Source organism: Pinus tabuliformis, chromosome J (genome assembly GCF_031772625.1).
Source record: "Pinus tabuliformis cultivar Carrire ecotype Pingquan chromosome J, CPIR1, whole genome shotgun sequence".
NCBI classification, from domain to species: Eukaryota; Viridiplantae; Streptophyta; class Pinopsida; order Pinales; family Pinaceae; genus Pinus; species Pinus tabuliformis.
The window spans coordinates 203,543,001-203,687,179 of record NC_142295.1 but is presented as its reverse complement, the minus strand read 5'-3'; the positions used below and the strand labels follow the sequence as shown (position 1 = coordinate 203,687,179).

Genomic DNA, 144,179 nt, shown 5'->3' with positions numbered 1-144,179 from the left:
ACTGCCCAATGGTTAGGCCACTAGTCTGCTTTTTGTTCTTGGCACCTCACTGGGAGGCTGCCATGCCATTGGAGCCGATGTTAGAGTCCTATAATAGGAATCAATAACCATTCATTTTGGTCAATTTAGCCTATGAATCACTAGGTGTCATAGCCTAAATATTTACTCGTCAAAGATGTCATTCAGTCCTTGAAGTCTTGTGGTCAAAAACTAGTCCAAAGTTGGGAGGGATTTTTGTCTGTAATGTTTGGCTCAGATGATATTGCAGGTGAAATCATCATATGGAGCTCAGAATTAGCTTTCCGATGGTATGTGGAGCTCCCCAAATGAACCCCAGAGTCAAAAGTCAGAGAAGATTGAAGTTTACTCTTCAAAACCCACAAAATAAAGGAAAATGCCTAAGGAGGTTCCCAAATCATGCATGTCGGAGGTTCGAAAGGATCAAACAGTGCAGGCCAGAGAAAAATGTTGAGTAGTGATCGCCGATATCGCAAATTAGTGATTGAAGGTTCCAAATCCTGCAGTTAGGAGGTGTATGGCATATCGGCTAGTCTTGCATGTCGCATATCGATGATCAGAGATCCTCCATCCTGCAGTTCAGAGGTGGCGCAATGTGATCTGCGATAAAAGTGTCGAGGACAAGCCTCTAGTGTTAAAGTGTGGGGAGTGCAAAAAACAAAATAACAATGGAAATTCATCGAAAAACAGAGCAGGCTAGGGCTTTTCTCTCTCCTCCCAATGGGATACATGGCAGTCAACGATTAGATCCAATAAGGGCCACTTGGAAGATGACGTCAACAATCACATATCGTCGATCGAAGGTTGAGGCTTGTTGTGCATCGGAGTGAAACCTCCTATTGAAAGCCTCTGGGATTGGGGCTCCGATAAGAGGGTTGCACGTGGGCACACGAAGAGTCACAAGAACAAGGGCCACACGCCAAAGCTAATCGGCGACCGCAATCAGCGAAATGTAATGTGTGCACTGAATAAAACCGCTGATTGGAATTGTCGGGAGAGGAGCTTTGATGTGGGGGTTAGACCACGGTTATAAAGGGTTCAGAGAGACAGGAGCTATTGGCACAAGGTGTGGGCCCAGGCGCATATATATGTGGTCCCATGTCATATGTGGTGAAACCGTTGTAACGCCATAATACTTCAAATAATCGGCCCCCTTTCTAGCCAAAGGGTTTAACATACAAAAAATATTTGGCCCTGAGTTTCCACATAAGCCCTGGGGGCTAAGCGCATCGGATATTTCGCATCCCACGCAGTTCAAAGCGGCACAAAACTAAAAGCTCCAATATAATAAGTCTTGGTCTCACCTTTGGTCCCAAAACTAAGAGATGCATAAAGGCGTTGAGGCAAAGGCATGTACATCCTTTCGACAGACATGATAATTCACCATGTTTTTATGCTCTACACTGATAAGAAGTGACTCAATAAGGCATCAGCAGGGGTTTTAGCTGGATTTTTGGCATCATAGCAAGAAGATCGAGATTTTCAAAGGAATATGGATAGTTGTATAAAGCATGTTTGGTGAGATTGTTGTTGTTCAAGCCGGGCATATAAGGATTAAAAATATTTTATATAATTAACCTGAATCTTGTTGTTTCTATAATGACTAGTGTTTTAGTTGAAGTCAAACCCAGTCAAACCCAAAGTTGACATCAATGACAACACCATCCAACAGTCTCCCCCTTTTTCATTGATACCAACACACATACTCCTTGTGTGGGTACAACTCCCCCTGAATTCATGCTTCCATCTCCTTCTCATAATTTCAATCTTCTTTTCATGATTTCTCTCCACCTTTGACATCAATGGCAAAGGGTGGACTCCCCTTGAAAATCTATCGGCTTCCTCTGGACCTGTCATTTGCCTTTTCTCCCTCTGCCGAGAAGAATAATTGTAATAATTTGTCAATGATGATCCTTGTGGACCAGTAACCTGCATGTGCTCCCCCTGATGAGAAGCCTTCCTCTCTCACTAGCGATCTTTTGGACCTGTAATCCTTTAACTATTTTTCTCCTCCTGAACATGTTATGAATTTGATACATTTGTCCTGAAACTACCATTTTGTCCATGTTGTTTGTCTGTCAATGGTAGACTTGTGCCACACACTACTGCATAGACTTGACCTCTTCATAATTCAAGGAGTTGATGAGTCAGATCTTTCAAAATAATGTATCACTTAATGGACCGTCTTGACTTGTGTCATCGTCTGATGCATTTGTTGTTTCATCGTGATCCTTTGCCTTTACAAACCTTGAAAGCATAATTGTTGAGACCTTCTTATCTGCTTGATCTTCTTGTACCTATTTCCCTTTCCAGACCTTCTTTGCCTGCAATATTGAGCTATGTGCCTATAGTTGTGATATTTGAAGCATTCAGTGTTGCCCATAGAAGATTCCATATGATATCTGCAATCGCGAGCTCTATGCCCATAGTTGTGGAATTTGAAACATTCAACGTTTGGCTCATTTGGCATGTACTCTCTATTGACAAATACATTGTCTCGTGACCATGTAACCTTACTTCTATGGTTTTGCGGATGATAATTCTACCAACGAAATACTTCACAATCCCTAGCCATATGTCCATAGTTAGTACATAAAGAGCAATAACCATTAAATGAACATGCATACCTGGATGATTCATTCTGAGGCGGTGGTCTTTGATAATTGTACTTATCAACAACTTTACAATCCCCAACCATATTTCCAAAGTTAATACATGAAAAAAAATAACCATTAAATGAACGAATGTACCTGGATGAGTTGTTTGGATGATTAATTCTTCTTCGAAGGCAGTGTAGTCTTTTGTCCTTTATCTTTGACTGATTTGGCATCAGTCTTCGGAGTTGCAATGTTCTTCTTTGGTTCAGTCTTCTTTTCAATTTGACTTTGTGAAGATGTGGATCTTGTACCTTCATCAATTTAAGCCTTACCTGCTCTTTTTGTGAATTCTTTATTTGCCTTGTCTATAACCTGTAAATGGTATTTTTGCATTTCCTTGAGCTTGTTAATCTCATCAAGTGTTGCATCGAGGTCTTGTTTTTGAGAAAGGTCTTCTTGAAACCGTATTTTCAAGATTTGTCTTCTTCTTTCTACCTCTTCTATTTGTAGCTTTCTAAGAGTGACCTTTTCTGCTTCTTTGTTGAGAACTTGTCTCTATTCCTTCTGTGTTCGATTTTCCTTCCTGGGCCTGCCTATTTCTGAAGTAGTTGTATCTAGTCCCTTTTGCTTTTGATCAACTTTAATATCATGGCTCTGACTAGATTCCTTTAATTGCCTTGCTAGGTCTTTCTTTTTAATTTCTGATTCCTGTACTCATTTCTTAAGCCTGTTAATCTCTACAGTGCCTACATAAAGTTCTTTTTGCTTTTGATCGACTTCATTCTTGAGTGTGTGATTTTATGTCTTTGTATTCTTCCATTCCAACTTTTTAACCTTTCTGGCTTCTTCCAAATATACTCTAAGACTGCTAATGATTTTCTCGGATTCTTCATTCTTCTTATTTAGTCTTTCGACACATCCTTTTACTATTTCAAATTATGCTTCCAGAAATTTTTTCCTTTCCCTTTCACTCTTGAGTTCCTTTATAACCCTGACCACTTCATTTTGAGATTTGATCTTGCTCATTTCCTCAACTTCTTCACTATCATCATGGTTTGATTATTTGATATCAGGATATGCATCATTATCAACATCCATATCTTGACTTGCATGCTTCTTTGAGTAGAGATTATGGAGCCTTTCCCAAAGAATTTTGGTCATTGAGCATTCACCAAATTTTGCTTTTACGAGATCTGGGAAAACATTAAAAATGACATTCATGGCTTTCGTATTGTTCCTTTTAGCTTCATCGGTAGATGTGTCTCCAGACACAACTGATTGCCATACATCATGAGCTTCCAGATGGACAACCATTCTAGATTCACATATCCAGTGATTATCTTCATCAAATTCGGGAGTTGGTGCACAATATTGATATTCTTCAGATGCCACAGCACCTTAAACTTCCTTTGAATGCTTGGTGGTTTTCCTCTTCGATTTTCCCATCTTTGTAATCTGAAATTTTCCTTCCATCGGTTAAGCTGTTAGTAAAGGAACCAAGTTTTGATAGCAATTGATAAAAACACTGGGAGGGGGGGAAATAATTATTTCTTAGCAATTAGCACTTTTTAATCTTTTTCAAAGCATTAGTGAAGCTTCAGTTATTATTATTGTTCTTATTCATATAATCATAAACAATAATTAATAGTAGATAACACCATACAACAATGTAGAAAGATAAAAGAGTGGATACATATTTTTAGGTGGAAAACCCCCTCCAGGTCAAAAAGCATCGAACGCTTCTTTAGTAATTGTCTTCTCCCTGTTAAAACAAAATTTATTACATCAATATTTCAGCTACAACTGAGGGGGGCGTCAACCCCTAATTCACAAGCCTCACCATGTAGGACGCTACTACACCCTAATAACCTATTGCAACCAGAAGGACGCCCCAATGCCCTTTGAGTCAAGCCACAACCTGATGAGTGCCCCAACACTCTGTTTACCAGTTATTGTTAGAAGGATGCTTCGTTTCCCTGTAATTTATCAACCACAACTGAAAGGACACCAAAACGCCCTGTGTAGGCTACGACCTACCCTACCACCACCCTGTCGCATTCTCCAGCCACAACCTGAAGGTGACTCCAATCACCTGCCTTGCACCACCATGCGACCCTAATCAATAGGCAGACCACGTTTCACAATTTTCAGATTGGATCCCCTTGTGCTCTTAATTAATAGAAGAATGTTGTAAAGAAGATATTGCTATAACTTGTCTAATCCTAGTAGCCAATGACCACACTACATAATATTTTCAAAGTTGATCACTGCATAAAGTTGCTCATCAAGGCTTCATTGCTCACATTACCAAGTCAACTAATCACAAGTTGACCACTATGCAACCTGTTATCACAGCGACTGCTCAACTGAACATCATTGTCACTGCTCAAATGCACATGAATAGATGATCATTTGAGAGCTCACAAACTGGTTACCAACTACACGTCACTGCACTGCACTGCATTGTTCACGAATGAATACACATCAAAGCTCATATGCCATATGCAGGTAACCCACATCACTATACCAAACTTCTCATACCGCTGCAAATAATGTTGCAACTATCTGGCACTGTTATCAAACAATGGCACCAACCAATGTGCCTCAAGGCATCCCTATGACCTGACTTCAAAGCTCTCAAGAAAGGCCCAAGGAGGGCTACCAGCATATGCGTAAACATTGTTGCTCAGATATTCAATGCCCCTGGAGCCATCATAATCACCGCAGTCACATATATCATTGTTCAATAATGCTTCCACAATCCAATTTTGATATTGGTTACATAAATACCATCATGCCAACAGATACAACATATGTTGTCAATGTCATTGATATAGAAACCATATTAATGTATTGAACAATCCAATCAAAGTGTCAATTCCAATAGGTCATGTCAATAGGCTATGTCTAGCTCTTACAATTTGAAAAGACTCCTATGCATATGCTGCTACAATCATTACATCAATCATTTGTCATATAAGTCAAGAAGTCATATCAACCTTCAAGTCTATGCTATTGTTGTAATCTTACTTGTACTAACACTGCAATTAATGTGCGGTCAAGGTATCAAGTAGTCTATGTGTCATGTTGTTAAGTTATGGTATGTTCTATGTTTATAACAGTTTACTTATCTTTCTTATTATTATCCACAGATTAGCAATCACATGTACATAAATTAAAGTGCAGATAGAACATTAAACGATTGACAGAAAACAAGCCAAGACAAGGGACACAAGATGTGGCGGTTAGCCAAGGACAAACCCCAATGTTCGGAAACCCTTTGATCAAATCTTCCTTTATCTTCAATAATCCAGCAGAGAGAAATGGTACATAAATCTGATTTACATCAGCAGCAACAAACCCTAGATCAATCGCAAACTAGGGCAAACAATATCTCGCAAACCGACCATCGGATCAGCTTGATTCCACCACCAAAAAATGCGGCGTTCAGAGGACATCCAGATGGACCTGCAACGCAGTTCTGAGGAGGGAGTCTTCTCGTCAACGCTGGTCAAACTTTGGTTCTGCAGTTGCTATCCTAAAACTGTGTCCTTCCACATGTGTGAGAGAGAGTCTCTTTTCTGCGCAGTAGAGAAGAGCCTCTTTTCTGCGCAAGAGAGAGAGAGATGTGATGTGATGAGTGAGTGCAAATGAGGAAAAGTCCTCCTATATTTATACACAATTGTTGATGTTTGAATAGATGCGACTGTTGGGCTTCTGAGCCTACATGAGTTGTAGGTCGGCTTGATAATTATTCCATAATCAAAATAAATTCATATCTCCATAAATACTTATTGGAATTGGATGATCTTTAGATCAATCCTACACCTCTCGATGAGAGGAATCTAATAAAAATATTATCAGCCATGAATAAGATGACCCACATGGAGTTTGGCCCTAGTTTCCAATTTTAACACTCCTTCTCAACTAGGAAGAACTCCATCTGCAATCTGTCTGTAGGTCGCTACTATTCATCCATCAAATGCACTACCCTGTATAGCTTGACCCCTGCTCCGCTCTGCTCTATCCTGCCTGCTTTGCTCTGTTCTGCTTGCTTTGATCTGTTATATTCTGCCCTGTTCTGATCTACTCTTCTCCGTTCTTCTCTACTCTGCTTTGTCTGAATTATGAAGAGGAAGAAATGATCGAGGATGTATCATACTGACTCAAATTCGGTCTCAGAGTATGTACCACTGGGCTCAGACTAGTCTCAACCGACCCGAAGTTAGCGTCATAGTGGGTACAATTCCTACCATTCGTCCCATACCAGTATAATCCTCCACTGACTCAAAGTCAGTCTCAGAGTGCGTACCACTGGTCCCAGACTGGTCTCAACCGACCTGAAGTCAGCATCATAGTATGTACCACTCCTACCACTGGTCCCAGACCAGTCCTTCACTAACCCGAACTCAGTCTCAGATTATGTACCACTGGTCCCAGACCAGTCTCAACTAACCCTGAAGTCAACGTCATAGTGGGTACAACTCCTACCACTGGTCCCAGACCAGTGTCATTGATCCTCGATCGATGAAGGTCATCCTAGCATAGGGAGTACGGTAGATACAGCGATGCGTCCATCGGTACTACTATGGTCCCTATCCTCATTTCCCTGTGCATTGACCAGATGAGTGGTACTTCCCATGAGTCTTAGACTGCATGGGTAGGATGCCTTGACAGGAGAACTTAATCAATCCTGTCCTCACAGGAGAACTAATCATCCTGCTACATAAACGCCATGGAGAACACATCATCCAGGCCTCATAGGAGAACTAATCATCCTGCTACATAGTTTTCATGGAGAACACATCATCCAGACCTCACAGGAGAACCAATCATCCTGCTACATAGTTGTCATGGAGAACACATCATCCAAACCTCACAGGGGAACCAATCATCCTGCTACATAGTTGTCACGAAGTGTACATGTATACCACCAGGGGATGGTGAATCACCCTGTGGTCATATGTCTCTCCAAGAAGTACCCCACACCCCCCCCCAGAGCTCCCAGAGCTCAATGCATCATACAGGAACCTCATCAGAGGGTCTTTGAACGACACCAAGTCGTTCTCGGAAAGTCAAAAATTTGACCTTTCCTAGGGGCTTTGTCAGAATGTCGGCGACCTATTCATCTGTATCGATATGTTGGAGCCATATAGCTCCCTGCTGCACCATATCTCGAATATAGTGGTACCTGATATCGATATGCTTGGAGCGATCATGAAATACGGGATTCTCTAACAGACAAATCCCACTCTGGTTGTCACATAGGATCACGGTGGTATCCAATGTAAATCCAAACAGCTCACTAAAGAGCTTTCGCAACCAGACTGCCTCACAGGAGACCATGCTAGCTGCAATATACTTTGCTTCGGTAGTGCTCAAAGCCACCGACTTCTGCTTCCTGCTCATCCAGGATATCGAAGCAGATCCCAAGGAGAAACAGCACCCAGAAGTGATCTTACGGTCCTCCACATTACCTGCCCAATCAGCATCAGTGTATCCAAGTAGTCTCACATCTCTGGCAGTGTATCTTAGCCCATATGTGATTGTGCCACAAAGATATCTTAACAGATTCTTGGCACCAATCCAGTGTATGTGGTGAGGTTCAACCATATGTTGACTCAACGTGTTGACTGCAAAGCATATGTCTGGACGGGAGTTCACTAAGAACATTAATGCTCCGACGAGTTGACGATACTCGGTGGCATTTCGTAAAACAGGTCCAGCAGCGCTACCGCTTAACTTTTTAAAGTCAAGCTCCATCGGGGTAGTTACAGGCTTGCAGTCCACCACACTGAATCTTTCCAATATTTTCACCACATATTTTCCTTGGGAGAAGAAAATTCCCCTTGGCTTCTGCTAGACTTCAAGTCCTAGGAAATAGTGCATCAGTCCTAGGTCCTTCATTTCAAATTCAGAAGCCAACTCCCTCTTACATTTGTGAATGAGAGGGTCTGCACCTGTTAGGAAGAGGTCGTCAACATACAGCACCAGTATGAGAGGTTTGTCATCTTCAACCTTAAAGTAAAGGTTAGGATCGGCTTCACTCCTAGTGAATCCTAGCTTCATCAAGTAGCTATTGATCCTCTCACACCATGCTCGGGGTGCTTGCTTCAGCCCATAAAGGGCCTTCTTCAACCTACGTACATGAGATTTTCGATCATAAATCTCGAATTCTTCGGGTTGCTCCATGTAGACCTCTTCTTTGATCAAACCATGCAAGAATGCGGTCTTGACATCCATCTGATGTAGGTTCTATCCTTGTGAAGCCGCAAGGGCTATGATCGAGCGGATGGTGGTATATCTGGCAACAGGTGCAAATATCTCGTCATAGTCTATACCTTCCTTCTGGGAGAAGCCACGAGCGACAAAACGAGCCTTATATTTTTCCGTATGTCCATCTGTTGTATGCTTTATCTTGTAAAGCCATTTAGAAGTGACAACTGTCTTGTCCTGGGGTCTAGGAACTACTTGCCAGACATCATTCTTCATAATAGACTCATATTCTTCGGTCGTAGCATCCTTCCATACTTGATGCTTGACGGCATCTGAGAATGATGAAGGCTCATTTTGTATGATCGTGCTCATGATGGTCAGGTATCCCTGATACCTGTTGGGTTTCTTACTTTCACGGAAGGTTCCTCGGGGTGCAGTGTGTCCTTCAGCATCATCGAGTAGCCCCTAAGCCAAGAGGGCCTCTTCCTAGAAGAGGAAGGCTTAGGTGGATCAATAGGATCCATCGGTTCTTCCATATTAGGCATTGTTTCATCATATGCCCATAAAATTTGCGGAAATCTTTGATCATGGAGCATGGCACAGACAGCTTCCACAATTGTACGATCCTTCCTTTCTGCCACACCATTCTGATCAGGAGTATATGGTGTAGTCTTCTCCCTCTTAATGCCAGCCTCATATATATCTGAGTGAACCAACTGTAATATATCAGAGGTCTCGCTTGGGCTTGAGGGGAATGGTCCTCTTTTGAGCTTTCCTTCGGCACATCCTAGATATACACCTTCTTTCTCTACTCAGAATTCGGGCATCCCTGTCACCATTTGTCTTACATTGGGTAAAGCTTTATAATGAAGGTGGGCAAACCTCCGATGCCAAAGTTCGGACTGAAGAGATGTGTCACAAGACATGACACCTAGCGGACTTCCATCGACCTGATATAATAAATCAACTTGAAACCCAAGAGTGAAGGCATCTTTAATATTGTTATTCCATGCATGTACCTTGCCATCGCTGAAAGCCACCTTGTAGTCTTTGTCTTCCAATGCCAAGATGGACACCAGGTTCTTTTTGAGGTCAGGTACATATAATACATCTTGTAAGTGGATCGTATTACCTTGATTCAATTGGAGAGATACATTGCCTACACCTTTCACGGGATATTTCATATTATTTCCAAGGACAATTTCCAGGTTAGTTTCTTTCTCTATCAGATTATGGAGAACTTCTTTGTGACCAGTGAAGTGCCTTGAGGCACCACTATCAATGAGCCAAATTCCCATTGAATCCGAAGGAGCAGAGGTAGATAGAGCAGCTGGTAGATAATATTCATCCTGCTTATTTTCAACAATGTTGGATTCAGACCTAGAATTTCTAGCTTTCTTGAATGATTGTCCTCTTCCTTGACTTCCGGCACTCCTTTTACCTTTGTTTTACCATGAGAGGGATTTTGATCATCGTCCCAGTGTGAGTCCTTTCTATCAGCGCACTCCCTTGCATAGTGACCTGCTTTATTGCAAATGTAACATCGTCCTTTTCTTCCACCCTTAGGTGCAGCGTTTCTTTTTTATTTAGTCCGAGAAGTATTTCTTTTCTTAGCATGAGAAGAAAAGGCAACAGGAGGACCTTTAGGCATGGGCATTTCTTGCTCTTCTACCCTTATTTCTTCTTGGATGCATCTAGCCATTAATTCCTCGAAACCAGGAATTACATTATTGTTCAAAAGAGTAGTCCTAAACACGTACCATTCGGATGGTAATCCTCCAAGAGTCGTGAGGGACATTTCCCTATCAGTAATAGTCTCCCCAATAGATAGGAGATCATTCCTGATCTCGGTGATTCTTAAGAAGTATGTTTGCATACTCTCATCTTTACCCTTCTTAATTTCCTTCAGCTTATTTCTAGGAAACAAAACTTGATTTGCATCATTAACTTTAAATAAACTCACCAGTCTATCGTAGATTTCCTTGGAGGTGTTCAGGTCGGAGATGTAGGCTACCAAGCGCTTGTCAATAGAGTCCCAGATGATCTTCTTTGCTTTGACTTCTCCGGTTTTCCATTTGTTCCTGGTAGAAGCGGATGCATTTGATGGAGGCTCAACAATGTTGCCTCTCACATGGTCCAACACTCCTTGATCTTCTAGGATTAGATCGATAGACATCTTCCATCCATGATAGTAACCTTTCTCATGGAGCTTGTCCTTGGCAGGAAGGAGTGATGAGGACCCCATAGTTCTTTTAGGATAGCCTTGCCAATCTTCTCTTCGGTGATTGCTTTTGCTCTTGCTCGAGCTTTGTCTTCACCTCAGCTCTGATACCATGTTAAGTTATGGTATGTTCTATGTTTATAACGAATTACTTATCTTTCTTATTATTATCCACAGATTAGCAATCACATGTACATAAAGTAAAGTGCAGATAGAACATTAAACGATTGACAGAAAACAAGCCAAGACAAGAGACACAAGATGTGGCAGCTAGCCAAGGACAAACCCCAATGTTCGGAAACCCTTTGATCAAATCTTCCTTTATCTTCAATAATCCAGCAGAGAGAAATAATACATAAATATGATTTACATCAGCAGTGAACCCTAGATCAGTCCCAAACTAGGGCAAACAATATCTCGCAAATCGACCGTCGGATCGGCTTGATTCCACCACCAAAAAATGCGGCCTTCAGAGGAGATCCAGATGGACCTACAGCGCAGTTCTTAGGAGGGAGTCTTTTGGTCAACGCTGGTCAAACTTTGGTTCTGCAGTCGTTGTCTTAACACTGCGTCTTTCCTTCCACATGTGTGAGAGAGATTCTCTTTTCTGCGCAGTAGAGAAGAGCCTCTTTTCTGCGCAAGAGAGAGAGAGAGAGAGATGTGATGTGATGAGTGAGTGAAAATGAGGAAAAGTCCTTCTGTATTTATACACAATTTTTGATGTTTGAATAGATGCAACTGTTGGGCTTTTGAGCCTACATGAGTTGTAGGTTGCTTGATAATTATTCCATAATCAAAATAAATTCATATCTCCATAAATACTTATCGGAATCGGATGATCTTTAGATCAATCCTACACCTCTCGACGAGAGGAATCTAATAAAAATATTATCATCCATGAATAAGATGACCCACATGGAGTTTGGCCCTAGTTGCCAATTTTAACACATGTCAATGTCAAATGCAAATATTGTAAACAGATATTACTATGTCCCTGAGATCACAATCAATTTACAAGGTTCATAATTTTGAGTCAAGTTTGGTATATGTCAAAACACCATGCTATGCTTGTGACTGTTAGGTAAATTTTACTTTCATTGTTTCATGTTACATCACAGGTGCTAAAGATTCATTTATGTTATCTATATCTAGCTGTCATAGATTATCATATCAATCCTTTACATAGTTCATTGTTTACTTCTTGTTCAGGTCATCAACACTATTATGTGATGCGTCTCATTGCACAAAGATCATACCTTCTATGTCAAAAAATCAAGTCATTGTTAGGGTATTCTAATGTTGTTAATATCATTGTATTATTTAAGACTATTGTATTATTACAAGGTCACCTAGAGTAAGTATTTTTCCTTGTATTTTGGTTCAGAATTGCAATGAGAGGTTTGTCAACAAGATGCACAAAAATAAAATCCAAAGTCAATGATAGGGTCATTACCTTTAGTTCTTAAAGATATTCAACTTATACACAATGAGATTGTGGTGAGAATCACTGCAATATATTGACAATTGTAGGTGGATAAGAGGATACAACATACTAACAAAATCACTATGTAAAATCAACATATATTATTATAACTTTCAAGTTGTCATATATTTAATGTTAAGGTGCAATTGTTTTACTTCCAAGCTCAGTCAGCTTATACGATGGTGAGATCTTATGAGGTCAATTTAATTTCTAGACAGACTCATGAACAAATGTGTATATATATCTTCAATCTCATGGTACATGTCTAAGACACTTGAATGTTCCTGGACTAAGACTCGTGTCTGCAAACTTCAATTAAGAACCTTGTGCACAATCCTATAGAGGAGGTCTAAAGATCTTGGTAGAAATAATAGATTGTCAAGATTACTACATTACTAAGCCAAGGTTACTAGGACAGTGCATAGAGCAATGTCCTAACCATTACCTCAAGTCCGCATAAGATGGAGGCTCCTATTGTCAAGGGTTTTTCAAACTCACTTCCTTAGAGAATCATAATGAGGTCTGAGATCCTATAATAGATGAATACCGAGATCTATATAATGAAGTGTTCCTTACTACTGCATAAGGACAGAGGTCCTAAGATCAAGCAAACACAGTACACAAGACCTTGTAATGAAGACTGTATTTTTACAAATTCATTTACTATTTCTTGGAGCAAGTATGAAGGGATTAGAAGCCTTGTATCTTCATTTTCTGGCCTAGAATAGGAGGGCCAAGGTGCTTTAATGGAGTTGCTACCCTAAAGACACACTCTAACAAGTCCAAATTTTTTTATAAAGGTGTACACAACAATCTCTTTTTAAACAAAAACTCCACTACCCTAATATTATCCATGTAAGGGAGGTTGCATGCTTGGTGATTGTAGGGTTTGCTCAATAAAACACAAATAAATTAACAAAAAGACTTACCTTGAAGGTCGAGTAGAATAAAGAGAGATGGAGTCCAAACTATGATGAAATACTAACTTCGTTGCCCTAGCTACAGAGAGGTATGATCCTTAGAATTGTCTTAGATGTCTGCAAATAGTTCGAAGATTTAAGACTCAAGACATAATATTAAGTTGTGAAGTTTTTGTGTCATTTGAAGGAGTGAGGTCTTCCTTTTATAGAATTTTGGAGGGGCTTCTTAAGGTATACGTTGGAGAGGCTTAATTATTTTAATTGTTTATTATTTACACAGCCATAGTTTATTAATTATATTAACCCGTAGTTAGAAGTAACGTTGCCCTTTTGGTGTAAGGTTTTAGGCTTTTCAATAGAATGTGGAGGTATTTATGGGTACATGTCATTTTTAATGTGCCTCCTAAGATGTTCTCTTCACAAAATATGATAAAGAACCCTCATACGAAATTTAAAATTCCCATAGCCAATGAAAATATGCCAAGTCACCACCTCTTAGGATTTTAGCTCAGAGACAGGGGTCACAAACTTCAAATGTAATTATCTCTCAAACTAAGAGGAATTATGTGGCGTGCCACATACCACGAGAAACATATTTCCAAGTAGAATCCAACGATATGGATATCCAAACCAAACTCAATGATTTTACACTTCAAAACCCCTCTACAAAGTCAACGTACATCCTCAGTCCATGGAACTCAAACCCTAGGACTTGGGTTTTCAATCATCCAACATTGTAGCCTTCAATGTCATATAATCCATACAATTCTATGAAGCATTCATTTCTTATTTCAAATCAATGATTGGCATTTTAGTCAAAGTCAAACCCAATCAAACCCAAGGTTGACATCAGTGACAACACCATCGAAAAATAGGTTCAGGTTCTATGGACCTTGATTCCAAATTCTTTGGGGCTACTTGCATGTCATCATCAAAGTCTAGGCATGAACCCTCTGACTTCCAAAAAGTAGTGTCCTCATCAAAAATAGCATTCCTACAAGTCTCAATATATCGTTGCCTTAGAATATAGACCCTAAAAGCCTTTGAATTCTCAATATAACCAACAAACGTTCCCTTCTTTCCATATGGTTCCAACTTTGTCCTTTTTCTCTTTCGGAACATGAACAAAAACGAGACAACCAGATATTCTTAAATGTTCAACATTTGGTCTCTCACCAGTAAAGATTTCTTCAGGAGTCTTGTAATCCAAGATTCGATGTAGGCACCGGTTTTGAATGTAGACGGCAATCCTTACAGCTTCTCCCCAAAGAAACATAGGAAATTCTTGATCATGAAGCATGGCTTTGACAACTTCCATTATAGTTCTATTTTTTTTCTCTGTAGTTCCATTTTGTTCGGGCTAGTAGGGAATTATCAGCTCCTCCTTAATTCTAGCATCCCTGCAGAAATCAATCAATTCATTTGATACATACTCCCCACTATTATCGGACCATTCTTCTTCTTGTAGAATTTTCAACATGTGCTTTGAACTCACGAAACTTCTCAAATACTTGATCCTTGGTATCCAAAATATATATCCATGTTTTGCGAGAATAGTCATCAATGAAGTATACATAATACAAGCATCCACCCAAGGTTTTATCAGGCATGGGCCCATAGACATCAGAATGCACAAGCACCAAAATTCCTTTAGATATACTATCATTATTAGTGCATCTTCCTTTAATGTTTTCCCCAAGAGCACATCCTTTGCATACTCCATCATGGTTTGCTTTAAGTTCAAGTACAACTTTAACAAAATAGTTCAATCTTCCCAAAGCTTTGTAGTGCATATGAGTATATCTTTGATGCCAAATCTCAGTACAGTGTTGTGTAGAAGAGCTTGGATTGAGTGACCTAGGAGATGATATAGTCCTCCAATTTGTACCCCAATGAATTTAGCATATTGAAAAGAGGCATTCTTCTTCCATACTAAGACTTATCCATCAACAAAAGCAACTCTATATCCTTTGTCTTCAAGAGATGATATGGACAACAATTTTTTCTTCAAACCAGGAACATATAAGATATTGTTAATAGATACATTACCTCCGATTTTAATTGAAAGGATAACGTACCAATGGATTTGACTTCATAGTTCCCATTGTCTTTAAGCTCAAGCTTTTGAGTAAACTTCTTTTCAATCAATTCAGATAGATGATCACACAATCTTCAACAGAGACGAGACGAAATGCAAAGACGGTACTTAATGATCAAGATGGTATGATGATGGATGGATATTGGCAGGTGGTATTCTCCATAGTTGAGAGGGAGTCTTAAAATGTGTGACTAGGGAAAAATTCCACTTTGGGCAACTCATTGACCTAAGATGATGTGTGGATGAAATTCCTCTTTTCAAGAGGACCAAAATTGACCCAGGAAGCACTGAATTTGGATAAGGAAAAGTGTATTTTTGAAGTCAAGCCCATAGGTCAACAAATTGTTGAGGTCGGACTAATAGGCTAATTAGTCCTCCTCCAATGTCTGTAGATACATGATGCATCAACCTCATTTGAACACACTCATCACATGCATCTTCTCTTCATTGGTTAGTACAAATTGTAGGAATTCGCGTGCTATTACAAGAATTCGTGATTACAGGAATTCGTGTATGGTTATAGGAATTCGTGATTACAGGAGTTTGTGTGTGGTTAAATGAATTCACATTTGCAAAAAGATCAAATTTCACTTTGGATACTTTACAAAAGTCAAGTCACATTGACTTTGACTTTCATCATTGTACTTTATTGGATATTCTCTCTCTTTTGAACATTTGATATTCGATAATAAGAAGGATTGATTAAGGGTTTTCCCCGTGGGGCTTTTTCCCTGACTTGAGCCAAATATTTGTGTTTTCTTGCCTTGACTTGTCTTATGCATTTTTATTGTTTATGTTCTATCTACAGTTACTGTCAATGTGAATTAATGGTTAATGTGATTGCTATTGAAATCTAAGTGGAATTGTCATTGAGCTACTAAAAGGACATTGAAGTAACTGTTGCAAACATAGAAAATACCATTGTTATCTAAAATTAACATTTGTTCAGCAATATAGTGAATCAAATGATCCCTAACAAAATCCAATAAAATGCTTCTTGCCAAAATATCTTTTTCATGATATTTATCTTTCCCTAATTGATCAGATGGTTCAATAACTTTACCTATGACAATTCCCAAGACCTTTACCTATGACTGATCTATCTTTTTCATGATATTTATCTTTCCCTGATTGATCAGATGGTTCAATAACTTTACCTATGACAATTCCCAAGACCTTGTTCCTTACAAGAATGATTTCAACCCATGCCTTCCAAGCCCTGCAGTTAGTGGCTCCTTCAAGCTTGCTTTCAATCTTCATGAGGGAAGAATTCATGATGAAGGTCGCAAGTCACAAGAGAGGACAGAATCAAAAACTTCTTAAAGACCTTTTTAGATGCCCTTCAAGTACTCTTCAATATTATTTCTCTATTCTTTCTCCTTCACCATAGATCTGATACCATGTTGAAATTCTAGTGCAATTAGGGCTAGTATAGTTTTTCACAATTGATAACTACTTTTATTGATGCAATCATTTCCTTCTTTATACATTAGTCAACGAGTAGGTATACATGAAAAACGTCAACCATTCAATTCTTCAATAAGAGTAGTAAATAGAGATCACAATAGACAATTGTTAAAATTGGAAACTAGGGCCAAACTCCATGTGGGTCATCTTATATATGGCAGCTGATATTTTTCTCAGACTCCTCTCATCGACAGGTGTAGGATTGATCTAAATATCATCTGATTCCGATAAGTATTCATGGACTTATGAATTTGTTTGTGTTATAAGACAATTCGTCAAGGTTGGCTAGCAACCAAATAACACCCACATGTGCTCAACATTTTAGTATAAAAGGAGATGACTTGAGAGTCATTTCACACACACTTCTCTCTTGATTTCTCTCCACTTTTCTTGGGTTTTAGTGTGAGAGAAATCTAGGAGGAAGAAGCCCTAGACGTTGGAGGAAAGGAGGCTACCCTAGCCGCAACAAAGAAGACAGGCCAGTGAAGCTATGGAAGGGATCTATGTTGACCTAAAGGAGCTCATGGAAGAAGTTTAACACAGCTATGGAGGAGGCCTTAACAAGCCCTAGCCGCAGTCCTAGAAAGCCCTAGCCTATGACAGCTCTACACATTCATTGGTGCATCACAAAAACTAGCTGCAACAAAGAAGACAGGCCAGTGAAGCTATGGAAGGGATCTATGTTGACCTAAAGGACCTCATGGAAGAAGTTTAACACAGCTATGGAGGAGGCCTTAACAAGCCCTAGCCTATGACAGCTCTACACATTCATTGGTGCATCACAAAAACTCATCAAAGGAGCCCAAGCAACTCAGCTAAGGGAGAGAGGTAACTATATGGAAGCCACAGCAAGAAGGCTAGGACAGCGAGGAAGTTAAGGTTTGTTTCAAGGCTAACCAAGTTGCTAATAGAGGGCCGAGGCGCTGAGCTTGGAGGCCGAGTTGAAGAAGGGTGAACGCAAGTCAGTTTGGGGCAGCGAAAAGGTAAGGGAAGTCGGTTTTGAACGAGTTGTAGGTGACAGCATAAGACTGTGGTAGGCCGAAATTCTACCCTCTTCAAAATAGGGATAGAGTGGAGAGGTTTTGGGCTAGATTTGTGCCCAGAACAACAGCACGTATGTGGAGGACTCTTCCATAGTAGGGCCACAGAGATTAAGAGTTGTTTTGGTGGATGGTTAAGGGTTGTTGCAGCATGACCAGATGCCCTAACCAGTCACAGTTTAAACATCTGTGAAAGTAGACTTGGAACAACAGTGTTTAAGGTATGTTGGGTTGTTGTAGGTTACAATGGGACAACAGCAAGCATGGTGCTGCAAATACAAATGGGACAGCAAGCAATCATAGGAGAAACAGTCACTAATAGTGGGACAACAATGCTAGATACATGGGACAACAAGGTCACTTGGTGGAGCAAGAAAATGGGACAGCAGCAAAGGCATGCTAACAATGGAACAACAACATGGTAAGTGGTACAACAGGACATGGTGGTTGCTGGAGCTTGGTACTTGGGAAAGCAAGCTATGACATGGCACAACATGCTAAACAATGGGACAACAAGCAAACATGGAATGACAATGTCACTAACAGTGGGACAACAGTATGCCACATGGGACAGCAATGGCTAGCATGGTGCAGTTATGGCACATGGGACAATTGTTGTAGCATGGTGCAACAATATGATGTGTACAACATGGTTATGAGGTCCAGCATAGTGATGATGGGTGCAGCATGGCGAAGTGCAGCATGATGACGAGGTGCAGCACTATGATAGCTTAGAGAATCAGTTGAAGCAGCATGTCTTCAACTGAGTTCAGCGATCTCATGTATCATCTTCTTAGAGATGATCTATGCTCTTATTTACATAATTCAAAGCATTGACTTCTGTTGTAAATGTATTATCTCTCTTTCTCTCTCTCTACTGAACTATTGAAGAACATGTAACAAGAATTGATCAAGGGTTTCCCCACATTAGGTTTTGTCCCTGGCTAGTGCCACATCTTGTGTCCTCTTGTCTTCTTTGATCTATGATTATGTTCTATTTGCAATTTACTTTAATGATGATGTGATTGCTAATCTGGAAATGATATTAAGCTAACCTAAGTTGCACGAAACGGGGAAATGGGTACGAGTTTTCGAAACGGGCATGGATACGAAATGTGACCCCTCCAAATTTTGGAAACGGGGAAACGCAATATATATATATGGACATTTAAGAAATATGTGCAATCATAAAGCATATATGATACATTCTCATTTATTACATTATGATTAAATTGTTAATGCATAAACTATAAGTCTCTGAATTTACATCACATTTACTCATGAATGATCACATAATGAAAATAGCAATATCCAAAATCAGCGACGAGAAATTTCTAATTTCTTGTCTCGTGCTTGATTTGGAGTCTCCTCCTGAATAGTTGAACGACCTTAGTGCTCTTGATTAAATACAAGTTTCATACCCTAGTATCCAATGTGCTCTTGATTATTGGAAGTCTCCCTTGCATAGAGGGCTTGGTTCTCTTGATTAAATACAAGTTCCATACCCTAGTACATGGCAAAATCCAATGGAAACATTGCAATCCTCCCAATCCTGAAATCCTGAAAAACAGATAAGTTTGTTGGATTTTGAGTGAGATCTAAAATTCTACTTTCTCCATATGAAATCCAATGAGCGCGAAACCACTCTCAAACATCTTGAGTCATTTCATGGTAATGTTAAAAATTTAAGGCTTGAACATTAGGCTTCCCCACTTAAAAAATCCTCTTTTTTATAACTTGAGAGGCATCCAGAAAATATTTTAGTCGCCTAATAAAAATTAGAAGCGAAAAAAATTAAAAAAAAATACAAGAAAAAGTCAATTTAGAAGAGGAAACTCCGTCGTACGACCTGGAAACGCATTTCCGACCATACTGACCACGTTCCCTCCTCAAGAAATGGGCCAATACGACCAGAAACGTGTTTCCAAGCCGTACAGTACGAGTTTCCTCGTTTCCGTCTGGAAACGGACCCTTCTCCAACATTTCCTGCAACTTAGGAGCTAACTATGAAAATTGAAATAAATTGCTCTAAGAATAAAACATACCTAAAATTAACATGGTATCAGAGGTGACGTGAAGACAAAGCCAAAGCAAGAGTGAAAGAGCAATCACCGAAGACAGTTGGGAAAGGACAAAAGGATCAATGGATTCCTCATCGCTCTTCAAATTCACCAAAGGTGAAGTCAAAGTAGATAATATTATCAGAATGGCGCAATGGAAGCTTCTGATGGCCTACCTAAAGATCACTTCATTGGAAGTCCAAATCTAAGGGTGAAAGGAAAGGCAGATGCCTTGTTTGTAGTAAGTTCGGCCATTATGCTGAGGAGTGACCGAATGGTAGGGACACATCACTTAATGGTGAGAACAAGCATTCCAGGGACATCTTCAATAATTGAAGGAATGCAAGTCATCAAGGAAATAGTTGACTCTTCAAAAAAAGAAAGGATCCCTAGGTATGAAGAATCAAATGTTGTTTTTTATAAGATAAAGAAGTGTTATCTTGTATTGGCTCTCTTCTTCAGACTATTTGGGAATCTGTCTTATTGAGTGTAGTGCTTCAAGGCACTTCATCGGATAGAAGGGTGCTCTCTCTAAATTTGGTAGAGATGGAAACAATCGTGGGATTATACTTAGAGTCGATGCCACCTATCCTGGAAAGGGTGTAGGGAATGTTACCCCTCAATTGAATGAGGGTAACTCATTCATTTACAAGAATCTCTTTTATGTACCTGATCGCAAGAAGAACCTAGTGTCCATTTCGGCAATGGAAGTCAAAGGTTACAAGGTGGCATTCATCGATGAAAAGGTATGTGTTTGAAAATAGAATTTCAAAGATGCTTTTACTCATGAATTCAGGGTTGGCAATTTGTATCAAGTTGCAGGATGGTCCATTGGGGACCATATCACTTGTCACATCTCATCTATAGCATCGGAGGTCTACTTATTATGGGGCCCTACCTGATGTGAGTCAGATGGTGACAGGGATGTCTGAATTCAAAAAGAGCATGAAGGTACATGTCTAAGATGTACCGAAGGAAAATCTTACAAGGGGACCATTCACCTCACGTAGCAGGTCCAGAGGTTTGGAACAACCTGAGGGGTTTGAGATTCATGATCGGGAATTTCATGTATGCAGGTGGAAGAAAGCCCTCTATGGCTTAAAGTAAAACACCCCGGGTGTAGTATGAGAGGATTGATAACTGACTGATGAAGCTGAGATTCACTAGGAGTGAAGCTGATCCAAACCATTTCTTGAAGGTTGTGGATGATAGACCTCTCATACCGACACCTTCTGAGGACGACTTCTTTCTGACAAGTGCAGACACTCTCATTTGCAGAAGTAAGAGGGAGTTGGATTCCTGATTTGGAATGGTGAACTGCAAGCTCGTGACTACCTCAATGGAGCTTAACTTTCAGAAGTTAAGTGGTAGTGATGCTGGACCAGATTTAGGAAATGTCTCTGAGCTTCATAAACACATTCGCATTGATGTTCTTGGTGAACTTCCATCTGGATATATGTTTTGTAGTTAGCATGTTGGGCTCATATTTGGTTGAGCCTCATTAGATTGGTGCCAAAGAATCTTCTGAGATATCTTCGAGGCACAATCTCTCATGAATTGAGATACATTGCCGATATATTAAGTTTCATGATTATTCAGGTAGTGGGAGAATCGCAAGAAGCACTTCTAAGCGCTGGTTCTCTTTGAGTTCTGCTTCGAAATCCTGGATGAGCAGGAAGCAGAAGTATGTTGCTATGAGTACCGCTGAGACCGAATACATAGCTACGAGTATGATCTCGAGTGAAGCTGCCTGGTCGTGGAAGCTCTTCAGTGAGCTGTTTGTACACGTGATGGAAACCATCGTGATCTTCTGTGTCAACTAGAGGGGATTCGATTGTTGAGGAATCATCTATTCTATGATTGATCTAGCATATAAACATCAGATACTACCTTATCCGGGATAAGGTACGTCGATGAGAGAGGAGGCTCCATCGCATTGAGACTGATGTACAGGTCACAGACATTCTGTCAAAGCCCCGGGGAAAGGTCAAATTTGTGACTTTCCCGAACGACTTGGAGTCATTGAGAGACCCTCTTATGAGGGTCCTACATGATGCATGCATTGAACTCTGGGAGCTTCGGGGGGCTTGGGGTACTTCTTGGAGAAACAAGTGACCATAGGGCGACTCACCCTCCCCTAATGGTGCGCTGTGTACAAGGTGAATGGTTTAGCCTTCCCCTCTGATACCCCGTGGCGACTTATGGACAAGATGAATGGTTCTCATGTCGAGGAATCATACCCATGCAGTCTGGGACTCATGGGAAGTACCTCTCATCTGGCCAATGAGTAGGGAAATGGGGTTAGGGACCATAGTTGTACTATCGATGGACGCATCGTTGTATCTACCATACTCCCTATGCTAAGATGACCTCCATTGATCTGGGATCAATGAAACTGATTTGGGATCAGTATGAGTGGTTTGATACACTCACTTTTTGATATTGTGCTGGGATCAATGAAACTGACTTCGGTTCAGTGAGAGTGATATGACTCTCTCTTGGAACTGATCTGGGATCAGTAATAGTGGTATGACACACTCTCTTCATATGGGACTAGCTCTGGGTCAGTAGAGAATGGTATGAGACATTCTTGATCAATTTCTCTTCTTCATGGTTCAGCGGAGCAGAGTAGAGCATAACATAGTAGTGCAGGGTACTAATGGCAGAGATAGTACAGTCTGGCAAATGGATTAGCAGATGGAGTTCTCGCTAGTTGAGAGGGAATGTTAAAATTGGCAACCAGGGCCAAACTCCATGTGGGTCACCTTATTTATGGTAGCTGATATTTTTCTTAGACGACTCTCATCGAGAGGTGTAGGATTGATCTAAAGATCATCCAATTCCGATAAGTATTCATGGAATTATGAATTTATTTGTGTTATAAGACAATTCGTCAAGGTCGGCTAACAACCAAATAACACCCACATGTGCTCAACGTTTTAGTATAAAAGGAGATGACTTGAGAGTCATTTAACACACACTTCTCTCTTGATTTCTCTCCACTTGTCTTGGGTTTTAGTGTGAGAGAAATCTAGGAGGAAGAAGCCCTAGACGTTGGAGGAAAGGAGGCTTCCCTAGCCGCAACAAAGAAGACAGGCCATCGAAGCTATAGAAGGGATCTACATTGACCTAAAGGAGCCCATGGAAGAAGTTTAACGCAACTATGGAGGAGGCTTTAACAAGCCCTAGCCGCAGTCCTAAAGCAGCGCTAACGTTATACTAAAGTAGCCCTAATGCAGTCCTAAGGAAGCCCTAGCCGCAGTCCTAGCAAGCCCTAGCCTATGATAGCTCTACACATTCATTGGTGCATCACAAAATCTCATCAAAGGAGCCCAAGGAACTTGGCTAAGGGAGAGAGGTAACAATATGGAAGCCGCATCAAGAAGGCTAGGACAACGAGGAAGTTAAGGTTTGTTTTAGGGCTAACCAAGCTGCTGATAGAGGGTCGAGGAGCTGAGCTTGGAGGCCGAGTTGAAGAAGGGTGAACGCAGGTCAGTTTGGGGCAGCGAAAAGGTAAGGGAAGTCTGTTTTGAACAGGTTGTAGGTGACAGCGTGGGACTGTGGTAGGCCGCAGTCCTAACCACTTCAAAGCAAAGATAACGTGGAGAGGTTTTGGGCTAGATTTGTGCCCACAACAACAACATGTATGTGGAGGACTCTTCCATAGTAGGGCCGCAGAGATTAAGAGTTTTTTTGGTGGATGGTTAAGCATTGTTGCAGCATGAACAGATTCCCTAACCATTCATAGTATAAACAGTTGTGAAAGCAGACTTGGAACAACAGTGTTTAAGGTATGTTGAGTTGTTGTAGGTTACAATGGGACAACAGCAAGCATGGTGCTACAAATATAAATGGGACAGCAAGCAATCATAGGAGAAGCAGTGACTAACAGTGGGACAACAGTGCTAGATACATGGGACAGCAAGGTCACTTGGTGGAGCAAGCAAATGGGACAACAAGGTCACTTGGTGGAGCAAGCAAATGGGATAGTAGCAAACAACATGGTAAGTGGTACAATAGGACATGGTGCTTGCTGGAGCTTGGTACTTGGGACAGCAAGCAATGACATGGCACAACATGCTAAACAATGGGACAGCAAGCAAACATGGAACGGCGATGTCACTAACAGTGGGACAGCAGTATGCCGCATGGGACAACAGTGGCTAGCATGGTGCAGCTATGGCACATGGGACAACTGTGTTAGCATGGTGCAGCAATATGATGTGTACAACATGGTTATGAGGTCGAACATAGTGATGATGGGTGCAGCATGGTGTAGCATGGTGAAGTGCAGCGCTATGATAGGTGAAGGAGTCACCTTGGAGAATGAGTCAAGGCAGCGTGTCTTCAAATGAGTTCAGCTATCTCATGTATCATCTTCTTAGAGATGATCTATGCTCTTATTTAGATAAGTCAAAGTGTTGACTTCTGTTGTAAATGTACTATCTCTCTCTCTCTCTATACTGAACTATTGAAGAACATATAAGAAGAATTGATCAAGGGTTTCTCCACATTAGGGTTTGTCCCTGGCTAATGCCACATCTTGTGTCCTCTTGTCTTGGCTTGTCTTCTGCAATCTATGATTATGTTCTATCTGCAATTTATTTTAATGATGATGTGATTTCTAATCTGGAAATGATATTGAGCTAACTATGAAAATTGAAATAAATTGCTCTAAGCATAGAGCATACCTAAAACTAACAACAATGAACAATAAGAGACGAGACACCAAGATTAGGCTCATAGCCAAGGCAAAACCCACAAGGGGAAAACACAAAATTCTTTTCTTATGAGAGAGAGATGGTGTCCATCAAAAGTACATCAAAATTGTTCCAACAAATTCAAATTTGTCCTCAAAGAAATATCTGTCAAAATCTATCAATAGAACGAGAGATAATCAACTTTTGTCCAATGAATGAGGTATGCACAATGACGCCAAAATTCTTGCTTGAGCTTACTATAGAAAGAGGTTGAAAATAGTGTTAAACTATCCACAGAAGCTCGGCCCAAAATCACAGTCAAAACCCTCAATCAACCTAGGTCAACATCACCCAAAAAGGAGCGAAATCACAATCAATGAAGGTCAATGTACTTCTGAAGTTTTCAACCTCCAATATGACACAAAATAGCAACCCAAATATATCTAAAAATTCCTAAGACAAATGCGGTCACCTTTCGCTCCAAGAATAAGGTCAATGCAAAACAAAAGAACCTTTTTCTCTTCTTTGCACTTGTGGTACCTTTGTATGTAGTTGCAGATCAAACTTGGTTGAATTGGTGATCAAAATGAATGCCAATGAGCTCATGTGTGTGTGTGTGTCACATGTAGGTCAATTAGCCCTAACGAGGCCGGCATGAAGATCTCTTGGAGCCGACTTGTAGGTGATAAGAATTGATAAATTTCTCCTTTAAATAATGAAAAATGTTGACCATAGCTACATGATTTTTCAACAAAACCCTCTACTAGCTTTAGAATTTTATTGGCAGAAAATAGAGCAATCTGATCTCTTTTACAAGGCAACTATTTCAACAGAGAATACAACTTTCATTGGAGGTGTAGGAGTGGCTTAGGGTGCATGCCACATCATCATCAAGCTCAACATCCATCATCTAGTGTGCAATTTCCAAGGTACAATAGATGACCCTCCAAATGGTATGTCATCAACGTCCAAGACGTATGAATGAGGCATCATTAATGTCCTTCAAAGAACTATGGATCATCATCAAATGAAAGCTCCAAAGAACCACGTAGGGTATTGTAGCATGGATGCAAGAATCAATGAAGCATAAAAGGTGGACCATATTCAATGTTAGATACATAAAGTATCATTGTGAAACTTCACTCCAGATTATGACCTAATACAAGTTTGCATATTTAGTTATGGGAGGGATCATCAAATGCCCCTATCACATGTTCCCAACCCTAGGGGGAGGAAAAATTCCTAGGTTGACCCTTCAATCAATAAGTGTGAGTGATAAGGGATATGGTCTATGGTGTACTTCATGAGATGTGTCATGGTCTTATACATGGGTTATGCAGGACCATCATCCATGAGCACATTCGTGGAGGGAGCTTTTGCATTATTTGAGTTACCCTTTCCTCAACATTGCTTTTTCCACCCTTAATTTTGTTGAGAAATCTAGGTAGGAGATTTATTTTCTTGGTAATTGCTTGTGATATACTTTTACTTCTTGGATTATGATCTTCTCTTCATTATGTTATTATTGTGTTCTTTTCATCAAGACAATTACCAAATAAACAATAGAAGACAAGTGACACAGTATGAAGGCTTGTCAGCGAGGGCCAAAACCTCTCACTCTTTGAGAGGAAAACCCAATCAGGAATTCTTCTTATAGATCTTCAATTGAAGAATACCAAGACTATGACAAAGACCCTTGACTCTTGTGTCCTCCCAAGACCCTTTTCACTAGCCTCCTTGATGTTCTGATTCTTCCCTTTCTCGGCTTCCTTCTAGAGTCTCGAATTGCTCCTTCTCGGCCTTCCCTTTGTCAGCTTCCTTCTAAGTTCTCAAACTACTCTTCTTGGCTTCCCTAGAGCATCTTGATCTCTTAGGCTAACCCTATTCTAGAAACCCTAGAACACTGTTCGCTCCATGATTGGTCTCTTCAAGAGAGAGAGACCTATAGCACTTCTCCTTGGCTTCTTCTTGCGAGATTCTATACCCAAAAACAAGGTTACCTCAATGTAGCAGCGAGTTCTTCAACCTTCTCTCTATTCCCTTGGACATGCTTCCTTCACATGTGGGAGAGTATGCGAGCCCAAATCAAAATCCCAAGGAGAATCCCTTCCTGCGTTATCCTTCCTTTGTTCTTCGTTTCTCTTGTCTAGTCCTTTCTTCGCACTTATGCTCGTAGGCTCTTCTTCACCGAATTGTTTACCTCTAAGTGAGACCGAGTGTGGCTGTGTATGGACGTTGTCTCATGTCCTTTAGGCTGACATGATCATGAGGAGAGACAACATCATTTTCTAGGTTTCTTCATTTGTTGTAGGCTGACTGGGAGAGGTCTAGTGACAAGGTCTTGGAGGATTACTTTACATAGACAAGTGTGACTCTTTACAATGTGTAACATGATGTCATTACATGACAACGACTCTTTTATTCTTTTATGAATAGATGACAAAATTCCTAAAGGCTCTCAATGGGAGCCTCGACTCAAAAATAAAATCTCTTGCTCATGAAACCCATGATGCAAGCATTACAATAATTTTATTTTTCTTCTTTTCATCTCTTTACATGAAAATACAATTACATGTCATTATGAAGACCAAACCTAGTTACATTTTTTCAACAAGTTTTTCCTTTTTCTTAGATGATTTGGCTTGCTTAACATGCTTCCATTTCATTTTGATCCCCTTCGATATGGGCAATTTATCGCTCATAGAGGTTAGGATAATTTTTTTAAATTCACTTTTACTTTGACAAGCATGATATGCATGGAACTAGGGTGATGGCCTCACATGACAGGTAGAGCTCAAGTTACTTAGTTTTCAATCATCGTTCACCCCTTGCCACTATTTTGCATTTTGACAATTGCCAAATGCTTTTATCATTCTTTCTTTTTACAATTGTATCAACCTCTAGGCGATTTCCAAGCCCTTCTTCTCATTAGATGAGGCAAAATAGGGACCAATGCAAGCCACTGACAACAACCAACAAAAGAAAGGACAACAAATCAAAGATATATGGCAATTGTTAAGCATGGAGGCGTGTGAACACACTACATTAATCAGTGCCTCCTATTTGTGCCCCTCCTAGACAGTGAAAGAAAGACCCCAAAGAGTTTTCACTTTACTAGAAGGAAGAGATGAACACCAAGGTCAAATGAGGCAAAAGTATAACTTCTAAGCATCATGATCCATTATGTGATTTCAACTCATGATCCTCACCTATATGTCAAAAGCATTAAATATAAGCACTTTGTATGAAACAATGGCTAATGTACCTCATGATCATTGACCTACCTTCATCTAGTGAGCAATCTAATCAAGTGGATAAGTTGACAAATGAGTGGGCGAGAGGCATTCGAGGAGTTTTATTTAAGGATCATTTGAGGTTGTTGGCTAGAAATCTACATCTAAGGAGAAAAATTTTCTCCTAGGGTTACCCCTATACATACATAGGTAAAAAGCAACAAGATAAATAAGTCCTTCTTCAACGCCCTAACAAAGGAGGAGGAAACAAAAAGAATGAAAGTTCTCAAGACTTGAAAAGGGTACATAACAAATCAAGAAGCTACTAAAAAGAGTTTGTAAACCATTATAAGATGGTCTTCTAGTGCCAATTATTGACAAAGGTGTGAAGTGTGGCCATGCAAACATGCATCAACATAGTCTTGCAGCGTACATCAATAGATCATCAGAGGCTTTGGGATCATGAGTTGATAGCGTCTTTAAAAGATAAAGTTGATGAAAAATACCTAGGGCCTAAATGGCTACTCATGAATTTCAAAAGTTGTATGAAATTTTGTTAGGCTCGACTTGCTCCAAGAATACAAGGAGACTGTACAAAACAAACCATCGAGGAATCACATTAACAAAGGGCTTATCAAATTTATTCCAAACCCTAATGACCTCGAGTTCATTGCTAGTGAGTTGCCAATCACATAATGTTTCATCAAAATATTGACCAAAGCCTTCATCTTCAAGTGGAAGCATATATTCTGCCCAAAGATTATTAGCCTTGAAAAAGTGAGGTGCATTAAATGTTGTAGTGAAAAAGAAGAAGAAATTTTGCTCTTGATCAAAATTTATTAGAAAAAATCAAAGTTAAAAAATGAGAAGTTTGAGCCTTAAAATGAAGTTGAATCGAAAGATGGAGAACTTTCCCATTTAAAAAATCATAACCAAATTTTTTTTACTCAGATTAAGAAACTTAAAGATTATAAGAAATCAGTGAAAAACAAATTAGCATAACTTATCACAAAAGAAATATCAAAGTCTTCAGACATAACAATCCAAGTTGAATAAAAAGGAACAAATATCGATCCAATCAATATCACAACTCAAGAAGAAGATAAACCAGTTGAAGTAAAATTATATTCATATGTTGCAAATTAGAGAACGAAAACTTAAAGTGAAAATCCAACGTTTAAACAAGCAACTTTAGTACATGAAAGAAATCAAATACTTCAAGAAAATCAAGAAATCACCACAAACAAGATCAGGGGAAATCTAATCATACGAACTCCTTATCGACACCCAAATCATAAAAGCAAACATCTCAACCAGTGTGCAAATCCATATCACTCAAACTAGAAACAAGTAACTTATATTCCAAAGAATATCGATATCACCATAATCTAGTGTTGTGATAACAATTCATCTCAAGTTTCCATTAACCACAAGATTCCACAGAAGATTGATTTAAGATGGTTAGATCTCTTATTATTTGGACAAATTTGTTTATCACTCAAAGAAACCTATCATCTTATATCATCGAAGACGACAACTCAAAGAATTCTGAAAGATGTGAAATAGATTACAAGACAAAGAAATAGATGACAAACCTTGTCAGTAATAAGCTTTAAGGAGAAAGCTTTCTAAATATAATATACAAAAATCATATAAAATAATTTAAATAATAATAATCATAATATTAATTAATTAATTAATAATTAGTTACTGAAGAGGCATGTCTTAAAGGACATGACCATTCATGAAGGGGGACCTCCCTAGGTATATAACTATCTCATATCTCATATCTCTTGTACATTCAAACATTTCTATCTGTTAATTTTATGATATGCTCTATGCTTAAAGCAGTTTACTTATCTTTCTTATTATTATCCACGCATTAGCAATCACATGTACATAAGTAAAGTGTAGATAGAACATTGAACGATCAACAAAAAACAAGCCAAGACAAGAGACACAAGATGTGGCAGCTAGTCAGGGACAAACCCCAATATGGAGAAACCCTTTGATCAAATCTTCTTTTATCTTCAATAATTCAGTAGAGAGAAATAGTACATAAATCTGATTTACATCACCAACAACAAACCTTAAATCACCGGCACCGGCATCGTCGACATCACCGTCATTATCGGCATCACCGGCATCATCAGCTTCAACTTAGGATCTCTCCTCCTACTAAAACCCAAAGACAAGTAGAGAGAGGAAGAGATCCAAGTGTGTGTAGAAATGACTTGAAGTCCTCTTCTATTTATACTAAAACGTAGAGGTTGAATAGAAATGATGTTTGGGCTGCTTGAGCCTACATAAGTTGTAGGTCCACTTGATAATAATTCCATAATCAAAATAAATTCATATCTCCATGAATACTTATCGGAATCGGATGATCTTTAAATCAATCCTACACCTCTCAACGAGAGGAATCTAATAAAAATATTATCAGCCATGAATAAGATGACCCACATGAAGTTTGGCCCCAGTTGTCAATTTCAACACTCCCTCTCAACTAGGGAGAACTTCATCTGCAATCTATTTGTCGGTCGCTACTATTCATCCATCAAATGCACTGCCCTGTACAACCTGACCTTTGCCCTGCTCTGCTCTATTTTGCCTGTTCTGCTTTGTCTTGTTCTGCCCTGTATTGATCTGTACTACTCTGCTCTAATCTACTCTGCTCTGCTTTGTTCTGTTCTGCTCTGCTTTTGTCCGAATTATGAAGAAGAAGAAATGATCGAGGATGTATCATACTGACTCAAAGTCAGTCTCAGAGTATGTACCACTGGTCCCAGACCAGTCTCAACCAACCCGAAGTCAGCGTCATAGTGAGTACAACTCCTACCACTAGTCCTAGACCAACATCATCCTCCATTGACTCAAAGTCAGTGTCAGAGTGTGTACCATTGGTCCCAGACTAGTCTCAATCGACCTGAAGTTAGCGTCATAGTAGGTACCACCCCTACCACTGGTCCCAGACCAGTATCGTAGTCTCAGAGAGTGTACCACTAGTCCCAGACCAGTCTCAACCGACCTGAAGTCAGCGTCATAGTATGTACCACTCTCACTGGTCCCAGATCAGTACTGCACTGACCAGAGGTCACTCTCAGAGTATGTACCATTGATCTCAGACCAGTGTCAACCGACCCGAAGTCAGCGTCATAGTGGGTACAACACCTACCACTGGTCCCAGACCAGTATCATTGATCCCAGAACAATGAAGGTCATCCTAGCATGGGGAGTACGGTTGATACAGCGATGCGTCCATCGGTACTACTATGGTCCCTATCCTCATTTCCCTGCTCATTGATCAGATAAGAGGTACGTCCCATGAGTCCCATACTGCATGGGTAGGATGCCTCGACAAGAGAACTTAATCAATCATGTCCTCGCAGGAGAACTAATCATCCTGCTACACAATCGCCATGGAGAACACATCATCTAGGCTTCACATGAGAACTAATCAGCATGCTACATAATCGTCATGGAGAACACATCATCGAGACTTCACAGGAGAACTAATCATCCTGCTACACAATAGTCATGGAGAATACATCATCCAGATCTCACAGGATAATTAATCATCCTGCTACACAGTCGTCATGGAGAACACATCATCCAGACCTCACAGGAGAATTAATCATCCTACTACACAATCGTGATGGAGAACACATCATCTAGACCTCACAGGAGAATTAATCATCCTACTACACAGGAGAGCGAATCATGTTGTCCCACAAGAGAGCGAATCATCTTGTTCACAGGAGAGCGAATCATCCTGTCCACAGGAGAGAGAATCGTCCTGTCCCACAAAGAGAGCGAATCATTTTGTCCCACAAGACAGCGAATCATCTTATCCACAAGAGAGCGAATCATCTTGTCCCACAGGAGAGCGAATCATCTTGTCCTAGGGGAGGGTGAGTCACCCTATGGTCGTATTTGCTCCAGTAAGAACCGCAAGCCCCCAGATCTCCCAAAGCTCAATGTATGCAACATGCAGGACCCTTTTACAAGGGTCTCTCGACGAGTCTAAGTCGTTCGGGAAAATTACAAATTTGATCTTTCCCCGGGGCTCTGACCTGTACATCATCTCAATGCGATGGAGCCTCCTTGCTCATCGACTTACCATATCCCAGATAAGGCAGTATCTGATGTCTATCTGTTGGAGCAATCATTGAATACAGGATTCCTCAATAATCGAATCCCACCTCTAATTGTCATAGAGAATCACAGTGGTATTCATCATGTGTACTCACTGAAGAGATTCCACAACCAGGCTACTTCATACGAGGTCACACTCGTAGTTATGTATCTGGTCTCGACGGTACTTATATCAACCGATTTCTGCTTCCTGCTCATCCATGATATCGAAGCAGAATCCAAAGAGAACCAACACTGAGAAGTTGTCTAGTGATCCTCCACAATGCCTGCCCAGTTAACATACAAATAATCATGCAGTTTTCATATTTTCGGTAGTGTATCTCAATCTGTGAAAGATTGTGCCCCAAAGATATCTCAGAGGATTCTTGGCACCAATCCAGTGAGGCTCGACCAAATATGAGCTCACCATGCTAACTGCAAAACATATGTCTGGACAGAAGTTCACCAAGAACATCAACGTGATTGAGTTTATGAAACTCAGAGGCATTTCCCAAATCTGGTCCGACATCACTACCATATGACTTCTTAAAGTTAATATCCTTGAGGTAGTCACAAGTTGCAGTTTATCATTCCACATTCGGAATCCAACTCCCTCTTACTTCTGCAAATGAGAGCGTCTGCACCTATCAAAAATAGGTCATCCTTATGAGGTACCAGTATGAGAGGTCTATCATCCACAACCTTCAGGTAATGGTTTGGATCGGTTTCACTCCTAGTGAATCTCAGCTTCATCAAACAGCTATCAATCCTCTCATACTACGCCCGGGGTGTTTTGCTTCAAGCCATAGAGGGCTTTCTTCCACCTGTATACATGAGATTCGCATTCATGAATCTCAAACTCCACAGGTTGTTCCAAACCTGTGGACCTGCTACATGAGCGGAATGGTCCCCTTGTAAGATTTTCCTTCAGTACATCTCAGACATGTACCTTCATGCTCTTTTTGAATTCAAGCATCCTTGTCACCATCTGACTCACAGACCTTCGGTGCTGTGTCAATGGACATGGTCCCCAGTGGACTTCCTGCAACTTGATACAACCCTGAATTCAAAAACATCTTTGAAATAATCTAATTTCAAACACGTACCTTCCCATCGATGAGTGCCACCTTGTAACCTTTGACTTCCATTGCTGAAATGGACACCAGGTTCTTCATGCGATCAGGTACATAAAATAGATTCTGTAAATGAATTGAGTTCCCTTCATTCAATTGAGGGGTAACATTCCCTACACCCTTAGATCTGAACTTTCCAATGAAGTGATCTTTAAGTAGGCCATCAGAAACTTCCGCTGCGCCATTCTAATAATATTTTCTGCTCCCACTTCACCCTTGGTGAATTTGAACCCATTGATCCTTTTGTCTTGTCCCAACTATTGTCGATGATTGCTCTCACTCTTGCTTGGGCATTGTCTTCACCTCAGCTCTAATTCCATGTTAATTTTATGGTATGTTTGAGCAATTTACTTATCTTTCTTATTATTATCCACACATTAGCAATCACATGTACATAAGTAAAGTGCAGATAGAATATTAAACGATCAACAGAAAACAAGCCAAGACAATAGACACAAGATGTGGCGGCTAGCCAGGGACAAACCCCAATATGGGGAAACCCTTTGATCAAATTTTCCTTTATCTTCAATAATTCAGCAGAGAGAAATAGTAGATAAATCTGATTTACATCAGCAGCAACATACCCTAAATCAGTGGCATCATCATCATCAGCATTAGCGGCATCAGTATCATTGGCATCAGCCGGCATCATCTTCATCAGCATCACCGGCATCATTGCCTTCAACTTATGATCTCTCCTCCTACTAAAACCCAAAGACAAGTAGAGAGAGGAAAAGATCCAAGTGTGTGTAGAAATGACTTGAAGTCCTCTTCTATTTATACTAAAACGTAGAGATTGAATAGACATGACGTTTGGGCTTCTTGAGCCTGCATAAGTTGTAGGTCAGCTTGATAATAATTCCATAATCATAATAAATTCATCTCCATGAATACTTATCGGAATCGGGTGATCTTTAGATCAATCCTACACCTCTCGATGAGAAGAATCTAATAAAAATATTATCAGCGATGAATAAGATGACCCACATGAAGTTTGGCCCTACTTGCCAATTTTAACACTATATAAATATATTACTTGTCCTATAACGCATATTCTCATATTTCAGATATTCTAAATATTTCTGCTACATATACGAACCTTGTTCGTGACATTGTATTTTAAATAATGTCATCATCCTCTAAGAAGGGATGGAATGGCCTAGATGCTTGGGACTAAATGTCAATATTCATCAAGATCGATTAACACGATAGAATCAACATTCATCATTACCTTGTTAAAGGTCAACCCTTAAGTTTGGTCCTTTATTCTTTAAGATTGTTGAAACACCATATTTGAAAAGATAGGCTTATTCAAATTGATTAGACAATAATACAACATGCCCGTTAACCCCCCCGCCATTTATATGATTGTCACAAAAGCTTAGGAGTATTTGTTGCAAATTAGATTGGCTGGGGCCTAATCAAAAGCATCCCCTTACAGTACCCTAAAGGTGGTTAACCAATTAGTGGGCACTTTGTTGATGATTATTACCTCACCCTATCGGAAGACATGGAAACATTTCTTAATGATTTGTAATGCTTACAATTTTTTTGTAAACATTTATGATCTAAACTGTATATGGCCAAAATGACGATGATTTCCACTTAGTGAAAAATAAGTGCCTAACCGGCTTGTTGGCCAAAAGGTGGCCTTGGTTTCAATTTGGCCAAGTCTTCAAATTCTTAGGGATCCCCTTTACTTTTTACACCTCTCCTAAGGAGCTATGGGAGGTTGTTTTTCAAAGAGTTGTCAAATTGACAAGTGGATCATAAAACCTATGACTCTCACTATGAAGTTCCAATCATTGACCAAAGCGCTGGGCACTATGCCAATCTACATCTCTTCATGTTCAGTCCCTTCTACTTGATCTACCAACAATTGATATAGTTGCTTAGGATTTTTTATGGCACAATTTGAGTGGAGAAAAGAGTTTCCAAATAATTAATTGTGATCTTGGTTGTAAACCCAAAGATTAGGGAGGGATGGGTATGATCTATATATGCGCTAAAGCTTGGGCATTCTACACCAAGTGCTCCATCAAGGCAATAGAAGGTCATAAATCCTAGCAAAAACAATTGAGAAACTGCATCGCCTCTAGTTCCCTTTTAGGCCACTGTGTTTGAAGAAAACTTAACCTATATACTATTAATTACACCCTCCCCAGTCATCATTAAAGAGACTTCCATGGCGAAGAGGATATGCATGGGTAAGGGAAGCAACCAAGCATAGACAATAAAGTGATTCATTGAGTGTTGGCTTGTCCTATAAGGATCACAACAATTGATGGCCACTAGCAATGCTATATAAAGGCAAGCCTTTAGCAAAGTCAATGTGTTTTTCAACAAATGTATTCTTCAAGAAATGCATTAAAATTGCCAAAGATTTGTTTCATACTCAAGCAATGGATTGGAAGTGTTGGTTGACTATCAACCCTCATAAGCATATAATGCACAAAATTTGAAAGCTCATTCTTCACGATCTTTTTCTCAAATTCTTCCCAAAAGAACCACAAAGCTAGTGGGACAACTAGAGCTAGAGCAAAATGAAGGGTTTCAAGAAATTCAAGCCAACTAACGGCTATGGCTATTAGCAAAGGTTGTTTTAGATGCTAGAATGAATAAAATTTGGAGGCTCAAATCTAAGCAAAAGACATGGTTATATAGACTCAAAGTTATCTAAGAAGCTCCTTTGGAAACCAAGAATCCTTGTTTTGCTTAGTCCTTAATTCATGTTGACCTTTTTGTGGGCCAATGATTGAAGCACTTAGGGATGACACAACCCAAATGTCCCCTTTGTGGAAAGAACAAAACAATTGAACATTTCTTTTAGTTATGTAATTTAGCTAAATCCACTAAGCATTAGGCCTTCAAGTTTTGTAGTCAATTGTTTGTCCCATTATCCTATGAGCCAACATTTTTCGTCGTTCGTAGATAACCTCCCATGAGTCGGGCAGTATCATATAGCATGGCTAATGATAAGAGCAGATAATTTGCATCATATTTCAAAAACAAGAAATAAATGCTTATTCACAAATACATAGCCATACACATCTTAACCCCACATGACAGCACCCTAACATGCCTCCATTTGCGCTAAGAGATCTAATTACAAATGAGGAAGGTGGATAATGATTAGAGTGGATATCTCGTGTCATATTTGGAAAACAATAAATAAATCCCTACTCACAAATACATAAGCCTGCACATCTTTTACCTAGCATCACCATGCCCTAGTATGTTTCCATTTGCATTGGCAAATCTAACGTACAATTGTATTAATTGATGGATTTTGGGGCATCAACAACATACACAATAAGCAAGGTTCCCCTTCATGGGAACTGGCAAGCCCATCCATAGGTGCACCAGTTGATGAATTCTGGGGCCACAACACCATGTACAATGCATAGGGTCCCCTCCTTATGTGATTTTTCTGGCCATTCATCTTCTGCTAGCCTTTTCCCTCAACATAGAGCTAGTTGAGCAATTTGTTGTAGGAAGCAGCACAAGAGAGGGGCACAACATCAAGTCCCTTTAGCAAAATAGATACCCCTCACTTGCGGATACTAAGCCGAAGAGCAGTTAAACTGAATTGCATTAATCGTTCCCCCATAATGCTAAATCTCGGCACGGTAGCCTTCTAGTTCATACAGAGCTCGCAGCAAATAGATGGGGACATACAACCAAGGACAAAGGCCCTCCTCCCGACGCTGACACTATGCCAGTAACTGTATATGGCAATGTACTTTGTCCAGCTGCCCAACTTATTTTGATTACAATTTATGTTATCTTAACCTATGTAGCCTTAATGGCATATTTACTTCTTAGCCCTATATGGATTCACTTTTTATTTGATGATAGGACCTGTTATTGTCTCTATGCTTGTGGCGGCTCTCTGTATGGCCCTTTTTTGTATAAAATGCATGTAAACCTTATTGTATATATTAAATGATAATAATAATAGTAATCTAATTTTAAGGTCATGACCAAGCTAGACACCAAATCGGTGTATGAGACCCCCATGTTTATGGTACAAGGGACCCCCTCTACACAGCAATTTGACTGCTAAAGTGTACAAAGGTGTACATAGTCTACCCCTCTCTAGATTTGAACCCGTGGCCTTAATAGAAAAAGAAGCATTATATTCAAAAGAAATCACCTTCAGCTATTCATAACCAGTTTTAGGGCAAAAGATGAAGGTGTGAACATCAATCAACTTGGATATCTACTTCAACTGAGGAGATACATAAACATTGAAGTCAGAAAGTATGGACTCCTCTGATTTCTCTAAACACTTGACACAATTAACAAGTGTAGAAAATCGTAAAACAGACCCTAGAACAGGGTGCTAAATTATTGAAGCAACAAGAAGGTTTAATTGCTTTACTACTAATGCTATATATAATACAATGTGTTTCTTTGAAGATTGATCAATATAGACATAAGAAAGGTAAGGTACACAAGATGTGTTTTGTAGTACTAAAATATTGAAATCTTCCGAGTTGCCCTCTTAAACCTAGCAGGATCGAAGGGCTTCAAATCTACAATTTTTGAATGACCATCTATAATAAGTTCTGCCAAAGATGCACCAGTAGCAGGTGCATTGAGTATGCCCCAACAGCTGTGACCTGTAGCTACATATGCACCATTTATATCAGGTATTTTACCAATAACTGGCCTGCCATCATCAGAACATGGCAAAAAGCAAGCCTGTTCTGCTTGAAGTTCTGCATTTGCCAATTGACTTGACACTGCCTGAGCTATCCTCTGCAGCATTTCTATAGATTCCTTTCTAGGTAAAACTTGCTGGGGATCATCTGGGACTTCTACTTCGTCTGACATGCAACAAATGTACACCTCACCTGTAGATTAAAAAAACAGAGGTTCAACATTATTTGAGTTGGAAAACAATGTTGCAAGTCATTACTGCAGGTTAAAAACAAAACGAACGATTTTTTTCGTGTAGGTAATTAAAGGGACCCTATCTTGACTCTGTTCTCGTGTATGCATCCTTCAATGATTTTCCACTAGAACAAATCCTGAATGTAATAGTTGGTTATGTATTAGTTTCAGCTATATAGCAAAATCATTTTCTGGCTTCTGCAAACATAATTCAATCAGCTATATTACCATTTAAATCTCATAAATACCATGAATCATGGTGTTTATGCATTAATGTCCAATGTTCATTCAGAAGGAATGGTTCATCTGCTAGATTCCACAACATCTCATAGCACATTGATTGTGTCAAAGAAATAACTGCAGGTTCATTTTCTCTTCTAATATTCATGTTCACTTCAAAAATGTGTACGAGAACCACCCATAAAGATTATGGGTGACCATGTTGTGAACGATACTTCAGGTTGACTTAAATAAATTACTTCCTGCAAATTAAATTAGAATAACAGCATACAAATTTCTTAGATACACATTTTCTTACCTTGCCAGACATATATTATCGTCAAAATCATACAAAATTAATCTTTATAGAACTGCTAAAAAAACTTTTTTGAAAAAACAAGTGAAACTGTAAATATGTTTGCCTGTTCAAAGTGGCCCCGAGTATTTTCTCCCAAAATATATTAAAATAAGAGCCTACAGTATAGATTTTCCTTGAAATTCTGCAACTGCTTAATGAATAATTCTGAAAACTAGCTTCTATTCACAAGAAATAGAATTTCTCTACTAATTTTGCAGCAGAATAGAACAGAAATAAATCACAGTCACACAGTAGTAAAACACAATTTTTCTAGGGAACACAACTGGGAAAACACTATACTTGATTGAGAATTTTATCGATAAAAGAATGAGCTATACATCTCTTACAAAAACAATCTTGTTTCAATAGAAACCAATCTGGTTTTCTCTGCTTGTACTACGCTGAAACACCTGCAAGACTCTGATCCCTATTTCCTTGTGCAAATCCCAAGGAAATTCTCCTATAAATCTAGGCACAAGCCTCTGTTGGTACGCTGATCCTCTCACAAGCTCACACACACACACAAATCTGTGTTCTCTACTGCCTTGTCTCACCAACTCATGCTCACAAGACAATGAATATAATTGTGCCTTTCGATCTCCTTATAAGCACTCTGAATTAGCTAATTCTGGCAAGTTCTATTTTTGAAACTCAAACTAGTGATTGATAAGTTAACTAACTCATGCAACTCGTTCTGCCTCAATTTAGAACTTAAGGCTTCACTCGTTTGTCTTGTCCCAAAAATAACTCACACTAGAAGGCAACAAACTGAGCTTTCCACTTCTGCATATCAGTGAAACTTCTTCATGAACTATCCTAATTTATACGAACTCGCCCTAATTTTTAGGAATTCGTCCTAAAGTTTAGGAACTCATCCTAACTTTTAGGAACTCATGCATGCTAAGGAAAACTGCTTCTTGTTCTCTTATACTATTTTCAACACTCCCTCTTAGCAAGGAAGGTTCTTCTGGAAGAAGCTCATCCACCTGGATCTGTCTCCAACACAACCATGTTCTTTGTTGCTGCAGCTACTCCCTATGAACTAGAAGACTTCCCTGCTTTCTTTTGCGTGATTCAAATTGGATCCATAAACGACTGTCATAAAACCATCACTGTATCGGGACGAAACAAATCCTTGAAGAATCCAAAACCGCAATCGAAAACACCCTAAATTAGTGGCCATGGCAGCCGGCGTGGAACGACGAGGACCTCGGTCAAAGCGCGCTGACCAAGGCCCATGGAGACTGCGCAGGAGGTCGATGTAGCCCCTGGGAGCCCCGGAACGGGAAAAGGCGCTGATTTTCGATGCGCGATCACTGGGCAAACAGGGCCGAAATGGAGGGGCCTTAAGCCCTTGGTCACGTTGTAAACCGGAGAACCGCGGGCGAAGAAACAAAAAGCGCCAACGTACGAAAGTGGGACCCACGGCCTGGAAACCGACGATTTTGATCGGGGCGCCCTCGAGCAGTGAGAGGTTTTGGAGGAGAGCGGAGCGATCCCACTCAGCGATCGACGCGTGGCAGCGGAGGTGAGAGAAAAACCGTCGTGATCGCGCGTTATCGGTCGAGCAAGTCAACCGCGCTCGACGTGCGTATGACATTGGATCTTGAGGAGCCCAGATCGAACGGCTGAGATTGCACCCGATAGAAAGAAGCGGAATCGACAGGGAATTAAGCCGCGATTTAAGGGGATTTGGAATCTGTTGACCGCCACGGTGGAGAAAGAATGTATCCACGACATAACCGAAGAAATGAATAGACGAACAGGTTGGCGCTGTTCCGATGGAGACACGTAACTACTTCCTGAGCGTTCATGCTGACGCCGAATAGGGAACTCCCAGCACACAAGCGGAAGGCGAATCGACGCAAGCGGGAAAGGAACCGAACAGGCATGGAGATCGAATGGCTAAAGCCATGAACAGAGACAGTCGAATAGAGATTGAGAGAAGAGGAATAGAGAAGAGTCCAAGTGACCAAGAGAGACAGTGAACAGTGAACCCTGAGAGGAGGACTGAGCACAAAGAGCAGTAAAGCCAAGCAAAGGAGATAGAGGGCCGAGCTGACCACAGGCAGCATCGAGCACCAGAGAGCTTGAAGAATCAAGCCTTCCCATAGAGGAATCTGTCTGGATTGAGCATCATAGTTGGCTCTTTCCACTGTAGACCAAGGGTCACAAAGCTGGTAGGAAGAACAAGAGTCTGTGTACTCCGAGTGGCTTGGGGAATCCAAGAACCACCCTGCCAAGCAAAATCTGCTTCAGGAGAACTCATACTGAGTCCCTGTATTATAATTTCTCTGCTGAAAGACACAATAAAACTAGGCCACCACTGAAGCTGGACCGGAGACATAGCCCTGGAGAATAGAGTGAACTCCTTATTAAAATATGTTTGTGTCTTTGTGTTGCTTACTATATTTCTCTGCTGTCTTTTTACTTGTTTTCTGTGAATTGGCAATCTGATCGATCCGTTGCTTAAATAACACAGAACACACACACCATCACATAAGTCTGTAATACCTTTTGTTTAATAAATCTTCAACTGAGGTCACTCATAGGGTGATTATCAGATCAAGTGATATCAGAGCACTAAGCTGTAAGGTTAGACAAGCTTGTGTTGGTTTAGCTGTGAATGCTCACTAGATCAAAGCTCAAATTAGGAGAAGGAGAGTTGGTGGAAACTAATCCTAAAATTGGGAGAGTCTATTCTCGGAAGACAATGTCAAAGGAAGGTTCTATAGAGCCAGACCCTCAATTCATAGAAAGTTTCCTAGCTATAAAGTCTATGGTAAAAGAAATGTATAGGGACTTTAGAAAGCATAAGGGTGAAGATTCATCAGGCTCTAAGCAAGATAAAGAAGAAGATGAATCTCATTCCCATGACCACTCCAAAGGAAAGGGGAAAGAGGAAAGCTTCCCTACACCTCTTAATAAACCTGTGCATAATAAGAAAGCATATTTGATTAAGTTAGATGTTAAATTTGATTTGCCTATATATGATGGAAAGCTAAATGCTGAAAAGTTGGACAATTGGATTAGACAAATTGATGTGTATTGTAGAGTACAAAATATAGACTCAGACAAGAGTAAGATTGAGCTGGCAAGCCTACGCCTAGGGGGCACTGCCTTGGTTTGGTGGGAAGGCAGAACCCAAGCTGATAGGAGGAAGCATGGTAATACCATCTCTGTCTGGAGTGAATTTGTTACTGCAATCAAAAAGCAGTCTATCCATTGTCCTACATGCAACAAGCCATGATGAATTGGCAAACTCTTTGGCAGTTGAAAGGGCAAAGTGTACAAGGGTATACTCGAGTTCAGAAAAAAAGCATTGATGTTGGATATTTCATTAGACTCACCAAAAACTCTTTTGAAGTACATTGGTGGTCTACACAGCAACATTAGGCATACCATCCTCATGTTTAATCCCACTAGTATAGATGAGGTATCTGTACAAGCTACTCATCTAGAAGCTAGAGGAAAGAATGGAATTCCAGAAGTTGGGGGACCATCCCAACCTACTGTAAGCAAGAACAAGGAGAAAAGAAAGCAGAAATGGAAAGCAAGGAAGGCTAACACTGCACAAAAAGACAAAGCTTCATGCACTCACTGTAAAAAGGAGGGGCATGATGATAAGCACTGTTGGATTCTGCATCCAAAGCTGAGACCTAAGAAGTCCGAGGGCAAAAAGAAGAAGACTGCTACAGCTATTCAGAAAAATTTGGGGTCAGACTCGGGAGATGAAACAATCATTGCAGTCACAGGGATAAAAGGTAAGAATTCTAAAGCATCTACTAGTAATTCTGCTCAATTTGTTATTGATGAAGAACATGAGAGAAAAAGACATGAGCTTTTCCATATTCGTGTTGTTTCCAAAAATCAAAAGATTGATACTTTGTTTGATAGTGGCTCACAAGTAAATCTGATTTCTGAAGCAATTGTAAAGAAATTGGGATTAGAAACTACACCTCATAAGAAGCCATATCCATTAGGATGGTTGAATGATAAAGCACAACTACAAGTGACTAGACAGTGCAAACTCAAGTTTTCTTTTGGGTCAGCGTTTGTAGATGAGGTTGAGTTAGATGTAATTCCTTTGGATATATGTGGAATTGTTTTAGGAAGTCCTTACTTGTATAATAGAAAGGCTATTTTCTATAGAGCTGAGAACAAGTATCTACTTGTTAAAGATGGAATCGAATACTTTGTAAGAGCTCATAAGCTCAAGAATAATTATACTCTCATAAACTCGAGACAGATGAAAAGAATGATAAATTCATGCAAACAGTTCTTACTGATGGTTGTAAAGGAAAAGAAAATTGATAAAACCAATGTATTTGAGGGTTGTAATCCTGATCAGCAAGCTGATATAGAAAAGATTGTTTCAGAGTATGATGTCTTGTTTCAAGAACCTCAAGGTCTGCCACCCAAAAAGGGAATAGTACATGATATTATTTTGCAGCAAGATGTTCCTTTGCCTAACATTGGGATGTACAGGTTATCTGCTTTAGAGAATGTTGAAATCAAGAAGTAGGTGCAGGAGTTGCTCGAGAAAGGGTTCATTAGGCCTAGCACATCACCATGTGGGTCACCAATTGTTTTGGTGAGAAAGAAAGATGACTCATGGAGAATGTGCATTGATTACAGAGCACTGAATAAGATAACAATCAAAAATCATTATCCCCTTACTCGCATAGATGATCTTTTAGATCAACTGAAGGAAGCTGTTTATTTCACCAAGCTAGATTTGCACAGTGGATAGCATCAGGTCAGAGTTGCAGAGCAAGATGCATGGAAAACTGCTTTCAAAACAAAGTAGGGATTGTATGAATCACTGGTTATGCTTTTTGGCTTGACCAATGCCCCTGCTACTTTCATGAGATTAATGAATGATGTACTCAGACCTTTTCTTGATGATTTTGTTATTGTGTATCTGGATGACATTCTGATTTTTAGTAAAATGTGGGAAGAACATTTAAAGCATGTTAAGCAGACATTAGATGTTTTGAAAAGAGAAAAGCTTTATGTTAAACTCTTCAAATGTGAATTTGACAAAACCTCTCTAAATTATTTGGGTCATATAGTAGGGGGAGGTGAATTGAAAATAGATCCCTTTAAAGTGGCAGTCATTGTAAACTGGCCTAAACCCAAGTCTGCTACAGAAGTGAGAAGCTTCTTAGGAGCAGCACAGTATTGGAGGAAGTTCATTTCAAATTTTTCCTCAATTGTAGCTCCCTCACATGCTTTGACAAGATTGAACAAGGTGTATGAGTGGGGAGGCAAACAGCAGGAAGCCTTCAACACCTTGAAGGAAAATATTAGTACAGCACCTGTACTAGCACTGCCAGATCTACAAAGACCATTTGAGATCCACACTGATGACAGTGACTATGCCATGGGAGCAGTGTTGACACAGCACGGTAAACCCATATGTTATCATTCTGAGACTTTTAATCCTGCAGTAGTCAACTATCCTACATATGATAAGGAATTGTATGCATTAGTTCAGAGTGTGAAAAAGTGGAAACATTACTTAATGGGCAAAGAAACAGTAATACATACTGATCATCAGCCACTTCAATACCTACACTCCCAAACTAAGTTGCAACAATCAAGACATTATAGATGGATGGGTTTTCTACAACAGTTTGATTTAGTCGTCAGATATAAAAAGGGCATACATAACAAGGTTGTAGACATGTTATCTAGACCCATTATAAATGCATCTACCATACTTAAGAATAATTCTGTGCTGCATGAAAGCTACATAGAACAGTATGCTCAGGACATGGACTTTAAAGATGTATATGCAACTTTGAGTCAAGGCAAAAGAGTAGAAGAATTGGACTATCATGTAAAGGACCGACTCTTATATCATTGTGGGAAACTTTGCATTCCACAAATGAGAGAGCAAATATAATTAGGGAAGCACACACTTCTCTGATATCAGGTGACTTTGGGGTAAGTAAAAGAGTTGCACAACTGCAAAGGTTCTGTTATTGGCCAAGAATGAGCGAGACAATTTCTAGATATGTAAAGGGATGTGCTATGTGTGCTAAAAGCAAGCCCAGCAACAGAAAACTAGGCTTGTACACCCCATTTCCAGTTCCTTCTCACCCTTGGGAAAGCATTTCCATGGATTTTGTTGGAGGATTGCCCAAATCTAGGAAAGGTCATGATTATCTATATGTTGTTGTGGATAGGTTCAGCGAAATGTGTATTTTGATACCCTGTAGTAAACAGATTACAACTGAACAAACTGCAAAATTATTCTTTGAACATGTATGGGTTCATTTTGGATTACCCACTTCTATTATATCTGATCGAGACACCCGATTTGTGGGAAAGTTTTGGTCCAGTCTATGGGAACTAATAGACACCAAATTAAAGGAAAGCACAGCTTTTCATCCACAAACAGATGGCCAGACAGAAGTAGTTAACAAGACAGTGATCCAGTTACTGAGAGGATATTGCAGCAAACACCCTAAAATCTGGGATGAACACTTGTGTTATGTGCAGCATGCTTACAATAGAGCCAAACACTCTTCTACCCAGAGATCTCCTTTCGAGATCTGCTTTGGTTTCATACCAAGGTCTCCCTTGGATTTTGTCTTTGGTAAAGATACAATGGTTGATAGACACAGTGATGTGGACAGGGAAACTAGGTTCATTGAACAGATCCAGGAGATCCACCAGGCAGTACAGGAACAGCTGGAAAAGAGTCGGGCCAAGTACAAGGCTAAGCATGATAAGCATCGGATGGAGCATAGTTTTCAAGTTGGAGACCAAGTCTGGCTGTATATCAGCAAGGACAGGATGCAAGGTGAAGGCAAGAAACTAAAACCTATCAGGTACGGACCCTTCAAGATACTTGAGAAGATTGGTGAAAATGCTTTTCGCCTTGATCTGCCAGCTTACATGCACATCTACTCAGTCGTGAACGCAGATTGCTTGAGGTTGTTTGAACCTTCAATGATTGAGGACCCTGAAGAGCAGAGTCAATTACCTTCTGTTGATGACCTGCTACCTGAATATCTTAATGAGTTGCAGGAAGATACAGTGTTGGACAGGAAGGTAAGGACGATGCGCAGTGGACAGGTGGAATACCTCAGGATTGGGCTTAAAGGTTCGAAGCCGAGCAATGCGAAGTGGATTGAGATTGGACAAGTGAGACAGCAGTTTCCTCACTTAGTCGATGCTTGAAGAAAACCAACTTTTGGTGGTCCAAAAGCTTTTCAGTAGGGAGGTCGTGATCCAAATCGGATCCATAAACGACTGTCATAGAACCATGACTATATCGAGACGAAACAAATCCTTGAAGAATCCAAAACAGTAATCGAAAACACCCTGAACCAGTGGCCATGGCAATCAGCGTGGAATGACGAGGACCTCGGTCAAAGCACGCTTACCGAGGCCCATGGAGATTGCGCAGGAGGTCGATGTAGCCCCTGGGAGCCCCGGAACGAGAAAAGGAGCTGATTTTCGATGCACGCGCCTAGCGCTAATTGTGCATCGCTAGGCAAACAGGGCCGAAATGGAGGGGCCTTAAGCCCTTGGTCACGTTGGGAACCGGAAAACTGCGGGCGGAGAAACAAAAAGCGCCAACGTACGAAGGTGGGACCCACGGCCTGGAAACCGGCGGTTTTGATCGGGGCGCCCTTGTGTGGTAAGAGGTTTTGGAGGAGAGCGGAGCGATCCCACTCAGCGATCGACGTGTGGCAACGGAGGTGAGAGAAAAACCGCCGTGATTGCGTGTTACCGGTCGAGAAAGTCAACCGCGCTTGACATGCGTATGACGTCAGATCTTGAGGAGCCCAGATCGGACGGCTGAGATTGCGCCCGATAGAAAGAAGCAGAATCGACAGGGAATTAAGCCGCGATTTAAGGGGATTTGGAATCTGTTGACCGCCACGGTGGAGAAAGAACGTATCCACGACATAACCGAAGAAACGAATTGACAAACAGGCTGGCGCTGTTCCAATGGAGACACGTGGCTACTTCCTGAGCGTTCATGCTGACGCCAAACAGGGAACTCCCAGCACACAGGCAGAAGGCGAATCGACGCAGGCGGGAGAGGAACCGAACAGGCATGGAGATCGAATGGCTAAAGCCATGAACAGAGACAGTCGAATAGAGATTGAGAGAGGAGGAATAGAGAAGAGTCCAAGCGACCAAGAGAGACAGTGAACAGTGAACCCTGAGAGGAGCACTGAGCACAGAGAGCAGTAAAGCCAAGTAGAAGAAACAGAGGGCCTAGCTGACCACAGGCAGCATCGAGCACCAGAAAGTTTGAAGAATCAAGCCTTCCCATAGAGGAATTTGTTCGGATTGAGCATCATAGTTGGCTCTTTCCACTGTAGACCAAGGGTCACAGCGCTGGTAGGAAGAACAAGAGTCTGTGTACTCCGAGTGGATTGGGGAATCCAAGAACCACCCTGCCAAGCAAAATCTGCTTCAAGAGAACTCATACTGAGTCCTTGTATTGTAATTTCTCTGCTGAAAGACACAGTAAAACAAGGCCACCACTGAAGCTGGACCGGAGACGTAGCCCTGGAGAATAGGGTGAACTCCTTATTAAAAAATGTTTGTGTCTTTGTGTTGCTTACTGTATTTCTCTGTTGTCTTTCTACTTGTTTTCTGTGTATTGGCAATCTGATCGATCCATTGCTTAAATAACACAGAACACACACACCATCACATGAGTCTGTAATACCTTTTGTTTAATAAATCTTCAACTGAGGTCACTCATAGGGTGATTATCAGATCATTGCGTGACCTAATTTGAAGACTTATTCTTTCCCACCATGTTCTGTGAGTCCACCACTTCAGTCATAAGTGCCATGTACGTTGTGTACCTTTGTGGTTGCTTCATCTGGCCAGAAGTGATACTGGAAGATTCAACTCTCTTCTGATTTGCCTTAACCAAATCCTCTGCCCACTTGGATCGAACTCTCCCTATACTGGGAGTCATCGACTGAGATGTTGCTTCCACTCCCCCTAGGCTTTGCTCCTCATCATCCTGCTAGTCAGCCCAACTGCCAACTCACTTAGACTCAAATTGAGATGCTCGCTGAAGCTCCATCTTGAGAGCTCTATTCTGCTCTCACTCAACCACCACTTCTCTACTTTGAGCTCTCCCTGCCTTGCTGCTCAAGATTGTACCTGTCTCAAACAAATCTACCCACTAATTGCTCTCCTACTCCGCCAAAATCGTTAGCTCTTAGGGTCTTCAACAAACTGCCCACTAGCACTGATATGGTTGCTCCATCATCACTACTCTTAGCAACTTTTGGAACTGCCCTGTTATCAACCATATGGCTCCTTTCATCAACTGAACTAGGGATCCTATTCAAATTTGCCTCGTAGCAGAACATGAGTCCTTGCATGAACATTGTACTTGAGGTCGTCAACAAGGTTGGCTTCTCACAACATATAAGTACATCTACCCACTACATACTCAGCTCTGAGAAACACTATTCACAACTCCGTTTGTGAACAATACTCTGCTACCTTCACACACTGTCTTAGCTGCTCCGAGATCACTGTCATAAGGCCTTCCAGATATGCCCACTAGTCCACCTTCTATTCACTTCAGAATGTTGATCCTAAGGCCTAAATCAACCAACCCTTTCATCACAGATTCGATCCTTCAAACCTCTGAACTGGGGCCCATAATACTATTGTTCAAACACTCCTATGAACAGACCTCTTCATAATTACTTCCAACACACTACTTGTGCTAGATTAGTCCCTCACTGTTCACACCAGCCCTTCCTACTGTTCTTCCAAATCGCATCATTGTGCAACAATTTGAGCACATTCGACCCACTTTAGGAACATATATGCCACAAAACTCTGTGTCTGATCCTAAGGTATTGCGGCCTCTTATCTCAGGTCTGCAACAGCATATATATTACCTCCTAGGGTCTCGGCTCTCTAGTCTTTAGCACAGAAATACTACAACTATACCAGACTCTAAACAGTTTTCAAACTTGGGTTAGCATGAACATAACCAGCCCTAACTAGGGCTCTTGAACCAAACCTCTAACAATAGTAAGACCGTCTTCTTACACTGTACTTAGGGCTCACATACACAACCATCTTATCAGTGATAAGTCTGCTACTTATCCACTAAACTAGGGCTATGCTCACTATTGTTCAAACGCATCAAACATCCCTCATCACCTAGAATTCAATCAACATAAATGACCACTTTACTTACCTCGTTGTCCTCAGTTGATATAACCATAGTTCTGAGCATACATGACTGTAATCCATGCCCAAGTTACAGTTCGGACCTGAGGAAGGTTGAAGCTTGCAGCCACCTCCAAATTTGTGGATAACCACTCACCAAATTTTGTATGCTAACTCCTCTTGGTACATTGTCTTAAAGGTACCATGTTTATTAAATCAGTGGATGCATCAGCACATATAGAAGATGCAACAATGATATGTGAGTTGTTAGATGGGTTCATCTCGGAGATTGGTGTGTAGAATGTGGTGCAAGTCATAACAGACAATGTAGCTAATTATGTGTCTGTCGGCAGGATGCTTATGGAGAGGCACCGCACATTGTTCTGGACTCCGTGTGCAGCACATTGTATCGATCTACTACTTGAGGATATGGGGAAACTCTCCTTCATCGAGGAGGTGATTGATATGGCTAGGAGCGTCCCCAAGTTTATTTATAACCATGCTTTTGTTCTTAGCCTCATGAGGAGATACACTAGAAACAAGGAGTTGCGGCGTCCTGAAATCACACGTTTTGCCACCAACTTTATTACTCTTCAGTCTTTGCTTCAATGCCAGCTTGAGTTGAAGCAAATGTTTGTTTCTGATGAGTGGCATGATTGTAGATATAGCGGGAGACAAGACGGGAGAGCCATTGCAAAAATGGTGTACGCTGACACATTTTGGCAGGGAGTAGAAGAAGTGTGCTCAATTAGTGAACCTATAGTAAAGGTTCTAAGACTGGTAGATGGGGACGAGTCTGCAATGGCTTATTTGTATGAGGCCATGGATAGGGCCAAGGAGGCCATTCGTTCTTATTATGCAGACAAGGGTTCCGTTGCGTTTGATAGACATATGATATTATGGGATGTGATTGATAGTCGGTGGACAAGGATGCTTCATCGACCCATTCATGCAGCAGCACTCTTCCTCAACCCCGCATTTTCATACAAATGCGCCTTTGATTTTGATGGCAAGGTGATGGAAGGGCTCCATTCAGGTATTCAGAGGATGGTGCCTGATCCTGAGCATCGTAGCAAAATCAATCGCGGGATACAGTTTTATCGGGATTGTGTTGGCCTATTTGGCTTTGATGATGCTATTAGGGAAAGGACCCTCTTCATGCCACGTAAGTGACAAGTCATCACTCATTAGAATTTTCAATTTAGAATTTACTTATTGATAATTCTAGATTTTTAAAATTCAATTATGTAACTTTTATTTGAAAGTTTAATTATGTTTTAAGTTTTTGAATTTTTTATTTCTTTATTTTGTTGTAAATATTTGGTGGCAAAGCTATGGTGCAAGGGCACCAAATTTGTTGAAATTGGCCATAAGAATCCTAAGTCTAACATGTAGCTCTTCAAGGTGTATTTGAAAAAATACACTCAAAATAGCACAACAGGTATAACTTTGAGCTTCAGCCTTCAGTTGAGCAATTACATTTATTGTAATTTTAAATTTTTAATTAATGAACCTCCAATCTCAAGACTCAAGACTCACTAGTTTTTTTTACACTCTTACAGGTTGGAGTTCTCATGCCTCAATGATTTAGTGTATGTGCATTACAATATCCAACTTCGAGTGAAGCAAATAGAAGCACCAATGGATTCAGATGCCATTTCCTTAGACAATATTGATGTATTGTTTCAGTGGAGGGTGGAGTTTGAGGTGCCCATCTTGGGGGAGTCATCTTCGTGGTTAGAGCCAGAGGATCCATTAGAACAGTGGCAACAAGAGGAGGACTCGAGGGAGGAGCAGCACAAGGAGGAGGAGCAGGAGGAAGAGGAGGAGGAAATGGGTGTCCTCCCAAGAAGTCGAGAAACTCCAAGTATAAAGAAGTTAATGTTGTAAAGAAAAAAGAATTTTATCTTATTTATGCCCTCACCACCACCTCTCCTCCGGATACATTGGATCATTGGTTGATTGATAGTGATGCTTCAAGGCACTTCACTGGGTACAAGGAGGCCCTCTCAAATTTGGTTGAAAAGAAGACAAATATGGATATTATACTGGGGATAATGCCACTTATCTTGTGAAAGGAATTGGGACTGTTACTCTTCACTTAAATCAAGCTCAAACCCTACACTTACAAGAAGTATTATATGTGCTTGATCTGAAAAAGAATTTGGTCTCTATTTCTGCGATGGAAGACAAAGCTTTCAAGGTGATATTCATTGCTGGGAAAGTTTGTGTTTGGCAAAGGAACCCAAGAGATGCATTCACACTTGGATTCAAGGTTGAATGTCTCTATCAGGTTGGAGGAAGTCAGTTAGGAGCAATGACTTGTGATACTTCTCTTCAATCCGAATTATGGCACCGAAGATTTGCTCACCTCCATTTCAAAGCCTTACCTGATGTAAGGAAGATGGTCACAAGTATGTCCGAATTCAATTTAAATCATGAAAGTGTTTGTCAGGGATGTGAAGCTAGAAAACATACAAGGGAAACATTCCCCTCAAGTGAAACTAAAACGACCGATATTTTTTAATTGGTTCATTCTGATCTATCAGGGATGTTGCCCATGACATCTTTGGGTGGATATTTGTACTATGTTATTTTTGTGGATGACTTCTCTGGCAAAACATGGATCTATTTCTTACAGAAGAAGGATGAAGTATTCAAATGGTTTCGCTCTTTCAAACAGGGAAGATCAAAATATTGAGGACCGATAATGGGACCGAATATGAGTCAAATGAATTCAAAGACTACTGTAGAGAAGCTGGCATTAAGAGGGAGACCACAATTGCATATACCCCTGAACAAAATGGTGTTGTCAAAAGGAAGTCTCGTACTATCATAAAAGCCACCCGTGTTATGCTTCATGATCAAGGTCTTCGGAAGTTCTTATGGGGAGAAGCTGCCAACACCATCGTGTATGTCCAAAATAGATGTCTGCATCAAGCTTTGGACTTCAAGACACCCGAAGAAGCTTTCAGCAGTAAGAAATCTGATGTTTTTTATTTTAGAATTTTTTGTTGTCTCGTATATTTTCATGTGTTGAAAGAGAAAAGAAACAAACTAAATGCATTTGGGAAGAAAGGAACGTTTGTAGGCTACAGTGAAACTTCAAAGGCATATAGAATCTATGTGTCTGGTCAAAGGGAAGTGGAATTAAGTCATGATGTCAATGTCGATGAAGATTTTTCTCTTAGAAAGATCTGAGATCTTCCTATCCCTGAAGGACAATGATGATGCTAATGCAAGAAAGCAGGATGAACTTCCGTTTAATGAACCGATACCCGATGTGGAAGGTCTGATGGATCCCATTGATCCACCTCCTAATGAGCCCTCTACTTTAAGAAAAAGACCTTTGTGGCTCAAAGATACTCTCGAAGATGCTGAGAAACATATTGCACCAAGGGGGACATTTCATGAAAGCAAGACGTCGAATAGGTACCAAAGGTATTTAGCTGCCATGAATACCATTGTACAATTTGTGCCTTGTACATTCGAAGAAGTCGTGAAGCAACAAGTTTGAAAGGGATGTGATGAACGAGGAGTATGAGTTGATCATGAAAAATGATGTCTCGGATTTGGTTCCTAGACCCAAGGACAAGTCAGTGGTCACTTCTAAATGGCTCTACAAGATCAAACATGGAGTTGATGGGAGTGATGAAAAGTTCAAGGCCAGATTTGTTTCTCGAGGCTTCTCTCAAAAGAAAGGAGTAGACTACGATGATATATTTGCACTAGTTGCCCAATATACCACCATCCGTTCGATTATAGCCCTTGCTGCCTCGCAAGGATGGGGCCTACACCAGATGGATGTCAAAACTGCCTTCTTGCGTGGTTCGCTTAAGGAGGAAGCCTATGTGGAACAACTCGAGGGGTTCAAGGTTCAAGATCGTGAGACACATGTATGCAAGTTGAAGAAATCCTTGTAAGTGTTGAAGCAAGCCCCTATGGCTTGGTATGAGAGGATTGATAGCTATCTTTTGAAGTCGGGATTCACAAGGAGCGATGTTGACCCAAGCCTATACTTCAAGGTTGAAAATGATAGACCTCTCATTCTTGTCCTTTATGTGGATGATCTCTTTATGATAGGTGATGACCCTCTCATTCAAGAGGGAGTTGGCTTCCGAGTTCAAGATGAAGGACCTAGGACTGATGCATTACTTCCAAGGGTTCGAGGTTTGGCAAAAGCTAGGTGAGATTTTCCTTTCGCAAGGAAAATACAATGTGAAGCTACTTGAGAGATGTGGGATGGTGGACTGCAAGTCCATGACTACTCAGATGGAACTCAATTTTAAGATGCTATGTGAGAGTGTTGTTAAGCCCGGATTAGAGAACCCTTCGAAGTATTGTCAACTTGTGGGGGCCCTGATGTTCTTGGTCAACTCTCGTCCTGACATATGCTTCGTTGTGAACATGTTGAGTCAGTTTATGGTCGAGCCTCATCACATTCATTGGATTGCTGCTAAGAATCTCTTGAGATATCTTCGAGGCACAATCCACTATGGTCTGAGATACACTGTCGGGAACTTGAGGCTACATGGATATTCAGATGTTGACTGGGTTGGCAGTGTGGTGGATCGTAAGAGCACGTCTGGGTGTTGCTTCTCTTTGGGGTTTGCTTCAATATCTTGGATGAGCAGGAAGCAAAAATCAGTTGCACTAAGCACCACCGAGGCCGAATACATTGCTGCATGTATGACCTGCTGTGAAGTTGTTTGGTTGAGGAAGCTCTTCAGTGAGCTATTTGAGCACATGTTGGATACCACCATGATCTTTTGTGACAACCAGAGTGGGATTCGCCTATCAGAGAATCCTATGTTCGACGACCGCTCCAAGCACATTGATATCAGGTACCACCTTATCCAGGATATGGTACAACGAGGAGCAATAAGGCTTCAACACATTAGAACAAATGAGCAGGTCACAAACATTCTCACGGAGCCTTTGGAGAAGGTCAAATTCTTAACCTTCCAAGAGAGACTTGGAGTTGTAGAACGACCCTCCTATGAGGGTCTCGTATGAGTTAGACATAGAGCTCTAGGAGCTCCTGGGGACTTGGGGTACTTCTTGTAGCTATGAGCAACCATAGGTTGAGTGGTTCACCATCCCCTAGCGATGCGCTAGATACAGGGTGAGTGGTTCACCTTCTCTTATGGCATATGAGCAAGATGAGTAGTTCAACTTCTCCTACTGATGCCCTGGCACACATCCCACCCAAAGAGTCTAGGACTCGGGGGAAGTACCTCTCATCTAGCCAATGAGTTGGGAAAAGATGGTTAAGGACCATAGCACTACCGATGAACGCATTGTGTATTGTCGTACTATCTATGACTAGGATGCATGGTGTTCAACAACTTTATTTAGGATCAAGGATTGACTTTAATCAGTGGAGAGTGGTATGATCTTATGACTCACTCTCGATCACTTCTTCATTATTACTTCATGGTTCAGCAGGGCAGTGATGACAGGGATGGTACAGGATGACAAGTTGGCATGATGGCAGTTGGATTAGCAAGTGGAATTCTCCCTAGTTGAGAGGGAGTGTTAAAATTGGCAACTATGGCCAAATTCCACCTTGGGACAGCTCATATGATGGAAATGATTATTGCATTGGATTCCTCTTTTCGAGAGGTACAATTTTGATATAAAGATCATCTCATTCTAACAAACAAAAATGGAATTTTGAATTTATTCTTTCTCATGCACAAATTGTCAAGGTCAGCCTCAGTCAAATGTAGGCTCATGAAGCCCAATGGATGTGTCTCCTCACCCTCAACGAAGTGTATAGATACAAGTGACCTCTCTCTCATTTGGACATCACTCATCTCATCACATATCTCTCGCTCTCCTCTCTTGATTGGCTCGTACAGCTTGGAGGCAGCCTCTTCCTAATTTGCACGTGTGAGAGAAGGACGATTTTCTGGGTTAGTTTGCTGGACAAAAATTTCAAGAAACAAAGCAACGTTGACTAGCATTGACTTGGGTGATTTTGACGAGCATCGACTTCGATTTATAGGGCAAATTTCCAATTTTTGAAGTCTGCATTGATTGGGACGGTTTTTGAGGTGATTGGGACAATTTCACTGGTGACTTCAACGCTTCAATTTGCCCAACAACTGTAGAAACCCTAGCATGAGAGAGAGAGAGAGACTCAAAACTTTGATCTTGCTCTTCTTCTTTTTCGTCCTTTTCTAGCTACTTTCTTGAGGAGATCAAACTTGCTTTAGAGTGTGTCCAAATGATGTTAAGATCCTTCTTATTTATAGGCTTTTGAGGGGTACGATTTACTATTTTTAGGATGACTTGTCCCTTCATGTAGGCCGACTTGATATTTGCACCATGACGAGGTCTTAGAGGGGCTTTTTACTTTATTTCGACTCAAATAAATTTTGTCTACAATATGTAACATGCCCAAAAGGGTCTTCCATAAATGACAATGACTCTTCTTGACTTGTAGACTCAATGACAAACTCTAGAAGCTTTCAATGGGAGTTTTACTTAAAAATAAATTTCCCTTTAGCATGAAACCCATTCCTCAAGAATAACAACAATAGATTTATTTTTCTCTTTTCATTAAATACATAAAATCATGACTAGATGTCATTATGAAGACCAAGCTTAGTTACATATTTCAACACTCCCTCTTAACTATGGAGGTATTCATAATCCGTGCAAAGTACTTGGACATTCTCAATTTGAAGAATTCTCATTAGAAGAGTCAGATTGGTAACCCATCTGTTTAGCATCATATCGTCCAGCCTTGACACATAGCAAGGCCTTAACTAACAACTCTATCTCTCCACAAGATCATAGCATAGTGCTGGCGAGACCAATGACTTATAGACACCACCATCATTGTCTCTCAAGGTACATACCCCACCCAGGTGTTCACAGCGTAGAGTATGTCCTCCCAGGACTATTCTTATCTTGAATTCCCAGTCCTCAAAGAATATTGATCCTCTTCGACCACTCTTATCTTGGATGCCCTACCTTATCCTCAAAGAGTAGCAGATGCTAGATGCCTACCCAATCCTCTGTTCTTTCTTTCCAAAGTGAATATAAGAATGATGCGTCCATCTCTCCCTCTCAACTAGAGAGGATATACTCATTCCTATGATATACTCATTTTTATAAAGGAATGTACCAAAGCTCCCTCTTATTCAGGGACTTGTCCAAGCTCCCTCTTAACTAGGGACTTGCTTCCAGCAGCTTTTTGCTCTAGGTGGAGATCATGGGACTATCGGCTGCTTGTGGGGCTCCTTTCGATGTCATGAAGTTCATCTTCAACATTATGGAGCCTTCATCTTTTGTAGGGCATTGGCCATCCATCACTTTCCTTCACGAGCCACATCAGTGATGTCATCCTTCTCTCTGTCAAAAAGTGATTCTCTAGTCCCCATTTGACTTTTTCATCATACAGCTACCTCTTTCAAGTCATGTTTCCTCCAGGATCTTTCATCCAACCACATGAGTGCTAGTTGTAGGTGACATCTACAACTCTCTTTTCAGTAGCCCTGTATCAATGCATCCAAATGTTGTTCAACAATAAAATATGAACATCAAATCAAAGTTACCTTTTATGATGGCCTTTCATCATGACATCTTGTTTCCCTGCAACATCCTACAGATTCATAAACACATCTCCAAGACATCATATGTCAAGGGTCTCCTTTCTTTGCATACCTTATCACGGTCTTCTTCTCTATGGAGATGTCATAATAAATTCTTCTAGTCATCGGATGTTGACTTCTTGTGAACGTAGTTGCATCTTTCATGATCTCTTCTTTCTTTTTTCACACATTGCTTCCTAGGAACTCATAGTTCCTTCATCTTTTTCAACCACCTCATAGTCCATATGAGGACATATTATGTTGATTTCATCTTATCAATGTGTGAATCATGCTTTCATGCATCTTTCCAAAGAAAGAGATCACTTTTCTTTGATCACGCTCATGAGATAAAGCAATTTCTCATGCTATTTGCAACTATATGGTGACATGACTTTATCAAATATATGCATACCTCTTTCCTCATTTTGGTCATCTACACTTCCTTTGGCAGCTTCCTTCCTTGATTGGGAGTACTCCAATCAAGTTGTCCTGTTGCACTCCTTTGTCATCATACCATCATCCTAGACAATGTACCCCACACAAAGTGGAATGATCAGCAAGACGCTTCTTCCAAGTAGAGGTGAACCTTCTAATGAAGATCCCAACAGAGGATCTAGATTCCTCATCCGGCAGAAGCTCCTTTCTCATGATGATGATGTATGATGAATTCCTTCTATGATGCTAGATGACTTTCTTTCAATTATATGCACTATACATGCTTTCAATGAGGTTAGCACGAGCCACCTCCTTTATGTGATAATTGATACATCCGTATTACTTCAGCTATCATTTTCAAGCTTCTATAATGAACTCTTGCTTCAATCGTATGCTTCTCCCATGATGCCATTTCCTAATATGATGCATCTTATCATACTTACAATGCTTCCTACCATGATAGCTATTATTTACAAAACTAAAAAGAACATAGTGGAGGAGATTATCTCAGTCATAGTAGAGATCTCTTACTTCCTCCTTATTTGATTTCTTCTTCTCAGGTTCTTCCACTTTTTCAGTGATGTGGGCTTCTTCCCTTCCTCTTTTGTTGTTGTCCTTCATAAGTTTCAGACAGTCTCTCTTGTAGTGCCCATATTCATGACAGCGATAGCATTAGACCTTTGACATTTTCTTCTTGTTCTTTTCCTGAGGACCAAACCTTCCAAACTTTCCTTTCTTCCTAGCCATGGCAGCAAACGCTGGGACTTGCTCGTTTGATCCTACATCGCTTTTTGCCTTCAATCTATTTTCTTCAATTCTATACAATGACCAAAGTTCACTGAATCGGGTGGCTTCCTTCTTTCCAAAGATGCTAGATGTGAAGTTGCCCCATTCCTCTAGAAATGCATTGAGCAATATGGTGGTCATTTCTTTATCGGACATTATTTCTCCCAACTCTTGTAGCTGGTCTCTTATTTCTGATACCATCATAAAATATGGGGCTATTCCATCTTCCTTTGAGATCTTCATTGTGTGCAGCTCGTTCCTCAAGGATATCGCTTCTCCTGCAGTACTTACAGAGAACAATTCTATTAACTTGTCATATATTTCTTTTGATGTCTCCAACTTGATACATTAGGTATGAGGGGATCCTTGATAGATTCAATGAGAATCCTATGAGGCCTTACTTCCTCTTTCATATACTTTGCTAGAGGTTGAGCTTCTTCCTTTAGAGGCTTAGTGATTGATCCCTTAACATGTTCAATGACTTCATTTTCTATGAGGATCAAATATGTCCTATTCTTCTATGCAAGAAAGTTTGATGACCCAGCCAATTTGTTGCTTTACTTGGAAAATGACGTCATTTTGATAGCAGATTCAGTCATATATATAGAAGCGCTTACTTGTCAAGTGAAGATGCTCCTTGATGATAATATCTTCAACTTGATGCCTTCTTGATTTTGATGATGATGTTGATAATAGAAGATGTCTTCTTGATGAAGATGTCTTCCTTCAAAAGTGATCCTTCAAAGAGAGGGAGATCACCTTGATTCCTTGATGATGATGACAACGCCTCTTCATGCTTCCCTTGATTGTAGAGGCTCCAAAATGCTTCAATGAGTAGTCCTTGTTTAAGTGGAGGTAGGGTCCTGTAGATCTTATCTTTGTGATGATGATGTGACCTTCTCAATAATACTTAAAGTGTATAACGCTTCTTTGGATGAGCTAGGGTTTTGAGGTCTTCTTTCTTTGGGATGTGATGATCCTTGAGATGAATGGTCCTTCTTGATGATTGATGCTCTTGATGACCTTCTAGTGCTTCAGCCCGTCAGTGTTCTTCTTTAAGAATCCTTTCCTTGTCTTGTCACCTTAACTCTAATACCATGTTGAGAAATCTAGGGGCAGCTAGATTAGGTGATACTTTGATAACTGCTTGTGATGTATTTTTAATTAACTTGATTAACTTCTTCTTTCACTTGATTATTATTAGTATTCTTCATCAAACAGCGACCAAACCATAAAGAACAATAAGACAAAGGACACAAGATATATCATATAGGTGATCAACCAAGGCTAAAACCTCTCCAACTAAGAGGAAAACCCGCAAGAATTCTTCTCTTCTTATAGAATCAACTATTGACAAATTCCAAGACCTGTGACCCTTGACCAAGACCCTCCAAGACCAAGTCAAGCCTTTCTTCCTTGATGAGCTTTCCTTCCAGCAGCTTCTGCAATTTCGATCTCCCAGCAGATTCTTCTGCAACTTCGACCTACCTAGCAAATTCCTTTGTAACTTCGACCTACCCAGCGAATTCTTCTGTAACTTCGACCTGCCCAGCAAATTCTTTTGCAACTTCGGTCTACTCAGCAAATTCTTCTGCAACTTCGACCGAGAAGTTTCTTCCTAGCACTTCAACTTGCCCAGTAGCACTTTGACTTGCTCAACAATTTCGACTTGCCAGCAGCTTTCCAACACTTCGACTTGCCCAACAGCTTTCCAGCACTTCAACTTGCCCAACAATTGTAGAAACCCTAGCACAAGAGAGAGAGAGCAAGGCCCAAAAGTTTGATCTTGGTCTTCTTCTTTTTCTTCCTTTTCCAGCTACTTTCTTGAGAAGATCGAACTTGCTTTAGAGTGTGTCCAAATGAGGTCGAGTTCCTTCTTATTTATAGGCTTTTGAGGGGTACAAACTGCTATCTTTAGGCAAACTTGTCCCTTCATGTAGGTCGACTTCATCTTTGCACCATGACAAGATATTGGAGGGTCTTTTGACTTTCTTTTGACTCGAATAAATTTTCTCTACAATATGATACATGCCCAAATGGGTCTTTCATACATGACAACAACTCTTCTTTACTTGTAGACTCAATGATAACCCCTAGAAACTCTCAATGGGAGCTTGACCTAAAAATAAATTTCCCTTGAGCATGAACCCATGCCTCAAGAATAACAATAACAAATTTGTTTTTCTCTTTTCATTAAATACATAAAATCATGACTACATATTGTCATTATGAAGACCGAACCTAGTTACATATTTCAACAAGTCCCAGAAATGATGATACCTAATCTCGATAAGCTTGGATCAATCATGAAACGCTGGATTCTCAGAGAGAATAATGCAACTTTGATTGTCACAGTGGATCACAGTGGGCTCCATCCTCTGCCTAAAAGGTCCCACTAGCAACTTCCTCATCTAGATAGCTTCACACGCTGCTAAACTGGTAGCCATGTATTCGGTCTCTACTAAACTGAGTGTGACTAATCTTTGCTTCCTATTGATCTAGGAAACAGTTGATGGCCCAATGATGAAGATGGAACCTGAAGTACTCTTTCGATCTGTGGAGATCCCTGCCCAATTTGCATCTTTAAAGCCCTTAAGCCTCACTCCATCAACCCTTTTGTACCATAATCCATATTCTTGCCTTTGAGATACCTCAAAACATGCTTTGCAGCAAGCCAATGAACTTTGGTAGGATCCATCATGAACTGGCTCAACTAGTTCACTACAAAACATTTGTCAGGTCATGTATTGACTAAGTACATCAATGACCCGATGAGTTGCTTGTACAATGTAGCATCTACTCGCTCTGCTCTACTCTACTAGCTTCCACCTTCCTCTGGTTTGTGACTAAAGGCGTGGTCATGGACCTACAATCCTGCATACTAAATCTCCTGAGAATCTTTGTAGTGTACTTCCCCTGACCTAAGAAGATTTACCTAATCACCCTGCCATACCTCCAGCCCAAAGAAATAGCTCATAAGAACTATATCCTGGATTAAGTTGTCTGCTCTAGTCAACATAGAGCACTAGAATAAGTGGAAGTCCTCCAACAGTGATGTAGTACAGGTTGACATCCTCCTCACTCTTAGTGAAGCCCAATCCCTGGAGGTAGCTATCAATACGAGTGTATCATGCTCTTGGATCCTGCTGGAGCCCATAAAGAACTCTCTTCAGCAAACAGACATGAGTGTCTCTACTGAAAGTCTCAAACCCCTCTGGTTGCTCCATATAGTTCTCCTCCTCAACCACCCTATTGAGGAATGTTGTTTTCACGTCCATCTGGTGGATCTTCCACCCCATCTGAGCTGCAAGTACCAAAATAGCCTTAACAGCAAAATAGCATGCCATTGAAACGAATGTCTCATCATAGTTGATGTCCTCAACCTATGAGAAGCCCTTAGCCACAAACTTGGCCTTGTACTTCTCCACACTCCCATCTGCTCCATGCTTCACCTTATACACCTAGCATGAGCCTACTACTGATTTTACCTCTAGCCGTGGCACAATATTCAAGACATCGTTCTTCATGATGAAGGAATATTCCACCGCCATGGCATCCTCCCAAACTAGCTAAGAGGTTGCCTCCTCATAACAAGAAGACTCGATGTCCAATAACCCAGTCATCAATGCCATACATATGGTGTACCTTCGTGGTTGCTTGCTTTGCTTGAACATAAAGCTAGGAGTCTACACTCAAACCTGGGCCTCCTAAATCAATCGCTCGACCCACTTGGCACTCTTCCTCCTTGTGTTAGGAGTCACTGACTAAGTGGTTGCCTCCACTCATCCTGGTCTCTCTTCATCCTACAATGACTCCTTTTCATCCTGTTGTGCATTCCGCTTGGCACTTGGCTAAGACTCAACCTATGATACTGGTTGAGGCTCCTACTTTGGAGTGAGTAGCTCCTCCTTAGGTACTCCAACCTTCTCTCACTCCAAGGACTCCCTTAGAGCTTTGTCCTCCTCAAACCTCACATCCCGCCTGATAATTGCCTTCTTCAATGATGGTATATACACCCTATATGCTTGAGATGTCTTGTTGTAACCCACGAAAAATTCCCTTTTCAACTGTGGGCTCCAGCTTCTTCCTGCTCTCTTTGGACACAAGGCAGTAAACTTTTGTCCCAAAGATGCAGAAGTGAGAAACATCAACCTTATTGCCCGTAAAAGCCTCCTCTAGTGTAACACATCCAAGCACTCTGTGTGAACTCTTGTTCTGCATAAATATTGCAGTGTTGCAAGCCTTTGCCCACAAGAACATGGGTAGCCTTTGGTCATGCAACATGACCTTGGTCGCTCCAACTATGCTATGATTCTTTCTCTCAGCCACCCCATTTTGTTGAGGGTTACGTGGTGTTGTAAGCTCTCTCCTAATGCCCTTCTCGACACACACGTCCCTGAAAGCATTGAAGACATATTCCATGCCAATATCACTCTTCAATGCCTTGATCTTCTTCCCAATTTGGTTATCTACCAAGGCCATGAAGTTGGAGAAGACCTCTTCCTTCATCATAAAGTAGATCCATGTCTTCGAGGAATAGCCATCTATGAAGATGACATAGTACATGTGTCTCATGAGTGATGGAAAAAAGAAGGGCTCAAATACATCTTAATGTACTAGCTCCAAAATCCCTTTGGCTCTATTTTCTTATCCACGAAAAGACGACATGGCATACTTGCCAAGTGTGCAGCCCTTACACACATCATGTTGGTCAAATATGCATTGTGGTAGTCCTGTGGCTATCTGTTGAAGAATCTTGAGCATCCCTTGATGCAACTGCCCCATGAGTCTATGCCAAAGCTCCCCCACATCTCTGCTCTGCGCACTTTCTGCCTTATTGCTCAAGGTTGCGCATGTCTCAACTTGCAACCTATAAAGATTCTTCATCCTCACACCAATCTGCTTCATGGCTCCAGAAGCTAAGTGCTTCAGGTAACCTTTACCTCTACTAAAAATAACATCATAACCCTTGTCCTCTAGGGTAGCAACAGAAATAAGGTTCTTCTTAAGGCCTGGAACATAGAGGACATCCCTAAGATGGAGCAAGCTACCAAACTCGCTCTCAAAATTAACAGCACCTACTCCCCTAGTCAAGTACTAGCCATCATTTCTTAGCTGAATGTGAAACTTCATGTCCTTCTCCTTTAGTTGGCTAAAATATTCCTTGTTCTCGATCATGTGGAAGGATGCACCGGAATCAATATACCATACACGGTTGATAAGTCTTTCTCGAACTAAAAAGAAAATTCATCTACCCCAGCTAATGCAACCATATGATCCTTACTGGACCACTTCTTCCTATTAGGACACGTAGTGGCATAGTGCTCGACCTCGTGGCAACGGAAGCATTTGATCTTGCTTAGATATTTCTTCTTCTTCTTGCCCTTCTGACTGGGCTCCGCCTTTCCTTGGCCCTTCTTGCCCTTAGCTTCGTTGCCTTTGCCTACGAGGGCAAGGTTCTTCTCGTCCTCTATCTTTGTTGATCTTCCAACTCTCGTCCCTCTCCAAATTTCTTCTTAGACGCAGTCTGCCCACAGGGTTTCATACCTAGGAATATTCTCTCAGTCATTGACTACATCTTGACAATTCTCCCATGACTTATGAAGTCCCAATAGTGCAAGACTCACAACGTCATTGTTTGCTACAGTCTCACCCACTCCTTAGAATGCCATCCTACTATCCAAAAATTGTGTTGATTTTTTAATGTACATTGGACAAGTGGTTTCCCATGGGTTAGTCTCTACCTAGGGAAAAGTGTCCAAAATAATTATTTTCCTAAGTGTGACTTTATAAAGTGAAAGTGACTTTAGAAGTGGTAAAGTCAATGTCAAATTATAAAGTGAAAAGTGACTTTAAACATAAAGTACAATGTGGGTACTTCATTTAATGGGTGAGTTAAAAAATAGAAAGTGATAATTAAATGCACATTTATTCTCATCCCTTGATCTAAATGAATCTAAGTCATTAGATCTTAGGGTTGCCCAAAAGTCATTTAGGGAAACAAAAGGGGGAAAAGAAAAGAGAGATTGCATTCATTCTTCATGAGCAGATTAGAGAAAGGACGCTGAGAGCTAGAGAAATGTTCTGAAAGAGAAATTTGTTACAGCAAGCTAAAGGAGTGATTTTTGGGCAAGGTTGGGCACGAAAATCGAGGCATAGAAGACAGCATAAGGTACAGTACAAACAACAATGAATGATGTGACTTGCATGTCATTTGAGATAAGTTTTTGAAAAAAAACGTACAGTGCATACAGCGGTACGGAAATCCGTACAGTATGTACGCAATATGTACAGTACAGTTCGTACAGTCGTATCCGTACAATAGATGTTTTCAGCTTCAAGTGGGGACGGTTTTCAAGGAGTTTTGGGCTGAAGAGATAAGTTGCATTTTGTTGTTCTGTTTTGTCTGCAAATGTACCTTTCCTAAACTTGAAAGATAAATAAATTTGAAGAGCTCTCTAACAAGTTTTCCCCGGAGAAGGGTTTCGCCTGGATCTATGTTAAATTGGCAACTAGGGCCAAACTCCATGTGGATCAGTTTATTTATGGCAGTTGATATTTTTATTGGATCCCTCTCGTCGAGAGGTGTAGGATTGATCCAAAGATCATCCGATTCCGATAAGTATTTATGGAGATATGAATTTATTTTGTTTATATAATTATTATCAAGCCGACCAACTCTTATGTAGGCTCTGAAGCCCAAACGTCGTGTCTATTCAATCATCCGCCTTTAGTATAAATCAGAGAGGATTTTGGAGTCATTAGCACAACACATTCTCCAGGTGAATTCCTCCTCTCCACGTCTTGGGTTTTTGGAGAGGGAGAAGACACATAAAGAGAATACGTTGAATGGCCTAGCTACAGATATAGCTGTAATAGAATGAGTCGCAGTCCATACGCTATGATGAGGGCACATCCACGCAGCAGATGAGGTCTTAGCTACGTTGGCAAATGAAGATCTATCTACGCATACGCAGCAATGGAAGACTTCTACACTCGGTCAATGTAAGGCCATATACGCCGTTCATGAAACGTGATGAATCTCCCTACGTGCAGTTCATGACAACATGATGCCCTCAGTCAACGTAAGGATGATATACAGTGTTGTCAAAGCAGAGTTCATAGAGACAATTACACGCAAATCATACAGCTAATGTGATGCCCTAAACTCTGGACAGAGATCAATATAGACGCAACTAAATCTATGAAGCCGCAGTACATTGCAGTCATGGTTTGTAATCACAAGTATGGGTTGTATGATGAAATCATGAAGCAGCACGACACATGGGCAACATGAAGTATGAGGTCATGGACAACTCAATGTATGGGCAGCACAATGATCATGAGCAACATGAAGATGCATGATGCAGCATGATGGTGCTATACGGTAAGGTGTGACAGATGAACGAAATGGATAGGTGAAGTCGTCACTTGGGAGATTCAGTTGAAGCAGAATGTCTTCAACTGATCTCATTGTTATAGGAAATAAATTATGCTCAGATCCAGGTAAGTCAAAGTGTTGATTTCTGTTGTAAATGTACTCTCTCTATTTTCCTCTGCTGAACTTTGAAGAAGATTTGATCAAAGGGTTTCCCCACACATTGTGGGGTTTGTCCTTGCCTCGCGCCATATCTTGTGTCCTCTTGCCCTGGCTTGTCTTCTGCGTTTTATATTTATGTTCTATCTGTAGTTTATCTTAATGCTGATGTGATAGCTAACTGTGAAAATTTAAATAAATTGCTCTAGCATAGAACATACCTAAACTTAACATGGTATCAGAGCTGAGGTGAAGACAATGCCCAAGCAAGAGTGAAAGAGCAATCACCGAAGACAGTTGGGACGAGACAGAAGGATCAATGGGTTCCTCATAATTCACCTAGAGTGAAGTCGAAGCAGAGCATATTATCAGAATGGCGCAGCTGAACTTCTGATGGCATGCCTAAAGATCACTTCATTGGGAAGTTCAGATCTAAGGGTGGAAGGAAAGGTAGATGTCTTAGTTATGAGTTCGGCCCTTATGCGAAGGAGTGTCCGAATGACAGAGATGCAGGTCATCAAAGACACGGTCGACTCTTCAAGGCACTTCATTGGATAGAAGGGTGCACTCTCTAATTTGGTAGAGATGGAAACAATCGTGGGATTACACTTGGAGCCGATGTCACCTATCCCGAAAAGGGAATGGAAGTCAAAGGTTTTATGGTGGCATTCGTCAATGGAAAGGTACGTGTTTGAAAATTTAATTTTCGAAGATGTTTTTGAGTTCAAGGTTGTATCAAGTTGCAGGAAGTCCATTGGGGACCATGTCCATTGACACAACACCAGAGGTCTGTGATTCAAATGGTGACAGAGATCCCTGAATTCAAAAAGAGCATGAAGGTACATGTCTGAGATGCACTGAAGGAAAATCTTACAAGGGGACCATTCCCCCTCAAGTAGCAGGTCCACAGGTTTGAAACAACCCGTGGAGTTTTGAGATTCATAAACGGGAATCTCATGTATACAGGTGGAAGAAAGCCCTTTATGGCTTGAAGCAAATCACCTCAGGCGTAGTATGAGAGGATTGATATCTGTCTAATGCAGCTGAGATTCACTAGGAGTGAAACCGATCCAAAACCATTACTCGAAGGTTGTGGATGCTAAACCTCTCGTACCGGCACCTATGTCTGACAGGTGCAGACCCTCTCATTTATAGGAGACAGAGGGAGTTAGATTCTGAATGCGAGAAGATAAGCTGCAAGCTTGTGACTGCCTCGAGGATCCTAACTTTCAGAAGTTATATGGTAATGATGTCAAACCAGATTTGGGAAATGCCTCTGAGTTTCATAAACTCATTCGCATTGATGTTCTTGAAGAACCTCTGTCCGGACATCTGTGTTGCAGTTAGCATGGTGAGCTCATATTTGGTTGAGCCTCACTAGATTGGTGCCAAGAATCTTCTAAGATATCTTCAGGGCACAATCTCTCATGAATTGAGATACACTGTCGAAAATATGAAACCACATGATTATTCGAATGATGAGTGGGCGGGCAGTATGGAGGATCACTAGAGCACTTCTCAGTGTTGTTTCTCTTTGGAATCTGCCTTGATATCCTATATGAGCAGGAAGCAGAAGTCCGTGACTCTGAGCACCACCAAGGCAGAATACATTGCTGCTAGTATGGCCTTTTGTGAGGCAGTGTAGTTGCTGAAGCTCTTCAGTGAGCTGTTTGTACACATGATGAATACCATTGTGATTCTCTGTGACAACCAAAGGTGGGATTCGATTATTGAGAAATCCCATATTCGACGATTGCTCCAGCAGGTAGACATCAGATACTGCCTTATCTAGGATATGGTAAGTCGATGAGCAAGGAGGCTCCATCGCATTAAGATGATGTACAGGTCGATACACTTTGTCAGAGCCCCGTGGAAAGATCAAATTTGTGATTTTCCCAAACGACTTGGAGTCGTCAAGAAACCCTTGTACAAGGGTCCTGCATGTTGCATACATTGAGCTCTGGGAGCTCTGGGGGCTTGCGGTTCTTACTGGAGCAACATACGACCACAGGGTGACTCACCCTCCCCTGGTGGTGCGCACTGGAACAAGATGATTCGCTCTCTTGTGGGACAAGATGATTCGCTCTCTTGTGGAACAGGATGATTCGCTCTCCTGTGTAGCAGGATTGATGTGTTCTCCTGTGAGGCCTGGATTGATGTGTTCTCCATGGCGATTGTAGCAGGATTGATGTGTTCTCCTGTGAGGACAGGATTGATTAAGTTCTCCTGTCGAGGCATCCTACCCATGCAGTCTGGGACTCATGGGAAGTACCTCTCATCTGATCAATGAGCAGGGAAATGAAGTTAGGGACCATAGTAGTACCGATGGACGCATCGTTGTATCTACCGTACTCCCTACGCTAGGATGTACTCCATTGATCTGGGATCAATGATACTGGTCTGGGACCAGTGGTAGGAGTTGTACATACTATGACGCTGACTTCGGGTCGGCTGAGACTGGTCTGGGACCAGTGGTACATACTCCGAGACTGACTTCGTGTCAGTGCAGGACTGGTCTGGGACCAGTGAGAGTCGTACATACTATGATGCTGACTTTGGGTCGGTTGAGACTGGTCTGGGACCAGTGTTACGCACTCTGAGTCTGACTTTGGGTCAGTGGAGAATGGTATGAGACATTCTCGATCAATTCTTCTTCTTCATAGTTCAGCAGAGCTGAGCAGAGTAGAGCTAGCAGAGCCAACAGAGCTGAGCAGAGCAGAGCTAGCAGAGCCAGCAGAGTTGAGTAGAGCAAAGCAAAGCCAGCAAAGCTGAGCAGAGTAGAGCAGAGCCAGCAGAGCTGAGAAAAGATGGGCAGAGCAGTGCAGGGCACTGATGGCAGAGATAGTACAGTCGTACATATGGATCAATGGATGGAGTTTTCCCTAGTTGAGAGGGAGTGTTAAATTGGCAACTAGGGCCAAACTCCATGTGGATCACTTTATTTATGGCAGTTGATATTTTTATTGGATCCCTCTCGTCGAGAGGTGTAGGATTGATCCAAAGATCATCCGATTCCGATAAGTATTTATGGAGATATGAATTTATTTTGTTTATATAATTATTATCAAGTCGACCAACTCTTATGTAGGCTCTGAAGCCCAAACGTCGTGTCTATTCAATCATCCGCCTTTAGTATAAATCAGAGAGGATTTTGGAGTCATTAGCACAACACATTCTCCAGGTGAATTCCTCCTCTCCACGTCTTGGGTTTTTGGAGAGGGAGAAGACACATAAAGAGAATACGTTGAATGGCCTAGCTACAGATATAGCTGTAATAGAATGAGCCGCAGTCCATACGCTATGATGAGGGCACATCCACGCAGCAGATGAGGTCTTAGCTACGTTGGCAAATGAAGATCTATCTACGCATACGCAGCAATGGAAGACTTCTACACTCGGTCAATGTAAGGCCATATACGCCGTTCATGAAACGTGATGAATCTCCCTACGTGCAGTTCATGACAACGTGATGCCCTCAGTCAACGTAAGGATGATATACACTGTTGTCAAAGCAGAGTTCATAGAGACAATTACACGCAAATCATACAGCTAATGTGATGCCCTAAACTCTGGACAGAGATCAATATAGACGCAGCTAAATCTATGAAGCCGCAGTACATTGCAGTCATGGTTTGTAATCACAAGTATGGGTTGTATGATGAAATCATGAAGCAGCACGACACATGGGCAACATGAAGTATGAGGTCATGGACAACTCAATGTATGGGCAGCACAATGATCATGAGCAACATGAAGATGCATGATGCAGCATGATGGTGCTATACGGTAAGGTGTGACAGATGAACGAAATGGATAGGTGAAGTCGTCACTTGGGAGATTCAGTTGAAGCAGAATGTCTTCAACTGATCTCATTGTTATAGGAAATAAACTATGCTCAGATCCAGATAAGTCAAAGTGTTGATTTCTGTTGTAAATGTACTCTCTCTCTTTTCCTCTCCTGAACTTTGAAGAAGATTTGATCAAAGGGTTTCCCCACACATTGTGGGGTTTGTCCCTGGCTCGCGCCATATCTTGTGTCCTCTTGCCCTGGCTTGTCTTCTGCGTTTTATATTTATGTTCTATCTGCAGTTTATCTTAATGCTGATGTGATAGCTAATTGTGAAAATTTAAATAAATTGCTCTAGCATAGAACATACCTAAACTTAACAATCTAAGTTGACCAAAAATCTGTGTGTATTTTTATGTGTGTTACTGCTCTGTTTATGTCCATATTTATTTTTAGCATGTGTTGACATGCCCCATGTGTTTTAATCTGAAAATTTCATTTCCAGAATTCTCTATGTTGAATGTATGTTTATGGGAAAGAGCATTTAACTTAATTGGAATGATAAGGTGAAATTAAAACCGGGTTGGGATTGCAGGAAACATTTTATTCATCAAATTTCAACATGGTATCAGAGCTACAGGCTGAAAATTGCAGTTTGAACAGCAGACAGTAGTTTGGACAACAAACTGAATTTTTGGACAGCGAACTGATATTTTGGGACAGCGAGGTGAAATTTCAGACAGACTGAACTTTTGGGACAGCAAGGTGTGCTGGAAAGTTCATTTCTTCATTTTCTTGGTTTTGTAAATTTTGGACTGCAGTCGTGGCCATGTTCTTAAGGATAGAGGACAGACTAGATGGGACTACATGGGATGTCCAACTATGTTGTTTAGAAGGACAGAGTTCAAACAGTGTTTGAGGAGGCAGCAGTTTGGGACATAGTGCGGCAAGTGGTTGTATCTCCTACTGCTGCATATGAACTTGCTGAATTCACAAAAAATAATGCAAAGGCAAAAAGGATTTTGATGGACAGTCTGAATGATCATGTGGTTCCTCAGGTGAGAGGAAACACATATGCATATCAGATGTGGACAGCTCTAACCACTCTCTATCAAAGTACCGATGAGAGCAGGAAGATGGTACTCAAAGAACAATTGAAGATTAGAATGACAAACGTTGAAAGTGTAGTTCATTATCTTGGCAGGGTCAAACAGGTAAGTGGTGATTTGACTGCTATTGGTGAGGTAGTTACACCCACAGAGTTAGTCAGGATAGTTGTAGCAAGACTCTTCCTAAGTCTTGGGAGGTTTTTGGAGATGTTGTTACCTCTAGGAAGAATCTTCCCAATTGGGACAGATTCTAGGATGATTGTGTGCAGCATGAGATACGGAACACTGGCAGTGGGGTGAAGATAGCAGATGAGGAGGATGTAGCCTTGACAGCGAAGGGGAAGAACAAAGGGAAGGCCAAGAAAGGGGACTCATCAAATGGGGCTAAGGGAAAGGAGAAGAAGAAGAAGAAAGATATGAATATGTCCAAAGTCAAATGTTGGTCATGTCAAAAAATGGGACACTATGCTACTACATGTCCTAAGATGAAGAACAAGGGGAAGAAGGGTATTGCAGCTTCGACAGAGGTGGAGCAATTTGCTTCACAGTTTGACCAGAACTTTGGGTGAAGATAGCAGATGAGGAGGATATAGCTTTGACAGCGAAAGGGAAGAACAAAGGGAAGGCCAAGAAAGGGGCCTCATCAGATGGGGCTAAGGGAAAGGAGAAGAAGAAGAAGAAAGATACGGATATGTCCAAAGTCAAATGTTGGTCATGTCAGAAAATGGGACACTATGCTACTACGTGTCCTAAGAGGAAGAACAAGGGGAAGAAGGGTATTGCAACTTCGACAGAGGTGGAGCATTTTGCTTCACAGTTTGACCAGAACTTTGCATTTATTACTTCTACATCTAGTAGGACTCAGGAGTACATCATCCGATGTGTGGTACATAGACAACGGGGCTTACTGCCATATCACTGGTGCAAGGGAGTTATTTTCAGAGCTTCCGGATAGGGCACTCGATATTGAGATTGTACTAGGAGATGGCCGCACTGTGAGAGTTGTTAGTGTGGGGATTGTGACCTTTGAGAGGGAGTTTTTGCCTCTTTTGAAGGTCATGGATGTTTTGTATGTTCTGGGGATAAAGAAGAACTTGATTTCAGTGCTTGTTATGGAGGAGAAGGGGTTTGATGTCACTTTCTCAGGAGGGCAGGTATTGATGCATCCCAGGGGAGCTTCCACCACTTCGACCAAAGTGATTGGAGTCTGCTATTGGAAACTATATAGGTTCAGTTTTCAGTCAGCGGGAGCATTAGTGAAGAGCACAGCTAGTAGCACTCACATTAGTACCACCAGTAGTAGAGACTTGTGCAGGTTATGGCATCGGAGGATGGTGCATATGCATCATGGAGTTTTGAGAGTACTGAGGGAGATCACTATTGGAGTTCCTTATTTCAGTGTCGAGCATTATGAGGTCTGCAAAGGGTGTGCCTTGGGCAAGTACACCAAGTTACCATTCCCATCGAGCGACAGCAGATCTACAAGTATACTAGACTTGATTCATACTGATGTTAGTGGCCATATGTCTCATGTGTCTTTGGGTGGTTATGAGTATTATGTTATAACCATTGATGACTACTCTAGGAGGACTTGGTTATATTTCCTGAAGACTAAGGGTGAGGTCTTCAATCGCTTTAAAGAGTTCAAATCTCTTGTGGAAAAGTAAACAAGTAGGAAGATTCGGGTCTTGAGCGCACACAATGGTGGTGAGCATGCCGATGGTGGGTTTCCTGACTTTTGTGCACATAAGGGCATTAGGAGAGAGTTCACGGCTCCTTACAACCCCCAGCAGAATGGGGTGTCTGAAGGGAAGAACAGAGCTATTGTTGGGGTTGTTAGAGCAATAATTCATGATCATGGGTTGCCTCTGTTTTTATGGGTTGAGACCTGCAATACTGTTGTTTATCTTCAGAACAGCAGTCCTCACAGAGTATTGGGGAAAATGACTCTAGAGGAGGCTTTCACTGGAGAGAAGCCTCATGTGGGGCATCTTCGTATCTTTGGATGTCTCACATATTCTTATATCCCCAAGGAGCAGAGGACAAAGCTGGAACCCATGGCAGAGAATGGTATCTTTATGGGTTACAACGAGACTTCGAAAACAGAGACTGGTGATTAGGAGGGATGTGAAGTTCGAGGAGGAGAGGGCCTATCGGAGATCACAGGAGTATGATGAGAGAGAGTCACAGACTTCTCCTCGACAGGGAGGTCAGGTACAGAGAGTAGGACCTTAGGGTTCTGGATCGACTGTTACAAGAGCTACTTCAGTGTCAATGACATTTGCGACACCAGTGGAAAGTTTGCCAAGCACTTCTTTAGGGAGTCCACTGGTACAGAGTTCACATGGCACTTCAGCGAACACAAGCATAGGTGCCAGAACAGGTTCTTCGAGAACAGGTGTTGGTACAGACACACCAGGGTCAATTCGCAGACCTTCAGGTTCACCAGACTGGGGAGTAGAGGATGAGGTTCCCTATGGGGAAGCTTCTTCAGGGAAGAGGAGGCCCAAGTGGCTTCAAGGCACCTTGAAGAAAGCAGAGTCTGTTGGTCGTCCGAAGAGGGTGAACAGGGAGAGTGTGCCACCTAAGCGGTATAGCAGTTATGTAGCCAAGGCTACCAGCATTGTTGACTCTGAGCCTACTAGCTATGAGGAGGCTGCCAGCCAGGAGGTATGGAGAGAGGCTATGGTGGAGGATAATGCCTCTATCATTAAGAACAATGTCTGGAAAGTGGTGCCTAGGCTTGAGGGCAAGTCAGTTGTGACTTTCAGGTGGCTCTACAAGATCAAGCATGCTGTGCATGGCAGCATTGAGAAGTTCAAGGCGAGGTTTGTGGCTAGAGGGTTCTCACAGATAGAGGGAGTTGACTATGATGAGACCTTCGCTCCGGTAGCTCGGTACACTTCTATTCGGTCCCGTATTTCTATTGCTGCAGAAATCAATTGGCAAAGCCATCAGATGGATGTGAAGACCACATTTCTGAATGGAGTTATAGAGGAGGAGGTGTATGTTGAGCAACCACAGGGCTTTGAGGTACTTGGGCGGGAGACCCATGTATGTCGGTGAAGGCAAGCACTCTATGGACTTAAGCAAGCTTCGAGAGCTTGGTATTCAAGGATTAATACTTGTAGCAAATGTGTTTCATGAAGAGTGATGCAGATCCGAACCTATACTACATTGTTGTAGGTGATGATCTGATCATCCTTATGTTGTATGTTGATGACTTGTTCATTACTGGAGCAGAGAGACTGATTAGTGGTTGCAAGGAGGATCTTGGTATGGAGTTGGAGATGAAAGACATTGGGCTGATGCATTACTTTTTGGGGCTTGAGCTGTGGCAGGAGGAGGGGCATATTTTTCTGGGGTAGGGGCTATATGTTGTGGATGTGTTGAGCAGATTTCACATGGCAAGCTGTAGACCCATGTCTACACCTATGATCACCAACTAGAAGAAGCTTCATGCTTCAGATTCTAGTTTGGTGGATTCCACATTGTATAGGCAACTTATTGGGTCCTTGATGTATCTGGTCAACAATAGGCCAGATATATGCTTTGCAGTGAACACACTTAGCCAGTGCATGGTTGAGCCCAGGAGGGTGCACTGGGTAGCTGCAAAGCACATTCTTCACTGCGTGCAGGGGACTATTGATTATGGTCTGGACTATAGGTGGGGAGATAGAGTGAGGTTGGCAGGTTACACAGATGCAGATTGGGCAGGCTGTGCTTCTGACAAGAAAAACACTTCAAGGTGTTGCTACGGATTGGATTTGGTAGTTGTGTCGTAGTTCAATCCAAAGCAAAAGTCAGTTGCTTTGAGCTCTTCTGAGGCTGAGTATATGGCTGCTAGCCAGGCTAGTTGTGAGGCCATTTGGCTTCGAAATTTGTCGTATGGCCTATTTGATCAGGAGTTGACACCGACAGTTATTCATTGTGATAATGAGAGTTGCATTAAACTCACGGAGAATCGAGTGTTTCATGACAGGTCAAAACACATTGACATCAGATATTATTTCATCAGGGACTATGTTCAGAAGGGGGCAGTGAAGCTGGAGTATATATCAACAGATGAGCAGGTGGTCGATGTTCTCACGAAGTCCTTGCCAAGAGGCAAGCATGTCCATTTCAAGGACAAGATGGGTGTGGTGAGAAACACTTTCCTCGGTAAGAGGGAGTGTTGATATTTTAATGTACCTTGGACAAGTGGTTTTCGATGGGTTAGTCTCTACCTAGGGAAAAGTGTCCAAAATAACTATTTTCCTAAGTGTGACTTTATAAAGTGAAAGTGACTTTATAAGTGGTAAAGTCAATGTTAAATTATAAAGTGAAAAGTGACTTTAGACATAAAGTACTATGTGGTACTTTATTTAATGGGTGAGTTAAAAAAATAGAAAGTGAGAATTAAATGCACATTTATTCTCATCCCTTGATCTAAATGAATCTGAGCCATTAGATCTTAGGGTTGCCCAAAAGGGGAGAAAGAAAAGAAAGACTGCATTCATTCTTAATGCGCAGATTGGAGAAAAAGGAGGCAGAGAGCTGGAGAAAAGTTGAGGGACAAATTTGCAGCAGCACGCTGAAGGAGTAATTTCTGGACAAAACTGGGCACGGAAATCGAGGCATAGAAGACAACATAAGGTACAGTACAAACAGCATTGCATGTTGTGAGCTACATGCTGCTTGAGAGAAGTTTTTGAAAAAAAATCCGTACAGTCTGTACAACGGTACAGAAATCTATACATTCTTTACGGAACTCATATAGTACAGTCCGTACAGTCATATACGTACAATACATATTTTCAGTTTCACGTGCGCACGGAAATCAAGGCAAAGTGGGCACGGTTTTCAAAGAGTTTCTAGCTGAAGAGATAAGTCGTATTTTTCTGTTCTGTTTTTTCTGCAAATGTATTTTTCCTGAACTTGAAAGATAAATAAATTTGAAGAGCTCTCTAATAGGTTTTCCCCGGAGAAGATTGAAGGAATATGTGTATTTTTATGTGTGTTGCTGGTCTGTTTATGTCCATATTTATTTTCAGCATGTGTTGACAGGCCCATGTGTTTTAATCTGAAATTTTCATTTCCAGAATTCTATATGTTGAATGTATGTTTATGAGAAAAGGCATTTAACTTAATGGGAGTGATAAAGTGAAATTAAAACCAGGTTGGGATTGCAAGAAACATTTTAGTCATCAAATTTCAACAAGTTGTTTTTCAAATGTCTTACACAAGCCTTCAACCTACACTGCACTTTTCACTAACTGATCAATTTGGTACTGATCTTTATGCTGAACTTTGCTCTGATACCATGTTAGTTTTCTCTTGAAACTCTGCAACTACTTAGATGAATTATTGAAAACAAGGCAATTAAAAACTGAAACCAAATTTACTTTCAGCAAGATACAAAGTTTCTTAACAACTTATAAGCAACGAAAAAACACCAAAGGTAAAAACACATGCACACAGATTGACACGCTTGTTTTCCCAAGAAACCCAAAAGGGAAATCCTACTTTCTTTGTTGACGTATTTTATTGATTGTTCTTGAGCAAATGGATCTATTACAATTCACACTGCTACTCCAGCCAGCAATCTGTCTCTGAAATCACAATTATTCACCTAATAAATATCATTGACTTTCCCTGAGAATCTTTGATCCCTACTCCACAATCCTTGCATACCTTAGCCCCTATATTTTTTGGCACTTGCTCCTATTTCCTAGCGTACAAGGCTCCTATTTCTTAGCGCACTTGTGGACCTATTTCCTAGCGCACGAGAGGCCCTATTTCCTAGTGCAACTCAGCTCCTAAATCTGTGCGCACTTGCTCCTCAAGAATACAGACTCCACACACAAAGGATTGATCTCACAAGAACGATCGATTTTGTGCCTTCATCCTTCTCTTTATAGATAGAATTCAAACATGCAAGGAGGCCTAGTCTTTAGTTGTGATTGCAAGTTAACTAAGAGTTCAACTTGTTCTATCTCCAATCAACACTGAAGACTTAACCCATTCTAACTGAACTTGTACTGTAGTCAAACTGAAGAAGATTCCAACTAACTGAAGCTCCAACTATACGCATGCAATTTTGATGAGCATTCCAGTAAACTGGAAATAAACTCACCGAAACTGAAGTCTATCTCATGAACTCACTTCCAGGCTAAAGAAAGACAAATTCGTGGTCTTCACTGGCTAAGGCACAAGGCTAGAAGTCCTTCCATCGCTGCATTTTCAACACACAAAGCATGATGAAACAAATGACCTGAAAAATCAACAGTTCATCTTAAAAAAGGAAGAAAATTTCCTAGGCAAACAATCAATGTTCAAAACAGTGAGAAAGTAAAAGTCAGCATTACTACCTCTATCCATAATAAGATAGAAAAAGGGAGGCAGCCTTTTCTCCTTTTTTCCTGGCCTTTTGTCTGAAGGTTTGTTGTGCTTGAGTGGGTTAAAGTCAATAGCCTCCAATGTTATGCAAGATTTATTTCAAATTCAAAGCTTGAAATTCAGATTAAACTAATCTGAACCATCCATGTTGAATTAATTGGCTGTGTTTGCTCAGTGCTGAATATCAGCAAGAATGCCTCGAGTTAGCAATTGCAGTTTTGCAAGTTTTGCAAGTGTTAACTTTTAAACAATTTTGTTGGCAGTTACTAAATTTTAAAGACCCTCTTTGTTTCTGTTTTCCAAGTAAGATGGCCACATTCCCCCGATTAAACAATTTTTTAAATAGATAAGGTCTCTAGTAGAAATTAGAATTGAATATAAATTTCCTGATGGGCAGGAGAATTCAAAATATGAGGGACCTCAACCAGTAATGGACCATGACTAAGGAGTTCATGAGTTGAAAATCCCAATGATACTGCTATGAGTAATCCTGGACAAGACATACAAGGAATAGCAATCAGGGGAAAATATGAGTAATCATAGAATATGGCTTTAAACTTTAGTTTGGAACAGAGACAAGTCTCCAGCAGTGAAGCTGAATTCTTGGCTATGATCTTAGGATTCTAGGTTTGTTTAAGTTTAAAAGCTAATTTAATTGATTGAATAGAACTCCCTCTTGGTTATCATTTTGGTGAAATGGAAAAGGACCAAAGATAAGGTAGAGGAAATAAAATTCATTGAAAGTACGAAGCTTCTAACCATAGTAGCAGAATTCAGCCAAATATGGCCCTTCCATATAAATGACAAATGTTTGGTCAAAATTTTGATTGAGTCAAGTCCCCATATTCATACCATACAAAAACTCTAAAACACAACCTTTAACTTTAAAATTTGGATCTAATAATTATAAAATTAAACCTCAAAATATTCGATAAATAAGGCACATTATGAGATCTCTCCCTGAAGGGAGCATTTTCAGACATGCTCTCAGAGAAATTTAAATATCATTAGTATGTTTTTTCATTCTAATTACACGCATGCTTTCAACTAACCTACCCTGCTGCCCTACCAGTTCCAACAAACCAAACTTGCAATGACTTTCAGATGTGCATAATGAGCAAGAAAGGCATCTTCTTCTGGGTGGACTTGTGGGATGCTTGCCACACACTCCTAGAAGGATTGGTGCTCTCTAGCTTGAGATTATAGACTGATTGCCACTGACCATCCATCAATTATGGAGTTAAGGGGGTAATCTCATAGACAAACATGTTCAAAATGAATACGGGGATGCCTGAGCCTTTTTGAAGGGATAGGCGATGGAGTTTTGGTCGGCCTTTACAGCAGTATGACTCTCAGCGACTTCTTGATTTTACATCATAAACATCTGTTATCCAATGTCTCAATGCAAGAAGAATGTCCATTGACACAGGATCCATAGTGTTGGGAGTGCTGTTGAGATTTGTAGCTTGGGAGGTACTCCAAAACCTAGGGTAGTGGGTTTTGGAGGAATTGGCACACAAATATGTTTGTGGGCTTAGAACCCAAGCCTGTGGGCTTTGCACCCAAGCTGGTGGGTGTGAATCCATGAGGCATTTGAGTGATTTGACACATGGAGGTGTTAGAGGACCCTTAGAAGAGAGGGGCAGTGAAAGTCACTCCAATCCAAGGTGTCTAAGATGAGATATGAATTTTTCTATGTGGCTGTAGGTTAATTTGGCAGCTAGAGCAGATCAGCTTGAGTATTATGGTTGCCCAAATTAATGTTTGGTGACACCACATGGTTAGATATAAATTGGAGTGATGTTAGAGGCATTTCTACACATCCTAGGTGCATCTTCCATTCCAAGGTTGGCTCTGAAATTGGCAGCAACAGAGGCAAGCGAAGAAAAGAGGCAAGGAGCACAAGTTTTGGGTCTGCTTCGATTCCTTGAGCGGCAGGGCCGTAGGTCTGAGGCACCCAACAAGAGGATTGGAGGATGTGTCTTGGCTTGTTTTGGAGCAGACTCATGTGCAGATCCTAGCCGCTGGTTCAGAGGTAAGTTTGGGTGAATTCTGTGCTATTTGTGTATGGTATTGTGCCTCTGTTCTAGGCCACAAAGAATGCTGTAGCAACAGCAACTTGTGGAGGAAGTTTGGAGGGCCGAGAGGCCTACTCTAGGGCCTCCTTCCCTATCCGCAGCCACTAAGGAGACATCGCAGTTAGAACAGAGGGTGTAACCCTTCGATCAGAGGCCAAGACCTATTGCTGTAGCATAACCACATGCTGTAGGGTGCTTTGAGGAGGATCCCAAGGCTAAACAGTGTGTGGAGAAGGCCTAGAAAGGGCAGTGAAGGGTGACAGGAGTTTGGACAAGAGAACACAGAGATAGGAGCAGTGTTTTAGGTGCTGTAGCAGCCGGACTTCAGCCCTAACCAGAGCTCAACGTGGCACAGATCCCAAGGCAAGACGCAGCAGCACTGAGTTGCAGATGACTTCTTGTTGACGGTTGGATGTTAGTGGATGAGAGGTGCTAGGAGAGGACATTGTATTGGAAGCTCGTGGACTGTTGGAGGGCAATGTGAGAGTGGACCAAATCTGAGCCCTAAGTGCAGTGACCTAGAAGGACTTTAGGCCTGCTAGAAGTGGCAGAGTTAGAGCAGCCTAAAGAGCAACTTGTGGAGGATCGTAGAGGCTTGCTTCAAGCCCTAGGAACAAGTCCCTTAAAGGACTAAGGGATTGTTAGAAGTGGCAGAAGAAGAGCTCCTAGGTCTGATCAGCCAGGAGCAGTTTGAGTTGTTCTAGACTTGCCTTGTGGAGAAAGACATCTACAACAGAAGTTGGGCAGTCGTCCATGCCCTAAGTTCATTGTTGGAGAAGGATATTCAACAGTGATAGTGGGAAGCGCTTCGGCCCCAAGTGTCTTCATTGGGCAGCACAAGAAGGTACTAGTGGGAAGAAGGTCCCTAAAGATCTGAGGAGCAACAATGGGTAGTTGAGAGTTGTTCACAAACAGAGTTGTGAACAACTCGACGGGAGTCTCGATGCGTTGATGTGTTGAAGGACTAACGGTCAACGAGAGAGCAGGTGGAGCCCAGATCAGTGGCCTAATAGAGTTGGTTCATTGATAGAAGCAGATTGGAGTTGCTGCAGGTCAGGAGTCGAAGGATCGGGCAGATGTGTATAGGGTATTACCAAGGCAGCTGTGAGGAGCTCTACATCAGCTAGACGATCAGAGTACTTTGTTCAGAGTAAATTGGTTGACGAAGTGACCGACACCAAGCCCTAATTGTTGTTGTCTTGTATCAGTGGATGTATGAGGGCCATTATCCTTGGTACGAGAGCCCTAGACTGTTGTATTATCAGTTTGATTAATATAACGAAGTTGGGTTGCTGTAAAGTTTTGTAAAAAGTTGTGTATATTTTGTGCACTAGTATAGATTTATTGTTGTATACTTTTCCGTTGTGCAAAGTAGTTTGTTGTGATACTTGGATTGGTAGCATCAGTGATTTAAGATTTTATCCTAGAGTCCAGTATCGTGGAAAAACAACATGGTAACAAAGCTACTTTGAAGGGTCAATGAATCAGAATGTGCACAGCGAAGCAGCTCAGAGGGAGTTGTGGTTGTCTAGATCATGGAGCAGAGGGTTCCACTGAAGACATGGAGATGTGATCTCAATAGGCTACATGATGAGATGGGTTGGGAGTTTTGTTGCATCGATGATGAACTTGGTGCACTATAGTACGTTGTGTGGCGGTTTGCAGATCATGGACTTCCTATGTCTTGTCAAAGATCATTGGGACAGTTCAGGGATTGCTTTGGCATGGACGAGATTGGTTTGATCAAGATTGCTTCATGTGATGGATGTTGGAATTTCTAAGTCTAACTGTTAGAAAACCTTCATGTACTTTCTGATTTATTTCTGTCTACTTGTTCTGTTTAATTAACAAGTTATTTACCATGTAAATACTGAAAATAAATAGAAGTACATGCTCAACACATTACAGATCATCAACTGAAGGAAAAACAAGCACACAAGTGACACTGTTGTTTTTGGACTAATGCCCCTAAAAAACCCAATGCGGGAAAACCGGTGCAACTATCTGAGGGTTTTATTATTAAGCAGTTTCAGAATACAATCTGGGTGCCAAACCAACTCACCCAACAGAGAATGATCTCAATCGTAGTACCTCTTAGTGGAAGACAGATATTCCGGCTAAAACCCCGGATGAACAATCCCACAGTTGTTGAATTGAGGCTTCTGTGATCCATAATAGTTGTAAGAAGAACTTCGGCGTAAATCCTCAGCTCCAATCTGCCCCACGAAATCTTCAGCGTCTGCTTCTACGGACAGCGTCTACCTCTCTGGCCCAACGTCACCCCAACTCACCCTGCGTCAGCCTTTGGAGGCACTGCATCAACCTCTAGAGCCTCCGCGTCACCCACGCTGGCTATCTCTGGCACTGCGCAGCTCCTGGCTGCCTCTGCATGGGCCCTGACTGGCCTTGTGTGGCCTCTAGCTAGCTCTGCGTCCTTCTCTCCCAGCTTTTGTGCTAATGCTCCTGGTACCCTGTCTGCCTCTCTGCTTCTGTATTCACTGCCCCTCAATTGCAACTGTGATCACTCTTTCAATTTCCTCAGCAAGCCCTGCCCTAGAGAATCGAATTGTTGATCAACTCGGTGTGGTCTCCAAGTGACCCTCAAGCCTCCTCTTATACTTTTCTCGTTGACAATTCAACGGCCGAGATTAAGTCCCTAATCAACAGCTATGATTAGATCTGGCTTGATCCATGACTTTTGGACCATTCTAACTCAATTTTATATTAATTCACATTAATATTTTATTTTCCCTAAGTTTAGACTTAGGGACTACATTAAAAACATTAATTATTTTAATATCTCCCAAACTGGTTAGATTTTGCCCAATCCATTTCTGGGTATTGAAGATCTCATGTGCTTTAGCCTTTCCACCAATTTTCATGGCTAGAGCACATCCAATGCTACACCAAAGCAACAGTCCCTCTTAGCGAGGACTATGCTCTAGTAATATTCCTCACTGAGCATCACCCTGATCATCCGACATCGGCCTCTGTGCTGATGCTAGGCCCGTTGCCCAACATCCTCTGCACTGCTGCATCATGTACTACTACCCATGGCCCTGCCACTGCCACTGCCACTGTTGCATCTGTACGGCAGCTCCCTTTGCATCCGTGTTGCTGCGCATGGCCCTACCACTGCCACTACTACATCTACACTGCAACCCCTCTCATCATGCTGCATCGTGCTGCCCATAGCACCACCACTGCTAACTACTACACTGGAACTCAGTTACTGAGAAGTAAGTAACTGATCTCCCAACTCTGACATCTTCGTCAGGTTAGAAACACTCTTGATGCTGAAGCTCCCTATGTCACTGACAAGTGCTCCCTCTCTAACCTTTGCGCTGCTGCAACAACTTTGTGCATCTTGCACCGCTGCCTCACGTTCTGCTAGGACTCCTACACTGTAGCTCCCTTTGTCGCTCCATCTGCATCCGTCTCTACCAACATCTGTTAGTACTGCTACTCCTCTTCGGGGCTCCCGTAGCAAGGTATAATCCGAGAGGCTAGGTACCTCGAGGATCCTACCCCTCATTGCCTGTAGTCCATCTGACTATAGCGCGATGTCTCCCCACTTCCTCTCATGTGGCGTGTGAGCACTCATGGCACAATCATCACCTGTCTTCACTTCCTTCTCCCCCTTACTAGCGCAGCCTTGGTCTCGGAGGCCTCTCCCTTGCTTGTCTTCCTTGGACACTAGCTCGCATAGTGACCCAGTTCCCCACAGTGGAAGCATTTGACCTTGGAGAGGTCCTTCTTCCGTTTCTCCTGCTTTCCCTCAGATGCTAGGACAGCATCCTCCTCTTCCTCCTTGATTCTGAACCCCTTGCCGCTGCTTCCCGCCTTGGTCAGCCTTCTGATCTCTTCTTGGCGAAGAGCCACCCACAGTTCCTCCCAATCTGGAAGGGTCAACCTACCCAGTATGCTCTGGACAAACACCTCCCAATCTTCTGAGACTGCGTTTAGGGCTGTCTTCACCATCAATTCTTGATCCGGCGTGGCCCCTATGGAAGTCAGCTGATCTCGGATCTCCTTCAATCAACCGAGGAAGATGTCGATCTGTTCTCCCTTATGCATCTGGTATGACCGTAGTTGATTTTCTAGTAGCATCTTCTTCTGCACTGAAGTATGTTGATACAATTTCGTCAGGGCCTCCCACATCACATTTGTCGTTTCCTTTTCGGCAATATGTGGTGCTACATGGTCTTTGACCCCATCAAGGATGATGCCTTGGCCCTCGCCATTGCTTCCTCGTACTTATCGTTCTCAACCGGGTCAACTAGGATTGTTATCGTTTTCAAGGCGAAGTCCTTGAGAGGATTCCTGTCTTAGAACAGATAAGATTTTGGCGTTCCAGACTACGAAGTTTGAAGCTCTGTCCAGTCTGTCCTGGTCTCTTACCGCGTTAGTTGCCATTTCGCTGCTCCTCTACTCCCCTCCTGGAATTTCTTGGTCTGACTCCCTCTAAGCCTCGATTTCCCTCCTGGAAAACCCTCTACCAATGTCGAGATGCCCCCACTCCGATCGTTAGTGCAGTTGCACCACTAATCTGGATTTCTTGGCTAGAAATCCTTGGCAGCAACTCCCTCCTCCTTGGTCTTGCCCTGTTAGGTATTGTTCTAACCACAGTACCCCACTAGCTTCACTCCGCAACTTACCCACAGCCTCTTATGCCCCAGCGAACTGAAGGTTAGAGCTTCTAGGCTCTGCACAAACCCAGCACCAGCAAAATCCGCACCTCCTGACCACGGGCGTCAATCTTTCCTGACTGAGAAAGATGATCAGGCACTGCATAGCTCAACTTTACTCCTCTTTGCCACTGCGTTGATCCTCCTCCTGGCTCGAACTGATGACACAGGCACTGCGTCACCTCTTCCTTGCTGTTTTCCGCTAGGAACAGCGTCTGTCACTCGGGACAGTTGTTTCTGCTGCTGCTTTCCCTGCTCGATTGATGCCCTCAGTTATCCTGTGATCTGCAATCACGCTTTGATACCATGTTGGAATTTCTAAGTCTAACTGTTAGAAATCCTTCATGTACTTTCTGATTTATTTCTGCCTACTTGTTTTGTTTAATTAACAAGTTATTTACCATGTAAATACTGAAAATAAATACAAGTACATGCTCAACACATTACAGATCATCAATTGAAGGAAAAACAAGCACACAAATGACACTGTTGTTTTTGGACTAATGTCCCTGGAAAAACCCAATCCAGGAAAACCGGTGCAGCGATCTGAGGGTTCTATTATTAAGCAATTTCCGAATACAATCTGGATGCCAAACCCGCTCACCCAACAGAGACTGATCTCGATAGTAGTACCTCTCAATGGAAGACAGATATTTCGACTAAAGCCCCGAATGAACAATCCCATAGCTCTCAGCTCCAAACTGCCCCATGAAATCTCCAGCGTCTGCCTCTAGGGACAGTGTCAACCTCTCTGGCCCAGCGTCAGCCTTTGGAGGCACTGCGTCAGCCTCCGCATCACCCACGCTGGCTCTCTCTGGCACTGCGCAGCTCCTGGCTGCCTCTGTGTGGCCTCTAGTTGGCTTTGCATCCCTCTCTCCTGACTTATGCGCTGATGCTCCCGGTACCCTCTCTGCCTCTTTGCTTCTGTATTCACTGCCCCTCCGCTGCAACTCTGATCACTCCTTCGATTTTGTCAGCAAGCCCTGCCCTAGAAAATCGAATTCTTGATCAACTCAATGTGTTCTCCAAGTGACCCTGAAGCCTCTTATACTTTTCTCGTTGACAATTCAACGGCCGAGATTAAGTCCCTAATCAACCGCTAAGATTAGATCTGGCTTGATCCATGACTTTTGGACCATTCTAACTCAGTTTTATATTAATTCACATTAATACTTTATTTTCCCTAAATTTAAACTTAGGAACTTCATTAAAAATATTAATTATTTTAATATCTCCCAAACTGTTTAGATTCCGCCCAAACCATTTATGGGTATTGGAAATCTCATGTGCTTTAGCCTCTCCACCAATTTTCGTGGCTAGAGCACATTCGACGCTACCCAAATCAACAATGGACTGCCTATTGGCAGGCCAGTTTCTTCATTGGATCACGATGTTGGATATCCGAGATTGGAGGGATGTGCACGAGTTGTATTTGTCATTTGATCTAGGAGGATGAGTGCTTGTAGGATTGGTTTGCGGTGATGATGGCTCGTGTTCGACCATAACTTGCACTGAGCATAGTGATGATGGGTGTAGCATGGTGCAACGCGGTGAGGTGCAGCATGATCACTAAATGCAGCACAACGATTGGTGAAGGAGTCACCTTGGAGAATTAGTTGAAGCAACATGTCTTCAACTGATCTCATGTATCATCTTCTTAGAGATGATCTATGCTCTTATCTAGATAAGTCAAAGTGTTGACTTCTGCTGTAAACATACTATCTCTCTCGCTCTGTTGAACTATTGAAGAACATATAAGAAGAATTGATCAAGGGTTTCCCCACATTGGGGTTTGTCCCTGGGTAGCGCCACATCTTGTGTCCTCTTGTCTTGGCTTGTCTTCTGCAATTTATGTTTATGTTCTATCTGCAGTTTACTTTAATGCTGATGTGATTGTTAATCTGGAAAAGATATTGAGCTAACTGTGAAAATTGAAATAAATTGCTCTAAGCATAGAACATACCTATAATTAACAATCTTTCATCCAAAGGTTGGGTCTGAAATTGGCAGCGACTGAGGCAAGCGAAGAAGAGAATGAAGGAGCACAAGTTTTGGGTCTGTTTAGGGTGTGGATTCCTTGAGCAGCAGGGCCACAGGTCTGAGGCACCCAACAAGAGGATTGGAGGATGTGTCTTGGCTTATTTTGGAGGAGACTTATGTGCAGATCCTAGCCGCTGATTCCAAGGACGTTTGGTAAATTTTGTGCTATTTGTGCATGGTATTGTGCCTTTGTTCTAGGTCGTAGAGAATGTTGTAGTAACAGTAACTTGTGGAGGAAGTTTGGTGGGTCGATAGGCAAAGTCTAGGGCCTTCTTCCCTACCCGTAGCTACTAAGGAGACAACGCAGTTATAACAGAGGGTGTAACCCTTTGATCAGATGCTGAGACCTATTGTTGTAGCAAACCAGCACGCTGTAGGGTGCTTTGAAGAGGATCCCAAGGCTAAACTGTGTGTGAAGAAGGCCTAAAAAGGGCAGCAAAGGGTGACAGGTGTTTAAACAAGGGAACACAAAGATAGGAGTCATGTTTTAGGTGTTGTAGCAGCCTGACTTCAACCTTAACCAGAGCTCAAGGTGGCACAGATCCCAAGGCAAGAGACTGCAACAGTGAGTTGCAGATGACTTCTTGTTGATGGTTGGATGTTAGTGGATGAGAGGTCCTAGGAGAGGACTTTGTATTGAATGCTCGTAGACTGTTGGAGGGCAGTGTGAGAGTGGACCAAATCTAAGCCCTAAGCGCAATAACTTAGAAGGACTTTTAGGCTGCTAGAAGTGGCAGAATTGGAGCAACCTAAAGAACAAATTGTGGAGGATTGTAGAGGCTTGCTTCACCCCTACGAACAAGCCCCTTAAAGGACTAAGGGATTGTTAGAAGTGCAAAAGAAGAGCTCATAGGTCTAATCATCCAGCAGCAATTTGAGTTGCCCTAGACTTGCCTTGTGGAGAAGGACATCTATAGCAGAAGTTGGGCAGTCCTCCATGCCCTAAGTTCATTGTTGTAGAAGGGCATTCAACAGTGATAGTGGGAAGCTCTTCGGCCCTAAGTGTGTCTTCATCGAGCAAGAATGTCCCTAAAGAGTTGAGGAGCAACAGTGGGTAGTTGAGAGTTGTGAACAACTCGACGGAAGTCTCAATGTGTTGATGTGTAAAGGACTAACAGTCAACGAGAGAGTAGCTGGAGCCCACTTCAGTGGCCTAATGGTGTTGGTTCATTGATAGAGGTAGATTGGAGTTGCTAATGAGATTAGGAGCCAAAGGACCAGGTAGATGTGTAGAGGGTACAACCAAGGCAGTTTTGAGGAGCTCTACATCAGCTAGACGATCATAGTACTTTCTTCAAGGTAGATTGGTTGTCGAAGTGACCAACACCAAGCCCTAGTTGTTGTTGTATTATATCAGTGGATGTATGAGGGCCATTATCCTTGGTACAAGAGCCCTAGACTATTGTATTATCAATTTGATTATTGTATTATCAGTTTGATTAATATAACGAAGTTGGGTTGTTGTAAAATTTTGTAAAAAGTCATGCATATTTTGTGCACTAGTAGATTTATTGTTGTATATTATTTCGCTGTGCAAAGTAGTTTGTTATGATACTTGGATAGGTAGCATCAGTGATTTAAGATTCTATCCTAGACTCCAATATCGTGGAAAACCAAGTGCCAATTTGCTAAGAGTTGTTGAAAGTGTTTCTAGGATCAGTATTTAGTTTCGTTGTATGGTCAAGTTCATTGGTGTCCTGTCTTGTTTGGAGACTTTTGCACTCTAGTTCCATCTGCCTTTACTGAGATCTCACAATGCTAGAGAATCTCAACCTTATTCTCTAGAAGATCATGTGTAAGTCTGTTTTTTAGCACGAGGATAGCTCTCTATCTACTTTTATACCATGTCGCATGATGCGGTATGCCATCAGCACCTAGGTAAGGGAGCGTTGTTGATCAAATATTAAGAAATTGAAAAAATAATAATAAATAAATTATTATGTACTTTTTTTTCCCAAATTGGATTTTTTGTGGATGTTGTTTTTATAATTCCTAGTGGCTGATTCTTATAAGATGCAAGTATTTCACTAGCTTTTCATGTAACAGAGGATCCCATCCGAGGCTCATTTAGAGTGGGCTCTCTGACAACCTTTTCCGTATCTGCCATTTGCTCAAAGACAATGAAACACATTTTTTGGAAGTGACAATGAAACTTGTTGAGAGAATATCTCAACAACACACTAAGATGGGAACCAACTAGTTGAAGAGAATCTCTCATATCTTGTTGGAAACACTGAGAGGGGGGTGAATCAATATTTCTAATCAATCCATTTATTTTAATCTTCAAAACATTAAGTTCACATAAATCAGCATCACATAACAGAAACAGTAAACAATACAATTCAACAATGTGCAGTAATAAAGACAGTACACACGGGATTTATGCGCATTTCAGTACATCACTTTAGTGCAACTACACAAGGAAGCCTCAAACTCCCTGAATATAAATATGGAGATTCGTTTTACCAACACCCACTGGATGGAGGCTTTGACCCTTAGTAGGTTACGACCTACTATGGTTTATTAGCCACAACTAAATGGAGACACAATTCACCAGCTACAATTGATTGGAGGCTACCAACCTCGCGACAATTTGCAACCTATCTCGTAACACCACCCTACCGCCCTGGCTTTGTGATGACTGGCCTTCAGGAAAGCATTCAAACCTAGATGTGTTTTATCAGCTTCGACTAAAAGGATGCACTGACCTGCCTTAGCACCATATTGCCACCTTGAAGTGTTCTCAGGCTTCGACCTTAAGGACACTCCACTCTCCTGTCGTGCACCACCCTGCCACCCTGATTAGCCGGTGAACCATGTTTCACAATTTTCAGACTAGATCCCCATGTGCTCGATATCAATAGAGGACTACAAAAACAAGAATCTACACATTGATTCTTTTGTCAATCAAATTTGCCTCTAGTCTTGTCTCTTTTACTGCCACTACTACCATTGCTGCCAATGTAGTTGTTGCCCACCTTGACACTATCATTGTACGACAACCATGGTTTCCCTTGACACAAACACTGCAATGCTCACGAATGAATATGCATTAAGAAGTTCATGGAGCAGTTGCCCAAACCAACTGTCCTCAATTTGTTTTTGACCTTATGCTGCTGCAACAGTGTCGAACGAAATATCAATCAATATGCTACTGCAAGTACCGGTTTATATGTTGCTGGCACTGATGTTCGATGATGGCTCAGTCCTAGATGCCTTGGGTCAGCTCTATGACCTTCTTGCAACTGCTCAAGTTCTACCCAAAGAGGCCTACTGGCATATGTCTTGTAGTTGCTCAGATATAGCTATGAAGCACCTGCATATGTTAGCTTTCTAGCACAAGGATATCAAGATAATCATATGGACAAGCACGCAAGCATTATACAAATAATATCAAGTCAATCACTATCAAGTACACAAGCATCAACAAGTATCACTGTCAAGTACAGCTATCACAAAGTCATGTATATGTCGCTATAGCATAAATAGGTCCAAGCGATAGAACAATGAGACCCTAGCTTATAACCTTGAAACCCTTACTGTTGAACAGAATCAAACTTTTAATGATGATCAACATTGTACTAGACTGCTGCAAAAAGGTTAGAAACCCTAATTGTAAAGTGGTGATACAGCCCAAACTCCTTGAAGATATGAAAAGCCCTAACAACAGACTTCTTAGTAGAAGAAACCCTTAGCCTTCAGTTCCAAACTAAAGCAGCAACTAAGAATCTTTGCACAGGTTCAGAATTCAGAATATTCATACCTTTATTCTTGCTTATAAAAGATCATACCTTTGTCTGCTTTTCAAGTCACCCTAAAATTTCTTTGTGAATGTAAGGAATCAAACTTTGAACTTGTTGCTATAGTCAGTTTTGTTTGGCAGACACAAAACAAGAATATAAATATATACAACACACTTCAGACCCACATCACTGTACATAAGGCACAGCCTTTCCCCGTTGATTGTTTGTACTAGTGAAAACACGTTGTAGTAGGAGTGAGACCTTTTCAATGATCAAGGATCCAAGCTGTAATATAATCGTGACTACTTTATAATAGGCCGAGAATCAATTCATTGTACAAGAATTGTCACACAAGATCCAACCAACGAGTGATTTATGAGGGACCAATGCCAACCAGTCAAGACCACAAGGCTCAAATGCTATAACAAAAGCTATACTTAAACCGAGCATCAAACAATACTTCAAATTACAAACGTTGTCCACAAAATTCGTCAAGGAGTGTGAGTTAGATCTCTGCCCTTTTATGGAGGTCAAACAGATCACAACTATGCTATGGATCATGCACAGTCTTCACCTCCTTCGCTGGCCTACAAGGCACTGAGAAAAGACCCAAACGATGCAATCATCAAGCCATTGTAACATCTAAACCGTCCAAAGATGAAGCTGCATATATAAGGATGCCGCTGAAGTCGATCAAGGTCGCTGAAGTACAGACATCAATCATGTGTTTCACCCTAATGTGACTCAGAAATCATGCCCAGGTTTATTAAAACAAGACCACAGGTGTATCTCAGAACAAGACATAGGCCACAGGATAAATGAATCAATGAACCACACATGTTTCAGATGTTTGTCACCACAGAAATTACTCTTATTGATTAGACCAAGGCCGCAAGGGGAAACCGTAAATATCTTAGAATCACAGGATGGAGAGTTATTGTTTTAAAGCCCTGCACTTTCACCACATGTGTCCTTTATGTTCAGAATTTGAATTGTGAATGGAGCCGAGACCCCTCTGCAAGATAAGATAATAAAACTCATGCATCAAACCACCAAGACCTCTTCGATATGCCTCACGTCAGATCAATGCTTCCATAGGACCGAAAAGAATTGCAGAAGATAATATCACAAGATAATTCGTTCAAGTGCTTGCCTAGGACGATAATAGATTGAATGCCTTTTATGGACTTTAAAGGGGCTTCTAAAAGTGAATCGTTGGAGGAGTTTTAGGAAGGTAATCCCCTTTTGTAATTTTGAATTTTAATTAAAATGAAACCCAGGGATGAGGCCCCTTCCCTTTGGAATTTAGGATTTAATTTTTGAAGCCAAGACCCCTGGTAGATATATAAAAAGAATTTTTCAGGTCTTCAAGGATAACGTTAGCCTTAAGAATTGATGAAAGCCCAATACCCATGATTTGAATTGAAATGCTATCCAATGGAGGATTGCCATATCAACACCCTGTGGGGTTTCAGCCCACAAGACGGGTCCTTGACTCCTTCGTTTTGAAATAGGCATAACTCACAAACTGTTAGGGCTCTCGGGGCACGCCACATACCACCGGAAACTGTTCGACAAGGAGAATCCAATAAGGATGGTCCAGACTCGAACAATCATGAATTGCCATGTAATTTTGGCCAACAAAAGGATGGTCCAGACTCGAACAATCATGAATTACCATGTAATTTTGGCCAACAAAAGGCAGTGCATCTAGGGTTTTCTGCCATCTTTCCAGGGCTACTTGTGCATTGAAGGTTTTCCACTGATGTAATCATGACGTATATTAAGAGCGTTCAAGAACGGTGGTTGACATCAATAATGACACCATTCAACATACCTAACTAGATTTAACAGCCTCCTAAAACTTAGAAACAAATTTCTAATTCTCACATATAAGCAAACTATACCTCACAATGTTGAGTACAATAACAAACCACAATCTAGTATGATCAAATATCACAAATTAAGCTATAAGACCAGACCTAGATGTACTTTTTTGTTTCAAATAGATGTACTTTTTATTTCAAATAACCTACTTATTATTGTCATTAATAATATTATTTTATATTTGTATATATGTTTATTTGTAGAATAGATTGATCTCCTCAAATTTTTATTTTTTTCAAAACAATTTTTGCACGCGTATTTAAAAAACTCGAAAAATTATCAGTTTCAGTATTGGAACGTCACGCTTTGCTTTAGGTTTCTCTATTATGGTAACATAATGTTAAGCCGTCAACCAGGGCCCTATTCTTGTTGTGGAATGCCCGACCAGCAGCATAGCATGAGTTACAAAGTTTCAAAAGGATGAGCCCTGATGCAAGACCTGATAATTGAAATATATACCCCTCAAACCTGGAAACCTAAGGTCAGATTTTGCCCCGACACAAGTCAAATAGATGCTCCTCGACCCTGGCACCTAAAGTCGGCTCTTTGCTGGGCAGATCCTCAGCGATCGCGGCAAGTTTCTTGAAGCCCTTTCCCAAATAAATTAACTTAAAAGAGAAATATATAGAGAGAAGAAAAGAAAAGAAAAAAACTGAAATTCAATTCACCTGTGGGACGGGGATACACCTCAGAATCCACGGATATTCCCTGAGCAGTCACGTACTTGAGAGACAGAGCTTGCGGTCCGATGGCCTCCGGGTTCTGTGGCCTAAGAACAATGCTGTGAGCCTTTAATCCAGATATCTTCAACAGACCTGAAATCACTTCATTCTTAGAAGACCAGGGCCCAAGTGCCAGAACAACAGCATCGCCCCGCACCAATTCTCCATCAACAACCACCCCACGAACCTCATTGCCCCCCTCCAATTCCACCTTCTGCACTTCCCCCGTGACTACGTTAACACCATACTTCTCAACCGCGGCCGAGAGAACCGCCCTGGTAAAGAACTGGGGATGAACTTGGGCTGTCGTCTGAGGGGTTCCGATGGAGGCAGGATTGACAGCACCGTTGCCATCGACCCAAGACGGAATGAGCTCCGAGTTCTTTGAATGTGAAGTGGATTTAAGGCCCGATTTCTCTGAATTCGAAGTGAGTTGTTCTTGAATATCGAAACTTAGAGTGTGCAACCGCCGATACCCATAAGAGGCCGACCCGTCGAGCTCCTCGGCGAGCTGTTGATGCAAAAGGAAGCTGGCCCTTGCAAGAGAGGAGACCGGGCCGCCGTCGCACCAGTCTAAGGCCAAGAAACCCCCCGCCTTGCCCGAGGCAGCGCATGCTATACCGGACTTCTCTACCAGTGTCACTTGGGCTCCTCTCTTGGCGAGGAAGTAAGCAGTGCAGACCCCTATAACGCCTCCTCCGCAGACTAGGATTTTCTTCTTCGGAGAGGAAGTGGAGGTGGAAGTGGAGGATGATTCCATTCTGATATGGAGCAGTGCACGAGTGGATGACTGGCGAGTGATGATCGTAGTGCTAACCAGAGATGTTGTACATAGTTTGAATACCATTTTTGTGTATGGAGATCTAAATAGAAATGCATATCTACCTGAATGTATATGGTGGAGAGAGGGAAAGGAGTATGGTATGGTTTGTAACATAGGATATATGTTGTTCATGATCCAATCTAAGGTTGTCCACAAGGAATGATTGAAATTATTTGTGATTTAGTGTTAATGCAAGGTGGCAAAGAAAAAGAAAGATGTCAATTATGACTTGATTCGAAGTTGTCTATAAGGCATAATTGGACTTGGACTTATAATTTTAGTGTTAATGGAAGTTGATTGAAAAAAGGAAAGATATCAATTATGTAATATTAGATATTTTTTAAATTTATTTTAATTTTTGATTTATCAAATATTCAGAAGGATTAAATCTCTTCAAGTATTGAGAGGGATTAAATTTTTTGAGGTGTAAACTTTTCTTTTGAGTGCAAAATTTGAGGAAAGGTTTGCACTTCAAGAGATTTGATCCCTTTTGGCACTTGATAGATCCGAGGTTAAGATGGATCTAGTATGGTTTCAATCGTGCGACACGGAATTTGTTGAACATCTAATTATTTTTATCATTTTAAATATGCTAAATATGTTTAAGATTAATCTGGTCATTTTAATTATAAATTTGCTTAGTTATCTCACTTTGTTGAGATGATAAAGATTGTCTTGAATGATGAAAATTGATGAAATGAAAGTTTTGAATGCGAACTGGTAGTGTAACAATGTTGAATGATAGAAAATGTGAATAATAGAATGTCACCAATTACAACTAGTCTTCATTGTGATCAAACTCAAATTATTTTCTTCTAGAGCTCTTATTGTCACACATGTTAGTTTTGCCATCTTTTCATATCGATCATGTGAAAAGGGCGATTGAAATCATAGACCATTCAAATCTTTAACTCGAGCTATTGTAATAATCATCATATCGTGTCTCTATTGCTCTCTAATATTAATAGTAGCTATTCTCCAATGTCAATTATTGTGACTCTCTTCTGCTATTTTGGATATATTGAGGCCTCCATCCCCGGGAGGCCTGCACAATGGCCTATTAGCTTATTTGCTATATTGGTTCTTCCAATATATTGGTGTTGGTGTAGGGGCAGGTCTCCGAATATTAAAGAAAGCGCTCTTAGTTCAGTTCGGTAGAACGTAGGTCTCCAAAACCTGATGCCGTAGGTTCAAATCCTACAGAGCGTGATTCTGTTCCTATCAAATCCAACCGTCAAAATTATCGATAATTCATTCCAACTGGAACGAGCAATGGAATCTGACCTCCCAGGAAAAGTAGGAGGCCAATGAAATTGGAGGATATTCCAGGATCAAATATCCAATTGATCACCACGTCGGTATTGTGAATATGCAGTTACGAATAATCCGGCCAAAGTTATAGGAATTAGACCTAACACAATTCCGGATGGCAAAGCCTCAATCATTTCTATTCAACGGAGTAAGTAGGGATAATAGCTATACTGGATAGTACCCTTAATTTGCTATGAATCTCAATGATTAGAAATTTATATAGAGGGAATAAACAAAATTATTGAAATTGAAATAGTGAACTGAGAGGGTTTCCCCTTCCTTCATTTTGAATAAGTTGTATCTTGCTCGAACTAATGAATAGGACTAGGGTGAAAATGATAGAAGCCAATAAGAAACCGAAATAACTAATTATAGTTATAGTAGGCATGGAAGGACTGAATGAGTGAACCTCCTGCTATGCTTGGACTTTCCTCCCCGCCATTAACAAGGGCGTAAAGGGTGGTGGCGTTTTACAATGCTTTTGGTTCGAAGTGGTTGCGAACGATGAGCGTATGGAGATGGTCAATTTTCTAGTGAAAAGGTGGCGTTTACCTTTGAGGGACGAGCGTGCTAGCGCACCCTTGCTGGGAAATTCAGTAATAAAAGGTGGAATTTACCTAATAGGACAGGACCAGCACCAAAGCAAGCAAGACTAGCCATCCCACGCCTTGAGATCTGGGAATTGAAATACTGAAAGGTGGCTTTCAAGCCAAAGAATAGATAAGGGCCAGGTTATCACTTTAGAATTGACCAGTCGCTCACTAAGCAAGACCAGCCAGCCCAAGAGCTAGCCAGTACAAGCATAAGAGCCAGTAATGCGTACACCTTAGTGTTAAACCCCAAGTAAGTTTCAATGGTAGTTGTTTTCTATTAGTTTGATTGAATGCAAAGTGGCTAACAATGTTGAATGATGGAAAATGGGAATATTAAAAATGTAGTCAATTACAAATAATTTATAGTTTCAAGATGTAAACATTTCAAGTAAGTGAACATTTTATTTATATGAAAATTCAAATATTTTATTTATGGTTGAATTACTATAGCAAAGAAATCAATGCACATTATTAATCTAATTGCTTTGAAATTAATATACATCATACATCTAGTTATATCAAATCAAAAATCAACATCTACATTGAAATCGATGCATCTAGTGCAAGCAATCAAATAGGATTAGAAATCAACATCTACATTGAAATCAATGCATCTAGTGCAAACAATCAAATAAGATTAGAAATCAACATCTACATAAAAATCAATGCATCTAATGCAAACAATTAAATAAGATTAGGAATTAACAACTACACTGAAATCAATGCATCAAGTGCTATCAATCAAATAGGATTATGAATCAACATCTACACTCAAATCAATTCACGGCTTTCTAAATCCAACTTCTTTTGCCTTTTGTAAAGCCTTCCTTCCTCTTCTTCCATGGTTAATAATGTTCAATATTATATAGCACTATATAATATTTGTATTTGTCTGTGTGTCTTTTTCTTCTTCTCTTTCTCGCCCCCTTACATCTTTGTGTTTATCTCCCTCCCTCTCTCCCCTTCTCTCTCTCTCCCCACCATCTATATCTATATTTCCCTCCGTCTCTTATTTATCTTTCTATCTCACCTCTTCCCCCCCAAACACACATGCTCCCTCTCATATCTATATATTTGTCCCTTCCTCCCTTTCCCTGTTTCTCTCTTCTTCCCTCTCTCTCCCTTCCATTTATGTCTCTATCTCCCTTTGTCTCTTCTTCATTGCCTCTCTATCTCACCCCACAAACATAGACCCCCTCTCCATATCTATCTATCTCCCTCTCTCCCTTGTCACTCTCCCTCTCTCTCCTCATATTTCCCTCTCTATGTCATTCTTCTTCCCTCTCTCCCTCTCTCTTCCCTCCTCTCCTCTCTCCCTCAGTGTTTTCCATCTCTCCCTTGTCACTCTCTCTCTCTCTCTCTTTGGTCGAGAATTGTCACTATGTGTAATCAATAATATATCCAAGGTCTAATATAGTAATACTTATAATGGATATTATTATTATAATAATATATTGGAATAATAATAATCAATATTATTAATTATTATACCAATAATAATATATAAATAAATAACATGTTAAAGAAACAATTGTATGTTAACTTTACATTATAGACATACATATTTCTTCTAATCAAATTGGTAGCTTCGTGCCTTACATTTTACATTTTACATTATATTTTACATTTTACATTACGTTACATTTACATCTATATGTTTTTTAATTTGAATAGTAATTAAAACATATGAAGCTGACATTACGTTAATAGTTACATTTTTTTGAATTTATGTTAAATTGTTGGAAACATTTACACCACTACAACATCACCTCCATACTGGGTTGTGGAGCACCTCTTGGCACAATGACATAATTCAAAGTTGTTTGCAAAGTATAGTTGATTTTATTTATGATTTTAGTGTTAATGTAAAATGAGAGAGAAAAAGAAAAGATATAGGGATCGTGAAAGAATAATGTAGTGTTAATGTGAGGGACCATAAAAGAACGAGGGGAAATTCATAGATGTGAGTTGTGAGGAGATGATGAAAAAATGGTGTTATTGTTGGTGTGGGAAGGGTGGGGCGAGGGGGTGTTTGGTGTGAGGGAGGTTGAATGGATGTGAGGGGATGATGAAAGAATGATGATAGAATTGGTGTCAAAGAGGATGATGTGAAGGTAGGCTACTAAGCGAGGATAGGTTTTGTGTGAAAGAGGATGTTGAAATGTAGGGGATAACAAAATATCAATGATAGTGTTGGTGAGAGGGGGTCCTCAGGGGGAGGGTGATGTGAGGGAAGGTTTTTAGTGTTGTTGTGAGGGAGGATGTGTAGGTGTGAAGGTGGTTTGAAAGGAGGATGTGATGGTGAGAGGAGGGATGATGTGAGGAAAGGATTTGATGTTAGGGGAGGATATTATTATTTTTTTGAGGGGGGATATGTTGGTGTGAGGATGGTCGGCATGAAGGAAGGATGTGATGTTACTATTAGTGTGAAGGAGGATGATGTTAGTGTCGGTGTGAGAGAGGATGTATGATGCAAGGATGATTAATGTGAGGGGAGCATGTGATGTTAACATTAGTGTGAGGGAGGATGTGATGGTGCAAGGATGGTTGATGTGAAGAGAGGATGCAATGTTAGAATTGGTGTGATGGAGGATGATGTGCGGGGGTGCTAGCGTGAGGGAGGATGCATATGGTGTGTATGAAGGTGATGTGATGAGAGGATGTTAATGTTGGTTTAACGATGGACAATGTTAATGTTGATGTGAGGGAAAATGGGGAGGATGCACTAGTGTGAGTGAAGGCAATGTGTGATGCCTTGTTAGTCAACTCAAGGACAAGACTCACTCTAAAGCTCAATTCCAAATTCGCAAAGAATTTTGTCAAGAAATCACTTGACAATGTTGTTGATGCATGTAGTGTTTTATAATTTAACATATTTCTTTCACGATTGTTGTGTGTGGGGATTATTCATAAGACACACACCCAATGACAATGTTAACACGAGAATATTATTTTAGAACAAACTATGAACATATTGATATGACAATATAGCATAATACATTGTGACATCACGTATATAACAACCATAAGCCAAAGATAACATGCATCATATGACAATAAGGCCATCAACAATGTTAGTATTGAAGTGAGGGAGGAAGTTAGTGGATTGAAGTATTGATGTGTAATGAAATCCTAATGGGATGAGGGTGATATATAGATACTCCACTTTTACAATGGTGACTAAGTAGACATTCTCTCTTAAGAAAATGTAGTTGAGACTCAAGCACAAAGGTTATGAAGTATCATTGTACAAAAAATTAATATTGATGACAAGGGTGTGGAAGATGAGCGTAAATTGTCAAAGGTGGAACCATATAACCACCTTCATTATCAAATAATGTGGAAAGAAAGATAGGAAGGTCTACATCAACACTACCAAGGAAAAAGATTGTGGAATTGGGGACATTCATGAAATATGGCATTAAGGAACCAATAAGTGACATGATATTGTTGAAGACCACTGACGGTGTATTTTTATGATTGATGATTTCAACAAAGGTTTAGGGTACACAGCTCATTTTAATTGTCAAACCGAGGTTGCTAGACTTGCAAGCCTCTCCATGTTGTATACACAAGAGACAAGCCCTCACACTTACTCGAATGACCTAGGAAAGGGAATGCATGGGAATTTGTGATTGAATGGAAGAATTTATCTATTGAAAATACATGACACAATTACATGGCGCCTCAAGTACCCAAACTTCCTTAGCGGTTGTTATCACTCAGGTTGTCCCTTGGCTCCTTAAGGGATACGGCCGAGGTAACCACAAACCAATCTTTGGGCTGCAGGTCCTAGCCTACCTGCAGTCAGAGAGGGCTCTCTTTTTATGATTTAACTTTGTTTTGGGTTGATTTTAGGCTAGTTATGGTGTACATGGGTTTTGTTTTGATTTTGGTGGGAGGGATGATGTTTTCAAGCAGAATTGGGATGCATAGAGTGAGGAGTTCAAACCATTGGGCATGGAGTCATGGATTAGGGCTTGTTGTTGCGTTTTCTTGGTCACAAGAGGAATACAGAGCAGGATAGCTACACATAGAACAATATCAGGCTGGAATAAAGATGGAATGAAGGTCAGAGATGAAAGGCAACTAAGAATCTTTCATTAGCTAACTGAGAGGGAAGGTGAATGAAAGTTTGTCTAGGAGCAGTCGAGAATTCCTAAATAACAGTCATATGTGAAAGAAACAGGGTAAACATGATCATTTAAGTATGCATATTCATAACCATTTCTGAAGAAAACATATAGAAATAACAAGAACTGAGCATAGGGTGCAGTCAAGCAAAACCTAAGCTATTATTTTTTCTTGCTATTTAGATGGTAACACAATGGTGCATAAACATATGTAAACTATAAACAGAGGTAGGAAAACACTTATTGAGCCATGTAGTAGCACAGGAATTCCACAGTCACTCTTTGGCCATTAAATAACACAACAGTCAGTTCTTCATCCAAAGCATTCCAGCAGTCTTTGATTACAGAGCTCTCAAAAAATACAGCGCAAGTCTAGAATGAGGATTATCAACCAACAACCCTTTAAACAATGAATTAGGGTGGTTTATGTAGAGAAAATATCCAACAATATCTATTACAGCAGACCTAAAACAGATCTGAGGGAAATGAGTTCTTTAATCTAATCTTGTCCTGGAATTAACGCAAGAAGATATTTATTTGAGCTGTCCTGGAGGCAACTGTATCAAAATGAGTTAATATGGTGTCCTTATGGCTTTGTGCTGTTCATTTAGCCATAACTGTGCTTCGGGCTTTGATCCCCTGCTCTTGAGTGCCTTTGATGTGCATTAACTGTGATCTAAGAGCCTTAAATGGCTTCGCCTCTTTCTTTGACTTTGCTTGGGGGCCTTTAATGTTCACCTGCTTTGATATTGTCGATCTGATACTCTTTGCCGCTTCACTGATACTCTTTAATTTAATATGGGCTTTATCTCTCCTCTGATACTCTTTTACAGTTGAATCGGGCCACTTTCTCTCCCTTGATGTGCTTGAAACTGTCAAATCGCCCCCTTTCTGAACCTACATGAAGAAATCCTGTCAAACTGCGAATTTTCAGGCCTGCTGGTAGCCCAGCCATGAGAAGCCCTCCATTTTGATCAATTTTTCTTACCGATGCGTGATTAAGCGCTAATCGCGCATCGAAAACTGCCTCAGTTTCTCATTACGGGCATCCTTTGCTGCGATTTTCGCCCTTCGCGCCTTTTTCGATGATGACGTCAGCGGTGGGTCCCGGTACGACAGTGATGTGGCAGGGTGACGTGGCACAAGACACGGTGGCGGGGTAGGGACGGAGGCAGATGCAGTGGCAGTGACACGTAGCAGTGGGGGGTCGACGCAGAGGTGATGTAGCGCTGACGTGGCACTGACGTCAGGGGTGGAGAGACAGAAGGCGGTTTGTGGTTTCATCGGACCGCCTTCTGTACGAGAGCGGTAATTGTCAGAGGAGATCTGATGCAATCAAGGGCGGACACGCGTCCATTATACGGTGGGGAAACCGCTAGCCTATCGGAGGCTAATCGTCAAACGTAGGGGCGACTCCGAAATGCACCTGGGTCGTTGGATCTAGGCGGGCGGATTGGAGGGCTGACGGAGTGCGGAGCTAGCGGCAGGTTTATGTGCAGGGGCCCGCCCGAATATTAAATTAATATTACGCGACGGGGCTTTCGAACTTTGGGTTTGTAGGTAATGTGGGTTCTACATGGTTTGTGCGCCGAGGGTACAGTTTAATCAAAATATTTAAACCAAACCCGAAAATGTGAGCGCGCAGGGTAAAACTTTAAGGTTTATGGGTAAGAGAGGGGAAGGGAATGGTTATTAGTTTAACCAGAGGTTAAGCTAACTCCTGGTTAAGACGCGGAAAGGCTAATGCTAAGCCCCAAATGAACTTAGCATTTCCCCAAATGATGATATAGTGCCAGGGAATGGGAATATGTACATAGGGGAGTTATTTAGTGCTTTTTAGTAAGGGGAAGGGGAAATAGATAGGGATTTATATAATAATGTTAGAAGTTAATATGAAAATGACAAGAAAGCGCTAAGTTTTAGATATCTTAGGCCACTTAAAAGGGAAAAATGACTTATAGAGTGAATAAGAGTACTCCTAAGCAAAGCAAACCTTTACTTAGGCCAATGATATGACAAATGATGAAACTTAAGAGATATCAAGCAGATCTTGACCTCTTTGGGGAGGTTAGTGAATGATTTGGGGAATAAGAAGAAGGGGGAGTTAGACATGCCTCACTTGAGCTCCTCCAAATGAAAAACTGCCTCATACTTGTGATCTGAATAGATATAACACTTGAAAACATGAAATGGATCACATAGCTTGATTCTGCAACTACAAAACTACTTACCCAGCCTACTTACCTAGCATTTTTTCTTCTTTTTGCATGGGTGCACTTAGACTTGTAGACCCTGATTGTCTTCTTTTCTTTTAACTGCCTTCCTATCTAAAATCAACCCTTATCTCTTCCAAGGGCCCAGATTAAGCAGTTGGGCTCCTTCATTTCTCTACCTAGCTACTAATCTGCCAAGCTTAAGCTGTTTGGACAGATGTTCATTCTCTATCTTCTAAAACAAACAATTTAAACCTAGGGAAGCCAAGATTAAGCTGTTTGGCTTTCCCTTATCTGTAAAACTTCTTCAAAAAATGGTAAGATTCTTCAAAGTGGAACTTCTTGGAAATATGAAACCTATTGCAATAGGAGGCTAACAGTGGCTCCACTTGGGGATGGTTTTTCAAGATGAAAAGCCAAGAACAGCAGGTCAGAATGCCTTGATCTTCAATTGTTGCTGTAAACTGAAATTTTTCTTCTTCTTAATGCCTTTGACTGAATTCTTATAAGCTGATATGCAGTATCCTTTCGAGCTGAATTGTAGAAACATTACAGCTCTGCTTCTTGCCTTTTGGGTGCTCGTAATCATATTGAAATCTACTTGAGCACTTCTTTGTAATTATTTCAAAAACAGAGATCTGTAATAGAACTTTCTTTGATCTTTCCTTCAAAATTTGTTGCGTTGTTCCCACTTATTGGCCTGCTATAAGAAAAAGTGTTGAAAATTCAAATATTAATGTACAGATAGTATACAGTGTTATGTTGCGTTCAACAAAAGGGATCATGATAGTGCTTTAGCATTCGGCAATTGACAGGGCCTTCTTCAGCTGTGATGCCATCCAAACTCTTCAGAAAATATGTGTTGTTGCCTTGAATAGCAGAAATGATAAAGGGGCCTTTCCACAAGAAATCAAAATTTCCATGCTTTCCTTTCTCCTCTCTTCTTGAATCCCATCTTAAGACTTTGTTGCCTATGCAGAAATCTTCAGCCTTGGTTATTTTGTTAAACATTTTCTTGAGCTTCTCTTGTAAAATCTGAGCTCTGTCATACACTTGCTCTCTTGTTTGCTGCAAATGGATGGTTTGATTTATTCTTCTTTGGATATCATTTGGCTCTGCCTAGATCTCTTGCAGCAATTTGATAACAGGGATTCCCAAAGAAGAGGGGAACTTGGCCTCCATGCCATAGACTAACTCATATGGGCTCATCCCAATGGATCTCTTGGTTGACAATCTATCTGCCCATAGGGCATTTACAAGCTTTTTGTGCCAGTTCTTCTTGTTCTCCTCCAAGACTTTCTTAATGATGTTAATCAGACTCTTGTTGGATGATTCGGCCAAGCCATTACCTTGAGGGTAATAGGCTGTGGAGTGACCTAAGGTAATGTGGAATTTGTGGCAAAAACTGATCATTTTCTTGGATTTGAAGGCAGCAGCGTTATCTGTAATGATCTTCTCAGGACAGCCAAATCTGGACAAAATGTTGGTTTCAAGGAATTGGATGATGGTGGAGTCATTGGCTTACCTACATGGGATGGCTTCAATCCACTTGGTAAAGTAATCTGTGGCTGTTAGAATCCACTTATGCTGGTCAGAAGAGGATGGATGGATTTCTCCAATGAAGTCAAGACCCCATTGTTGAAAAGGCTTCTTGGTTGAAATGGGTTTAAGCGGCAAGGGCATAAGCTTTCTTTTGCCTTCAAAGATTTGGCATTTGTGACATGAAACAACAAACTTTCTCACATCGGCAAACAAAGAGGGCCAATAGAAACCAACCCTTAGTATCTTATCAGCAGTGGACTTCCAATATAAGTGCCCTCCACAGTCCCCTGCATGGAATTCTTTCATGACACTGTCAGTTTCATTCATAGTTAGACAATTCAGCAATATTTCTTCATGATTTTTCCAAAACAGGGCACTATCTAAGAAACAAAACTTTGATGCTTTCATCTTTAAAAATCTCTTTTTGGTTCTGGACAACACTGGAGGAGCACATAGGTTTAACAACACCATAAGCGAAAGATCAGAGAAGCTCTTGAAATTATCAAGCACCCGCATAATCTCAACAGAGACAATGGTATGGAGATTAGTGGAAGCTGGTTTCCCCTAATCAGAGAAAAATTAACCCGATATCAATATAATAATAATAATAATAATAATTAATAATTCTCCATTAAACTTTACAATATTATTTAATTAAGTTTTTAATTTAATCACCCTTATAAATTTCATATTATTAAAAAATATCTAATTTAATATAATTAAATATTTATTCCTTCAAATAATTATAAAATTTATTAATAATCAATATAATTAATTATTATATTAATATAATTAATTATTATATGAATAATAATTAATCATATTAATTAATAATAATTAATTATATTATTTTAATTATAATTAAAATTATATTAATTATTTTAATATAATAATCAATTATATTAATATAATAACTAATTATATTAATTAATAATAATTAATTATATTAATTAATAATAATTAATTATATTAACTAATAATAATTAATAATAAATAATTAATATAATTAATTACTATATTAATATAATTAATTATTATATTAATAATTAATTATTATATTAATAATAATAATTAAAATAATTATAATCATTTTAACTAATTTTAATAATAATTTATATTATTAATTTGATATTACAAATATTACTAATTACTAATCATTATAATAATAATAATTGAAGTAATAATAATCGTTATTTTGATCATTTCAATTAATATTTCTATTACTAATTATTATATTAATAATAATAATTAAAAATGATTATAATCATTTCAATTAATTTCAATAATAATATATATTAATTAATAGTACTTATTTCTAATTATTATATTAATAATAATAATTAAAAGTTATAATAATCATTTCAATTAAAAAATAAATAAATAAATGGGGCAGCCGACTTCTCAAAAAAATTGAGAGCCGACCTTCCCCTCTTTTCCCTCCTCATTTCTATTTAAACCCTAATAGTCTGCTCTTCTTCTATCAAGCTTTCAAGTTGTCCTGATGATGGATCCCGGTTGGGATTCGAAACGTTGGCAGAAAATGGTTCTTACTGTGGATTCTCCGGTGACTAAGTTGAAATTATATCAACATACCATGGGGATTGCAAAAAAGCTTGATTGATCTGTGGAGTCGCCAGCTCCTATTCATTGTCCAGTTGATTAATGTCTAAGGCTTGGAAATTGGTTTCGGACATCAGTTTGGCTAAACCTTGTCCCTTTATCAGCTTGGTGGGTTTTATCTCAATGTCATACTCAAGGATATTGGCAATCCATTTGCCTCTTTTTCCTTCTATGCCCTCCTGAGTTAATATGTCTTTTACAACAGCGTTTGGCACATAAGCAATCACATGTGAATATAAAATGTAAATTCTGAAATCTTTCATTGCTTTAACAAGGGCATATGCTTGCTTCTCCATGATTTTGTACTTCAAGGGTGCATCTCTAAGGGCTCGGCTGAAAAATGCAATTGGCTTTTCATTTCCCTGATCATCTTTCTGCAAAAGGACAGCAGCAATGGTGTTTTCAGATGCAAATGAAAAATGATGAAATCTCTATCAAATCGAGGACTTGTGAGGACTGGGGCTTGGGTTAAGGCAGATTTTATGCCCTCAAAGGCTTGCTTGGCCTCTAAAGTCCATTTTACCCTTGAATCCTTCTTTAACATTTTATTTAGCATTCTTATCAGCTCGGCCAAGTTTGGCATAAACCTCCTTAGGAAATTGATCTTTCCTAGGAATGCTTGCAGTTCTTTGATGTTTCTCGGATAAGGGATTTGAAGGATGGCTTGAATTCTTTCAGGATCAATTCTAATCCCATCTTTTGAAATGATATGGCCTAGTAACTTGCCTTCTTCAAGGCCGAAGAGAGATTTCTTAGGTTTTAAGGAAATGCCATATTTCCTACAGGCTAGGAACACTTGCCTCAAATGTTTTAGGTGCTCTTGATCAGATTTGGAGAAAGGGGTTAGGTCATCAAGGTAAACCACTAGGAAATCATGGATTTCCTTGGCAAATGCAATGTCCATGGCCCTTTGAAAGGTAGCACCTGCATTCTTTAGTCCGAAAGGCATCTTCACATACTTAAATGTTCCCCACGGTGTTGTAAAGGCTGTCTTGTCTTGGTCATCCGGGTGAACAAGTATTTGATTGAAACCTGAAAAGCCATCTAGCAAAGAAATTCTTGAAGACCCCACTACTCTTTGTAGAATGTGGTCCATTTTTGGCAGTGGGTAGTGATCTTTAAGGGAGACTTGGTTCAGATTTCTTAAGTCCACACATAGTCTAATCTCCCATGTTTTCTTCCTTGTGGGAACAAGATTGGATACCCATTCTGAAAATCTAATGGGTGCTATGATACCAGCCTCAAACATTCTTTTCACTTCTTTCTCAATCAAAGGGAGAAGCACATGATTGATTCTCCTTAGTTTCTGTTTGAAGGGCTTTTGATTTGGCTTTAAGGGAATGGTATGTTGAATAACAGAGGTGTCATAGGACTTAAGGTCCTCATAACTGCAGGCAAATACATCTTGAAATTCTTTAAATAAATCAACATATTTTGGTTTTTGATCGGGAGGCAAAGACTTGGACAGTTTAATCATTTTGGGCTTCTCTGTTGTCCCAATATTACAGTCTACCACAGCGGCGTTTAAGGGCTGCATCTTTGGCTTTTTGGGGACATCGTTTGAATCAAATATGTCTTCTAATGGAGTGAGGCCAGCATGTAGAAAATTGTCTTTTAAATCAATCACTTCGGCCTCTGCTTCAGCTATTTCATCTAAATGCATTTGCCTCAGCTCTTGCATGTTTTTCTCATAAAAAATGGTTGGGTGCAGCATTTGATTTGCTGCTTCAGCTGTTATAGTTTGCTCATTTTGGCTCATTTGCTGTTGTGGGTCATCCATGACATCTTCATCAATGTTTAAGCTTGAGAATTCTTGCTGTAAGGTAAGAAAATTGTTGATTTGAGCATCATCCTCAAACACTTGCCAATCTTTGATATTATTAGGGACATCAGGCATGTGCTTTATCTCAGCAGTAAAGTGGTAATTGGGCTCAAAGGGCAGCTTGCAAGCGCTAGCAAAAGTAGCTAGACTATGAGCATGCATGTTATGGTTTCTAGAAATCTTATCAAGCTTGGATTCGGTGAAGGAATTGAGTATTTCTGTGGCAGCAGACCTATAAGCTCTTAGCCTATTGTCATTAGTAACAAAGTTACCTTTCATCTGTTGAATGTTCAAATCGGAGTCACCTAGAATGGACACTTTTGCAGCTCCTAGAGTTTTGAGCAGTTTAAGGCCTAAAAAGAGGGCCTCATACTCTGCCATGTTGTTGGTGCATTTGAAGTTTAGTCTGTAAGCATGACCCTCTGCATGGCTGTTATGTGTATTGTGAATCCATATTCCTGCCCCTGCTCCTAGCTTATTAACAAAACCATCAAACTCTAAATACCATGTGATTTCTTGCTTGTGGTTAGTATTTAGAGTTTCAGTCATTTTAGGATTGGGCGGACCTAGGTTTTGTGCTTCATGTGGTTCTTCTTGTATGCTGGTTGCACTAATTGTTTTAACAGTTTCACAGGTATGGGAAACCGACTCTTGATTGATGCATGTTTCTTGTTCTAAAGGCAAAGGCTTCTTATCAGTGGGAGGGCAGCTATCATCATTGAACAATATAAAGGAATCCATATCAGAATGGATTGAGTAAATGGCAAAGTTTTGGGTTTTTTCCTCACTACTTACCACATACTTCATCAGTGTTTCTCTATACAGTCTCTTTGGTTGTCCGAAGACTGAAATAGTGGCACAGGAGAGGTCTAGCTGGAGAGATCCTTGGAGTTTTGCTCCCCAAGATCTTGATAAGAGCATGCCATACTTTGGTGGAATGTCAGTAACCACCACGTCCATTAGGATCGTTTTGTTGGGAAATTGGACTAAAGACACACAAAGGTCTTTGATTAAGCCTAAACACTTGACCTGACTAGAATCAAATGAGAATAAGTCTTTGTAGGGTCTAGTGACATCAAGGTTTAGTTTCTCCATTACAGCTTTGGGCATTAGATTGTGTGAAGCCCCTGAATCAAACATAGCATTGTGCAACACTTTATCATGAATGTGCAAACTGACATAAAAGGGTAGAACAGCTCCATGTCCTGATTTACCATTGACTTCAGGACCAAAAAGTAGTTCAGGTTCATTATCTAAGACATTAACATCATCCCTGTTCTCTGGCATTTGCAGTGATCTTTTGATTTGCTGTCTGTACACATCATGTTTGGCAAGCTCAGAGAGAGGAATCGATATCTTTAATTTACCAATTTCTGCTTCTAAATCAAAAGGTTTTTCTGACTGTGTTTTAGTATTGTGACTGGCAGATTTTCCCTTTTCAATTGTATCTTCAGTGATCTTCTCTGGGTTATCAGTGATTTCTTGAGATTGTTCTGTTTTGGGAAGGCTTTGAGGAGTGCTATTTGCATTGTCTTTTGAGGGAAAGGATACAAAAGGTTGGTTATTAGAGGCTTGCATGTCAGATACATCCTATATGGTCACTTCCTTTTATTTTGGGTCTGTTTTATCAGTAGGTTCTATGATAGCGGCTTTGTCTTTTACTTTCTTAGCTTGCTTGGCATCCTTTGGCTTGATTGGATTAGACACATCAATGGTTCTTGTTCTCAATTTGTATTGTTTATGGACTTTGTAGACAGCTGAATCACAACCTTGTTTGAAATCAAATGACTCTCCAGACTTGGTCTGAAATTGCTTTATATCATGGTCATCTTGGTCTTCTTGGGTTAGGAATACTTGTTGTTCACTTTTCAAACCCATCAAGTTTATGTGAGTGTCCTCTATCTGCTCACTAGATGTGGATGCTTCAGCATAGTTTTCATGAAAAGGAGGTCTTATATCCTGGTCAGGACTTGCCCTTCCAACGTTTGGGTTCTGATTTTTTCTAAAGTTTGGATTTCTGATAGGATTGTTTTGCTGTCCTTCCCATGAGGCTTTTCTTTCAATAGTTCCCATTCTATTTTCAAAGCTATCCATACCTTTGATGATTATGTCTAATTTTTGCTCAAAGGCTGAAGGTTCATCTTTAAAAGTAGTTCTTCTCTCAGCTCTTGCTCTATTTCTCTTGGCAATCAGATTTGCCTCCACACTAACAACTACATTTTGCATGTCTGTTAAGGTTTGAGGGTCTCTTTCCCTTAACTGATAAGCCATGTCTGAATCAAATCCATCAGGGAATTTGTATAAAGCAAGATCAGGTGGAGGTATAAGGTTTTGTGGAATAGCGTTGTAAACATTGTTAAACCTGGCACAATAGTCTAAGACAGCGTCTTGAGGGCCTCTTTTGATAGTGTCATACTCGGATAATATGTTCAGAGGGTCCTTCTTCTTCTCCCATCTGTTAATAAATGTTTGGTAAAGGGCCTCTAGGTCAGCTATGGAATTTGCAGCGAGTGCTTTAAACCAGGGCCTTACATCTCCTATTAAACTTTGGACAAAAATCTTCATTCTTACACTATCATCATCTATTTCATAACTCTCAAAATAGTCTTGCATTTTCTTGGTATGTTGCAGGGCTGTGCCAGAACCAGTACCTTCAAAATATGTGATTTTGGTTTGATAATCCTGAGGCATAGCCCCTGGATTTGCAGGTAACTGTAAAGGTGCATATCTGTTAGCCATATTTACAGGGATAAGTGGAACGACTGGAACAACTGGAAGAGCTGTAATAACAGTGGTGGTAGTGGTAGTATGCGCAGTGAATGGAGGTGTGGAAAAGGTGCTCGGAGAGGTGGATGATGAACAAGTTGAAGTAGGGGTTGAACGAAACAAAACTTTAACAGTGGTTGGAAAACAGCTTGGCTGAACTGTTTTAGGACTAGAATCAGCAAACGCTTCTTGTTTTTGTTTGCTAAGGTTTCTAGAGATTAAATTGGGATTTTCAAAAACAGCTGGTGGATTTGGGTCTGGATTAGACCTAATATTATGTGTTTTCTTCTTGGGAGCCAGCTTCTGACTTGTTTTTTGGAATTTTCTGAATAATTCCCCAGCGGAGTCGCCAATGATGTTATCACTTAGGTTGTCCCTTGGCTCCTTAAGGGATACGGCCGAGGTAACCACAAACCAATCTTTGGGCTGCAGGTCCTAGCCTACCTGCAGTCAGAGAGGGCTCTCTGTTTATGATTTAACTTTGTTTTGGGTTGATTTTAGGCTAGTTATGGTGTACATGGGTTTTGTTTTGATTTTGGTGGGAGGGATGATGTTTTCAAGCAGAATTGGGATGCATAGAGTGAGGAGTTCAAACCATTGGGCATGGAGTCATGGATTAGGGCTTGCTGTTGCGTTTTCTTGGTCACAAGAGGAATACAGAGCATGATAGCTACACATAGAACAATATTAGGCTGGAATAAAGATGGAATGAAGGTCAGAGATGAAAGGCAACTAAGAATCTTTCAGTAGCTAACAGAGAGGGAAGGTGAATGAAAGTTTGTCTAGGAGCAGTCAAGAATTCCTAAATAACAGTCATATGTGAAAGAAACAGGGTAAACATGATCATTTAAGTATGCATATTCATAACCATTTCTGAAGAAAACATATAGAAATAACAAGAACTGAGCATAGGGTGCAGTCAAGCAAAACCTAAGCTATTCTTTAATGTTCACCTGCTTTGATATTGTCGATCTGATACTCTTTGCCGCTTCACTGATACTCTTTAATTTAATCTGGGCTTTATCTTTCCTCTAATACTCTTTTACAGTTGAATCGGGCCACTTTCTCTCCCTTGATGTGCTTGAAACTGTCAAAACGCCTCCTTTCTGAACCTACATGAAGAAATCCTGTCAAACTGCGAATTTTCGGGCCTGCTGGTAGCCCAGCCATGAGAAGCCCTCCATTTTGATCAATTTTTCTTAGCGATGCGCGATTAAGTGCTAATCGTGCATCGAAAACTGCCTCAATTTCTCATTACGGGCATCCTTTGCTGCGATTTTCGCCCTTTGCGCCTTTTTCGGTGATGACGTCAGCGGTGGGTCCCGGTACGACAGTGATGTGGCAGGGTGACGTGGCACAAGACACGGTGGCGGGGTAGGGACGGAGGCAGATGCGGTGGCAGTGACACGTAGCAGTGGGGGGTCGACGCAGAGGTGACGTAGCGCTGACGTGGCGCTGACGTCAGGGGCGGAGAGACAGAAGGCGGTTTGTGGTTTCATCGGACCGCCTTCTGTACGAGAGCGGTAATTGTCAGAGGAGCTCCGATGCAATCAAGGGCGGACACGCGTCCATTGTACGGTGGGGAAACCGCTAGCCTATCGGAGGCTAACCGTCGAACGTAGGGGTGGCTCTGAAATGCACCTGGGCCGTTGGATCTGGGCGGGCGGATCGGAGGGCTGACGGAGTGCGGAGCTGGCGGCAGGTTTATGTGCGGGGGCCCGCCCGAATATTAAATTAATATTGCGCGACGGGGCTTTCGAACTTTGGGTTTGTGGGTAATGTGGGTTTTACATGGTTTGTGCGCCGGGGGTACAGTTTAATCAAAATATTTAAACCAAACCCGAAAATGTGAGCGCGCAGGGTAAAACATTAAGGTTTATGGGTAAGAGAGGGGAAGGGAATGGTTATTAGTTTAACCAGAGGTTAAGCTAACTCCTGGTTAAGACACGGAAAGGCTAATGCTAAGCCCCAAATGAACTTAGAATTTCCCCAAACTGATGTTATAGGGCTATAGTGCCAGGGGATGGGAATATGTACATAGGGGAGCTATTTAGTGCTTTTTAATAAGGGGAAGGGGAAATAGATAGGGATTTACATAATAATGTTAGGAGTTAATATGAAAATGACAAGAAAGCGCTAAGTTTTAGAGAGCTTAGGCCACTTAAAAGGGAAAAATGACTTATAGAGTTAATAAGAGTACTCCTAAGCAAAGCAAACCTTTACTTAGGCCAATGATATGACAAATGATGAAACTTAAGAGATATCAAGCAGATCTTGACCTCTTTGGGGAGGTTAGTGAATGATTTGGGGAATAAGAAGAAGGGGGAGTTAGACATGCCTCACTTGAGCTCCTCCAAATGAAAAATTGCCTCATACTTGTGATCTGAATAGATATAACACTTGAAAACATGAAATGGATCACATAGCTTGATTCTGCAATCACAAAACTACTTACCTAGCATTTTTTCTTCTTTTTGCATGGGTGCACTTAGACGTGCAGACCCTGATTGTCTTCTTTTCTTTTAACTGCCTTCCTATCTAAAATCAACCCTTATCTCTTCCAAGGGCCCAGATTAAGCAGTTGGGCTCCTTCATTTCTCTACCTAGCTACTGATCTGCCAAGCTTAAGCTGTTTGAACAGATGTTCATTCTCTATCTTCTAAAGCAAACAATTTAAACCTAGGGAAGCCAAGATTAAGCTGTTTGGCTTTCCCTTATCTGTAAAACTTCTTCAAAAAATAGTAAGATTCTTCAAAGTGGAACTTCTTGGAAATATGGAACCTTGCAGCATGACAAGATGACATATTTGGCATGTAAAACAGTCAATCATGAAATATGAAACCTATTGCAATAGGAGGCTAACACGGGTGACTAGCTCAGTGTCACCAGGTGTATTTCATATTTCAGGCAATTTTGTAACATTCAATTCTACAGCTCCTGCTCATAGATCAAATGGACAAATTCCCAAAACCATAAATCACACAACCAGACTTGCTCAAAAATAAAATATCACACTTAATGGAAAACAAAATACCACATGTGCTTGAAATGGAAATCAACGAAACTTAAAATGCTTATAAAACAAAAGTGACAATATAAACCTACTTACATATTTAACAAGAAAAATATTAGCACAAAGTCATACCTTGAGTGGGTTGCTCAAGGTAAGCATGTGCCTCTAAGCACTTAAGCATCCAATACAGGAGAGAAACTAAACTCCCAAGCTCATACACGATGGCACAACAAAATATAACATCGCAGAATAATACGCAGAGTAGTATATTAACCAAGCAAAATAATAATAGACTATGTGTATGATTGTCTCATTGCGCTTCAAAGGGCTACTATATACATAGAAAAATATAATTCTTAACTTGGAAATGAGTAACCGCAATGATTCTTCTTGATCAACTCAAAAGAAGTGAAAATATAAATCATACTGAGAACTAATTAATGATTCCAACATTGTGTTAATAATGTTTGTTATTCCTTACCTCTAGTGCATGTGCATTAAACCAACGAACCAATCGAATCTTGGGTGTTGGTGCAACTATGAGTGTTATATAGAAATAATATAAATATAAATATAATAATGATCATATTAATAAATGATTAAATAATAATTAGTACTAAAGAGGCATGTCTAAGGGGACATGATTGTTCATGAAGGGGTGCTTGCCTATGTATATAAATAAGCCCTCATTTGTAACATTGATCATCTTAAATAAATTATCTTATACATTATTCAATATATATATTATTATCTTGAATGGATGTCTTTATATTCCAATTGTTTTGGATTACTTAACTAGTATACAAATTATGTTCGTTACATTGGTATCAGAGCGTAAATGAATTTTGTTCATTACAGTGAGTCCTAAATGCAAGTTGCAGACACAACCAACCAAGATGCTAGTGCTCGGTTGGGATATAGGAAATATTGCATGTGCTATAAAACAATAATCTGACGATGTTATAACACCCTTCACATATGGAGAAATCATGTGCATAAGTAATTCGTGCAACCGGCCCGAGATTCTTGGTGTTGATGTGAAATTTGGCCTTGTTAAAGTGTCACCATGAACTTGATCCTCGTGGTTGCAGAATGTGTACACCTTTCTTTTATACTTGGTTACAAAAGGATCCTAAGGTTTTGCAAAAAGTCTTTGAGCTTGGTCGAAATGGTGGACCCCCTGTAATATAAAGAGCCCTCAGTCTGATAATTAAGGTTGCCCTGTTGATACTTGGGCGAGGTGGATATGGCCATAAAAAAACACCTTGTACATACAAGAGATCCGTGGACATTGATTAGTTCATCAGGCATTATTTTATTGCAAACCACACACACACATATACTAAGCCACACATCCCAAAATACCTTCTTAAAAACTCTTTTGTACCACCCTCATCCCACACTTACCCAAGTTCATCGGTCCATCGAGGTAAATATGTTATGAAGAGTTACTATGATATGACTCAATCTCCTAGGTATAGTTAAGGAAGTGGAATTGACAAACCGAAACTTTACTGACCTTCCTTAAGAGCTACAGGACCCCCAAGAGCCAACAACCACTATAAGTGCCCAAACCCTAAGTTAACCTGCATTTTCACTGACCTGGATTCCAAGTCGCTTGCATAACAAGGTAAGCAATGATTGTAAGCCTCTAGTCACATGGATAACCCAGCCTCCCAACGACTGCAGTCTAAATTACTCAAGTCTGTGCATGCGACCCCAAGATCTTAGCTACTTTTCAGGGCTAGGATCCATATCACTGCCCAAGACTTGATGAAACTTTCCAAAACAATATATGACACAAAGACAAAGCCTCCAACACAAAACTTGATCGAGGACTTGACCTAACCAAGCCTAACCATTACAAACATGTTGTGAAACACATGGCAAACATGTAATATATAGGTCATCGATGCATATTTGAGCATAGAGTTCTGAAACTTATATGAGATTCACAAAGATAGTTTAATACCCTCTCATAATAGATGCAAAAACATTTATTGGGTCATGCATTCATTAACCATTCATTTACCAATCAAAACATGATAAGAGCCATAACTATAATATTTCATAAAACCTTGTTAATAACCAACATATAACTAGAATAATAACAATGATAGAACAACCATCAAAGCCACATAATAACAAGTATAAATACTCATGAAATATAAGAGGAAAAGAGCTCTTATTAACATATGCAAAAGCCAACCAAGTCAAGGACTTCCACATACCACCCGACCATATATTGGGCTGAACCAAATCTTTCTTTCAACCAACCACCCTCGTGCCATGTTCCAAGCATGAATGTGGGACTCACAACAAAACAACCAGGTCTTCCCCATGCTTTATCGCATATCCCGCCATTATTGGTCAAGGGATTTCTAGGCTCAAAGAAAGCATTTATCCAACAAAGTTTTACCACAATCCCGCCATTACCAGTCAGGATTCCTTGGCCCAAACAAAGAAACATACACTACCAGGCTTTATCGCAATCCCACCAAAACCGATCAAGGGATCACTAGGCCCTAAACAAGCTTGAATGCCTCAGGATTTCTTCACTAATACCTTGAGGAATTTTATCGTCTCCACCCTCAAGCTTTACCATGTATCCTGCTATTACCGGTCAAGGGATTTCTAGGCCCTTGGGAATTTTCCCGAGACCACCTCACTCGGTTCCAAAACCATCTGGAGATCCAAATCTCAACCAAATGAAAGAACCCCATCACACCATGGCTATCTAGAAATAGCAAGGCAACGTTGAAACCCTTGCCACACCTGGAAAAACCCATGCCAATGAAGCAAGAGAATCAAATACACATATGCATGTACCATGCATGCCAAAAACTAGCAAGGAATTCATACATGCAACTCGATACATGTAAGTAATCCCGCTATAGCCGCTTGATCCAACTCTTCCTTGCTTGATCTTTGCTTCCCTTTTATTTCTTGTCCTTTCTTTTCTTTCCTTTCTCTAAGTGTGCAAAAGTACAAGAGAATAGAGAGAATAAAGAAAGAGCTCCAAAACTAAACTGACAAAAGCTGTGAATTGATCCTCATAAGCCTTTTTATCAAAGAGGCCTCTATTTTCTTCACTTTCCACAAATTTTCCTTCAATTTCCTCCTCACATGCAACCCGTGACCTTTCACCTTCCTTTTCTCCTATTTTCCATTATTTTCATAATTAAAATGCCAATCAATGTCTCTTTGCCTTTTCAATGTCTTTGTCATTGCTTTTTCCAATTTCTTTAGCCATAGTAAACCAAATGGACACCCACTATGATGTTTTGCCCAACATTTAGCTTTGGAATAAGTGTCCCATGACTTTGGTCTTATTTTTTCCTTTATTATCCGTATTACATGAATTTTTAACCTCAGGGTTGTTACATCTTTAAATTAATAAAAGCAAAAGAAATAAAGTACTCAAGCAGATGTGTATACGTATACCTATAGTCATGAACAATGAGAGATATAAGTAATAAAAGATGGAGAATGAAGGATATTTAGGAAAAAATGGATATTTTAATAAGTAAAAAGGATGTCAAATAAGCAACTCGTCATCTCGCCCTAACTAGCTCGGTTTCATGTCCTCTTGCAACCTATTCTATCTCAAGGAGCCCGGGGTGTAGGTCACCCCAATTGTAAGTAGGGTGGCCAAATTCCCTTGGATTATAGCATCTTGATGTATTGTCCATCTCTTCCCAATTAAAGCATTCCTCTTCTTCATTCCAATGGATTGGGGACCTATAGAATCTAGTGGGGCACCAAAGAAGTGGATAGTGGAAGTGAAGCCCTATTCACCATGAACCATGTTTGAGTAAGGAGCAAGAATAGAATGTTGCACGATTGAGGGCTAAGTTGAAATAGGGGTACCCCATGGGATGCTTATCCTATAAGAATGGTGGTAACCCCTCCCATATATCATGTGCCACCAAGAGAGCCTCCAAGGAATAGGTGTGTGTTAACTTGTGGTATTCTATAGTAGTGTACCGCTAATTGTGTCAGAAGGTTGTTGAGTCACTAGGGTCTTCCCTTAAATCTTGCCAGATCATTAACAACAAGGTTTATCAATATGTATTTCTCTCGAACCATTAATCGAGCCTCGAGCTCTCCTTCTGCATAAAATTTTGAAGCCTTTTTCCATTTATCTAGTTTGGTAATACAAGACATAAAAGCTCAAAGTGTAATGTCCCCAACAAAAGGGTTAGGATTCCAAAGAGAAATGTCTGGCATGATGAAGTTAAATCAATATAACTCACAAAGTAGGTTTTGATAAGCTATGTTTGAATTGTGATACACCTCAATGAGAGTCTCTAGTTAATTTTTTTCATAAGGCCGATTGTCTCCAATTTTCCTCAATCAAAAGGTGGCCCATGAATCATGTAAGTAGACAAGGTAAACCCTAGAGGGTAGCTAATAAGTAGAAATATCAACACTAATCTCACAAATTTCTTCTTTAAACCCTTTTTTTTTCTTTGTTCCTGATAAAGTCTTTCCATTTGGCAATCTAGGTCTTCCACTTTTCGTCTTAAACTATATACATATAAAAACATCGTTGTTTTAACTTCTCGATAACATGTCTATGACTCTCCTTATGAATGATCCCTAGGGAGAATATATCATCTTTAGTCTACCATTGTGGCATGTCAGACTTTAACTGGAAAAAAGCATAGGTGTTGGTAAGGATGTCATCTAAAATGGCATTGATAACATGGGCCTCTTCTATATACCCCTCATAACATGTTTCATCCCTAGTTGTATGGTCTTCCTCTTGTTTTATAGCACGAAGTAGGGCTCCTAAATTATTCAACATAGGCCTATGTCAGTGTAATCTTGTTTTAAGACCTTCATTCTCTAAAATCATTTTTTGTTTTGTTTGAGGAGGGCTTAGTAGGTAGGCTACATAATCAAAAAGAGTTTGGGGCTACAATCTTACCTCTGTTGTGTTTACTTCTCTGGATTTGCCATTATTGATGTTGACCTTGAAGGTTGATGGTAGCTCCTCAATAACATTTTCTTTAGTGCCCTTTTACTCAGGATGGGGCTACAATCTCAACGTTCTCCTCATACATTGACTTGTTAAATTCCTCTATAATGGCTTATGATATATCATAATATTTGTCCCCTATTGATACTCGTTCCTCTACGAAGCCTAGTGTTTTTTATCCAGATGGATACTATTGGCCACCCACCTATTCCACTTGGAACCCCAACACTATTTTCTATCAATTTCCTAATTTTCAATTCAGTTTCCTATTTCAGTAGTTTTATATTTTTGGTAGGTTTTAGGTCCTGAACTTCCAGAACCATTTTGAGGGCCTAAATGGTGTTTTTTGGGGAAATGGGCAAATGTGAGCCTTTAACTAATGTTTGTAGTTGAAAGTTGTTGTCCTCAAATAGACCCTTCTAATCGGATATTGTGCACATGAAACTGAGATCATATGCCAAAGTGACATCCCCGGGAAGTTGACATTCCAACTAACCCCATCAAGGCCCATACCTTTTGGAGCTTCATCTCCTAGGGTTAAGTGTTTGGATGTTTAGGGTTTCTCATTGTTCTCCATGATTAAAAAAGGCCTCTAAACCTCATTGTAACATAGTTCAAAAGGCATGTAGCCATCACATCTCTTCTTAGATAAGTTATTGTCACCTGAGCGAGTTTGTTGTCATTCTACATGTAATCAATTTTCAACATTTGTTATTTATTAATTGAAGTTCATTTTCATTGTATCTTTGTGTTTATGTTTTAAATTTGTGTTTCATTTTATTCCTTCATAAATCTGGATTAGTGGTATCAATGTGGTCTGCTTTTTCTTTGTTTTTCTATGCATGTCCTTAATGAGGTCGAGGTATAAAGAGTTGGGACTCGAACTGCTTGAACCCTTGCAATACCATCCTCTTTGACCCCGACACCTACCATGGTGGAAGAAAAGAAAGACAAGGAAGCAAGAGACATTATCAAATTGTTGCTCAAAGAAGCCCTCTAGTGAAAGAGGAATCAGATGATGAATAATTTTTCCCAATTCCTTCGACAAATAACAATGGGTGAAGCATCTTCATCCAACAATCACTTTGGAGGCATTGCCCCTTTAAGGTATAAGTTAATTTTGACATTCCCATATTTGAAGGCTAGGTATACGCAGATGCTTTAGATAAATGATTAAATCTGTTAGAAGGATATTTTTTGGTCCATAATTTTTCCGATAGAGAAAAGATTACTTTTTCACTCCTTAAGGCTACCCCCAATGTCAAGGATTAGTGGAAAACTTTCTGTGAGCAAAGGGTCGAGGAGGAATCTTCATTATTTTCAGCCACAACCTCTTGGGAATCTTTCTAAGATGTTGTTAAGGAACAATATTACCCTGTCAAGAGCTATGAAGGCAAGTGCATAAAATTGACCACACTATGACAGGAAAAGGACAAATACTTGCCAGAGTTCACAAATATATTTCATACCTTACACACAAAGTTGAGTATTAAGGACTCTGAGCTGCATTTGCTGCTCAAGTACCATGGTTGTCTACATAAATACATCCAAGTAGAAATGGAGTTCTTGTACATCTCCTCGCTTGGTGTAACATAACAATATGCTGTCAAGACCAAGCAAAAATTTAAATAGAAGAAACGGGACTTTAGATCTACGAACCTAAAGTAGGGCAAGGGAACCCCCAAACCACATAACCAAGGATAGAGCCAAGGTGGAATGACCCAGGGCAACCCGTCAAATTCATAAGCAAAGAATAGTAATGGGAAGATGAAGAAAGACACAAGAAAGTGGTGTGAGTTCCATAATAGCCCCACACACAACACAAGTGAATGTCGTGCAAAGTAGTCACTAGTGCCTGAGATAAAATCTTCAGAGTCAGATGCATGTTCTGAATCTGAGCTAGAACCCAACAAGGGGAAACAAATAATTGATGCAAAACCCAACACCACCTTTGCCACCACCAAGGTTAAGAAAAGTGATCCTGAATATCTAGATGAGGGTGAGTGTCTCTTCCACTCATAGATGTGGGTGAAGGGTGCTCGTTGTCTCCATTTCTTTAATCTATGCTAAGCAATGCAGTAAGATCATTTCCTAGGCTAAGAAATTTGTTTTATTCCTAATTCGCTTTCAAAGTAAGGGGAAGATCATGGCCACATGCATGGCCTCCAAAAAATTATTTATCGCTTAGAAGAAGCAAGTGGATATGGTTATGGAAGAGTACATGGACATCTTCTCCTCACCCATGGAGGTACTTTTGTACTATCAGGTCAAGCATTTGATCGACCTAACTCCTAGTGCACCTATACCTAATGGGCCAATCTACCGCCACTCTCTTCTTGAAAACAAAGAAATCAAGCGGCAGGTCCACGCGTTTCTTCAAAAAGGGCATGTTTGACCAAGTTCATCGCCTTGTGGGAGCCCAATTGTACTTGAATAAAAGAAATATGGGACCTGGAGACTCTACATTTATTATTCAACACTGAACAAAATCATAGTCAAGAATAAATACCTGATCCCATAGATTGATGACCTTCTTGACCAAATAAAGGGGGCTAAGTACTGCATGAGAGATCGATTTGAATCTGGCTATCACCAAGTTCCAATAGAACCCACAGATGAATGGAAAACTTCCTTCAAGTCTAAGGAGGGTCTCTTTGAGTGGTTGGTCATGCCCTTCAGGTTGACAAATGCCCCTGCAACTTTTACGAGGCATGGATGACATCTTGCGACCTTTCACCAACTCGTTCGTGGTTGTATATCTAGATGATACCCTCATCTGCAGCAAGAGTTAGGTAGAGCACTTGCAACATACTTGGTAGGACATTCAAACCTTGTGACAACATAAGTTATGTGCCAACCTAGAGAAATGCTCCTTTGGCATGGATCAGGTCCAATATATGGGATACATAATTGATGAGCAAGGTGTGCATGTGGATCCAACTAATATCCAAGTCATTTGGAATTGGCTGGCCCCCGTGACTCTAATAGAGCTTCACATTATTTGGGCCTTGATAATTTCTATTGAAGATTCGTGTTGGGTTTCTCTCATATCACTTAGCCCGTGACTCAAGTTACCAGGGTTGGAGCAAAAGAAAAGTTTCTTTTCTGGTCCAAGTCACAAAAGAAGGCATTCATTGAACTGAAATACGGACTTTGGTCTACACCAATTCTCACCTTGTCATACCTGCAACAACTATTTGTTATTGAGACAGATGCCTCTGAGTATGCTATTGTTGCATTCCTCACTTAGTAAGTGCATCTAGTGGCCTATCACAGTGAGTCGCTCACTAATATTTTTCAAAAGTATGCCACCTATGAAAAGGAAATGTATTTTATCATGCAGGCCTACCGACAATGGAAACATTATATTATAGGGAAGAGATGGTCATCCACATGGATCACCAACATCTTCAATTTATGCAGACACAGAGGAAGTCGTAGAATGATTATTGTCATAAATGGTCCACATAACTGCGACAATTCCATTTGAACATTAAAAACAAGAAGGGAGCACCAGTCATGTCGCAAACTACCTAAGACGAACCCCAATTGTGGCATTGAGCACAGTTCTCAACTCTTGTGGGCATAAAACCTTTGGATGGTCACAACTATATGACAATGACTCAGAATTCGCTACCACCTATAAGATGTTGATGGATGGAAAGTCAGTTCAAGACTTCCACCTTCAAGATGGACTATTGTGCTATGTGGGACATCTTTGTGTTCCATCAAGTGAGCGTGCCTTGTTGATTTGGGAGACACATTATAGCCGAGTCGCAAGACACTTTGGTGTGGAGAAGACAGTTGAAGTATTGCAGAAATATTTTTATTGGCCAAAACTATGACAAGATGTTGGCAAACATATCAGATTGTGCATTGTATGTGCCATCTCCAAGCCAACCATTAAGAATTAAGGCTTGTACACTTCTCTGCCTACTCGTAGTTGGCCTTGGGAATCCAACTCCATGGACTATATGTATGGCCGTCCTTCCATCAAGAATGGTAATGACTGTGTGTTTGTGGTCGTTGATATATTTTCTAAGATGGTCATATTGGCTGCCTGCAAGAAGAGTATCATAGTAGAAGCCACTGCCAAGATATTCTTCGAACAAGTATGGGTACATTTTAGGATCCCACATACCATTATATCATATTAGGATAACAAGTTCCTAAGCACATTCTGGTCAAGCCTTTGGCCATTGTTGGACACCAAGCTCACCAATTCTACTGCATTCCACTTCCAGACCAATGGTCAGACAAAAGTCATCAACAAGATGATAGTGTACTTATTACGCATGTACCACTCTAATCATCCTTGAACATGGGATGAGCATCTCCCCTACGTGTAACACAACTACAATAGAGCTCTCCATAGCTCAAATGGACACAACCCCTTTTAGGCAAGCTCAGGATTTCAACCATTGCACCACACAGACAAAATTTGCACATGTCTAATAAGAAGTTGATAAGGCCATGAAGTTTATTGAACGCATTCAACACATCCACCAGCATGTTCAGTATATCATGGATAAAGCCAATACTAAGTACAAACAACGTCATGAACATCGGGTGCCACATAAGTTTCAAGTGGGTGACAAGGTTTGGTTGCATTTGTAGAAGGAACGCCTTGCAAGAGCTCTTCACAAGCTTTGACCACTCTGATATAGGCCTTACACCATCATCAAGGTTGTGGGTGATAATGCTTTTGAGCTAAGTATCACCCCATTCCTTAGCCTCCACCCAGTGTTCAATGTGGACTGCCTTCAACCATACTTTCCACCATTGTTGGATACATCAGACATTGTTGAGCAACTGAAACTAAAAGAGCTCAACCTAGATTGAATTGAACAAGCCACAACTCATTAGATTGCGGGCACCCAAATTAAGAACACTCACCAACAAAGGATTCAACTATATTGGGTTGTCAAAGCTAACCAACTCTTGCATCAAGGCAAGTGATTCACCAAGGACCAAGTTCATCAGAAGTTTCCTCACCTCATCTAGGCACTCAACGCAATGGGGACCATTGCTTCCTAATGGGGGAGGAGTGATCTAGGTGTATATTGGTGGCCACCTGCCTATTCCACCTGCACCCCCAACACTGTTTTCTATCAGTTTACTACTTTTCAGCACAATTTCCTATTTCGACAGTTTTCATTTTTGGTAGTGTTTGGTTTCTGAAATGCTAGAGTTTTAAGGTGTTAAACGAGGATTTTTGGGGGAACGAGCAAACATGATTCTTTGAAAACATTTTTAGCTGAAAGTTGTTATCCTCATTAGACCTTTCTAATAGGCTATTTTGTGTGCAAAACAAAGATTGTATGCCAAATTTATGACCGCCAAAAGTTGAAATTCCAACTAACCCCGTCGAGGCCCATACCTTTTGGCACTTTATCTCCTAAAGTTAGGTTTTTAGATGTTTAGGGGCCTCATTGTTCTTCATGGTAAAAAGGCTTTTGAGCCTCATTATAACACAACTCAAAAGGCATGTAACTGTCACATCTCTTCTTAGAGATAAGCTACTGTCATTTGAGCTAGTTTGCTTTCATTTTGAATGTAATTAGTTTTAATCATTTGTTATTTATTAATTAAAGTTAAGTTTCATTGTATTTTTGTGTTTCTATTTAAATTCGTATTTCACTTCGTTCCTTCATAAATCTGAATCAGTTTTCAAAGCTAGGTGCTAAGCCTTTGCCTTATTTAGTCTAATGAATTACCAAGCTCATGGTCGGATATTGTTGCTATGTCATAGAAGGAATCTTAGGGCTTATTTGTGTGCTTTGGGGTAGGAACCTTTCCCGGAGTTTACTTCTGATACCCTAGAGGAAGACATCCCATGATATGTCTAGTCTATGCAACTAAACATCAATCAACATTTTGATCAAGCCTCGATGACATAACCCTAGCTCAGAGTTTTTCTTCTTCCTCCTAATCAAAACATCCATCTTCGTCAAACTTTTAAGGAATTAATAGGGCATGTTGAGGGGTTTACACTGCATCGAATGCATCAAAATCCAAATGTGGTAGTGACAAATCATACTATATGTCCCTTCACATGTCACAACGTTTTGAATGACAAAAACAATATCTTGCCATAAAGGGAGTAATGCTTCTCATCAAATACTTTTCCTTAAATCCAGTAGTGGGGATGGCCTCTGTAGAAAGGGACACCAACATTCCCCATCAGTTTCAAAGTTTTTAGAAAATTCTTCCCCATCTCGAGAAAGCTTTGCCATAACGAAGATCATAGGCTCATTTATCATTATAGTTAGTTGTCTTACAAATGCCCATGCTTCGTTGAATGTTCAAGAAAACTCCAACGCGATAGTCGTGTCATGCCCCTATAATTTGTTGAGGGATTCATCCCACTCAACTTGTACAAAGACATTCCAAACTTCAAGTTTTATTTAGATGACATTGATATTTTCTGGCTCTACACAGTTAATGGCGCCCTCGCTTCCTTCCTTGTAATCCATGGACTGTGACTCAACCTTTATAGCAGAATTCATCCCTACAACTAAATCTTGGTAGATAATCATTTGAATGGACCATAGTGATGGAAAAATTTCGAGCTACCAAAACAATAACCTCACATGCTACGTAATGATGCCACTCTAATGTGGGAAACTTTCGTAATTGTGCACGATTTGTGTGCTTTACTTTGTTGACTGAACACTAACGTGACCACCAACACATGAAGCATGCTCACTTGGCACGAAAATTGTGACTATGTAGGTATCCGTTATTCAGTTGGGGTGTTTGGGATCCGACGAGTTGCCTAGGTGGCGATGGAACTGTTGAGGCAATATACCATATTCAAAACAATCTAAAGTCAGTTGCGATGTATAGTGTGTGCTAATGTTTTAACCTTTGTAACCTAAGTCTCATGGTACGAGGTTAAATCGGTCGAGGGGACATTAGTACCACATTATAGTTATAGTTTGGGTAGAAATATTTTTATGGGATACATTGGGAAAGGGCTTTGGAAAGAGTTTAAAACAAATCTCTTCCCCTCTTTTGTTTTGGTATTTTAGTCCTTAGACCAGAATAAAAATTAAAGACCATGATAAAAAAGATTTTAAACAAGGATTTCAACATTTTAGTACTTGGACTAAAGCGAAGAATAGAAATAGGGATAAAAGGGGTTTGAGATAAAGAATAGGATGTATAGGCTTAGAATAATGAGAGTGTCATGAAAAAAAACTATGGGGAAGTGACATGAAAAAGATCGAGGTACACATTATATTTGTTAAGTATCTTTAATCAAGGAACTAAAAAAGAAAGCACTTGGATAGTAGGCAGAATTGCAACATCACCGTGTTTGTTTGATATTTTATGAATGCTTTGAATGTGATTCCACAGTCATCCTGGAAAATAATATGTGTATCATTAGGCACTTTCATAGGTAATATAGGCACAAGTAAATCAATGAAAATTTTACATCTATATATGTACTTCTTGGAAGGTGTAGTAGGACATACTTTTGTTGGAAAGCTAGGAAACTAGCTCTTTAACAAACTTTGCTATCCGGTTTCCTGGTTTTTAAGCAAAATTATGTCCTATTGCACCTTCGAGGAAGGTTTTCATAGCTGGAAATATTTATTTTACCTAAGTGATTTGGCTAGAATATTGGTTTTCCAATATCACTAAACCAAGATCTCTCTCTCGCTCTCTCTAACAAAAGAAATCACTAAACTGGAAATTAAGAGGTCGCTCAAACAAAAGAAATCACCAGACTTGAAATTAAGAGGTCGCAGAAGGGGATCCTCTATCGATTCCCATTGGCCATTAATGGTGTATAGGCACAAGTAACTCTCTCTCTCTCTAGATTGGAAATTAAGAGGTCGTGGAAGCACGCACACATGCACGAGATGGGTCGACCATCCTCTCTACAACTTCTAAATCTGATTGCTTTACTAACTCCTTGATGAACTCTTCTTTAGATTTAGGTCTTTGATATAACCTCAATCGATGCCATTGGCCATTAATGGTGTGTGTGCTTTGTCAATAGTAGGGAGATTTATGAACCCATTGTCAAATACAACTTCAACTTCATATGGTCCTAGCCATAAAGTATAGAATTTTCGTTTTAAGTCCTTGTATATTGAATCAAACAAGAAAGCCCATTCTCCTTCTTTAAATTTCTTCTTTTTTATGAATCTATCGTGCCACTTTGCTCTTTCTTGTTGAATGACAATTGTTTGTTGTATGGCATCATAACGGATTTCATCAAGTTAATTGAGTGGATCCAATCCATGTTGTTGAGCCTCAGAGAGGTACATTCCAACTTCCAAAGTTGTCCTTAATGTATTTATTTCATATTCGATAAGAAGGAAAACTTACTTTCCGTATACAAACTCATATGGAGTAAAGCTAGTGGCATTTTCCCCAGTGACTTTGTAGGCCCACAAAGCCTCTAGGAGTTTCTCTACCTAATCTTTATGATGTTGTTCCACCATATTGGTTGAGATAGTCTTCAAAGCCCTTCTAGTAACTTCTACTTGTTTGTTTTCTTGAGGGTGATATGAAATGGAGATCTAGTGCATAATTTTGAAATTCTTGGTAATAGATTAGATGAGTTTGTAAGTGAAATGAGCCCCTTAATTTGTAAAAATCTCTTGTGGAACGCCAAAATGAACAAAGATTTATTCATACAAGAAACCATTAATCACCTATTATGTTTCCTTAGGTAGGGCCTTTGCCTCGACCAACTTAGTTACATAGTCAATGCACAACAAAATGTATGCCTTATGTTTTGATGGTGGGTTGATCGGTCGTACAAAGTTGAGAGCCCACTTTTCAAAGGGTTCTATCATAACTGTGGTTGTGGTGTCATTTCATCATAATGTGATAGTTTTCCCATTCTTTAACATTTGTCACAACTTTTAACATATTTCTTAGCGTCCCTGAAGATAGTTAGCTATTAATATCTTGTCGAAAACTTTGTTTGCAATTATTTTATGAACAAAGTGTCATTCGTAAGGTTCTTCATGAAATGCTTTTACGATGTCATAAATTTTATTTTCTCGAACACATTGTCTGATCACATGACCAGGCCCAGTTCAAAACATTTACCCTTCAATCCAAGAATACATAGCACTATTTCTAACAACCTTTTGTCGTTCTCTGGGCGACAAGTGTTGTGGGAGTTTCTCCACAACTAAGTAGTTAGAAATATCAGCAAACTAGGGTGTATTAATAGATAAACCAAACAAATGTTCATGAGAGGAAACATCTTTAGTAGGATTTGGTTCATCTTTATTAGGAAGTCGGGATAGTAATCCAGCGATGACATTTTCATTTCCTGGCTTGTCAAGGATAGTAATATCAAATTCTTACATAAGAAGAAGCCACCTTGTCACTCTACCTGAGTAATAGGTTTATTAATGAAATACAAAATGGCAGAGTGATCAATATGTAAAAACATAGGACACCCATTAATGTAATGACAAAATTTATTTATAGCACGAACAATGGCAAAGAATTCTTTTTTGGTTACAATGTAATTCAATTCAGTTGGGGTTATGTTCTTACTGACATAATAAATGGCATAGGTTTTTTTCTCTTCCTTTCATCCTAATACAACCCCAATGGCCATATCTAAGGTGTCAATATGAATGTGAAAAGGCGGGGACCAGTTAAGGACTCGTAGAGTAAGAGCAATGGATCATTTTTCTTTAAGGATATCAAATTCCTGCTGAGATTGACCAGTCAATTATAAATCTACAACTTTTGTTAGGAGGTGGAATAACGGGGAAGCTATCTTTTTAAAATTTTCTACAAATTTTCGATAGTATATTGCATAGCCTAAAAATATGCGAACATCCTTTTGTGTAGCAAGGGTTGATAGTTTAAGAATTACTTCTATTTTAACAGGGTCCATCCTAATCCCTTTTGGAGAGATATGGTGTCCTAGCACAATTTCCTCAATGAGAAGCATTTGACATTTCTCATTACTGAGAGAAAGGTTTGTCTCTTAACATCGAATTAATACCTTTTCAATATTTTTCAAGGCTTCCTCAAAAGTTTCCCCATATATCATAAAGCTTTCCATATAAATTTCAATACAATCATTGGAAAAGTCAGAAAATACCCCGAGAACAACTTGTTGGAAAGTTATTAGAGCATTACATAATTCGAATGGAAGTACTTAGTATGCATAAGTTCCCCATGGGTATGTAAAAGTTGTGTGTTCTTGATCTTCATGGGCTACTTGGATTTGATTGTAGTTGTTGAATCCATCAAGGAAAGAGAAGAATATATTCCTTGCTAGGGTATCTAAGACTTGATCAATGAAATTCAATGGAAAGTAATGTTTAGAGTAGCCTTATTGATTTCTTGATAATCAACACACACTTTCCATTTGCCATTTCTTTTAGGGACAATGACCAGGAGTGAGACCCATTTGCAATCAAAAGTATGATAAATAAACTTGCATTCAACAACTTTTGTGATTCCTCTTTGACCATGTCCTTTAGTGTTGGATTCATCCTCCTTTGGGGATGCCTAATAGGTCGAGAATCCTCATGGGTACATAAATTGGGAGGAATCCCCTTCATGTCAATATAATCCGAGGCAAAAGCACTGTTATTTTTCTTAAGCATTTCTACAAGTTGCTTTTGTTTTGAGGGTTCCAATTGGGCACTAATGTTCAAAATTTTTCCAGAATAAATTTCAATAGCTTTAGTTTGATCTTCCATGGCAGTAGTAGGTGGAGCTATTGTATCTAGTTGTTGTGTTAATTCAATGGAGGAACATGTTTCCTAGGATTATTTTCCAAGAACTTAACTAAGAGGTGAATCACAATCGGTATGGGGGATGTGCGATAAAGGTATAAATTAGGTCATCTTTAGTATCTCCTTTAAAAGTCGAGGCTTGGTCAAGGGTCAAGAGAAGTAAGGTAGATTCTTCATCATTGTATTCCAACCAAAGAGAGTATTCATGCTTTGAGGGTTTAGCGAGGGGATAAAGAGTAAGATTCTTAGTAGAATTTCCTTAGATTAAAATAGTCATATCCCTAAACCTACAACTAATATAGGCATCTGTTATGGCCAACCAAGGTCTTCCCAATATTAATGGGCAACCTCCAAGATCAGATTTAGGCTGAAGAATCATAAATTCAACTAGGTATTCCCATGAAACTCTGGAAATGACAATATCTTCCACCACTCCTTATGGTTTTATGGTAGAACTATGGGCCATTTCAAGGAGAGTTGGGGTCAATCGAAGACCAGGTAATGTAAGTTTCTCCATGGTTTCTTTTATCATGACATTTATATTTGCCCCTAAATCTATCAAGGTATTAGCGATGGGGGTATTATTAATGTTAATAGTAACGACGAGGCTTCCAAAGACCCCATACTTTGCCATAAACACTTTACCCAACATTAAATTTGTTAATTTTATAATCACATGAACTATCTTGGGATCTCCCTTTTTCCATCTCGGTTTCCTTAAATAAAGTTCCCGGTCTGCTTCAACATAGATAAGGACATCCTTAATGGCTCGAAACAATGGAATATTTACATGTACATTTATTAATTCTCCTATGAAATCAAATTCAAGTTGTACAAGAGTTTTTTCAAGACATATTCTCTTTGAATAAGGAAATAAATTTAGCTCATTCTCACGAAATTGTTTTGTTGAGGTAATTTGAGCTTTTGGGGAAAGCAATTCTAGTTCTGGGGAGTTATCTTCTTCATCTTGTTCTTGGATAATAGGAGAAGTTTGATTTTGGATTACTTTTCTAGAACACAGATGGATATCTTTGCAATCCATTGTTGAAAGGGTATAAGTAGGCAAAGGAGGTAGTTCAACATTGTAGGTGGGTTGGACTACTTTATTGTTCGGATTAGGGATAAGTTGAGCAAGTATTTGAGGTCTTTGTTGAGTCTAGGAAGATTGATTAGAGGGTAGTTGAAGTTGTTCCAGATGTGCTTGAGGTGGAACTTGTGGAGCCATATTTTCAAAGGGAGAATGCCCTCTCCAACATGGGGCCCACCCTTGACTTTGCATTTGAGGGGGACAATGTGGCAAAGGCACGGGATGGTACCATCCAAAATATGGAGTAAAATATTGGCTTTGGCTGTCGTTCAGGTTGTTCAACGCTTTCAACAATATATCTTTTTACGTACAACTACAATGATTTTAGAATGAAACGCTATGACTTATATCCTAAATCGTTAGTTGATGGGGGGCAAGTATTCTAAATGTATTGTCATCTTGCAAGAATTCGATTTGGTCTTCACTACGACCAAATCTAAGAAGTCACTTATTTTCGCCAAATTGATTTGTTCCCTCCCCTCCAAGGCTCTCCCTGCTGGTGCAGATGAACAACTTCCAGATGAGACCCTTTTCCTGATTAGCACCCTTGATCCATGGTACGGTGATATCATTGTGTATCTCCAAACGTCCATGTTTCAGTCCGCGTTGACCAAGGATGATCGTCGAAGGATTCGACATCATTCCCAACCCTACCATATTATTGGTGATACTTTATACTGTGTCGGTGTCGATTAAGTTCTTCGCTAATGCCTTACGATTGAGGAAGCTGAAAGAGCTCTCAATGATTGCCACTCTGGGGCATGTGGTGGTCATATGTTTGGTTACGCTACAACTCAAAAAATCCTTCGCGCTGGTTATTTCTGGCCATCTATCTTCAAGGACTACATTCTTGCTATCCTCAAGTGCCATGAATGCCAAATTTACCAACGCAAGATGTGCGCCCCACTCGCTCACCTACACCCCGTCATTACCGTTGGTCCCTTTGCCAAATGGGGCATCTATTATATGACATGTAACCCTCGTTTGGCCAGGAGGCATGGCTATATTATCGTTGTTGTGGATTATTTCACCAAATGGGCTAAAGCGATGCCTACATATTCTGTAGATGGTAAGACGACGACTCAGTTCCTTTTTAACCATGTTATTTCCAGGTTCGGCGTACCCCAAGCCATTGTCACAAACCATGGTTCCCATTTCAGAGATTACATGATGGCTGAGTTGACATCTGCATTAGGCTTGCGCCATGATGGCTCGACCCCATATTACCCTCAAGCCAATAGCTAAGTTGAAGTCGTGAACAAAGCTTTGGTCACAATGCTTTAGCGTACTATTGGGATGCACAAGTCAAATTGACATCTCATGCTCTTCTCAGCTTTGTGGGCCTACCGAACCTCAACCAAAGACGCCACTGGTTTCACACCATTCCAGTTGGTCTATGGTTTGGAAGCAACATTGCTGATCGAATGCAAGATTCCTTCACTCAAGTTAGTTGTTGAACTCCTCCCCGAAACATCACCTCAATAGGAACGCCTCTTATATTTAGAGCGGCTGGACGAGACTCGCTATCTCGTTGTCTTGGTCATCAAAGCACAAAAGAAACGGGTCAAATCCCATTTTGATCAGTCAGTCTCCCCTCGCGCATTCTCCGAGGGTGATTTGGTCTTGTTATACGACCAAGCTAACGATAAGCTGGGGGCAGGAAAGTTCGAACCTATGTGGCATGGGCCCTATATCGTGAAACGCGTTTTGTAGAAAGGATCCTATGAGCTTATTGATTATGAAGGAATATTCTCTATAAGCCCCGAAACGAGCTTTACCTCAAAAATTACTATGATTAGGTCATCTTGCATGGTTACTTATGTACATTAGTGTGTGATTCATTTTTGTACAACGTGGTTTTGTGTGATAGTTTTTCAAACAACTTTCCTATTTACTATGCTTTTCTTGCTTTGTAGATGTTTGCGACTCCTCACGTTGGTTTCACTGATGGTGCTTGTCGTAGTACCCAGAACCTATCATCCGCGGCATGGGCTATCTATGACCCTAACAGTGAGTTGATTGATCTTCAAGGTATCTGCCTAGGTCACACAACCAACAACATTGCTGAATACAGTGCGGTCATTGAACTATTGTCAGAAGCCATCTCTCTGGGCACTAGAGAATTGGTTGTCAACCTGGATTCACAGCTTGTCGTCCTTCAACTCAACGGGTAATATTTCGTCAAGAACCCTCAAATATTGAGAATGTATCTCCTTATCCATATATTGGAAAGAAATTTTGATTATATGACATATCACCATATTCCTAGACGCGTGAATACATTAACAGCTGCATTAGCTAATTATGTGTTGGATAGACATTTATGAAACATGTAAAAGATAAGACAAAGCATTTATACCACAATAGACAGGAAAATACAACATATATATATATATATATATATATATGGTGAGAATTTTTGATACATCAGAACCCCAAAAATAATATGTGTGTCTAAAATAACATTAGCGGCTCACAGGCCTCATACATCTGTGGCACGTAGGCCTAAAAAAATATGTAAGTGTTGGACCTAGGAACTAATCAGCATGGTAGCATGAGACAGCTCATGCAACACGACTCAACAATCAGCGGATCTGATCTGAGACTGCCACCATGTGTCTCTGGTACCGACAGGGCATGTCTCCTATTCGAGCATACTACGGGATACCATGAATTAACCCCTCAAGGTTCCTCGTGATATCCTCCTCGTTGTCGCTCCCTTCCTGATAAGGGGCGACAACATCGATAGGGCGAGGGGCGCGCATAGCTATTAGGGACATCCCAACTGGCCACTCTGGTCCAACATCTGCATAAACAAGAGAAATGTTATAAGTGCATATATACCAAAAACAATTAAAAAATCTCAAAATTAAAAATTTGAATTTTTACCTTCGCAATCGAAGTCCTCTCCATCTGGTAAGGGAATATCTGGATCTTTGCGGAAATCAGTGCCGTTGTATGGCCAATCCTCCACGACGACCTTCTGTGGTCGTAGCCATGAAAAGAATGCAGGTTGGTATGACATATGCTGACCCCCATTGATCCTGGGCATCAAACGATTAGTGCGAATGGCTTTGCTAATCACCCTCGGCCGGCGCGATTCCTTGCCCGGAAATCACACCAACTGAGGGCGAATTGTTTTTCAAAAACCTCCCTAAAAATCTAAAAATATGGCTAAAAGAAGGAATAAATAGAATGGAAATGGAGCTCATGGCTTCGCCTGTTACTTGGTATTAACGGCTCGTCAGTTGACCTCCCGGATCTCCCGTAATCTGCTCCGGAACAATTAGGGCAAAAGTGGGTAAAAAGTCTTCACAGCAAAGGTAAAATGGTAAATGGTAAAAATGTATTTACTTTTCCCCTTTTTATTCATTTTTTTCATGAAAATACCATGTTTTGTAAATATTTTGACCTATTTTTTCCTAAAGGACTCGATAATACACTTTACCTTAGTTGTGCAGCAACAGGTGATGGATGTTCGATGATGATGATGAGTCACATTTCAACTCTTTTCTCGATTCGTTAAACTCATATGAAAAGATCGCCGAGTATTTTTTCCCTTTCTGACTCGTTAAAGAGAATAAAAACGAGGGGTCCGCTTTCAGCGCTTTTCTGACCCTTTAAAAACGAAAAGGTAGCCGAGTCCTTGTCGTTTCAAACTCGTTAATGGATGAAAAACATCGTGCACCAGTGTAAGTTTACCCCTTTTCAGGCTAGGAGGCACTGTTTACGAAAAAGGTACTCCTTGACTGAAATGGTCAAGCGGTTTTCTCAAGTATTGTTTTCTATCTTTTCAAACTCGAGAGACATAAATGTACAAAAAGGAACCATGTGGAGTTTTCTTTTACGTTTCTTTTCAAACTCTCTAACACATGAAAAATATATCGAGTTACACCTTTGTCGGACTCATTAAAGTATTAAACGACTTCGGATTCGTCACCATGACGAACATGAGCTTCTCCTACCTAGGGCTCACTAAACTTACTAGGTCAGATTCGTCTGAAGGATGAACTTATAGTGCAAGCATATGCTATCCCCTTCAAGCTTGCGATTTTAAAATAATTGGGGTACCTGCCAGAAATGGTGGAGGGAAATTTGGAAATCCATCAGTCGTGTCAGCAACTCACTCTTGAACATGACACTCTTTCCTTCGTGTCAGTTTGGGACATCCTCCTTTGCATCATTTACCTTCCTGGGCTTGTGCTGTTCATTTTTGCCTTCCATTTGATCTATGCCACATCATCATGACCACCGATCCCATGGATCCACACGCTACCAAACTTCCAGTTGTGTCGCTGATATGTTCAAGAGTTGTCCTTCTACAGTTACACTTACCTTTGTTTCTCTGTATCATCTGAAATCATTTTGCATCCTCTTGTCTCCTGTCGATGATGTGGGATTCTTTATGGCCCTCCTTCGACACGGTCGCTTTCCGTCGACTTTGGCTCATTACCCGGGAAGTTGATCGAGAGACTCCCTTCCAGTACCTTAGAGCTTGCATGCCCTAATGGCAAGTTCTTCGCACTCGACGACAAGTTTACATCATTGGCTTTCGATTGAGTGATTTCACCAGTGTTCGACATCAGTTCCTGTATTCACATTCCGTGGATTGTGTTGATAGTACCTTGATGACCATTGTCATTATTGGTGGTTTCTCTCGTGCTTGTTAATAGTTTACATCATTGACTGGTAATCAAACGACTTTCTAGCATGTTCGATGTCAACACATCTATTTGCATGCTAGGATCTGTACTTTGATCGGGTCATGTTGGAATGCAAGACCCTGGACTCATATAAAAAAAGTCCAGGTTGCGAAGTGGTGTGACATGGTTGTGATGATATGCATGTCTCTTTCAGATGGTTGGCTGCGACCAGACCATGAGTTATCATATGTGATCCTTCTGATTATTGGATGGCTGTGACCATACCTTGGTTTTGTTATGATCCTCTTTAACGGATGGCTGCGCCCATACTGGATCCATTTACATGATCATTCTCTGGATGGTTGTGTCCATGCCACGATTCATGTATCACTTGACAGAGATCTCAGTTTATGTATATGTATCTATACTTGCTTGCAAGTTTTCTGATGGTAGACCGGTTCCCTGCACTGGTTTATAAAGCATTTCACCCCTTACTCCAGTTAGACCTTCACGCTTTAGGGGGCATCTGTTACACAACATTTTGTCATTGTCCCTGTACTCCCCATTCCTTGATCCTGGAGGACCTCTACAGTGAACCTCGCATGCTTTGCGTTCATGAAGAAACTCCCATTGTGTCCCTCTTCATGATCAGATCATTTCCCCTTTGCACCATTTCCCCTGAAACTTCTGTTTTGCCTAGCTTACAAGACCGACGCTAATGGACTTTGTCTTCCCCGCACCGATGTGCAGAGATTAGCACTACTTCTTGTGCCGACCGGAGTGACTGAGATTTCTTTCAGTCGCACCGATCCTGTTATGGAAAGTTTTTTAAATTAGAGCTGAAGCTTCCAGCTCTAGAAGCTCTGTAACAAAAGTCTGGTAAATGGTTTGGCCAGATGGGGTCGAGGATGACAGTTTGGGCTCCTTTCCCCTATAATGATGGAACTACCTCAAGGGATAAGTCCTTCTCCCATGAGAAGAGGATCCATCCCCCATCCATATTTCCTTTATAAACCTCCCTTCTTCCCAAGCACAAGCTAGTGTGAGTGTTATAGTTGCAGAGTTTTGGTTGAGTGTGTTAGAGTCGGTCCAGTAGCCCTCCATCAGCGATCAAAACTCTTTGCATTTCATTATCAGGTGTCTCATCAGTGTCATCTTATTGCATTCCATTAGGCATGCCATAACCCTGATGGAGGAGCTTGTGTCTTTATGTTCCCCTCTTGGCACTGCTGGTTCAAGTTGTTTCAGTCAATAAAAAGTCAATAAAATTCTTTATAGGGTCATTGGTTTTGTTTTGTAGTCAAGGTCCTAGGTCTAGGGTTTAGGTCCAATTTGTCTTTGAGGTCATGTTTTTAAGGACAATAAATGCCCAGCAGGCCAGAGGGATGTCTATCAAAGCATTACTTCAGAGGATTTCATATTGTACAGCTATTTTTTCTACCTTGAGTTCAAAAACCATGTTTTTGAAGGCAAGGTTTTCTCATGTTTTGTAAAAATTTGTAAAAACTCAAACTCTCCAGAAATTGGCATGCAGCCCTGGTCTCCTTTGCCAAGACTCTTCAGAAGCTACCTCTACAAAAATTTTCGAGAAAAAGCATCATTTCAACCAATTTCAAGACAAAAAGGAAACCATAAATCAGCAGCATTTGAATTTTGAAAAGTGTCATTTTATAAACATTAGAAAGTGGGTTTGAGGGGAAATTAATTCAAATCAAGTTTATAAAAGCCCTCCCTCCCTTCATTTTACCATTATTTGCCTCCAAGACTCCAAAGCAAGAGCAAGAGGCGATTTAGTGAGAAAACCGTGCAAGTTAGTGGACAGAGCCCGCGCGCTACGCATCAGGACCTGCGCGCTACGCGTTGGGCAGGCGCTACGCGTCGGGGCAATCAGCACAGTGGGAAAAAGGCACCGGCGCTACGCGTTGGGCGAGCGCTACACGTCAGGACCCGCGCGCTACGCGTTGGGGTTTACACAAGAAAAAATTACCTTCAAAGCTCCAAAAGACCCCAAATTTCTTCAAGATTGCAGGTAGGCCTCTGATCATCAACGTATTTTGCTTGATAAAGAAAAATGAGCATAGGAAATGTGTTTTAATGCCATCAAGTTGAAATGAGAAGTTCATGTATATTTGCTTTAAAAATGTCAAAGTGCAAGTAAAGATAGGGTTTTGTCTTGCTGCTCTCAAGGTCATCCCTTTCACTCCCATTTTTTCCCCCACATCCCAACCATCTCCCTTATCATTTTTACCTAATCTCCCTACCAAAAAATATCAAAGGCCCAAAACCCTACCCATATCCCTAAAATCCAATAATATAACCTTAAACCCTACTTCCCATAAAATTTTTGCAAATGATAATGGTATGATGTTGTATATGTCATGATTCCTTCCCTTAATTCCCTTTTCATGTATTTTCCCTAATTCCCCTTAGAAGTCTCCCTTCCCTAACATCTCCCTTGTGTTATTTGTCCCCTTGAAGCAGCATTTCAAACAGGGAAAACAGCAGGTCATTTGAGCAGAAGCAGCAGTACATTTCAGCCACTTTGCTCTTGAAACCATGTCAGAAACCGAAACCGACTATGAGCAAAGTGATGACCATGAGTCATCACCAGAGGTTGAGGTACAGAGGAGACCTCACAGGGGTGGTAAGGGTGGTCACCATGTGAGAGAGGAGCCCACCTCTTTGACCTATTTACAGGCTTGTCCACTTGCAGTCACATGTTTCCGCCACATGTCATGTTATGAATTTTGCGAGAGGCTATGCTTCTCCGGGTCAATGCTCATTTGGAGAGGTTGCTGGCCAAGGCAAATAAAGATAAGGACCTGCTCCGGAACATGAAGAACCACTACTGGGCCCGAATGCACGTATGCAAGGCGAAAATGAAGGTGCTCCAAGGGCGGTTGGCCAAAGCACTAAAACGAAGAAAGAGGCCCGATCCCCTCCACATCTTGGCTGAGGCTTCCTTGAAGGAGCATGATGCTAAATGACTCAAATCCAACACAAATTTCAAAAAAATTTGAGCATTTTTGGTCACTTGTGAATTTTTGGGCAAAAAACAGGTTTTCTTCACCAACGCGTAGCGCAACGCGCGCGACCCTTTCGATGGGCAACTCCATTTTGGGAAAACTCAGAATTTTTGGATTTTTCATGCAAAGATACACCTGCTCAGCAATTACCAAGAGATTTCATCAAGTTTTGAGCCTCTAGAAGGTCAAAAAACAAGCAAAAAATGACTTTCTGCCACCTTTTTAACACACAGGAAGCAGTCTTGGGAGATTGCAATTTTGGAGGGGCAAATGACCACCAAATTCAGAAATTCCACTTGGGTTGGAAAGTAGACATCCAGAACTTTCCAACAAGCCCACTTTTGCTTCATTTGGACACCTGGAAGTGCCTCAAAAGTGGCTCCAAAGGCGCGCTACGCGTTCAGAATCAGGGCGCTACGCGTTGGGCAATTTTCACAGAAATGCACCTACAGCTCAGCGAAACGCAGTTTTGACTGGATTTGACTTTTTGGAGTGAATTTTGATCCTCCTTGTTGTAAATGATGTAACTTTATGATATTTTGACACTTATTCATCTCTTCTAGAAGATTCATTCATGTGATAGGCAAAAACTTAATGAATGAATTGGTTTCCTAGCTTATAGAGGCAAGTTGTTTTGATTGCCTAGTTTTTAGTGCTCAGTTTAGAATTGGTTGAAATAGCTCCTAGGATAGTGAGCTCGACCCCTAGAGGCAAGGAAAGATGTTAGATTTCCTATATTATGTACTTTCTTAGTCATTTTCATGGTTGGACTCTTGAGGGAGAAGCTTCTATTGTATTAATCATTGTATCTCTGCAATTTTGGCAAAGGAAGAAAGACCAGGGTTTTGCAGTCCTTTTTGGGATTCGTGTGGTTACATGGATTGATGGTGTGTTTCTATTTGTACTTGTAAGTTTGTTATGTGATTCATCTTCTTACTTTTCCTTCTGCAAATTAGGCAAATGAAGTGTTAAAGTAGAATTCATGATTGCCATGCTCTGCTTTTAAGTTTGCTTAATATCAATGTTTTCATCTGTTTAAGGAGAACTCAAGGTGTTTACTTGCTCTCCTTAGCTCCTCACCAGTCATTCTTGCCCATCTGACTCTTTCAAAGGCATCAATACAGTCTCCTACCTTGCCCAAAGAACCCCCTGCAAAAACTGTGTCCAATCCCCGCACCCAAAATTGCCTTTCCCCGATTTTCCACCAAAATCCTAAAAATCTCAAATCAAACCTTTTATCAGTTTACTAGCCTAAAATCAGTGTTCTTTATTGGTTATCTCCGCCCTTTGAAGATCTTTTCCGAGATATACCGGATAGAGCCCTCTCCTGCCCCGTAGGGCTAGCTACGAGGCTAAGTGGTTTGATGTTGCCTTGGAGTTTGCCTTTCTCAGCCTGAGGTGAAATTTCAAGCGCTAACAGAGTGTTGATGCTATTTTGGTTTGGAGTAGACAAGCAAGTTATTACTAGTTGTAGCTATCTAGTTGTGTGAAGGATAAGTGTGTTTTGGTTTGGAGTGAAGCCTAAAGGGAAGAGCTTTAAAAATATTGTTGTTTGAAGCCATCATGGAATGCTAGCAGAAGTGTGTGGGAACCTGGTCTTGTCAGAGGAACACTGCAACGTCAAGATGAATGGTGTAATCTCTATTTGATATTAATATATGCAACTATCAATTGATTTCCTACATGTTTTGTAATATTACATATTCATGGCTTAATGTTTCTTGACTTGTTAAGTAGGTTGAATTGCAAGTTGTCTATTATTATGTTTGTTGTCTGCTGTTGCTTACTTGTTTCAGGAGCTTGAAGAAGGAAGCGAGCAAGCGAAGACATCATCAAACAAGATAAGCGACCCATAGGTAGGCCCTCTTGATTGATTCTAACCTAAGGAAATCTTCCATAGAATGTATCTGTTGTGGTTAGACCCATTATCGGGCTAGAGGAATTTGTTCGTGTCCACACTTATAATTTTACTTCACCACAATGGTCAACACCTCTGACCCATGGTACATCATTAGCATCAACTAGTCACCATAATTATGGTCAAAATCTCTGACCCATGGTAGACAAACTAGTCTCGTTTCACCATAATTTTGGTTAATATCTTTGACCCATAGTGAAACCCTTGGGACACACTCAATTCATTTGAGTAATTCTTGTCCCAATTTTGAAGGCCTCACACAATCCACTTGAATAATTCTTGTCCTAATTCTAAATGTGCTCACTCAACCTGTCAAGGGAGTACTTATGAGCCTGATGTTGAAAGGAACCCACTCAACCTTATGGTTGAGTAATTTTGGGCCTTTACTCTAGACCATTCTCCCTAATCCTAATCAAAATACTTGATCCAAGGAGAGTGATTGTCCCTGATGCTACAAATTCAACACTCCCTCTTTCCGAGAGAGACACTCTCAACTACTCCAAGTGTGTCCTTGAATTAATACAAGCTTCATCCCGGGACAAAGGCTTTGTCAACAACTTGTTCATCTGTAAAATAGTACTTAAGCCCCATTGCTCCCTTCTATACTATGTCTTGGTACTATATCTCACTATTCTTTAACTTATCATCATGGTCATCTCTCGCACTTGATCAAACAATTGCTGCAAATAGATTTTAAAGCCATATTACTTCACAACTCACCAATCCAAGCTACAATATACTCAACCTATACATTACATGAGTGCAACAAATTTCTACTTCTTTCTCATCCAAAAAATAATAACGGGGCCTAAAATAAAGAAATATCTTGATATACTCTTTATGTTTCCCGCACCCACTACCAAATCTGAATCTATATATTCCAGTAACTACACTTCATCATTTCAATCCATATTCAATTGTACCATGTTTTTTGGTCAACCTAACTAGGTGCTTTGTTTCTGCAACAAATGTTGTTGTGGAAACTCTGGTTGCTCTCTCTACCACTATTTATACCTAGTTATTGAATCACATCAACTATCTAATATGACAATCTCAATGATAGTTTAAAAGAATTGTAACAATACACTTCCTTTGACTAAGGAAGATCTCATCCAGTGTCTGCCACACTTCAAGAAGTAATGTATCTAACCAAGATCCTTTATTTTGATCCTAGAGGTCAAATCCTTCTAGCATTGAAGAGGGATTCCCTCTATCACGTGAGTTCTTCATCAAATCCATACCATCCCTAATATATGACAATTGGATCAAATGTCTCTTCATAGCCTTCTCCCTCTTACTAGGAGAATTCTCGTGAATTTCGCTTTGTGCTTCTCCAAGTTTCTAATTATTGCATACTTCGTCTTGGAAATCATTGTTGACTTCTTTTCGGCACAACCATGGCATCCTTCAAACTTGTTAACATGCCTACTTCCTCTGAACTAGGATCTCATTTGGTCATTAGGCACAATTTTAAATGTTTGTACAATTTCTCACAAATCATTGATTTTTGGAAGAGTCCTCTTCTCACAAGCTTTGCTTTGTTCTTCTAATGCTTCCATCTACTAGCAGTGCCTTAACAACCTTCACTATGTACCTGCAATTTTCACTAGGAGATCATGGAAGAACAACTATAACCAAGAAAAAGATACAAAGATAAAAAACTTACTAATAGTAAAACAACAATAATAATAATAAAGGAAGAGATATAAGTTACTCATATTTTGATCAATTGAAGGGAATTTTCAACTCCCTCTTGATCCATGCCATCTTATAGAAATCATCCTATTCAACCTTAACATTCTTGTCTTCATCATCAATTACTTTCCTTCCTTGCATTAACTTACTTTTCCTTTGCATGAGTTAGGGTTTCTTCATCCAACAGAATCATCATCTTTCAATACTTTAGGTCTAGGGTTTTTCCCACAAATCTTAGGGCTTTCTTAATCATATCTTTCACGATTACCTAAGATTTACAAACCCTCATACTATTAGATTTTCCAAGAGGGTCTCATATCACAAGTGTTATGACTCTTCTTTTTAGCTCCTTTCTTGAAACAAATCACATTGATCAAAACTTTGCCATATACTAAACATCAAATGGCATTTTGATGTCAGAAACATATCTCAACCAATATAATCATGATTAGTATATGATTTCCTCAACAAGAATAGTGCATGGGATTCAAACATGTGTATCTACGTGACTTAGTTATACAAAATATCCACGGTGTTATTCTATCGTTGCACAATGTTTTGGCCCTGAAAAGGATTCCAAGAATTGGGCTTGATCATATCTCCATCAAGAAACAATCAATTGTCAATTTGGATCCATTCGGTGGGGCCTCAAATTCCTTTGAGATTAATCGGAAGAAGAAAAGGGAGTTAAAATACAAGAGAATTCCACTCTGTGGTGGTCTTCGGTCTGATTTAAATTCCTGCTTCTCTGAAGCCATGGAGGAGGTCCTATTCCCTACTTTCAATCTTGGACCTGCAAGCACTTCATATGAAGGTAAAGATGTAACATACTCACAGGAACTTAGAGCAATATTTCCTGCTAAAAATGGTCGCCACTGAAGATCATGTCTCTAAATGTCAAAGGCTTGGGATATGCCCAAACAACAAGATCCTTAAAGCACTTCATAAAAACTAGAGGACCATACATTGCTCTGCTGCAAGAAACCATGACATCGAAGGAAAAAGACACTAAGATTTTGTTTGAGATTTGTCCATTGTGGAGGGGTTGCAATAAAAATTCACAAGGAAATTCTGGGGGCCTGGAGGCTATACGGGATCAAACAATCTTCAAATTTTAGGCATACTCCTATTGTGTTGGCATTATTTTGACAAGCTGTTGTAGAGACTAGTCCTTTAGATTCCGAGTGATGAATATATATGTACCATATGCAAATCGTAGAGTCTTTTGGGACTTAATTAAGTCCTCGAGAATTCTAGACATCCATCCTCTAATCATTTTTGGGGATATGAACTTCACTATTGCTGAAAACAAAGTTTGGGGACGCACAACCAGAATGGATTCGATGGCTAGATATTTCAAATAACTGTTAGATGAAAACACCCTCAGAGATGTGGCTCCGTCTCTCGTGTGTCCAACATGGAAGAATGGTCGCTCCAGAACATAGGGTATTGCTAAAAGAATCGATAGATTCCTGGTCGATTCAATCTTGTGCCAGAAATTAAACCAGATCCAATCCTGGGCCTTCTTCTCGGACATTTCAGATCACAATGCAATTATGTTGGAATGGAATGCTGAGTTGGATTCTCCCAAGAGACCCTTTAAATTTAACCCAGTGAGGCTGGATGATTTGGAATTTCATAGACTAGTTCTCCAATCTTGGTCTTCTCTAGTTGATTCTCTCTCTGGTTGTCCCATATTGCGGATCAAGGACAAACTTTTGTGACTAAAAAAGGTGGCTAGAACTTAGATTTTCAACAAGAGAGTTGCCCTCTATAATGAGATGCAATTTTTAGATAATGAAATTGAAAGGCTTTGGGAGTCGATTTCGGCAGGTCTATTCTATGTTCGAAAACAAAGAGCAATCCTGAATTTAGTGATAAAGAAAGACAAAATCCTCCAATCACAAGAAGCGAAATGGAGGCAAAAATTCTGCCTTACATGGATCAAGGGTGGTGATCGTAACACAAATTTTTTTCATCAAGCAGCTTCCAAAAGAAACCAAATCAACTCTATCTGGACCATTAAAGATCTAGCAGGGATCACTTATACATCTAATATGTAAATAAAAAGGGAGGCTCACAGGTTTTTCAAAGATTTATTTAAAGAAAGAGAGGGAGACTACATGCCAAAAAAATTGAGTTTCGTTGAAATTCTTCCTCATGGCCAAAGATGAGGATTCAATATTGTTGTATAATCCAATCTTGTTGGAAGATCTACTATATACTATCAAGGAGATGGCCAAGGAAAAAATCCCTGGGCCTAATGACTGGTCGATCGAATTGTTCCTTTTCTTCTTCGACATGATGGGGCCGAAATTGGTGAACATGGTGGAAGTAGTTCGCATCTGTTGGCACATCCCAAGTGTTATCAATTCCACTTTCCTTACTCTTATTCCAAAGAAAAAAGACTCTCTCTCACTCTCTGATTTCAGGCCTATTTCATTATGCAACTTTGTTTACAAGATGATATCTAAAACCCTTTCTAATAAAATTAAGAAGATTTTATCACCTCACATTTCTTTGGAGCAGTTCGATTTCTTGTCAAACAGGGGAATCCAAGATGCCATTGCAATTGTGCAAGAGTGCATACATTCGATCAAGACAAGGAAACTAAAAGCATGTCTCATGAAGTTTGACCTAAGAAGGGCATTTGATTGCGTGGATTGGGAATTCCTCACACTAATTCTATATAAGATTGGCTTTAAGCATAGACACGTTCAATGGATTTTAGCTTGCATAACATCTGTGTCTATGGCAGTCCTCATCAATGGAGAGCCTTCCCAATCCTTCAAAACACACCGTGGCCTCATACAAGGCTAAGCATTATTACCTCTTATTTTTATATTGGTTATGCAAGCTCTCAGTAGAGGAATCAAGGCTAAAGCTTAAGTAGGGGCTATCGTGGGTTGCAATCTCACTAGAGGTTGCAGCATTTCCCACCTAATGTTTGTGGACGACGTATTGTGTGCTGGAGAGGCCAAGGTCTTTGTGTGGGAAAATTTCCACAAGACTTTTGGGGATTTCAACAAAGCTTCTAGCCTTATTAACAACCAAGGAAAAACATAGTTGATAACCGATTAAGAGGATTCCTCGGCGATGATTGAAATTGCTGACATGTTGGGGTCATATCCATGTCTAGGGGATTCAAATATCTTGGATGCATATTAAAGCCTAACAAATACTCCATTTTGGATTGGGATTGGCTTATTTCCAAATTTAACAAAAAGTTGTCCGACTAGGATAAGAGGTCACTTTCCTTTGGCAGAAGAGTGATAATGATAAAGGTTGTTCTGATAAGCATTCTAGTTTACTGGATGCAACTCTTCCACATACCACAAGCTATTATTAACAAAATAGACTCCATCACCGCCCAGTTCCTTTGGTCTGGGGTTGGTGCTGTGCAGAAGTTTCATCTTACGGGACTGAAGAACATTGCCAGATCTATACAGAAAGGCGGATGGGGCATCATTGAATCCCGTAGTTTTAATTTGGCCCTCTTGGTTGCAAGCATTTTAATGATATTCTTCGTGAAGGGGCCATGGTAGAATATTATGTTTGGGAAATATATCAAGTAGGCAAGCATGAAGGAGTGGATTGCAACGGGGGTTCCTTCGGCTAGTAGTCCTTCAAAAATATGGAGCAGTTTCAAGCTTGCCATCCCTTAGCTTGCAATAATCTATGCTAGAGGGTGGGTAATGGACTAAGAATAAAAGTGGGTTTTGATGCCATCAAATGACTCAATGGTAGCCACCTCCTCCCTATTTCAATCATCAGTGATCTTAACTCACAGGGGATAGATACTCTTGCTAGCTTGTGGGAGTGGTCCAAGCAGCAGGTGGTTGCTCATTCCTGGCCACATGCCTGACAGATCGGACTATCAGAGAAAATCGTGGTTGAATGGGAGAGGTATCACAACATGCTTTGCATGGTGGGCATTAATATCTCACAGAGGTCTGATGTGCTTGTGTGGGGCGGACACATTAGGAATGACTGGATTTCGGTCAAGGAAGCTTATGATCACATTACCTCCACATCCCAAGCATTGTCCTTCTCTAACATTACCTCTATGCTTTGGAAGTGGGAATCCAACTTTTCTCGTGGTTGGCCATTCACAACCACATTCTAACTTGGGACAATCTACATAGAAGAGGCTTCTTTCATCCTAGTTGGTGCTACCTGTGTAGATAGGATTCTAAGGATTGCCTCCACCTTTTAATTCACTACCCCTTTGCTGTTGGGATTTGGGTAGGGGTGGCCACAATTTTGGGTGTCCCTCAGATCAATGATGCGTCCTCCATACACGAATGTTTCAAATTATGGAATTCCAGTGCTAAAGCCCATAGAACCCTTCCCCTCTATGTCCTTTGGGTGATTTGGCGTGCCAGGAATGCTCTGATTTTCAAAGGTAATCTGATTGTGACTATGACTATTGCTCTAGATATTACGACTTGTTTCAAGAAAATTTCTCCTTGGACTCCA

At 40.5% G+C, this 144,179-nt stretch overlaps 1 protein-coding gene and 1 non-coding gene across 2 annotated transcripts; one reads left to right on the top strand and one right to left on the bottom strand.

Annotated features, from left to right (window-relative positions):
* Positions 1 to 37,633: 37,633 nt before the first annotated feature.
* On the bottom strand, positions 37,634 to 92,721 carry LOC149226380 (D-amino-acid oxidase-like). The gene is made up of 2 exons (XM_089377474.1): positions 91,722 to 92,721; positions 37,634 to 38,179 (listed from the first exon to the last, which is right to left on the bottom strand). The coding sequence occupies exons 1-2, from the start codon at positions 92,710 to 92,712 to the stop codon at positions 37,797 to 37,799; spliced, it is 1,374 nt and encodes a 457-aa protein (XP_089233600.1). The 5' UTR covers positions 92,713 to 92,721; the 3' UTR covers positions 37,634 to 37,796.
* A 1,012-nt stretch (positions 92,722 to 93,733) lies between these two features.
* Positions 93,734 to 93,807, top strand: TRNAW-CCA (transfer RNA tryptophan (anticodon CCA)). Its single transcript has one exon. It is a non-coding gene; the product is annotated as a tRNA-Trp (tRNA).
* Positions 93,808 to 144,179: the final 50,372 nt, after the last annotated feature.

What these genes read in the sequence shown, in the direction of transcription:
- LOC149226380 (XM_089377474.1), bottom strand. Translation starts at nt 92,712, where the DNA reads ATGTTACAAACCATACCATACTCCTTTCCCTCTCTCCACCATATACAT. An exon ending in GGTGTATCCCCGTCCCACAG is followed by an intron (nt 38,180 to 91,721) that starts GTGAATTGAATT and finishes TTTAATCTACAG; the next exon opens with GTGAGGTGTACATTTGTTGC.